This window comes from Zootoca vivipara, chromosome 2, assembly GCF_965207765.1.
Source record: "Zootoca vivipara chromosome 2, rZooViv2.hap1.1, whole genome shotgun sequence".
NCBI classification, from domain to species: domain Eukaryota; kingdom Metazoa; phylum Chordata; class Lepidosauria; order Squamata; family Lacertidae; genus Zootoca; species Zootoca vivipara.
The window spans coordinates 77,854,261-77,959,614 of NC_142584.1; the positions used below are offsets into that span (position 1 = coordinate 77,854,261).

At 44.2% G+C, this 105,354-nt stretch overlaps 1 protein-coding gene and 1 long non-coding RNA gene across 2 annotated transcripts; both read right to left on the bottom strand.

Moving 5' to 3' along the window:
• Nucleotides 1-928: 928 nt before the first annotated feature.
• Nucleotides 929-59,245, bottom strand: SUSD3 (sushi domain containing 3). Its single transcript, XM_035106317.3, has 5 exons — nt 58,840-59,245; nt 27,903-28,091; nt 23,167-23,314; nt 19,505-19,669; nt 929-1,342 (listed from the first exon to the last, which is right to left on the bottom strand). Exons 1-5 carry the CDS (start codon nt 58,925-58,927, stop codon nt 1,126-1,128), a joined length of 807 nt encoding a protein of 268 aa, XP_034962208.2. The 5' UTR covers nt 58,928-59,245; the 3' UTR covers nt 929-1,125.
• Nucleotides 59,246-92,581: 33,336 nt separating this feature from the next.
• LOC148686928 (uncharacterized) lies at nt 92,582-98,449 on the bottom strand. Its single transcript, XR_015948229.1, has 2 exons — nt 97,734-98,449; nt 92,582-93,788 (listed from the first exon to the last, which is right to left on the bottom strand). It is a non-coding gene; the product is annotated as an uncharacterized LOC148686928 (long non-coding RNA).
• Nucleotides 98,450-105,354: the final 6,905 nt, after the last annotated feature.

Here is a 105,354-nt window from a genome sequence, read left to right on the forward strand (position 1 = left end):
GAAGTGATTGCAGCTTTTCGTCTGATGTTTTAGTTTTGATTTTTGCCTTCAAACTGTTCTTTTATTTTAATTGTATGCCAACTGCCTTGGTAAAGGTAAAGGACCCCTGGACGGTTAGGTCCAGTCAAAGGCGATTATGGAGTGTGGTGCTCATCAGGCATGTGTCCACAGACAGCTTTCCAGGTCATGTGGCCAGCATGACTAAACCGCTTCTGGTGCAACAGAACACCGTGACGGAAACCAGAGCGCACGGAAACACCGTTTACTTCCCACCACAGCAGTACTTATTTATCTACTTGCAATGGCATGCTTTCGAACTGCTAGGTTGGCAGGAGCTGGGACAGAGCAATGGGAGCTCACCCCGTTGCAAGGATTCAAACCGCCAACCTTCTGAACGGCAAGCTCAAGAAGCTCTGTGGTTTAGACCACAGCGCCACCCGCGTCCCCAACTGCCTTGGACAGCCATATGTGGGAAAGGCAGGATAGAAATCTTTTCAGTAAATGGATACCTTTAATATGGGCTCGCTGAGGTATGAGAAACTAAAAATAAAAGTTAGAAGCAGAAGGTTTCCTCGGAATCTGAACAATGAAATCACATCTAAATTTGACAATATTTTTTTCTTAATTAAAAATCTTTATTGTAATCCCCTCATATTTATTGTGAAAAAATACATTTTATGCGTTATCTGATATGCTTATAAAAACGGAGGATAAAAGTAAATTAGCGGTCATGTGCATTTGTCCTTGTTGCTGTCAAAAACCTTCACAGGCAGCAAAAGTACAAACTGTTAAGAACAGAGATACAGAAACATAGACCAGATATACGTGTTTCGTTGCTTTCATGATAGGATCACCTTCTTTTTGGGAAAGCAAATTGCAGAAATGGCTTGCTGTTAAATTCTGAGATGTTACCGTTTAATTTAAAAACAAACAAAAAAACAGAATGCATTTTCAAATAACATTTGTCAGATCTGTTAAATCTGTCGATATTTTGACATTTATTGTAACTGATACGTGGGAACAATGCAGTGATTCATTTCTATACAGTGTTTTAAGGCACATTCACAGCAGGTATCTCCATTTGGCTTTGGTCCAGCAAATCCTTTGTTGCGCTTATGAGACTGCCTATCCAGGTAAATGAGTATCCGTTGTCCCCTGCGGGTCCTTTTCATGCCCATAGACCTCGACAACATGTATCGTACTTATGGTATGTATGGCAACGTTATGGCCCGGTCCCAGCTGTCTACCGAGTGCACTGCTGGGTTTGGCTGGCTTGCTGTGTAAATCGTTTTCTCCAAAACAGCTGGTCTCTGTGATGCCTCCAGCCCTTTCTTCATGGAAGCTGGAAAAGAGAAGAAACTTTAAAAAAACAAAAAACAAAAAAACTATAGCCTTGATATAGTATTGTCATTGGATTTATTTTTTTCTCTGCAGTAAAGAACTTGTCAATAAATAGCACAGCAGATGAAAATCTGGAATACCCAATAAATAGAGCATGCCTCCCCCAGGTCTGCCAACCAAGGCCTGTCGTCTTGTACCACAAGACAGGGCTTTCACTGTGGTGGTGCCTGCTCTGGTTGTCCCTCCCTCATACCTGCCAAGTTCCAGCCTGAGAAATAAGGGACTGGACCGGAAGTAGCAGACCGGAAGTAGCGCTGCCGCCATTTTGGAACTGGGCGGAGCATGCTCAGAAGCGACTTTTGATGCTGCTCTGCCCTGTTCCAAAATGGCCGCCGCACCAGAAGTCCGCCAAAATAAACCGGGGAAAAACAAAAAAATCCATTTTTTCGGCTGGGGGCAGCTGGAAAAACGGGGGTTTCCCGGAGAGTACGGGAGACTTGGCAGCTATGCCCTCCCTTGGGAGGTTCGGTTACCTCCCTCACTGTTTAGATTTGCTTATCATATCTCTATCTATACATCATTTTTATTAAGTTTTCTGTTTTTCAATTTAAAATACTCATTTTACATCCTTAAGATGTCAATGACTTCCCTTCTTCTCTTTCCATAGTTCATTTTACATATCATAAATCCCTGAATATTTTACAAAAACTGTACTATTCAGTATTCCATTATTGCATCCATCAAAACTTGTTCACAACGTTGAATTGACCTTAATGCTGCCAGCGTTTTCAGCTGTATACATTTATTTCACATATATTCCATAAACGTTTTCCAATCTTCTTTAAATGTACGGTATGTTCTTGTTCTCTTATTCTATGTTAAGTCTGCAAGTTGTCTGTCAACTTAAGTTGCCATTCTTCTTTAGCTGGGACGTCACTCGTTTTCCATTTTCGGGCTAACAAAATATGGGCTGCAGTAGTAGATAGATACTTTATTGTCATTGTACATAGTACAATGAAATTGAATGCCATCCCATAAAAAACTAAGCAAAAACACAATTATACATTTATTTATAACATTCCTAGATCTTGTATTTCCACCTTGTGGAGTCTTCCTAAATCAGGTCTGGGGGCCCTTTTTCAGTCTGAGGCCTTATTCAGTTCTGGGCATCTGGTTGGGGCGGGGAACCACACCCCTGTATCCTTCAAACAGAATGGGTTCCGACAGTCTGTTTGACTTCTGAAACATTTGGAAACCAAAGAGCGTCCTGCAGCCAATTGGAAATTGCACCGGAAGTTCGGCTTCCGAGGCAAAGTTCTCAAACTAGAACACCTGCTTCCGGGTTCGAGTTCCAAGTTGTTTGTGAACTAAGCTGTTCAAAAACCAAGATACGACTGTACTAGATAAATACAAGTCTTTAATAATAATAATAATAATAATAATAATAATAATAATAATAATGGGTGTGTCGTGTAGGCTACTGGAACCATATTAGAGATCCCTGAAGCTATTTCTCAGAAGAGTCACCCACATTTTTCTTATATTAGCTTAGCACAGCCAAAGAGGAAATCAATATATTTCAACAGGAAGTACTGTAAAGGTGTGCAGATTGCTTTAACAACTGCCATTCAAGGGCAACACGTTGTAAAATACACGGTTCAAAAGCAAGTACTTTGAGAAGCCGCAGAAAAATCAAAGGATAAAGATTTTCCAATCAAACGTTGGAAACCGAAATCCAACAAAATGTTATTGACCTAATTTTTGACTTACAGGAATCAGCTTTGGAGGAGGGGGAAGGCTACAGCAGTTACAGGTAACATTTTCCTTTATCCCGTATGTTGTCAACGGCACGTGCTTCCCCTATTGTGTCATATACAGAATTCAATTTTCTTGAGGTAATAATACAAGTGGTTGCAGGTCAAAAGCCAAAGTGATATAACAAGAAGGGAGGAAAGGAGGCAGGAAGATAAAGATTACTTCAGGGAAAAGGTGTGGTTGCTTGCTGCATTTATATCTGATTGCTAGATACCAGGTGACACATAAAAACTACTTTTATTTTCAATGTCTCTGTCAGGAGTAGAGTTTTTTTAAAAAGGGGGGGGGGAACCCAGACAGAAGCATTTTTATATAAAAAAAGTTACGTTCTCTTTACACTAAAGTTGCTTTCCAACTTCTATAATTGACCCCAAAGTGATAGTGTTCTCTGAAGCTGTATGTCGGAGTGTTCAAGAGTCTTTTGGAGAGTGTCAAAGAAAACAAATGATATCTGGATAAATGATGCCCTTTTCAAATGCCACCAAGGACTAGATATGAAACCCCTAGATATGATAAATTCAAATTGACTCAAATAACAACGATCTGACTCCGTATGATTTGTTCACTGCAGGTGGGAGAGGAGGGCGATAGGAACGTGTTTTCACAAATTTTGACCCCACCACATACACACAGAATCTTGTTTCCCTCAGCCATATCATTGGTTCCTTTTATTGTCAACTCTTTATAGCAATCGCAACTTAATGTACAATTATATTACCGGTATATGCACTTGCATTCTGTTGAAATCAAGGCCATTTCTGCACATCTAACTCGGTGCCCGGTTCTGCTCAGTGTCTAAAGGAAATTGCCTGGACAAATTTTCCACTTGCATCAGCATTAGGGTGATGACTTTTTTACAACTTCATTTCCCTGTATCATAATTTGATGAGCTTTCATTAAAGATTAGATAAAATCTTACTTTCAAAGAGATTTGATAAAAAACCTCATGCACAAAATGATTTTAATTTTTTTATTTATCAGTCACTGATATTATTTACTATTTATTTTTGAAGTCACTTTAAGCAGATATAAAATTGAACCCAAGCTTTAGAGTCACATATATACAACATTATACAGTATAGGGTCATCAAACACACAAGGAAGCTTTTTTTAGCTGCAGTAACAGTATAGATGCCACTAGAGGACGATGTTTTGCTACCTCTCCTGTAGGTTCTTTTCCCAGCATGTCCGGCGGGGTCTGCTGGCTGAGTTTTGAGGTCCTAAAAAGGGGCTTTTACCGTGCGCAGGCGTGACATTTGTATACCCTATGTTGCTAAGAACACTACCCATTGTGGAATGTGGTGTTGTGTCCAAATTTGATACGAAATATATAAAGGTAAAGGTAAAGGGACCCCTGACCATTAGGTCCAGTCGTGACCGACTCTGGGGTTGCGCGCTCATCTCGCATTATTGGCCGAGGGAGCCGGCGTATAGCTTCCAGGTCATGTGGCCAGCATGACAAAGCCGCTTCTGGCAAACCAGAGCAGCACATGGAAACGCCGTTTACCTTCACGCTGTAGCGGTTCCTATTTATCTACTTGCATTTTGACGTGCTTTCGAACTGCTAGGTTGGCAGGAGCTGGGACCAAGCAACAGGAGCTCACCCCGTCACAGGGATTCGAACCGCCGACCTTCTGATCAGCAAGCCCTAGGCTCAGTGGTTTAACCACAGCGCCACGAAATATATAGAGAATTGTTAATACAATTTTATGAAATGGTAAAACGGCATACAAAAAAAATTAAAACAGTTTGTGCGTAACCTTTTTAAATATTTCAATGGAATATACCTCATTTTAGTCATTAATAGGCAAAGGTTCATCCATTTGTGCTACAGGAAATAATTTTTGAGGGGAAAAAATGAAAAAGTCATCACCCTAATCAGCATATAAAATCCTAGTAACAATTTCACCTGTTAGAGGTCTACAGACTCCACTGTCATCATAGGCCATGATTCTGCTGCAGAGCAACTAATTGTGCATTAATGTTGCACATTACTATGGTACACAAGTTGCACATCCCTACTGGAAATAAAAAGGAAATGTCTCCACTGTGCTTGAAGGGGTATAAGGCTCATGGGATTAATGGCACATGTAGAGGGAATATGAACATGTGATAAGATTTGGGGGCAACATGAGCGAGATCATGAAATATATCTGATTCTGTGTTTGAACCTATTTCCTATTGGCTGCAGTGGTTTGAATCTTAAGAGTGTTTTGATTCTGAAGTGGGGATGTTATTGTTCTATTATGTTTATATTTTGTGAATGGTTGTGGTATTGTTTAATGGAAGCGCAGTATGGACATTTTTGAAATAACAATAATAAATGAATAAATGTTAACGTTATTTTCCAAGGACCATAAATATATTCTTTGTAAAGACCAGATAATCTTCGGAGGGAGGAGTCACCACTCACTTAGAAGGCAGACTGGAGGGACTCATATGCCAGCTCTTTAAAGAGAGATCCATGTATGGGATATTGTGAAATACGGTATTGCCACACCTGGTGACTTTGATAAAACATGGCATCCCTTTATCTTCCATCAGGAGGATGGTTTCTGTGTTCATAGACCACCACAAGCTTGGATACTTGTATGAAAAGGAATTTTTAAAAATGCCCATGTACACTACAAGGGTGGAACTGCTATATGTGATGTATTATTTGCACTCTTTGGCCACTTCTATCTGATTGATCATTGTTCATTCTTCTTAACACTTTGATAAGTCTATTTGGTTTTTGAAAATGAATTTCTCCAATTCATTAGTGTTCTGATGAGAATCCACATGAACACCCGTATCAGCAAATGCATGCAGAAGGTTGCATTCATAAGCAGATCTGTCTTGCTGGATCAGCGGGAGGCTGTCTTAATTTTGTTGTTGTGTGCAGCTTTGATCTCAGTTTGCATCCCTCCATTCATTATAAAACAGATAGGAAAAGACAAGTGATCACCAGTTGAGTTCAGAAGAATCAACTTAATTTCCCCTTTGTGTTGTTTCTAATGACAATAATGTGAACAGGACTTGCAATAAGACTCCAGCACTGTAAGACATAACAAGTATGCTCTTCTGTTTCCTGATTGACATTGGAAATTGCTTTGCACGGGAATTTCTTCTGAAAGGTGGTGGGTAGAAATCTTTGCTTGTGTTATAATGCACAACATTTGGGTGGGAATAATGCAGCTGTTGTGGAAACAATAATGGCTTGTATATGACAAAGCATACAGAGTTTGCAACAGGATTTTATAACATAATTTCATGGTTATATGACTAAAATTTACCTTAATCAAAGGGTTTGGGAAGAGTATACCAAAAGCTCTATTTATTTTGAGCTTTTATCCTGTATTTTTATCTTGTGAACCACCCTGAGATATTTGGGTGAAGGGCGGTATATAAATTTAATGAATAATAAAAATAATAATAGTAATATCCAGAGTTCAAATCATCCAGATTTCACTAGGTGATGGCGCAGCCAAAAGAATCTCTCCAGCAACTCACAGGGGCAGATGCTCATCCAGATTATGGAGTCCCAAGCCATTTGGGCCTTTATAGACTAACACAAGCACCTTGAATTAGGTTCAGTACAAGCAGCCGGTGCAGATTTTTCAAGCGCAGTGTTCTATGGTCTCATGCAGCTGTGCTGGTCAGCAATCTCTCAGCTGCATTTTGCACTACCTGCAATTTCTGAACCCTGCTCAAAAGCAGGATCGCAATGCCATAGTCAACCCTGGCACGTGGATTACTGTACTAAGGTATCCCTGTCCCTGAACATCCAGAACTAGTAAACCAGCCAAACTGGGAAACAGATGCTCTATGCCACCACACCCATGAGCCTCCAGCAACAAGGTTCAAGGAAGAACCCCAGACTTCATCCAAATCTCAGACCTGATCTACAACACCTCCAACACCAACTTCAGTTTATTGGCCCTCATCCAATTCATTGACACCCCAAACTCTGACTTAGCACCTGAGCAGCGTCTCCTGACTCTTACGGAAAAGGGAGCTGGAGCTGGATGTTATCAGCATACCAATGACACTTCATCCCCAGTCCCTTGATAATCACTTCAAATGGCTTCATAACTATCATAAATAACACGAGGGGCAAGCTGGATCCCTGCGAGACCCCTCAGCACAATTGCCAGGGGGCTGAGTAAAAGTCCCCCAAAGCTACTCTTTGGAATTGGTCATGGAGCTAGCGGCAGAATGGCCAGAATCTCATGTCTCCGGATTCCCAGCCCACAGAGCCGACCCAAGAAGATAGCATGATATTGAAGTCTGTTGCAAGATGAGGGGAATTAGCAGGGGCACACTCTCTATGTCCTTCTCCCAATACAGACAGATCATCAGTCAGGATGACCAAGCTGTTTCATGCCAAAACCAAGATTGAAAAGCATCCAGCTAATTGGCCTCCTCTAAGTATGCCTGGTGGGACGCAGGTGGCGCTGTGGGTTAAACCACTGAGCCTAGGGCTTGCCGATCAGAAGGTTGGCGGTTTGAATCCCTGCAACGGGGTGAGCTCCCGTTGCGTGGTCCCTGCTCCTGCCAACCTAGCAGTTCGAAAACATATCAAAGTGCAAGTAGATAAATAGGAACCGCTACAGCAGGAAGGTAGAGGGCGTGTCTGTGCGCTGCTCTGGTTTGCCAGAAGCGGCTTTGTCATGCTGGCCAGATGACCTGGAAGCAGTACACCGGCTCCCTCGACCAATAATGTGAGATGAGCGCCGCAACCCCAGAGTCGGTCACGACTGGACCTAATGGTCAGGGGTCCCTTTACCTTTGCCCTTTAAGTATGCCTGGCACTGAACAGCCACCACCCTTTGGAGTTTTGGGCCTTCAAAGGGGATATGAAGGCTGGATAGCTCAGCTGGTGAGAGCATGAGTAACTGGGTGGAAGTTGTCATACACTTCTGGGTCCCTCTGGACCCAGTGCTTCTTAAGGAATTTAACTGGAACTAAGCCCTGTTTTGTGGAAGAAAGGGAGAATATATATATATATATATATATATATATTAGAAGCAATAAAGTTAGTGTCTGCAGCCATGTTCATGCTGGCTGCCCTCTAACAAGAAAATGCTTTTGAACATAAGAAGAAAGAAAGGATGCTGCAATGACCAGCTGCAGTGACTAGTATCTCCCCGAGTGGGCCCTCTTTTGTCCATGATGGCGCAGATGTTGCTCCCATCATCATCTGCCAACTTCCTGAGATCCAGCCCCAGCTGCGCTGCAGCAGACTGTGGATGTACCTAAAAGCAACTGGGCAAGTACTTGTGAGGGCAAAGGACGGAATCAGCAGGTTTATATAAATCCCCTTGGCTTCTAGGAGCACCAAGTAGCATCAAGCCTTAAAGGGCACCAGAGGACAAAAACCTTCTGAACACAGAGGGAAAAAAGAGAATTTTGATATTTGACTATAAAAACACAAAATTTTAAAATGCAGCTAAACTTTCTAAAGTTAACTTTCCAATCTTTTCACTTACAGTACACCATCTTGAAAAATACATTTGACCCTATTTCACAAAGATTGCAACCTTTACAAAAACATTTTTAACTTGCTACCAATTTGACAGCCTACTCCCTCAATTTGCCCCCACATTGCTGCTAAGTACTGAGGTGTTGAAGCCTACTCATAGCACTTTAACTGTCATATATATATAAATATATATATATAGTTTAAGCGCATGTAAATTCTTGGTTAATTTATGAATTTTCTGCCAAAGGATACATCAGTGGCCACCAGCTTAGATGCCTTTAATAGCTGATTAAAACTTAGTGCAATCCTAAGAGCAGAAGATCTGGCCAAAGGCCTGTCTAGGCTAGCATCCTGTTCTCACAGTGGCCAACCAAATGCCCATGACCACAAGCAGGGCCTGGACACAACAGGTCTCTCCCCACTTTCTGGTTCCCAGCAACTGATATTCAAAGGGTGGGCCTACTCAGAAGTAACTCCCTATTCATCAGATATAATCTGTACAGTCCTATATAGTTTGGGCCAGGTTTGACTAAATAGCTGTGTTAGTGGGAGCCAGCGCAGTAAGTCCCACTAGTGTAATGGGACTTTCCACACGTCTCACTTCTGTCCCCGTTTCCTCCTCAATACTGCTTGGGAAGGTCAGGAGATCCGCCCAGAACACCCAGCAGGGAGGAGGAGCGAGGAGATTGTTCCATCAAGCAAGCAGAAACACTTGGGCTGATGGAACCATTGCCTTAGTGTGACATTGAATTCCACACTTTATATTCCTGCCATATAAAAATAAAAAAAAACCAGGGAGATCAGTTCCCTAATCTGACTTTGCACTTCTTTTCCCTAAATTGTAGCTATGCTTAGCTGTGACAGCAAAACATTCTTTAGCTCTTTAAGGGGCTTGTGTCATTGTCTGTGCTAAAACCCCAGGTGGCATCAGGGTTTCACTGATATTTGCCCACAGTTAACAGACAAGAGTGTTTATTTGAGGAGTAGTATAAACAAATTCAAAGTAAACTGAAGTGTGGGATCAATGTAAGAACTACTAATCTCCGAAACCTATTCCCGGTCAGTTAATACCTCTGCTTCCTTCCCACCCACTTCCTCTCTTGCAACAGTCCTCTGACATAAATTCCAAACATCACTCCAACTGTCATTCTATTCTCTCTTCCGTTTCCACCCCCCACTTACCCTTAATCTTCCATTCTCCAAGTGATCTCCACCCTCTGACCCCAAACATGGTCAACTCGCTTATTTTTTGCATAACCTCTCGCAGGCAACAGCCCACTTCACTGTGTACATTTATTCCTTCCTTTCCAAATGCAGCCAAGATATTGCTGTTTTGTTTTTGTTTCGCCCCTGAATGTTCGGTTTGCTTGTTTTTCCTAAACGGGCCAGTTGTTTGCTAATAGATTTTTTTCTTTTTTGTTCATAACACACAGCGCTAAAGCATTCTGAAGCAACGCTTCAGAAAAGCTACAGCATCTCAGTCCTTCAGAGGCAACTTCTAAAAATACCCAGTAAATACTTCTGTAGGAGTGCACCAATTAGCAGCCCTACCAAAAAAAAAAAAAGATTTTTCATGGAAATACACATCAGCTGCTCCTAATGGAGAAAACAGAGCCTCTCACACCTAGAGTCAAATGCACAGCCTTTACAAGTCACCCAGCAATTAGTTCACTGAACCAGGGCTTTTTCCCCATTAGCATTTCAGCTAGATAAAATGGTGGCAAAGTGGAAAATGTTGAGCCTTTGAAAAGTGGGGTGATGTGCAGTGTGTGTGTGTGTAGCATTTAAATCTTCTGAAAACAACCATGCCAGAAAATATATAAATATATCAATACTCAGCATCTACAGCTCTGAAGGCCAAACTAGATTAACATTCCTCAGCATTGGAAGCTACTTTATGCCATCAAACGATTTATCCATCTAGTCCTGAATTATCCACTGTCGAGGGTCTTAAGCAAAAATTGTTTACACCATCATCTGCTTAGCTGGTCCTTTAAAACTGCAAATACTAAGGACTGGACTTTGGGCTTATTGTATGTGATGCATATAGGTTCAGCCACTGAGCTATGGCCCTGCTCCTAAAATCTTTCTCCTAATATCTCCTTATATGCTTTGGTTAAAAGTAGCTATGGTTGGGATGGTTGGGAAAGGCTGGGGCTCTTGTCTTACCCACCTCCTCTCTTCTGCTAATAGAAGCTTTGGGACACAATTTCCATTGGAAAATCCATTGGAGTGGGGGGAGATAAATTCCTCCTGCCAAGCTCCAGCTCTCAAATACAAATCACACCTGTTCCATGGCTGCTTTGACCAAAGGGGAAAAAACCACGACATTGCCAATCTCCCACATCACATTGAGTTTGGCCCTTTAATAATAATAATAATAATTTATTATTTATACCCCGCCCATCTGGCCGGGTGTCCCTCGCCACTCTGGGCGGCTTCCAACACACATCAAAACACATTAAAATATCACAGACTAAAAACTTCCCTAAACAGCATTAAAAAAATGCATCTCTTTTACTTGAACAGACTGGATGTCAAATGCAAAACATTTTCTTTAGGTTCTTGTTTGCATTTGCCCCACATGCTCAACAGCCATTGCCTCAAGAGGTAATGGAAAGAAGAGCAGTTTCTGAGCACTTGGCAAGGAAAAAGCTTTCGGTTTGTCAAGGGCAGATATGGGCCCTCTCTATCTGGCTCTTAAAACTCTTCCTGCCCTGGTCCTCAAGTGTCTTTGCCTGAGTGGGATGCATCCTCGAGCTCTGATCATGCCTCTTGCTTCCCTGGAAGGATGGAGGGGCATGTGAGGCTGTATAAGAACTAGCCTACTTTACAAAGGTAAAAATCACACTTGTTGCTCCACCCACTTTTGCCTTTAGCCCTGCCCACCCCGGAATGTGTCCCTTGAGGTGAAAAAGGTTCCACACTCCTGGTCAAGAGGAACTTGGCTAGAAAAGGGAAGTGCCTGACTTTCAATATAAGAAGTCCAGTTCAGTCTTTTCACAACAGCACCGCCTGTAGGTCCAGAGAGGGATGTCCTGCAGTGAATGAATGTGCAGCCAACTCGTCCATAACATGAGGCTATTTCACACAGGTAGGTAGCTGTGTTGGTCTCCCATAGTCGGAATTTTTTTTAAAAAAAATCCTTCCAGTAGCACCTTAAGGAATTTTTTAATTTTGTTTCAGCTATTTCACACGGCAGCCTTAAATTTCAGTGGCACAACAGTGTGGTGAAAATCAGAACGGAAGGAGGGAGGATAGAGACCTTGAAAAACAATGTGTTACAATGACACTTCATTTGTTGTCTTCCAATTTCATTTGTTATATAATGCATTACAAGGCTTCTTCAGACTGCACTTACTCTGCAAATGCCTCTTTACTGCCTTGCTGTTTAAAATAATTGATGTGTTCAGGATGAAGAAGATTTGATTCTGTCTAATTCATTACAAAACAAATGTCCTTTAAGTGATGCACAAAGCTGTCACCCCATTTGTCAGCTTCAAGGCATGTCACATAATACACTGGACCCATGGCTGTTAAGTCATTCAATGAATATAGATTTCAATTCAAAAACCTACTATATGGCCCAAAAGAGTTAGGCGTTTTTGATTAATGGCCCATAGGCTTGCCCTACCATTAGGGAAAATGAGGTTCCACCTCAAGCAATGAAGTAGGGGCAGCGTTTGCAGCAAAAGGCAATTGTCCAGACTCCTGTAGGCACCTCCGACTATTTCTGTCCACCAGAACCACCACCATCTCCCAGGGAATCACTTTAACAGATTGGAGAACTGGGCCCAAACTAACAAAATGCATTTCAATAGGGACAAATGTAAGGCTCAGCATTTAGGCAGGAAGAACCAGCTGCGCAGATATAAGATGGGGGACACTTGGCTTACCAGTAGTAGGTGAGAAAAGGATCTATGGCTCTTGGTGGACCACAAGCTTAACGTGAGTCAACAGTGTGATGCAGCAGCAAAAGAAAAAGCTAATGCAATTCTAGGTTGCATGAACAGATGCTCCAGGCACCACTGGCACCTGGCCCCCAAAATATTGCACAGATGGAAATATGGCCCATGGACTGAGGTTTCCCCACCGCTGGTTTAATGCGATATACAAACCAGGGCAAAGCATGGACTCAACCCCAGACATGCCTTTCCATAACACATGGATGGAGCCACAGGAGAATGACAGAATGGGTCCAGGAAGTGTGTCCCTGCTCTTCCCCTCAGGTCCCTGAAACTGAGTGAGGGTGAACTCCCAGGTAGGGCTATAGTAAAACAGTCTGTGCTCCACAGAGATTAGCACAGAATAGAGACAGAGACGTAGCTAGGTGATCTTGCGCCCCTGGCAGAACTGTCCAGATTGCGCCCCCTAGGGAATGTGGCACAGAAAAAATTAGGGGAAAACAGGGGCCCCGCATATCATATAAAGACCCTCTATTTAAAACCTTTTCTTATGGGGCAATAATTGATATTTTTATTTATAGACATATTTATGTAAATATTTTTAGCAGCTTTTGCGCCCCCTCCTTGCCTGCACCCCTGGCGGGGGCCTTCCTCACCACCCCCTAGCTATGGCCCTGAATAGAGATTCTGAGATTTTAGTGAAACAGACTCTTGCAGGCCAAGTATTTGCTGCTTTATATATTTTATTTGTGTTTAAATTGAAAACAACTGTCCTGCTTAGTAAACAAAATGGTACAAATTCCAGAAATGTAAATATGGACTGCATATTCATCTAATCTCAGCACTTCATTACATGCAGGTGTCTAAAATTAAAAGCAAGCTCTTAATCCTTTTGACGAAGTGCCCTAGGATATAATCACTGTGTAATTAGCTTTTTAAGTGTATGTAAAACCCCTCAAAACTCAAAAATTGATTAAGTAGTCACTAGACTTTGTACCAAATGTACCATTTCCTGTGTTTTTTTTACAGGTACATCACACTGGTTTAAAGCTAGCGATAAACTATACAGTAATTAATTGAATTTGCTGTGGTCTATCCTGCACTTTTTTTAAAAGCCAAGCTAATGCTTACACTAGAATCTGCTATCAAAAGTAATTTTAAAAAAATACCTCACCACCACCATGTGAAATGAGAAGTTTTCATTTATTTGTTTATTATTTTGTTCATGTTGATTATGCACTGCCCAATGACAAAAGGTTCTCTGGGATTTTAATGGGTCTACTCCGAGTATGATTTAGTTGGCTATCCCCAATATAATACAATAAAAAGACAAGAATATAAAATGCAGCATTAGAACTTCAGGTAAGATCAGGAGCAGAACAGAGAGCAAAGAATAAAAATCAACAAAGCTAAAACAGAGTTGAAAGTGACATTTAAAAAAAGCAGTGCATAGCTGCCAAGTTATCCCTTTTTTTAAGGGAAATTCCCTTAAGGGAAATTCCCTTAGGATTCCTCGCGGGAAAAGGGAAAACTTGGCAGCTATGAAGCAGTGGCACCCCATTTACAAAGACCCTTTCACTTTTAGCCACCTGCCAGCTCAGTGGGCTGAGACATTTCAATAAAGGCCTCAGATGAAGACCTCAGGTCTGAGCAAGGACATATGGGCTTGCAATACATAGCTCATTTGTGTTGTTGTATGTCAAATAGAAATGGGACACTCACATCCACGCCCCAGTCACAGATTTGATCCTAAGGAGGGTGCTAAACGCTGGAGAGTTGCCACTGCAGCCATTCACACTGTTGTGGTTGTTGGCATCCATCTGTCTTAAGAGGCAATGGAGTGTGCCTCTGCGGATGAAGTCAAACCACTGTGTTAGCATCACCTCCCCGTATAGGGCAGGTGCGACGAAAGACCCTTGCTTCCGTCTTATTTATTCTACCTCTCCTGTTATTAACAGAACTAATAGGGATGGTCTGGGGTAAGCCGAGCCTCTCCCGCCCCCTATTGCTCCCCTTAGCCTTTCTGTATTCCCTCATGCACTCGAGGGTTTTGTTCTATTTCCTCATTTTTATACAAAAGAGAGTCCTCTTCCAGCACAACCGTGGCCAGGTACCTATTAAAGTTCAGGGCTGTATCTGAGACTATCCCTTGTGTCCACAGTATAGGGAGTTCGGCCTCTAAGAATCCCTTTCTGTAAAAGCTTGCCCCTTCCCTGAGGTAACTTTATGACACCCTGGGTCTGTCTGCCTGCCTCGCCCTCTTGGTGCACCCCCAAAGATACAAACTAACAGTTCCACTCTTGAAGGAAATGTTGTCCTTTTAATGGGTGTCCTCATGAATGAATTTCATGTACCTTGGCTGGAAAATAACACAGACGATTTTCTGATTGGCACTTTAACACTGGAAATTTTATTTCTCAAGAACGTAATGGTTGCTTTAGCAAGCATGTCAAACCTGCAGCCCTCCAGATGTTTTGGACTACAATTCCCATCTCCCCCAACCACTGGTCCTGCTAGCTAGGGAACATGGGAGTTGTAGGCCAAAACATCTGGAGGGCCGCAGGTTTGACATGCCTGCTTTAAGGTATTCCTGTTGTACAAGCTTAGTTTCAATGGTAATAACCTTGTTATTCATGTACTAGATAACCTAACAACTACCTAACCTAAACCTACTCTCCTAGATCTTCTTTACAACCACCCTCACACTCACACTCCCCAGCACCCTCTCAACTGACCAAATGGCTGTCCCTTCTCTTTAAACATTCAACCATTCGCTATAACAAACAGCGTAAAAACGTCACAGCAGGCATAGGCAAACTCGGCCCTCTAGATGTTTTGGGACTACAACTCCCATCATCCCTGACCATTGGTCCTGTTAGCTAGGGATGATGGGAGTTGTAGTCCCAAAACATCTGGAGGGCCGAGTTTGCCTATGCCTGGTGTAGGGTTTACTCCTTAGCCTTTTTTTAATCTCCCAAAGAAATCACACAAGGCAGCAAAGGTTTAGGACCAGATTTTTCTTGACCACTGGACCCACTATTGGTCTCGTCCACTCAATCTGCTAGAGCCTGTCTTTGCATGCAGGGCAAGTCCCTAACTCACTGAGCGTTTGAGACCCACCGCCTCACCTGGTTTAGCCGGCCAGTCAAAGGCGGTCCCGGGATGTGGCCGCTATCACATGCTGGCAGCTTCTGGGAGCCACAAGTGAAAGCTGAGTGCAGGATAGGAATCAAAAGTGGACAAACTATCCCAGAAGGAGCCCGACCTGTCCCCCACCAGATGTACTACTCCATCCCTAACACCCCATACACCCCACCATTCACACTAACCACATTTTTGAAAAGCAATTCCACCAGGAAAAAATGGGGGCCTAATAGGGAAAACAATGTGCAGTTCCAAGGATGGCTACTAGAAAATAGGAATGGCTGGTGGAACTTAGCAGTAGGGTTCCTGCTTTGCAATCAGCAGGTCCCAGATTTCATCCTTGGCATCTCTAGTTAAAAGGATCAGGCAGCAGCTAATGAGAGAGACCTGTGCCTGAGACGCTGGAAAGTAGCTGCCACTCACAGCAGGCAACAGATGGAGGAAAAAAGTCAGACCTGGTACAAAGCAGCTAAAGTGGTACTGCTGATGCCAAGATGACCCCCAAGGAGATCCCCAACAGCTTAAGAACTGTTAAGAGAGCTCCCTGTGCTGTGTAGACCAGAGTCTGCAGGCTAGGGATTTCCCATAAAATGTTGCAGCGCATGAACACATATGCCTCCCTTGAAGTACTTTCCTGTGCTGCAGCACAAGGCTGTGCTGAGCAAAGCAGTGCCCAGGATTGGCCTATGAGTCAGAATCGGCCATCCGTCAAAGCAGGAGCTGAATTGAATGTAATTTATTTGCATTATCTCCTCCGACCCTCTCAGCCTGAGTGTTATTGCAACATGCACCTGCCATTTTAACTGCTCGCCCTCTTCCAGCTACTAGCAGCAAAAAAAGCAGCAGTAATAAATTCAAAAACAAAGAGTGGAATATCCGACAATAAAAACAATTGCTATTATGGGGTAGCTTATAGAGCTCAGCTCCCTGCTGCTCTAAATAAATCTCCAGAAAAATTGCAGACTGTGCCTACACTCTTTATAAACAAAACCTCCCACAACAAGTAAATAAACAACAAATAAACAAAACCTCCCACAACAAGTAAAACGACTCCATTAAAAACCCTAAAATAGGAGTGGGGGACACACTGCCTTCATGGGCAGCCTTCCAGGGGCTAGAAGCCAGAGGTAATGGGTGGCCAGAGACAAAGAAGTGGGCAGGGCAAGGAAGGGGCCTCTGGTTTTTGGATAGGGGCTGCATTTCAGTCACACAGGTCAGCGGTTCCTACATACAAATCTCTCCATCTGGGCAAGCAGCAGGGACACATTCCTGCCAAGCAAATTCACTTCAGGATGGTGTGGAGCAGAACTGGTGAGGTATTTGGACTAGGAAAAGTGCTAAAGACCAGTTAATAAGGCTTGGCAGGATGGAATTGGCCCAAGATTCCCCACCAATGCCCTCAATGGAAATGAAGCTGTCAAAGGTTCGTGCGGCTACTCTTGAGTAACGACGCTCCACACCTGCTTGTCTTTAAGGTGTTTTTATTGTGCATCCTATTTACAGTGCAAAGAGTCTGGAAAACATGTCTGCTTAGTCCGAGTCAGAACCTCGCAATGGCTTCTTTCTGTTTCGCGCCCAACATAACAGCTTGGGAACCCCAAAGCGCCTCCCTCTCGCCCTACGGGGTGCCGTGCGCCTCAATTCAGGCATCGGGGGGGGGAGGGCCGTCCTTCTGACTGCTCTCCCGTCATTTCCTCCCCAGATGCTTCCTTCTCTACTCGGTGTTGAGGCTCTCTCATGCTGTCCGAGCCTCTTCCCTGCCTCTCTGCTTCCTGATTCCTGTAATCTGATCCGCTACTGGACTTGCTGCTCTGAGAGGAACTCGACCTGATGAGGGGGGGGGCTGTTCTCTATAAGCCCTCCCCCTTACAGAAGGCATTGCCCTACTGTTGTTATCACTCAGGGGCACTAAAGACTGGCCTGCCTCCTTAGCCAAGAATGGAAGAAGAGGCAAATAACATTAGTTTTTTTAAAAAAAAAAAAAGTTGGGGTCATAGAATCCTAGAGTTAGAAGAGACCATGAGGGCAGGAATATTTTGCCCAACACGGGGCTCAAACCCATGACCCTGTCTCATGCTCTACCAACTGAGCTATCCTACATTCCCTCATAAGCAGTCTTCTGGTGGCTGGAAGCCAGAGACAAAAAATGGTGAGAACAACAGATGCTCTCCTTACCTTTGTAGAGTCAGCTACATTCCACTCACAAAAAGGTTTCCATACACCTCTCTGAGAGGCATTGCCAGAGCTCAAGGACACATTCCAGCCACGCAAAAGCATGAAAAAATGTTTATGAAATAGAATGGCCTGAGGAGAGTTCCACAGGCTGGGCAGAGGGTTGCATTCAGCCCAGGAGGGTGAGGTACCGTGTCTCTCCTTTAATTATTCTGAAGAGACAACCAGTTGGCTGGTTAGTGCTCCTGTAGGACAGATAAGCATGGTCTTCTTCTTCTTTGGCGATCACTCGTAGCCGAGTAAGATTGTCTTCCATAAACACGGTTTTAACAAGTGACTGTGGAGGCCAATTCTGGACCTACACGTCCTTCCACAGTGGGGACATTGGTTCCCGGGTGGGAGTTGATCATGGTGTGGATTTGCCAAGTGTGCCTTCCTCTTAGCATGTTTCTCCCTTGCGTTCTGAGTTCGAGTGTCTTCAAAGTCCATGACTGTTCTCCAAGGCTGTTCTCCAACTGGAGGACTCGCAGGCCAGTGTTTCCCAGTTGTTGGTGTTTATACTACATTTTTAAAGATTTGCCTTGAGACAGTCTTTAAACCTCTTTTGTTGACCACAAGCATTACACTTTCCATTTTAAAGTTTGGAATAGAGTAGTTGCTTTGGGAGCGGCCGCCGAGACGACATAACACATTGGCTCCCAGTATGTTTCCGAGCACATTTCAAAGTGTTGGTGCTGACTGTTAAAGCCCTAAATGGCCTTGGTCCAGTATACCAGACAGATATCAACAAAAGTTTGCCCCCCCCCCAAAAAAGAATCTATCCAACTTTGCTCTGCCAGATTTTGTATTCCCTACATCATAGTAAAGCAAAAGTGAAATGCTGCATCAGATTTTGATTTCCTCCCACATTGAATGGACTTTGCATCCCATGAATTGGGTGTGCCCATGTCCCAGGGAAAGCAGAACCTGATGTGTATGCAAGCATCAGACGACAAAAGGTAATAAGGCTGCACTTTCTGTTACTACATCCAAATCAGAGTCACTGACCAGTTCGAATTACATAGCCCCAATGTATACATTATCAGGACTATAGCTTCATACTGGGTTCCGTGTTGCATTTTCCCAAAGAAGACTGCATCACGTGGGTGGTATATATTAAGTCAAACCAGTGAATCATGACATGTAGACAAAGACTAGAGGCACGATGCCAAGAATGATCAAATGTTGTCATTTTGAACTGTGTTTTTTGGGCGGAGAACAGAGGCATTTTAGCACTATCTGAATGGAGCCCATACAGTCAAACAATGTATATGATAAAGGGTTTGTATGAACACCAGAGGTGTCAGTCATTTGCCGCTGTCTAGTACAGGGGTCCACAGACCACAAGAATTGGTTCATACCCTGATTTGGCAGTTCAGCAAACACCCCACCTCTGTCCAAGGTACTTTGTAGACCAGGCATGTCAAACCTGCGGCCCTCCAGATGTTTTGAACTACAATTCTCATCTTCCCCAACCACTGGTCCTGCTAGCTAGGGATCATGGGAATTGTAGGCCAAAACATCTGGAGGGCCGCAGGTTTGACATGCCTGTTGTAGATTGTTCAATGTGTTAGGAGTTTTGGTCTCGCAAAGCTGCATTACCCAGTACCCGGGACTACCTTACCTGCAGAAGCCTCGGTTGTCATACGCCATGTTACTACCATCATCAAATACTGGCTTATTCTTTATCTTTTTGTTATTGTTGTTATTTCTGCCTTTAAAACCAAAGTAAGCCGCTTGCATGTTTTCCAGTTCTTCACTTCTGAGCTGGTACCAGAGTTGCATATCCCTGTAAAAATAGACACAGAGAAAAGGATGGCAATAAACATGGGCAACAGCAGTGTCATTAGCCAGGCAGGTGACTGAGCAAAAAAAGGGTTTCAGTAGCACAGGCAAAGAGCAAAGCAGAGAAAAGTTTCAAAGGAAGGACACCCAAATATGAAGAGCACCCATGAAAAGAGACCACGTGACATCAACAGGCAGAATATGGAGCCAGGGAAAATAAATAGGAAATAGTATTACATCTGTAGGGGATACTTTCCATTTTTCATTTTTACTGCCATTCCTCTTTTTCTGCTGCTGCTTTAGAAAGTATACATCCATCATGTATAGACGTGTGGGACTATGAATGAGTGACGGGGACAGGGAGCTTTTCATGCTCCTTGAGGTCTTGGTAGCTTTTGACACCATCAGTCACACTATCAGGACTTCTGGAGCAGCTGTGCAGTTTGGACATGGGTGGTTTTATTGTGTGTATTTGCAATTGTAGCCAACAACTAATAAATCTGGAAAATAACAATACATATTATTAAATAATACCAGGATGGGTAGAGGTGCCATTTGGGAAGCAGGAAGTGTTTAACATATGGTAAGAGCTTGTTGTTCCATCCCAGCTCCTGCCAATCTAGCAGTTCAAAAGCATACCAGTGCGAGCAGATAAATAGGTGCCGCTGTGGCGGGAAGGCAAACGGCGTTTCTGTGCGCTCTGATTTCCATCACGGTGTTCTGTTATGCCAGAAGCGCTTTAGTCATGCTGGCCACATGACCTGGAAAGCTGTCTGTGGACAAACACTGGCAACCCTCAGCCTGAAAGCGAGACGAGTGCCACAACTCCATAGTCACATTTGACTAGACTTAATCGTCCAGGGGTCCTTTACCTTTTACCTTTTAAGAGATTGAACATGACAATGGCTGGGAGCAGAGCAAGTTGCCACATGCATTAAGAAAGTGCCATTGCAGGCAGACAGATGGGGCAACTTCCACCAGAGTTCCAATGGCCCCATTTAGATTACTTTTAGAAACTTTTACTGCTGTTTTCTGCAATAAACGCAGGAAAATTGCCATCACAAGACAAACTTCTTTTTTTGAAGCAAAACAGTGTTTTGTTTTGTTTTGTTTTTACCTTTGGCATACAGACTAAACCCACCCCCGAAAGAAGATCTTCATGTGTGTGAGGGGGGTACTTGTAGTGGATAAGGATGGGAAGGATCCAGCAGAGTACTAAGGATCCTTAGTACCTAATCCACTAAATGGTTGCATAAACAAGAATTTGGCATTTTGGGAAAGTCCAATACAATTCTCAGGAGATGTAAGAACAAATGACAGATGTCAAAAACCCTGCAATTATATAATATGGAAGCACTAGTATTTCAGCTCAGAAATTAAAGTATAATTGCCATTATCTGCCTTCCTGAACAGCACTTATACAAACAAGCTGTGCTGCTGTCACTGGCTGTAGCCAGCTGAAAAAATAATTTAATTGGTTTCATGGCTTTCCTTCTTTTACATTAAAGCATTGACGACCCACCTGTTGCCCTCTCGCCACAGGCCACAGACCTATATTTGCAGGACATAATACTGATTAACTTCCTCCTCATACATAATAGTTAAATCTTTAACAAAAGGGACACATCTCTCACCCCTCCATGGTTCAGTCAGGTGATAGAATTCAAAGTATGTTCTTTTTCTTGGTAATATTTGTGAGTTCTTTGCTTCTGCCCTATCAACATTATTTCAAAATCAAGGTTTGTTTGTGGCCTTTGTACGACCCTCACAAATAGCATTGGATTGTTAGCATTTTCGGACCACAGCCCAGAAACTTGGAGATTATAAGAAGCTGGGCTACACATTACATTTGCTGGCTGGAGATGCCACTGTCTTCCCCTCCCCATCTACAAAAATTGTATACAGAAATTACACTCCACCCCTCTTGAAGAATCTCACACCCCTCCTCTTTCCCAGGCCATACCCCTAAACTCTGAGCCCCTCCTTGGGTATTCCTGCCTGGCTAGAATGTGTTATTGAGCTCTGATAATGGCTTCTCCTTGCCTGGATGGAGGATAGAGAGGGGTTTGAGAGTAATTTGGCATATATTGCTCCACCCGCTCTTTCTTCTGGTCCTGCCTACCACTTGCATGTGGCCCCCAGAAGGTTGCTTAGAAGGGACTGTGGCCCTCAGGCTGTAAAAGGCTTTCCGTCCCCACTAAAGAAGTTTCTTCTGAAATTATTCGTATTATAAATTAAATTTGTTACTCACTTCGTCTTGCCCAGGGCAACTCATCTTTCCCTTTTGTAAGTTCCTCAAGAAAAATTGTGTGTGTGTTTAGGGTTGTCATATGTCCTCTTTTTCCAGGACACATCCTCTTTTTCATAGGTAGAGTCGTCATACCAATCCATAGTCAAAAGTAGAAGTCGGCAAATGTGTCCCCTTTTTTGTTCTTCAAAATATGGCAACCCTAGTAGAAACTACTGTATAAAGGGAAAGTATACATTTGTTGGTCCTGCCACTTTTGTCTCTGGCCCTGCCCACCACCTGTGTGTGGCCTCCAGAAGGGAATGTATGAGGCCCTCCGTCTGAAAAGGGCCCCCTGGCCTAGTCTACAATTTGTTACTGCAGGACTCAGCTGCTACTACATCAGGGCTCAGAACCATTCTGGGGAAATGAAAATGGTGGTGGTTATTGCAGTAGTTTGCCATGCACGTCTCTTCCCAGTGCCAGGCTGAGTACTGCTGCTCTCCAAATATATATAATATATATTATATTAAAGGGAAGTCAGTGGCCAGCCTCAGCTGCAGTGGGAGCCCAACATTGGCTTCCCTAAGCCCAGTCCTAATGTCAGGCCTGCTCTGTTCCACTGACCCTGCCTACGATTGTTTGGCATGGTGTTTGGCATTGTTTCCAAGGCGGCAGCAGGAGAGGAATGGCTGCTGATATAGTAGGGAGTGATGCACAGATTGGACGAATTGTGGCTTCCTTGAGGTATGCTGCCTCTCCCTAGACATAGCAAACACTGGGGTGTTGCTATGAATCTAGTGATTCATAGCATCACTAGAATCAAGCTGAGAAGCTGTCAAAATCAAACAATGCTTTAAACACTTGTTTCGTTTAGTCGTTTAGTCGTGTCCGACTCTTCGTGAACACTTGTTTTGTTATCAGTTATTTCAGAGCCAAAAATGATGTGCAATGAGCTAGCACATAACTGGCTTTCTTCCCCTCAGCAAAGTACACCCCCAAATTTTCAGACACCGTTGCATGGGAAACCAAGGGAATCTTCCATTTTGCACTTCCATGCTACATCAACAACAACATTGCAGAGGGTTGGACTAGATGCCCTCGGGGCCCATTCCAACTCTACAATTCTATGAACAAGTACTGTACAGCAAAAGTCTCAAAGAAAACCAGCAGTATAAGAACAATAACATGCTGTCTCTCGTATAGTTGAGCCTTCAAGTTACCTCTCTTAAACCTTTTGCCTGAAACGACTTTCCCTGTCAAACATGACATACCTTTGAGCTCTTCTTCTCTCACTTTTCTTAACACACTTGATAAGACAGCAGGTTAAAAAAGCCATCGACATCAGCAGAATAATGGCGCAGCTCACAATGGAGGCAATGACGGCAACTTTAAATCCAAAGGTTTCGTATTTGGATATGGCTGCAATACAGCAAACACAGTAAGAGATTGACATCCGACCTGATATCTACCTCCTTTGTATTCCTGCTAATGAACCCCTCACTTTAGTATGTGCTGACAAGTGGAGTGTTTTGGCTTCGGTTCAAGCTAGGAGCATCTCAAAGCAGACTATTTAAAAGCGTCCTATTTATAAGTGAGCAATGAAATACTCACAAGTAACTTGGCACAGTAATTAATCCTGCAGAGAAGAAGAACGGAAAAAGGAGGGAGGGGGGAGCACTCTGTCTATATGCACAGCTTGTGGCATAGGCCTGGCGCCAGCGACTGACATTGTCAAGCACCCTGCCCAGAACCATGTTTCAAAAAGGGTCCCGTCACCAATTCCTGGAGTCTCCTGGTTGTGCTGCTGTCCTTCTTCCTGCTGCCGAGTGTTCACCTTCCCTCTCCAAGAAAGCAAAGAGCACGTACTTAGTCTTCTTCCTCTAGAAGGCAGTGCTGATTGGGCCCAAGGGGAACAGCCAACCAATCAGCAACAGCGGCAAGAAGAGGAAGTTAAAGTACTCAGCGAGGAGGGCACTGATAGCATATTTTCCAATATAGCCCATCAAATTCAGAACCGACATGGCCAGGGCTGGCCCAAGACATTTTGCTGCCTGAGGCAAAAGGCAAGATGCTTTCCATGAACAGAAGTTGACTGGACTGGCAGATCGGGTTCTCTATTCATGGAGAGCACGTGTTGCGTTAGGGTTAACAGGACATCCCCTGGGGTTGCTGGGCAGATTAGTAAACTGGCCACAGGGTGATTGGACAGTTTGTTGCTGGGGGGGGGGAGTCATGTTGCAAGTTAATGAGTGATAGCGATAGCGGGTATAAATTCTTTGTGGGCAAGTTTTGGTTTCACTTTTGCTAGTGCAACGGATCTCCCGCCTGCCCACCCTCTTTAAGGGTCTTCCTGCGATTGATATTGCTATGCCTGTCATGGGGTCGCCTGCTTTGGGGCAGGGGCCTGGTAGGAATTTTGTCAATTTGGCTGATTGGCTGTTGCCATTTGGTATTTGCCTACTGCGTAGCAAATCGTCACAACTTGTAAGGTTGGCGGTTAGGCATTGGTTAAAATTGGTTGGTGGAGGGGTATGGAAAGGCTGGGCCTACCCCTCAAAATTGCTGCTGCTTATAGGGATATTCCGTTAAAGGAATCCTGGGGCTCGACGGGCTCTCGTCTGTACCCCCGCAAGGGGCTAGGGCAGGCACCCCCAAACTTCGGCCCTCCAGATGTTTTGGACTACAATTCCCATCATCCCTGACCACTGGTCCTGTTAGCTAGGGATCATGGGAGTTGTAGGCCAAAACATCTGGAGGGCCGCAGTTTGGGGATGCCTGGGCTAGGGCCTCGCAAGAGCCTCAGGGAACATTCGGGGAGAGGTGAAGGGCCTGACACACGGCTCCATCCTCTCTCAGGGGGTGTTTACCTACTGACTTCCCTAGACGGCTAGGAATGTCAGATCTGTCCCAGGGCGGGGGACAGATGGATGAACCAATGCCTAAGCAACCACTCACATTTGGTTGTATTTTAAATAAATTTGTGGCCAAAATATTGCCAAAAACCTTAAACTTAAATTGCTGTGTGATGTGTGAATTATTGGGGGGGGTGTCCTGTGACCTCGACACGCAACTGAATCTTACCTTGGCACTGGTGATGGGATAGCACCCCCTATACACCTGAAGCTGCAAGTCTGCGTGGGCAGCTCATGACAGGCATACATCTCTGCCTTCTGATGTAGCAGAATGGACAGGTGGCTCAGGAGAAGCAGGCAGCTGCCACTGCTGCCCCACAGCACCTGCTGTCTAAAGCAGTTGCCTCATTCGGCCTAATAGGAGGGCCGGCCCTGGGTGCTCCTGTGGCACACCAATCCAAACACAGCCTACCGTTTAGGTCTTTGCAGCCTGTTCAGTGCTAGACTATTTCTTTATTCTTTCAGTCCTAGGGAGGGTGGTGGTGGGGACACTAGGATGTTTAGGAAGCCCTTGGTCGGACACCACATAAGTGGGTCACATGCTGTACAGTCTTGAATCCATACAATGCATGCATTTGAATTTTTAAAGGAATGACATTAACAAATCCTAGAGCTATCAAAAAATTGGGGGGGCGGGCGGGTTTGATGCAGACCTTTAAAGAAGTTAATGGTTGTTGTTGTTGTTTAGTCGTTTAGTCGTGTCCGACTCTTCGTGACCCCATGGACCATAGCACGCCAGGCACTCCTGTCTTCCACTGCCTCCCGCAGTTTGGTCAAACTCATGTTCGTAGCTAATGGTTAGGACAGCTCTTTAATTTAATTGAATACTTCGCCTGGCAGCTGATATTTATCGGGTTATGTTTATGGATAACAGTGTCAGGGTTCATCTTCCCAGCAAGCAAAGCTATAACCCTGCCCAGGGTCACATTTTTTCAAGTCTAAGGCGGTGCAAGAGATTTTCCCTCATCAATGCAATATTGGTAGACAGACACACTTGTGATGCTTCAGCACACCGAAGAATAGGGAGCAGGAAGGAGCAAGGGGTAAATAATAAGAAAAGTGAAACTCCTAATATTAGAAAGGAACATATATAACACGGCTAGCTGTGAGGCACAGACAGGTAAGCAGCAGTCATTGTCTGCTGTGCCATCCTTTGCAGAAATGACAACCTGAACAAAGGCACATATCAGTCTTTGACAAACAAAAGGAGGATGGCAGGGTGTGTGCTCAGTCCAAGTGTAGGGATGGGACAGGCAGTTTCACATATTACATTAAGGTAGAATAATTCCTAGGGCTGTTTCTTTCTGTTAGCTTGGATCTAGGTAGGCATCAGGCACATGTGAATAATCTTTGGTTCTGCTATATCACCTGCTGCATCCGCTAAAGTCAGCACACCGAACTAGGCACCCTTGATAGCTTGTACTAGGGTGGCCCGGTGTCCTCCCTCTGAAGGGCTATCAGATGAGAATCTTCTATTTGATGGGCTGTGGTTTGAAGTTCAAGAACCATAAGAAGGGGGATCCAGGGCCATGAACATATTGGCCATCAATAGTGATATCAGACTGAGCAGCCCACAATCTACAGATACACCGGAATGCAAAGAAAAGGAGGAAAAGAACTGAGTATAATGTGCGCATATTGATTTACTTGAATAATTGGATGTCAAGACTTTAACACGGGGCTCAGATATTTAGGTAATATCTTATTAAGACACCTTCCAAATATGGCTTTTATACTCTTTAGAGTAGCTGTTGCTGCCAGCGTCTTGCTGTGATTGGAAACACAATTAACCAGGAATGCACCACTGTGGTTCAGCTTTGCAAGCAAATTTCAGATGAGTGGGCAAGCCACACAGTCCCTTGTCATTTTAAAATTAGATGTGGATGCACTTCAGGTCTATTTAGGATTGATAGCAACTTGCTGAAATCCCATGGCTTGGCTGCAGCCTCTTTTCCCCCAGTTGGACCATTACAACTTATATAATAAATAAGAAAAAGCACAGAGTGAAAAGGGGCTAATATTGTTGCCATTTAAGGCCCATTGTCAACGTGACAGCCTCTTCTTTCTGCTATCTACCGGCAGTAGCCTAATTGCGCTTTACAGAACTATCCATATTTTTAGGAGATGAATCAATTTTTTTTTTCAAAAGCCTAGCATTAAATTAAAGAGAGAGAGGGAGAGCTATCACAGACAAGTTATATAAAAAATCAGCCTTATTGGTCAGACCTGCAGTTTTCTGAGAAAAGGGTACAGAACACGTCTCACAGTTGCAAAAATGAAACATGTACAGTGGTACCTCGGGTTACAAACGCTTCAGGTTACAGACTCCGCTAACCCAGAAATAGTACCTCAGGTGAAGAAGAAGAAGAAGAAGAAGAAGAAGAAGAAGAAGAAGAAGAAGAAGAAGAGGAGGAGGAGGAGGAGGAGGAGGAGGAGGAGGAGGAGGAGGAGGAGGAGGAGGAGGAGGAGGAGGAGGAGTTTTGATTTGATATCCCGCTTTATCACTACCCGAAGGAGTCTCAAAGCAGCTAACAATCTCCTTTCCCCTCCTCTCCCACCACAGACACCCTGTGAGGTGGGTGGGGCTGAGAGACTTCAGAGAAGTGTGACTAGACCAAGGTCACCCAGCAGCTGCATGTGGAGGAGCGGAGACGCGAACCCGGCTTCCCAGATTACGAGTCTACTGCTCTTAACCACTACACCACACTGGCTCTTTGAACTTTGCTTCAGGATGAGAACAGAAATCGTGGCCCGGTGGCGCGGCGGCAGCGGGAGGCCCCATTAGCTAAAGTGGTACCACAGGTTAAGAACAGTTTCAGGTTAAGAACGGACCTTTGGAACGAATTAAGTTCTTAACCAGAGGTCCCACTGTACAAGGGTAAGCATTTATATCCCTCACAAAGCTCTCCAAAAGCCTTTCTTTGATGGTAGCTGGTGATATCAGAATGTGACTCAAGTATTCTTGCATAGGGTAGTAACAATCATTCATTGTCCCCCGACACATCCATCATCACCAGCTTCGCCAGTGTCATGGATCAAGTCTGAAGAGATAAGGTAAAAGAACTGTCCAATTCAGTTGGGGGGGAAATACTTACGTTTACAAGAGGGAATGTCTGCTGTCCACTGTGTGCTGTTTCCTTTCCAAATGCATGTGACAACACCTTGTCCAATCAGCTGGTGTTCTGCAGAACACTGGAATGTTATTACTGTGCCAACGGTGGTGCCATTGCCATGGATTATCTGTGATGTGCCAAGGTGAGGTGGGAATATTCGGCTGCATTGTCCTATTAAAAGGAGAGAGTAAACAGCTGCTATGCTTTTATCCACGTGTTCCTTCAGCAGACGGGGAACATCTTTGGCATTAGCCCATTCCCATATTACCAACAGATTAAAATGGCCATTAATATCTGGTGCAGAACAGTGAAGACACATATGTGTACTATAATCCCAAAATCCCTGCATTCAGATCAACTCAATAGCACACACACGTGTACACACACACACAAACACTGGGCGAGGCTAGCCTCTCAGCCTCAGTTTCCCATTTGCAATAGGGAGATAATGTGCTGCCCTACATTACAGAGCTGGCAATAAAGATTACTCGGATGATGCACAGAACTGCTTTACATGCTTGAAATGTGCTCCATAAATGCTAAGTAGTAGCATTAGAATATCAGAGATGAGGGAGAAGATTTACTCGCTCTCGATCTCAGCTGCGAAAAGCAAACAAGCTAACTGGATTGTAAGTGCATAGCTGTCAGACTCTGACAGTCTCAAAAAGATAAATGGTGGTCCCTCTCTTCTTCAGCAAGAAGCCTGGTCCCATATCTCATGCTGAAACCAAAGCCAGGTACATTAAGCCAAGGATTTCCATATCTAAATTAAAGCTTTATTCTTAGAAGCATGTTCAGAGACAAAGCAATTTATAAACACTTCACATTGCCGTATGTATGTTAAGGCTAAAAAGTATACTGGCATGCTTTCCATTGACTAATTAAATAAACAACCAAACAATACATGCGCTACAAGCATCTAGTCTTAAACATACCACTACAGTATGATTATGGCTGCAATCCTATGCACGGTTTCCTGGGAATAATCTTCATGTCCATACCGGCATATGTTTCTGAGAAAACGTGCATAGGATTATGTTGTCATTCAGTTTAATTGAATGCAGTGCTCAGTATAAATACTAAATTGTATAACCACAGCATTTATTTCAAAGGTTTTAGCAGTATTGCAGCATTTTCTTCTATTCTGGGGTTCACTTGAATAGCAATCTCTTTCATTCTGTACATATTAGGCTCGTTTTTATGGAGACTAGGGTGCTCAAGTCTCCAGTTGCAACAGCAGCATCTTGATCACCAGCAAAATAAAAATGAAAGACTGGTACAGGAAAACCATTAGGAGTGTTAGACCTGACGGTTGCTCAATTACATCCAACTCATTTCCCGGTTCAAAATAAGTCATGATCTTCTCGTTCCCTTTAATTAGAGGACACCTATCAGTAAAATTGATCACGGCAGTGCAGCGCATTCAAAATGAAGATACCATTAGAAGCGTTCTGCTCCCATGAGCAGTTTTACACCAACACTGCCAGCCAGCCCCAAAAGAGCAGCCACTGCAACAATCCACCCCTTACTCTATGTCCTTGGCATCACTAGTAAGTACACTGTTGGCAGCAGTCACGGCCATTACTTCAGCTGGAGAAACCCAGGATGGAATTTATCACTACATCAAATCTCCCACTACAGCTGTTTACTACCGTATACTACTGAAAGAAGAAGAAAAGGCAGTTAAAGAGGGTAGCTACAACAAATGGGATCAACCAGTTTTTGAAAGGAAATCTTATGAATTTTGATGGAACTTGATCCTGTGTTCAATTCAAGCTACATTGTTGTTGTTGTTTAGTCATTTAGTCATGTCTGACTCTTCGCGACCCCATGGACCATAGCACGCCAGGCACTCCTGTCTTCCACTGCCTCCTGCAGTTTGGTCAGACTCATGTTCGTAGCTTCGAGAACACTGTCCAACCATCTCATCCTCTGTCGTCCCCTTCTCCTTGTGCCCTCCATCTTTCCCAACATCAGGGTCTTTTCCAGGGAGTCTTCTCTTCTCATGAGGTGGCCAAAGTATTAGAGCCTCAGCTTCAGGATCTGTCCTTCCAGTGAGCACTCAGGGCTGATTTCCTGAGCTACCGGTACATTATATAATATATATTGGGGGGCGGGATGGGACAGGTGTACACATAATGTGAGGTCCCACAAGAGTTGTAGGGTCGTGTCTGTGCAGGTTTCTGTCTGTGTAGGTTTCTTCAAGATGAAGAAGTCCACAGCCCAAGGAGGAGGAGTCTCCAATCACAGGTGGGGTGGTATCAGTGAGGATAGTGGTGACAAGAGATATGATCTCTGATGAAAGAAGCAAGATCAGCCGTCACATAGCAATCCAAATACTCAAAAGGGGGGGCAAAGTGTGAGTCTAAGACACGCTGGAAACGAAGAGGAATTAAGAATATTCTTCTACGTCAGATGCTCAGAAGCTGTTCAGACTGAAGAACTGAGAAGCCATCATGGATGTCAAGAATCAGACCTGCTGGCTCCAAACCAACAAAAGCTTCATAAAACGGCCACACACATTTCCCTTTGTTAGCCTACATCTGACAGGAGTGGGGTGGGAGCCACTCAGGGTGGCCGGTTCTGAAGAGAGCCTCGCTCTCTGCACTCTCATTTTCTGTAATGTGAATGCACAACCAGGCTGAGTAGGACAAAGTACTATATGGACTAGTCCTAACAAAGAAAGCTTTATTGATTTGAGGAATGGGGAGTAAACAGAGGGGAAAGAGGGAAATCAGATGGGTGGACAAAAAGAAATTAAAAGATTCCAACTGTTTTTCCTAGGGCTGATTGCTGTGCAGAAAATCTTGAATAGTACTGATTTAGATAAATGTAGACACACACTCATCACAACATATTAAAGTGACTTGTCAAATGGCAAATTAATGTCCGGAAAATGATGTCCATGAGGTGGCATGCTTGATTTTTTTATCTGTTGTCATTTACCTGCAGTCGTATTTGTAGAGTAATTAAAAAGTATTGAGCTTGTAGGCTTTTCTTCCTGAGCCGTGTATTTTCAAACATTACCTTCTCCTGATCCCTTCAAAGAGCGCTTAGGACTAGTCAGTCGATGGCCCATTAAGCTACGTGTCCTTTGCCTGACAGGCCCTTCCTGCCCTAATAGTATTATGTCATTGCTACTTGTATGGGTGGACTAGATTAAAAGGGGAGCCAATTGGTCACGAAGCGTGTGTTTTCTTTCAAAGATTTAATACCTGTGTTCAAAAGATCATCTCAACATTTAAACGTTTATCTGAAAGGTGTTCCAGTGACTTAGCTCTCTGATCTAGAGAGACAGCTTAGAATGTTCCTTGATCAGACTCAGTGTTTCTTCCCCGGGACTGAGTTGGAGTCAAACACTCCAGTGAAGGTGCCCATGTGCCCTACTTTACAGAGGGCTATTCTCTCTTTGAGGGACTTCTCTCTGAAGGCTTGTCTAGTCCAGGTCCAACTGAAAGATAAAGAACCCTAAGAAGAGAAAGTAGGGAAGGGCCTTGAAGTCGCCCATCGATATCTCCTTCTTCTTTGCCATGGTGAAATGTATTGTATTTCCACTAATTGTCAATAACCGCTTCTAAATTTGCACAGATAAGTACAGTGCGTTTTTTCTTTAAAAAATGTTTAGGGGTACACTCATTTTGACTCAAGAAAATCTCCATTTTATAGTTCAAATTGGGGGAAATAAATACAGTATTTATTTATGACAGCTCACAGTAACTTCTACATTAGCATGAGGTTGTGTGCACTAACATCTTCCTGATTCCTCTGCTTGTGTCTGAGACTCAAGAAACACCGGAAAAGGAAATGAAGCCGCCATTGGAGGTGGAAACTACGAAACTGACCAATCACCATGCTAGATTCCAACTTCACACATTAAACGCTCACTTCCATCTGAGACTCAGGAAACACCATGACAGGAAATGAGGCTGCCATCAGGGGGTAGCAATGGAACTGGCAATTCACCATGCTAGAGAAGAATCAAATGTTTGTAATTTTGTGTGTGTGTGTGTGTGTGTGTGTTTTCTCCCGTTAGATTCACAAAATGTTTAGGGGTATGCATACCCCTATGTCCGTCGTCCCCCCCCCTCTGAAAAAAAGCACTGGATACATATAAATTAGCAAATTTAATGCAATCCAGTGCCTTGTTTGCCCTCTTCTTTATTGGTACAGTACCTCTTCCTTGTGGCTATCCTGAATCCAACTATCCCTGTTTGTCAGGCATTGTCCCTATTTATTAGTCCCTGGTAAAACACTGTCTCAGCTTTTTCCTTTTCCACTGTCTTTATCTTCTGTCTGCACTTCACAAGGGCTGTCATTTTTCAAGTTTCTGTTTCCTCCCCAGGGTCATCTCTAGAAGTTATATATCCGAGTCGGTGAATGAAGACATTTTGGCTTCAGCTCACATGTAGGCCAATGGGCATGTGTGAATACCAAGGCACCATGCAGTGCACAGCCCGACTTACACAAGCACACACAGACACAGCAGCTGTCTTGAGTACTGATCACATATGGTAGAAAATGTGTTTTCCCAAGTATCCATAGAGGACTGCAAAGAGAATGAAGGCTGAATAGAGAAAGTGGAGGAAAACCAAGAAGGAGAGAAGGTAGCCTGGGCAGCGATCTTTGGGAAGTGGGGTGTCACAGGGATGACCCCATTTTCACCTGTGACATGTTGGACGGTATATACCAAATACCACATCAGCATATCTTTTGCATTGGAAAAAATTATGCTCAAATTTATTTTTCAATGAAATGCTACCAGGCGCAAATTTGAACAGGAGCACATGATGGGAAGAAAGGATTAACTATTCCCATTGCCATTTGCTCTTCCAAATGAACTGGCAGCTGCCATGGCTTGTATTTCAATAAAGGAAATACTAGGAGGCAAATCATTGGGTCCTGTCATAATATCTGAGGGGTGTTTTGACCCCCTGGCTGCTTTAGTTGGGTAATGAGAAAATCATTTGACAAAACGTTTGCTAAGCAGAGTCATTGGACAGAATCAGTTTTCTATAAAGGCTCCCAATTTATGGTTTGCTCATTAGTCTTAAATGATTACATATTCTTGGTCATAGTCTGAAAAACCAACAAACTTTGCTTTGTCTGTTAACACAAGCCTAAGCTTATTCTAGTCTGAAGGTTGAACTGACACTTAGGTAAAGGTAAAGGGACCCCTGACTATTAGGTCCAGTCGTGACCGACTCTGGGGTTGCGGCACTCATCTTGCGCTATTGGCCGAGGGAGCCGACGTACAGCTTCCAGGTCATGTGGCCAGCATGACAAAGCTGCTTCTGGTGAACCAGAGCAGCACACGGAAATGCCGTTTACCTTCCCGCTGTAGCGGTACCTATTTATCTACTTGCACTTCTACGTGCTTTCAAACTGCTAGGTTGGCAGGAGCTGGGACCGAGCAACGGGAGTTCACCCCGTCGTGAGGATTCAAACGGCCAAGCTTCTGATCGGCAAGCCCTAGGCTCAGTGGTTTAACACTTAGTGACACTTAGGGTATGCTTAAACTTGCTTTGTGATTCCCCCTACACATACACATTCATTTGCATCCAAAAAGGCCACTTTAAAATACGGATAGATGAGGCCAGATACAATCAGCCTGCAATAAGGCTTTCTGCCCCCTCTCCTCCACCTACACCTCCCCCCCCCCAAGTCCATTCTGGAGGGTAAGGAGATCCCCCCTCCCATAACAGCATGTTAACAGATACTGTAATTCCATGGGGCAAGCTGAAATGCTTGCACTGATGAAACACAGTCTCCTTAGCGCTACGCTGAATTCCACCCTACAGTTTTATACAACAAACTTTCAAGATACCAGAATAAATCCTTAATATTGCAATCCTATGGATGTATATTCAGAAGTAAGCACCATTGATTTCAAAAGTTTTGAGCTTTCAAGTTCCATATAGCTTGAGACCAGGTTACTTTAACAATCCCCTTCTCTCACTTAAATCTCCCCTGGATCTCCCCACCTTTAGACATAAGGTGACCTTTGGCAGGGCCTTTACAGTTGTGGTACCGCACCTCCGGAATGTTCTCCCTGAGACTTGCCTGGCACAGACTTTGATTATTATTTTTTTGCCTTCAGATAAATACCTTTTTAAAAGTTTGAATCCAACTCACTGTTCTTGTTTTAATCTCCACTGCTAAAGACTTTGTACTGTTTTATATTATAATGTTGTACTTACATTTCAGATTTTATTAGCTGCTCTAAAACATCATTTTTAAAAAACCTGGAAAAAGGTTTATTTTAATCTGAAAAGCGCCATGTACATTTTTCAAATCAATAAGTTAATAAATAGGTTACAAGTTATATATGTGAATTTTATATACACAAGGAAGGAAAAGTTAAGAATGAGCAGAGTTTTAGGGGGAATGCCATATATATTCCAGATACTGATAAATGAACAAATGAAATCTACCAGGACTTAAATGAGCTCAAAACATAATCTCATCCTGCACATTGCCTATATAATTTGCATAGTAGGAGCACTTCGTTAGAAACACTTACCATATGGTTTTGCTGCTGGTAAGCTGTGGATTTAGCTTTGTTGATGAGAAAACAAAAGACGAGAGAGCAATTTCACAATACCTACCTATAAAACATTTGTATGGTACCAACAAAAAAAAGGGACAGAAAAAGACAAATGGAAAATTCCTTTAAAAGATGGACAAAGAGGGACCCAGGTGGTGCTGTGGGTTAAACCACAGAGTCTAGGGCTTGCTGATCAGAAGGTCAGCAGTTTGAATCCCTGCAACAGGGTGAGCTCCCATTGCTTGGTCCCAGCTCCTGCCCACCTAGCAGTTCGAAAGCACACCAAAGTGCAAGTAGATAAATAGGGACCGCTCCGACGGGAAGGTAAACGGCGTTTCCGTGCGCTGCTCTGGTTCGCCAGAAGCAGCTTAGTCATGCTGGCCACATGACCCAGAAGCTGTCTGCGGACAAACGCCGGCTCCCTCGGCCTATAGAGCGAGATGAGTGCCGCAACCCCAGAGTCGGACACGACTGGACCTGATGGTCAGGGGCCCCTTTACCTTTACCTATAAAACATTTGTATGGCACCAACAACAAAAAAGGGACAGAAAAAGACAACTGGAAAATTCCTTTAAAGGATGGACAATTAATGGAAGAACAACACTAATTAAAATCCTAATTAGTTTGTGGAAGTTTAATTATAATAGACACAATAGGTTGCACCCAAACACTGCATGACCAGAAGAAGGCTGCTCACATAGCTGATCTTTCTAGATTTTCCTCTCTCCTTCAGTCCTCCTGTGCCCTCTGAAAAGTATATTCTAGGGGGAGGACCCACAGAACTTATTATTATTATTATTATTGTAAAATTTGTATACAGTCCTTCAGTAGATCTCAGGCCAGATTCAGTCCAGTCTGCTACCCTCTAAGCTTCTCAGTCTCCCTGGAAAAGACCCTGATGTTGGGAAAGATGAAGGGCACAAGGAGAAGGGGACGACAGAGGACGAGATGGTTCTCGAAGCTACGAACATGAGTCTGACAAAACTGCGGGAGGCAGTGGAAGACAGGAGTGCCTGGCGTGCTGTGGTCCATGGGGTCACGAAGAGTCGGACATGACTAAACGACTAAACAACAACAACAAGCTTCTCAGTAAGCAAATATCTGTGTTGTTTTAATTTAATTGTGTGTTCCAACCTGACTTTAGCAACCATCACTCAATTACTAAATTCCAGGCACTTAAAATATTATATCTATGGCACGCTTTTGTGGATCAGAGCCCAAGCAGTGCGAAAGTGTTATCCTTGAGGGCATGTGCACACACGGATGCAGGGTAAAAGAAAAGTAACCACTAGGTGGTGGGGAGCAGAGACTCTTAGTAAAAAAGTAAATCCAAAAGGTAAGGCAAAAGGTGAGAGTATATTCAGCATGCAGAGCCCAAACATAGAAAAGACGAGAACAACCCATTGATGATAATGCTATCCTACTCAGTGTCGCGGGCCCAGTTCTGTGGAATGACCTCCCGGCTGAGATCAGACAGGCCCGCTCCCTGTCGAACTTCAGGTGCTTCATCAAGCCCATTCCATTTCAGCAGGCATTTTAAGGAAGCTTTTTTAATTTTATTATTACTTTTAAATTGGTTTTATCCACCGTATGCTTTATGTAGCCCTTCTTGAACACCACTTGGAAACCCTGGTGCCCCCGTGGCATAAAAACAGCTGAAATAAACAGACAATATATTATGTCACCTTTGAGCCACACAAATTGCACGGTCTTCATTGATAAAGGTGATAGGGGCTAACTTATTTGCTTGTGCAACCTCAAATAATTAGCTGACTCCTAGGATTCGCCACAGAAGGGTACATGCCCAGCTAGCATAGCCCCTTACGGGAGATGTTATTCACCAGGCACTCCTAATTTCACTGGGTTCTACTGCTGTTGGCATAAACACAATTTCACGCAATAGCACAGTTTCATATTGTTCTTCAACCATAGCAAATACATTGTATCTATGCGGATAATCCTCAAATCACATCGAGCATTATGAGGAAATGTTATCCAGCTGAACCAGCAGGTGTTAGGTAGGCTATACATCTGAGCAAATAATTAAAAAGTTATCCTCTCAAGGCAATTTACTACAACAGGGAAATCTGAATTTCACATCCACAACACAGAGGCTGTGTACACAATAACCATTTTGTAGCACAAAAATGTATTTATTTATTTATTCTCAATCCCGACACATTCACAATTGTCCTCAACATGCTGTTTTCAATGTAGATGGATCCTAGAGACTGATTGGGTTATTCATGCCTTTCCTACCCTGCGCATGCCCCAGGGGAATGAAGAAAGAGAGTGGCCACTGCAGACTTGGTTTATGCCCATTCACAACATCATTGGGTAGGAGTGGACACTCACACACACACCTATTGCCAGTATGTACTGCCTACATCTGTTTTCAATGCAATGGACGCATTGTGGGGTAATGCAGAGTCAATCAGAATGAAAACAGTTTCTCAAGAAGTGCTTTTGGGGGCCAAAAAAAATGCAGTAGGTCTCTAGATTACATGAGTGGACTAGGTAGAACAAAGGAGTGCCCAGTTTCCATTGACTCTAGAATAAAATGTAATAGGTGTACACAGCCAAAATCTTTGGGGCCTGTAGGTTACTTAGTCTAAGTTAGGCATAGGTAAACTCGGCCCTCCAGATGTTTTGGGACTACAACTCCCATCATCCCTAGCTAACAGGACCAGTGGTCAGGGATGATGGGAATTGTAGTCTCAAAACATCTGGAGGGCTGAGTTTGCCTATGCCTGGTCTAAGTCTACAACTGATGCAGAAAATCCACAGTTAGAGGAATCCCATCAGATGGCTGGCCCAACTTTTGCATGAAGTCTTCCAGCAAGGCTGAACCCACTACCACTCTAGGAGGTAATTGGTGTCATTTTGGAAAACCTTGCCCCTTCAAAAACAAAAATGGGTCTGGAAAACCTCAAGCCCAGGGGCTGCATGTGGCCCTCCAGGCCTCTCTGTGTGGCCCTCTGAACTACCCTCAGGCTACACCTCTCACCATTCCTGCTTTGCACCCTCCTAGAGTGCTTCTGACTGTCTAGAATGTGTCCTTGAACTCCGTTAACACGTCTTGCTTGACTGGAAGGAAGGGTAGAGAGGGCTGGGTGAGTAAATTAGTATTTGGCTTCTGGCCCTGCCCATGTGGCCCCCAGAAGATTGCCTAGAAGGTCCTGTGGCCTTGCTCTAGAAGTTTCTCCCAATGTTCAGGTGAAATATGTGCTTCTGTATTGTAAGCCCATTTGAGCTAAGAATCTCCAAAAAAAATTTTCACTATTTCAACTGAAAGAGAAACTAGTGCATCTTCCCTGGTCAGAGTATGTGGAATCTTCATAGGGAGATTCTTTCCTGCATCTTTTATGTTACTTTCTAAGGAGTGGGTTTGTTCCTTCCAGTTGCTAAGTTTTCTTATGTATATCGAATACAGGTGTTCAGTAAGATGTTGTTCTCTGTCATGGAGCAGCATGGAAACTCAATCTTCCTGTCCTTCCTTTGCTGAATTCAACCATTTGAAGAAGAAGAAGAAGAAAGCCAAAATAGTCTATTTAAAGATGAAAACCTCCGGATGCATCAAAACATCCATTAACAGCATAGGAAAACTGACTTATAATAAAACACCTCAGATAATTATAGAGATGGTCTAATTAAAGGAAATCCAAAAGGTGTTATAGAGTTACATCTTGACTGTTATTTTCTAGTTAAAAATAGGCTGCAACGGGTATTGTCGGAACAATTATGCTTCTGTGCAATGCCATCTGCAAATCTGAATTACTCACAGAAGTGATGTAAAGTGCCCATTCTTTCATTCATTTCTTTGGCAATTAACATATATCACTAGTTGCTAACTCTTGAGTTTTCTTCCTTTGCCACTGGGGACAATTTAATCACGTTATATACTTTCAATCATTCCACTGTAAAGTAAATAGAGAGTAGAAAGATCAAGTATTTACCGAATCACTTAATTTCTGTGCTTTTAAACAGAGAGTCTAAAGAGGATTGAACTGAAAACAAGCTCTGAGACAGAAGAACACGATTGCCTGTTCACCATCCTAAGAACAAGTCCATAGACTTGAAGCAGACATATTTTCCCCACCCCAAATATCAGCACAGTCTAATGGCCCAATGAGGTTGACTATATACTGTGCGCAATCATCATGTACAGGGGCATTGAGATGATGGTGGAAGACCCCAACCCAACCGCAACCCATTGATTGTGCACAGAGCATCCATGGGTTGTACTGAATGTCACAAGAGTGGACCTTCCTCTTCCTCCTCTTGGGTTCCCCAAGCCTCCAGAGCAGATTAGGAGTTGTGTGTGTGTGGTTCAAAGGGGAGGGAAAGAAGCAGACGTTGTATTCAATGGGCAGTAGATCAAGGGGCTGTAGCAACTAACCTAGGATGGAAGGTTACAATTGTGAGCCTTAAGCTCCTGCAGAATAAGGCACCAGTCAGAGTAGACAATAGTGGGTTGGGTGGACAAAGAAAATAATCTGACTTCATATAAAGCAGTTTCCTATGGTCAAGTGTCAAACAGGAGCCCCACCCCTTGGGATTGTTTTTTTTTCCTGCAAAAGGCAATTAAAGTGTTAATGGGCCAGTGTGGTCCTTGATTGGTTAGTATTGTCTATATTGCCTATAATCTATATTAGAAGTGCTTCCCCTACTTCATTTGCCCTCAAAGACTTCAGGATATAGCCAAATCTGATTGGATTACTAGCATGAAGACATCACCATCCAGTGTCCAGTTTATTTAGAGCTGCATCCAATAATTTTCCAGACATAGCTGGTATCCACCCGTCAAAAATGGAATCTGGGCAGAATTATCTTAAAGTGGCAAAAATGTCCATATTGGAACTGTTGGTATTTTTCGCAACCCCCCCCCCAAAATAGAAGAGTTTGGATTTGATATCCCGCTTTATCACTACTCTAAGGAGTCTCAAATCGGCTAACATTCTCCTTTCCCTTCCTCTCCCACAACAAACACTCTGTGAGGTGAGTGAGGCTGAGAGACTTCAGAGAAGTGTGACATCTGAAGGCAGCCCTATTCAGGGAGGCTTTTAATGTTTAATAGATTACTGTATTTTTATTTTTCTGTTGGAAGCCGCCCAGAGTGGCTGGGGAAACCCAGCCAGATAGGCAGGGTATAAATAAATAAATTATTATTATTATTATTATTATTATTATTATTATTATTATTATTATTATTATTATTATAGCAGCCCAAGGTTACCCAGCAGCTGCATGTGGAAGAGCGGGGAAGCGAACCCGGTTCACCAGATTACGAGTCCACTGCTCTTAACCACTACACCACGTTACTATAAGTTGCTACTAGCAGCCATGAAGAAATGCAGGATTAAAGATTAAACACAGGGAGAGGGCCAGACACCCCAATTTCTGCTCCTGAGGCAAAAAGCAAACCAGGAGAACATTTGGCTCAGCCCTAATCAGTATTCTCTACCTGTACTCATGAATAGCCTCTCATTTGTTAAATGTGTGCAGCCAACCATGCTACTTCTGGAGACAGTGCCAAATGGTACCTATTAACTACAACCCATATTTTCGAATGGGAGCAGCAATGAAGAGAAAAGTTAACTTTCCCATGCCCTTAGTGAAGCCGACATGTTATCTGGGGATAATGTTTAAATAATGTTCAACATTTCCAATAACCATAAAAGAGTTCCATTAAAAGTGTCACAGCACTCAATACAAAAAAGCAAAAAATAAAATATAAAAAATCCAGTCTATGCATTTGTGAGGCATGTATAACTTTCTCATAAAAATTCTAATCTTAACCTCCATCTAAATATCTTGCTGATGTATGAATCAAGCCTCAACAGAGAAACAAGGCTTTTCACAGCGAATCTATCATTAGTTTTGGTTCTATGTGCGCAGAATGCAACAATTGCAGAAATCCTTCACATGACTAAATATGTTTGCATGCATGTGTAACTCATGTATGTGTAATTAATTCGTTATTAATTAATAAGTTTGTTACTTAATTCCACAGGAAGACATTAGCAAACCACAAACCTCGGCAACATCCAGCTACAATTAAACGCTTTGAATTCCCGTTGATTTCAATGAAAGGGTTAAGTACACACTTAAATCTCTCTCATTGAAATATGGTAAATTGAAAGCTTGAGTGTTTGACTTCAATTTTCAAACTGTATCATATTGAACATGCAATAAATAAATATTACACAGACCCACATCTTGCCAGCTCACCAAAAACAAAGTGCACCTACAAATGAAAAAATTAAGAACACACACTTGAATATCTCCCATTGAAAGATATTTCATGTTAGATCCTCTTTCCAACCTGTACAATATTCCATGTACAACAAACATTACAAAGGCAAACAGATCAATCTCCAACTTGCCAGCTCACAAAAACCACAGTATTGGGAAGAAAGATGTCAAGAAACTGAACAAGAATGTCGAGCGTCCTTCACTCATTTCACAGGAAAACATATTTGGTGTGGGTGTGGGTGTGTACAACCCACCCACACCCCAGATGCACTGACTTGGGCCCCAGACTGTGGGTGCCCAGCAGCACACGTGCACAACATGACATCATGATGACATCACATCACATTCGCCTCCGCCGTGGGGCTTCTGTTGGGGCCCACGGTGGTGGTGGGGCAGCAGAGCATGGGTGCCCACAGCCCCACGGAGATGGTGTTCCACCACACCACACCCTCCCACCACTGCATGGACCAGGCTAAGGCCTGCACTTAAGCCACACACACACCCTGGGCACACGTCCGTGGCCATAGTGGGCCCCAACAGAGGCCCCGAGGCGAAGGCTCCAGCCCAGTCGCCACTGTGGAGCCAGAGGTAAGGCAGCAGGTAGCGGTGACGAGTGGAGGCCAGGCACCCACAGTGAAAATTTTGTGGGTGCCCGGGCATCCGGGGCCTCCCGGAGTTCACACACACACACACAAAAACACACACTGCATGCATACCATTCTTTTTTAAGGCACGTCATTTCATCACACACACAAAAAAAATTTCTGGGAACTGCAGTTCATTAAGGGTGCTAGGAATTGTGGCTCTGTGCTGGGGAAACTACAGTTCCCAGGATTCAAAGGGGAGGGTGTGTGCTTTAAATAAATGCACAGCGTACACAGCCCCAGGGATGCTATCAGCTACCTACAGGGAAAACTGCATATCGTAGGAGCCAAAGAAACTGCCTTATTCTGAGTAGCACTATTGGTCTATTAAGCTCAGGGAATCTTGACTCGCAGCAGTGCACCTGATTCCAGAACAGGAATCTTTTTTCAAAACTACCTGGCAGTGCCGAGGACTGAAGCCAGAACCTTTTCTAGGCAAAGCACATGCTCTACCACTGAGCTGCATTTAAAAAATGGCAGGGCAGCTAGTATGCCACCTCTCAGACCAGGCATGAGGATATCTGATTATAGCTGCCAAGTTTTCCCTTTTCTCGCGAGGAAGCCTATTCAGCATAATGGAAAATCCCTTTAAAAAAGGGATAACTTGGCAGCTATGTATCTGATACTCACCTAGGTCACATTTCCAGTATTCAGAACAAAGGGAAACCATAGCAGATTTTCACCATGAAAAAGAAGGACCTTCCCAATAGTAAAGGAAGCCACAACCATGGGGATTTGGATCCAGACTTGTTCATGCTTAAAGGAGGCATGGTGGCATCAGTATGCCTTCAACTAGTCATGGTTTCATTGGGTGTCCTCTTAGCATGACCAAGTCTAGATCTGCCCCATTGTCCAAGGTTGGTTTAGAGGGCAGAGGCAGGCAGCTCAGGATGGCTGAGGGTCTGAGGAAGGCCGGCAGACCCCAAGGGCCCAAGGGCTCAGCAGTGATTGTTTAGTCGTGTCCGACTCTTCGTGACTCCATGGACCATAGCAGTAGCTTTAGGGAATTTCCTGCCTTTTTTGCAGCACACACACACTTTGTATAATCAGCATTAGCAGACAAAACAATCCTTCACCTCCTCTCAGAACTGTCAAAGTAGGGAGGTGCGGACATTTGTATGGAAAAGGCTGCCCATTTCCTGGTCCTTCTTTGAGCAGACATTACCGTCATAAATTATCCAGCATTTCAAACCAGAGCATGGTTTATGTTCAGGTAGCTCACTGAACATGCTCAGCCAGTTTGGTCCAGAGGAGATTATATATTTTTAAACATTACATTTACTAGCTGCTTGGCATGTTATCAAAAACAGCTGTCATAGTCATCAGTTTGTGCTGTCCTGCAAGAGGCATATTTTGTTGTCACGGTGCTGTTCTTAAACTAAATCTCAGCCACAAAAAAGGGTGTGCTGGGGAGAAAAAGAAAATATAAAGACAAGCAACAGACTATTGATACCAAGTGGATGTTCTGTCTCTATGAAACACAAATATCAACAGATGCATGTATTCCACCCTCCATGCCAGTTAGAGCCAGCTGTTAATCAGAGTCTAGAGACTTACAGCAGGGATGAGGTCCCTGTGCCCCTCCAAATACTTGCTGCACTACAGCTTCCATCACCCCTAACCATTGGTCATGCTGGCTGGGGCTGATATGAGCTGGAAGGTCAAAGGTTCACCACCCCCATGATTTAATATTTGGAGGGTCACAGGTTACCCACACCTGATCTAAGATATGCACTACTGGGGCGGGTGACAAGAGGAAGAACAGAAAATATTATCTGAACACACACAATGTGAAGCTTTCTTTCTTTCTGCAAGAGAAATAGTAAATGTTACAAGCCCACTTTCTAAGAAAAGAGTTCCACAGGGCTTCTTTTTATTTCAACTTTTTACAACATGGAAGCTGTTAGATTCGAATGCTCTTCAGCACCCCAAATAACGCCCATGGTGCTTCTACAGAATCTCACAATGGCAACATGACCATGCTGGTGCAAGAGTGACATGACATCCGTCAGACTGGATCGTGCCAGGCAAGGGAAACGTTCTCTGCGGGAGGAAGGTGAAGATGTAAGCCAGTTTTTCGTTTCTGAATTTTCAAGCTGACTCAGCTCAAGGCTAAGCGAGGCTCATTCTTTCCGCACCATTTTGACCTTCATTACAGAACTGCTAGAACAGAAATGTACTTTACTGAACCCAGTGCACATGAATTCCTGCACTAAAACCATAGAAATAGTGGAAGCACAGGAGTGGATCAGTTCATTTTATGACAGAAACCAAAAAGCTTCACCAGAACAGGAAAGGTAGCAAGAGCTGTACTTTTCATCGCAGAGAATTGGTAAACCTATGGTCTGTTTTTCTGAATGATCTGTAGTAGCCATCACTGGGAATCGTGACCAATTAGTCAGCCATTCCATCTTTTAATATGAACAAGAGCATTTGTACATATTTATTCACTATGCCATTTATACCCTACAGTTCCTCAAGTTGTTCATTTCCTTCTATTTATTCTCACAACCTTTTGAGGTGGGTTAGGCTGGGAGGTGGTGATAGTACCACAGCACTAGCACTATTCATACAATGGCTGTTCTTACTACTAATATGTAGGGGGTGAGCTTTTTGAACTATGCATACAGAGCCTTCGTGTTTACAGTTTGTTCATGTAAGAATCATATAGGCAGTCAGTTGTATTGACCAGAGAGGTGGACAACCAGCTGGACTCCCGCCCACACCTCTACATGAAATGCTTCTACATGCAATAATAATTGTGCAAATCATATACACTTAAGCTAGGTAAAGGTAAAGGTAAAGGGACCCCTGACCATTAGGTCCAGTCGTGACCGACTCTGGGGTTGCGCGCTCATCTCGCATTATTGGCCGAGGGAGCCAGCGTATAGTTTCCAGGTCATGTGGCCAGCATGACAAAGCCGCTTCTGGCAAACCAGAGCAGCACATGGAAACGCCGTTTACCTTCCCGCTGTAGCGGTTCCTATTTATCTACTTGCACTTTGACGTGCTTTCGAACTGCTAGGTTGGCAGTACACTTAAGCTTGTACTGTATTGTACTGTACAATTAAGCAGATATCATCTCAACCGTGCCCTATGCCTATAAGAAGGGATCATAATTATACCATCATCCAAAATAATATGGACAATGCGCGTTCAGGTGATCCTACCCTTTGAAAATCGGACACCAACCTTGGCAGATAAATGTTGTGGCAAACGCGCAAACACTGTTGTTTGGCAAGGCAGGAATATGCATAAGATAACCGGGAAGCCTTTGCAGATTTTACAAATGATTAAACTGCCGTGCCCAAGCTTTTACTCCCCTGACCCTGGGGGGCGAGGGGAAGATGACAGGGACCAAGCACAAGTTAAGCTTGTTTATCACTGTAATGAAAAGAACGGCAAAGCAAAATGTTGCAGATTAGTTCTAACAGACTTCCTCGGTTAATGTAGCAAAGCAGAGATGGCCCTCACCTTTTCAATCAATATCAGCACATCTGCCTAGAAAACAAGAGAGGCAAACCCGAATTGCGTCTGATTACTTGCTCAGTACAAATTCAAACCTCATGTTAAACTTAAAAGATAGCTAATCTAATTCTTAAAAGCAAACAAACAAAGAGATGGTGAGAATATGACTTTTGAGCACTAGCAAGCATTGGAGTGCCATCACTCAGCTGACTCTGGTTGGACACATCACAGCTGCTTAACAGGAGATAAAGAGAGAAGGGAGGTGGATTTGGTGCAAACACACTGGCAGGAGTTTGGACTGACTCTGCAGGCGCATTCACACTGCGCCAGACTCACCACCACCTCCCTCTGTACCCCCTAGTAAGCAGCAGCAAAGTGACCAGCCAGAAGTCAGGTGTGTAGTGCTGCCTCACCACCCCATCCACAACTGCTCTCTAGGTGCTTCTCACAGTCGAAATTCAGACTACTATCACAAGGTTTATAATATATTATTATTTCAGCCACACACTTCTTGTTTGGGCCTTGCTCATATGTCCGACTCTGACGGAGGTTCACATGTGTATGTGTTTATCCCTGTGTTAGTGCAGGATGTGATTTCCGTGAGCAAAGTGGTCGCCATCGACCAAGCACCACAACTAGAACTTTCCAAAAACTTCACAGCATCTCAAAAATAATAAAATAAAATGATTCTAATAATATGAAATTATCAGTAAAAACAACTATTTAAAACATTCAAAAATAATCAAAATCAACAATAAGCTAAAACCAGGTTAAAATGCATTAAAATGTTCAATATGTCTGGATAGGCTTGCCTAAACTGAAGGCAGCCCTGTTTAGGGAAGCTTTTAATGGTTAATAGATTATTGTATTTTAATGTCTGTTGGAAGCCGCCCAGAGTGGCTGGGGAAACCCAGCCAGATGGGTGGGATATAAATAATAATATATTATTATTATTATTATTATTATTATTAACAAAAATGTTTTTAGCCGGCATTGAAAAGAGTACAGTGAAAGAGCGTGCTTTATGTCAATAGGCAGGGAGTTCCAAAGTGTGTGTGTTGCCACATTAAAAGGCCAATTTCTTACAAATGTGGAACGAGTATGATGTGACGCTTGGAAGAGTACCTGTTTTAAGGCTTTAAGGGTCTTTCCCCTCCCCATATCCAAGCCGGCTGATACTGCCCTCTTGTGCATGCACAGCGCCACTTTCATTACACAAGGATCCACACCTGGAGCACCCAAGTCATGTTAAGTATATGTCATATTAATTATTTCCACACAGTCAACTATCCTTTATGGCAGGTTCTAGCTGAAACAAGGATATACAGCCCGCCTTGTGTGCTCATATTTTATATTGCAGGTAATATATTACTTATATCCTGGCTTTGATCTCTTCGCTTGGAACCGGGAGGACGGACATTGCTAGAAGCACAGTTCCCTTGACCTTTTCATGGCTGAGCAGCAAGCAGCTTTTTCAAGTGCAGATTTGCAGACCATTGCTTCTGGAAACACTGACATCCGAAAAGGGATTCACAAGGTTGCTCGGGTCTGACTAAGGCAGAAAGGTAGGCAAGCGCCTTGCAAAGTGAAGTCTTCGCTCACCCCCACCTGCCCACCTTCATCTCTAAGCATTTCCCACAAGGTAACATCACTGAAACAAATCATTTACAAGCAGCCAGGCAACACAGAGAGACACCCTGTCCTTTATCCTTCACCTATTAATTCTGAATCGCTGACAAAGCCTTTTGCCCTCTTCCTGTGAAGAGGAGGCCCAGTTTCAATGAGACTCATTCCCATCACCTGTTGAACTTTACTCAAGATGCTCTAAGGATGCAATAAGCATAGAATGGACTTGCCTGGTTTTTTGTTTGGGGGTGGAAGGCATTGTTTGGGGCCATACTGGTAGGAAGGCATCCTTGGCTGTGACCCTGAGTCTGCCCATTGATCTATCCAGCTCAGGACTGTCAACACTGACCAGCAACAGCTCTCCAAGGTTTCAGAGAGGAAGTGTCTCCCAGCCCTAACTGGAGATGCCAGTGATTGAACGTGGGAACTTCTGCAGACAGCACAGATGCTCTGCCACTGAGCTACGGCTAGTTCTGTGGAACAAACCACCACATCAGCCTATGCCCCGAGAGAGAGCCAATTTGGCTGTGTTCAAAAGATATCACAAACCCCTTTGTTCCCTTCACCTGTCTTCGTGCAAACACTGCTGCAGAGCTTCGGAAATCGCTGCCACTAGATGCAATGATGGCTCAGGTGGCTTTAAAATGGGATTAGACTAATTTATGGAAAACAACACTATCAATATAGCTGCTAGTCTTCATGGCCATAAGGGTCAGAGGGAACATACCTCTGAATGCCAGTCATTGGAGGAGCAATAGTATGAGAGGGATATTGCTCTCATGCCCGGTTTGTGGACTTCCCAAGAGCAGGGGCGGCTCGCCCATTGGCCCTAGTGGCGCGGGGCACTGGGGCACTGAGGGGCGCCCCAGCAAGTGGGGGAGCTGCGCGGCGGCCGCCCTTTCCCTCCTCCTGGACTTCGCCTGCCGCGCCGCTCGGGGGAGAGAGGTAAACGAGCGGAGCAGGGGCACTAGGACCCTGTTCCGCCCTGCAGTGCTGGGGTCATCCCTCACCCCGGCGCTGCGTTTCATTGGTAGAGGTGACGCCACATGGCAGCAGCTCTACCAATGAAACGCAGCGTAGAGGCGATGGCGGGCCGGTCCCCGGTGTTTGTTTTTTAAGAGTGGGGGGGGAGCGACCGAGGGATCCCTGCACCAGGGCGCCCGATGAGCTTAAGACGGCCCTGCCCAAGAGGCATCTGGGAAACTGAATGCTGAACTAGAAAGGCCTTTGCCCTGACCCCAGAAGGCCTCTTGTTACATTCCAAAATGCAGAACTCCAGTGTCCATTAGTATGCTGGCTAAAATGGGAATTATTAATAGTTTTCCAGCCCGATTAATTACCCTGCTTCTACTTCAGGCCTCTGGTCTGCCTAACTAATAAAAAAGCAATCAATGGCTATTGTAGAACCTTTAATTAAAGACTGATTGAGACTTACATTCTCTTTATTCTTCTGGTCACTCCAGCGTCTAAGTCTGAGGGGAATAAAGTCAGGACTCAAGCAGCTCCCCAGAAGGGGATATTAGATTGTTTTACTCAGTGTTTTTCTTCTAGAATAAAAGGTGCCGGTACTCACAAGTTGTTACAGTACCTGCCACGCTTTTAACCAGTGCTTTTCTTCTAGGAAAAAAAAAAGGTGTTGGTACTGTGTACCCTTGAGTTCTCCAGAAAAAAGCACTGGAGACTGGCAATTTGAACTTCTTTGCCTGCTGCTATGAGTTCTCTAGTTAAATGACTGGTGATTTCTGGGAGTGATCATAAAACTATGGAGCTGGAATGACCTCAAAGGCCATCTCATCCAATCCCCCATTAATGCAAAAATACAGAAGCAAATTTTTTGTGCTTTTAGTTTTTGGTCAGTCATTGTTTTGCAGTGAAATTGGGTCTCTTGGCAGTAATGGCAACCCTAAGGTAAATGGCTTTTGCTGTAAGCTGAGAAATGACAGAACTATGACAATTATGCCTATAAGTCAGGGGTCGGCAAACTTTTTCAGCAGCGGGCCGGTCCACTGTCCCTCAGACCTTGTGGGGGGCCGGACTATATTTTGAAAAAAAATATGAATGAATTCCTATGCCCCACAAATAACTCAGAGATGCATTTTAATATAAGGACACATTCTACTCATGTAAAAACACCAGGCAGGCCCCACAAATAACCCAGAGATGCATTTTAAATAAAATAACACATTCTACTCATGTAAAAACATGCTGATTCCCGGACCGTCCGCGGGCCGGATTTAGAAGGTGATTGGGCCGCATCCGGCCCCCGGGCCTTAGTTTGGGGACCCCTGCTATAAGTAAAGTGGGGACTCTAGACCTTTCGCTCAACTCAGCGCCAGGAGGGGACATTTAATGCAGCCTAAGACAGTGCAAATGGGCGCACTTTCCCCTCACGAAATTCCTGTCCAATCTGCTTTGTCTATGAACAAGGAATTGTTTTATATGTGTAAAAATTCTGCTATGAATGGTTTTCAGGCAAATGACGTTATTTATCGACAGTAAGCATTTCAGAAAGAGAAGCTCCCATGCAGTCACTTCAGGGATACATATGCATGGTCTACCCTCTCGTACACAAACACCTTTTTATGGCTCTGCAGGTCTTTCCAAATAATAAGTCCACTCCAGGATAATCTGTCTGTTCACCCAGCCCCTGAGCAAAGAGAGGCTGAATTTCTAAGTGTGCTCTTGAGCACCGTTTCAATCCTGACATGACCTCTTCTATCGTTTTATGACAAAAAAGATTGAGCATCTATCTCGACTAGGTGCCATAACTGTATTTGGCAAGGGAAATCAGAGGGCCCAGCCTGCTCCCCATATAGTTTTTTTCAAATTCCTCATGACAATTCATTGCTATTGGTTTTACAATCCAATTCACGTGGACTGAGTTATCACTGTGAAACATGGTGCTTTCCCAGTGTTGTTGGATTGCAGCTCTCATCATCTCTGACCTTTGGGCAAAGCTGGCTGGGACTGATAGGAGTTGTAGTCCAACAAAATTTGGAGGCAACCACACTGACTACCTATGTCAATATGCAGGGGACAGAGTCTTGGACTTGACAAAAGGGTGTTAGTAGCCTGGGGTATTCTGGCAATGGGTCTCCATTGGAGATACTTGTTAGAAGACTGCTTCTTGATGCAAGATCACTTAGGGATGTTCTGAATAGGGAAAGCTGATCAGAAGAGGGAGCAGGCGGGCATAGCTTTCTCCCTGGGTAACTTTGATGCAATATAGCAGGCATCCCCAAACTTCGGCCCTCCAGATGTTTTGGACTACAATTCCCATCTTCCCCGACCACTGGTCCTGTTAGCTAGGGATCATGGGAGTTGTAGGCCAAAACATCTGGAGAGCCGCAGTTTGGGTATGCCTGCAGTATAGGTTCCCATAGGTGTGTATATCTATGAATTGATTTTTGGAGACACACAGAGAGAAAGACAAAGAGATTAAGAATCATAGAATCATATAACTGTAGAGTTGGGACCCCAGGTGTCATCTAGTCCAACCCCCTGCGATTCTACACGCAGTCACCCATCCAATTCGCTACCATACTGGACCCTGCTTAGCTTTGCAAATGTGCTAGCAATTTTACTGCTGCACTATTAGAGGCTGTCTATAAAGAGCATTCTGGAATGCTGAATGCCTTTCATTTTTATTACTTGATTTATTGCCTTCCATTACAAAGGTCTGAAGACGACTTACAGCAATGCAAGAAAGTAAAATATAAACATTACAAACAGTAGGGCCCGAGGGCTGCATTCCCTTCTGGGCAAGCTTCTGAGGGCCACACACCACTGGTGAGCAGGGCCAGACACAGACAAAAACACCTAGTGTGTGAAGAAATGCCAGAAGCCTAGAGAGAGGGTGTATGATCTGGGTAGAGTCCTAAGGGTCAAGCCTGGGGGGCCTCATTTCACACACACCCTGGCCTGATGTTTACCACCCACACTGTGGGTTAAACCACTGAGCCTAGGGCTTGTCGATTAGAAGGTTGGCGGTTCAAATCCCCACGACAGGGTGAGCTCCCGTTGCTTGGTCCCAGCTCCTGCCAACCTAGCAGTTCAAAAGCACCTCAAAGTGCAAGTAGATAAATAGGTACCGCTCCAAGCGGGAAGGTAAATGGCATTTCCGTGTGCTGCTCTGGTTCGCCATAAGCGGCTTAGTCATGCTGGCCACATGACCTGGAAGCTATACGCCGGCTCCCTCGGCCAATAACGTGAGATGAGCGCCACAACCCCATAGTCGGTCACGACTGGACCTAATGGTCAGGGGTCCTTTTACCTTTACCTTTAGAATATAATAAAAAAGCTCTGATGTGAGGTAATGAAGTTGGCTGTTTTTGGAGTTCAACCTGTATACTGGTAAATAACCCAAACACTACAATATGCCATAACCCCATTCTCTAGGACACCAATGCTTGGTAAAAGCAGCACACCTGAACTTCTCATCCCTTGAAGTAGTTGTGTGAGCGTAACATTACGGACTGTCGTCACAGCCCTGCAGTGGGCTACTTAACTACAACCAGCAACAATTCCTTCTAGAAAAGCCTGATGCACTGCACAAACCACCCCCTGATACACAGACACACATGATCTATGACCACCAATGTAAGCTGTTTCAAAGGGCTGACAAGCAGAAGGGCAGCCATTTTCTTAGAGGAATTTTGAGGCAGCTGACAGGAAGAGCTATGGACTGCACTCTCTTGACGCCGCAACATATTTAAGGGGTGCGTGACATTTGTTGGGAAAGGGAAGCGGGCCCACCACTGTACGTTTCTGTTTGAATAGTTTCGTAAGTGAGGGTGGAACAGCAACATAAGAGAGATGCCACTTTTCATACAGATCACTCTGTCACTTCATCTGTCAACCTCCCAGCACCTTTGACAGATAAGCTGTATGGCTTCAGCGAGGCAGCCAACCTGGAACAGGCCGTTCTTCTTAGTGTACGGCTCCCTTGGTGGTCCATTACTGTACCATAAATAGTAAAGTAAAGCCCACAGAATCAGGCTTTATGTGAGCAAAGTAGATTACATTTCTAATAGCCTTGCAACAAAACATACAAGTGAAAAGAAGGCAGTGAAAGGCAAGTGCACTCAGTGGTGTCACATTTTTACGTGATCAGGGACCCGTGGATTTCTCCAGCAATATATACTCTTAACGTTAGAGAATATGCATTTGCAAGATGTACATCTTGCAAAGCTCATTTATAAGTCTTAAGCATGCTGAGGGAATTTTCCGAACTAAATGATGTTGACATGCTCCCCTTCTTTTTCCATAGCCTTTCCTCTAAGTAGAGTCTTGACAGCTTCTCAGTACAATTCTACCAACACAAATGAGCCTTTTCAAAAATATATGGTGCAAACACCAGCTGCTAAATAGCCATTATGAAATGACAAGTAGAACCTGCAACAAAACATTGCCGTGTGGAGTGCTCCTGTCTGTTGTTCCAGTCAAACCAGCCATGCCCCCCTTCACAGCACTCCATTCCACTGCTTCTCCAACATGGTTTCCCATCTCCTCCTGTCAGTCAGCGTTCAGTGGCAGCACCCAGTCTTTACTGGACTGCTTTTGGGGTTCCCCACCTCACTTTGGGGTTTCGCCCCAAAATAGTTTTATAGTTCTGCAAAGTTTGGGGCTTCCCTGACCCTGCTGGCACCCCCGTCTTGTGTGTGGCCGTATTAGCTTCAGAACATCAGAAAAAGATGGAATGTTTACCTCAAAACTGAAACTGCATTTGCATCATTTGCAAAAGGTTCGTTTGGTTTTAGCTGAAAATATTGAGATGGCTTCTGCTAAAAGAAAAGAACTGGCACATCCTGTACCCGTTCATTTTGATGTTCAGTGAATGCTTAGCCTCGCACTCAAAATTCCAGATAGCAATAAAAGCAGAGAAACGGCTTTATTTTATCATCCTCATCATGAACTGCCCAGCAGGCCATTCCTCCCAGTTACAGATTTTGGAAAGCGCAATGAATCCTCCGTTTTAGCTCAAGGGGATAGGAAATAAAGTTTACTGCTGCCGCGAATGGATAACTTCTCAAGAGAGCTGCACCACAGCGTCAGTTTCATTTTCTCCCAAGTATAAAGGAACTCGTTATTGACTTTCAATACATACTATTGTCCTATTCTCCATATCACGGTGTGTCTGCAAGCACATTCCACTAATGACCACTGAAAGTGTCCTTGCCGAGAAATCCTCACTCTGCGTGAGGCCAGCTTATTGCATGGCCTCAGCTGACATCACTTCCCTCTTTTACGGTAAGAATTGTAAAGGAAGCAGAAATGAGTGGTACACCAGCAAGAGGGAAGTGAAGGGTACGATTTTAGCCTTTTTTTCAGAGGATGTGCATTCCGCTCTGCTCAAACTGAACTGAAATCAGCAAGTCAGAATAGGTTTCTCTTTATTGCCTCCTCTACTAAAAGACACTGGGCAGCAATTGTTCTAGACGCTAACAAGTTGAGCAGCAAAGTTAAATCAGGGCCAACTACATGTCACTTGGAAGCATGTCCGTTTTGTTTTCTTTATAAAAAAAAGTAGACAGAAGAGGGAATTTTCATCAACAATGGAAGCTTTTCTAAGGCTAACAGCAACAAGGCAGGGGAAGCTAGTTCCATTGGGACTGTGGCTGGGGTGGGGACTGAAAAGTTAATCCTTACCTACCTGCACCTGATAGCCTCAATGAAAAGCAATGAGGAGGCATGTTCACTGTTACATTTTTAAAAGGAAACCCCTAAACCCCTGACGTGCTTCGAAGTAATGCATTTACTGGGTAGTTTGCCCCTTGGTGATTTATTAGTTCTGAATAATTGTCGCATCCAGCCAAAGATACACATGTCTGAGTCCCTAGACATGCCTATATCTCCCCTATCAAAACCAATGAATCTCCCACCCCCACCCCTCTAATCTCTCCTGGTACATTTAGCATGGGGTCCCTTTACCTTAGACAGTATCACTTTAGGATGCCGTCATGATGAGCATATATTTTTAGAATATCCTGAAGCGTGCCCAAATCAAAAGTAAGTTGCTTCCTCTGAAGATGAGGAAGAGAGAAATCCTCTGTAGGTATACTAAAACCAAAATAGACATCACATGGAAACTCTAATATTAGATTGCCCATTGTTTTTCTTTTTCTTTTTACATTAAAGCAGCTGTGGGGGCTTCACATTTGACTGGAGCAGTGTCAGTGTTGATGATTTTACACACACACACACACACACACACCATTTTCTCTTTCTATATCACACTCAACAACCTGCTTCTAACTCTAGGGGGGGTGTATCTGCAATTTCTTTCCTCCAGTGGGCTAAAAGCAGCTTGGGTATCTCCCCCCCCCCCCCGGAGACGGAAAAGGTTAGATCAGGAAAATAGTGGAAGGAGAAAGCTTCCACTTTGAAGCCAGGACTCTTATGGATTTCTCACATAATGTGTATTTTTGGCCCTGAAGTCAGCTTCATTAAATCTGAATTTAAATTCAGAAGCTAGTTCCTCTTCCAGGTAGCCGGAATGGGCAAACTACAGCACAGGCAGATATATTATCCTGTGTCTTGCTTTACTACGCCTAAGTCACTCCTCTGATCTGATATGGGTTACCCTGTGTGAATCACAGATTTGGGGGCCTCTTCATAGGTTCCAAACACCCCCACCACAAAGCTCAATCCAACATTCATTTCACTGCAGGGAAATGTTTCCCATACAGGAGAAGAGTCGTTCTGGATACATACAGCACAGGATACCTTGAATGCCTTTGAGATCTGCATCCTGATCTCTCTGTGAATCTGGAGGTGGTATTGCAGACAACTCACTGTCTCTAAACTTCTCCCTAAGTCTATAAAATAAGAAGGTGGCCTGTCTCATGAGGCTGGGGTAAATGAGATAGAAACAAAAGGAGCTGCCTTATACAGAGTCGTACCTTTGATCCAGCTCAGTACTGGCTACAAGAGAACAGTAGCAGATCTCCAGAATTATTTCCCAGGGTTGCCTGGAAAGGCTGGGGATTAAACCTGTGACCAAACGCAAAACAATTTGCTCCTCATAAATGTTACAGAGTTTGGTTAGGCCCGTTTGAGGATGAAAGACCCCCACATGGCTTCAGGAGTGAGCCTCTGAAGGATCTTCCTGACCACTACCGTGTTTCTCACATTTTAAGACACCGTCTTATAACTTTTTTCCCTCAAAAAAACACTGGGTGGCTTATTTTCAGGGAATGTCTTGTTTTTATTACGTCAGGAGCAGTGCCCCTCTTGCTCCCTGGCTCCCTGCGGGGCAGGATTCTTGACTGAAAGAAAAGGACGGGCAACAGCCACCACCAAACTCCGTGAGAGGGAGTCTGAGGGAAGGGAAGTGTGTGCGTCCCTGGCCCAGCCCTCTCTCCCCGGCCCTGGGATGTTCGTGAGGGAGGGAGGGAGGGAGCTCCTCCGAAGGGCTGCTCTCTCTCTCTCTCTCCTCCCAGGTGGGGACTCACTTAATAGCAATCTGCTACACTGGAGCTTCTTAAATTTAAACCAGTACAGTATAATGGAATCTATCTGTGTGATGCAGTACGTATAGCAAATAAGGATCTCTACCAGCCAGCCCAAGACTTAAGAGCGAAAGTTCCAACAATGTAGCACTTTGTAGCACTGATAGCAAAGAGGCTACCGGCTGATAAGAGATACTGTAGAAAACAAGGCAGTTGAGCAGCAATTAAAATGGTAAATGGTAGCAATTGTAGCAATTGAGCCAGCAGGAAAGCGGGGTGAGATAATCTGCTGGTCCTAACTGCTTCTCTTACCCACAAAATGTTAACTTTTAGCAGCTCCTAAACAGCGAGAAGCCACCGGCAGCGATCCCGGTACCAGTAAAAAGCCTTAAAGGGGCAGCTCTACAGACAAGCAATAGAAAGAAAAAGAATCCTCACTTTTTAAAAGGTTTTTAAAAGGGGGGAAGGTGGGGGGAAGCGAGAGGTGGGCTCTGTGTGTGTGTGTGTGTGTGTGTGTGTGTGTGTGAGAGAGAGAGAGAGAGAGAGACACGCAGGGGAGAGAGAGAGAGAGAGAGAGAGACGCGCACACAGAGTCTCTCCCTAAAGGGGAAGGCAGCGTCTTCAATCGCCCCTCTTTTCTTCCTCCTGTTTCATCTCCTCCCCACCGCAAATGCCACTTTTCTCCTCTTCACTCACACAGCCTAGCTAAAAAAAAAAAAATCGAACGGGAGGGGAAATCACGAGTCTGCAGCAACCAGCAGCTATGGCTCTTCGGTGCATTTTTACAAGCTTTTAAAAGAAATACGTGTCTTTGGAGCGACAGCAAAATGGGGAGAGATTTTTAGGGGGGGGGAGTTTGCTGGCGGGAGGGGGGAAGGGTCTATCACTATGTCTTATTTTCGGGTTATGGCTTATATCGCACAATTGCTTAGAAATCCTGCTATGTCTTATATTATGCCTACGTCTTAAAAAAGGAGAAACACGGTACTAACTACCGGTAGTTAGCACCATATGCCAACTTTGCATTGACTCAGCCCGCTGGTCAGTGCAGCCCAGGACTGTGTATTCTGATAGGCAGCAATTCCCCAAGGGCTCAAGAAAAGATCTTTCCTACCAGCCACCTCTAAATAGAGGACTAAATAGAGGAAAACAATAGAATGGGGAAAACCAGAGATCTGTTCAAGAAAATTGGAGATATGAAAGGAACATTTCGTACAAAGATTACCATAATCAAGGACAAAAGTGGTAAGGACCTAACAGAAGCAGAAGACATCAAGAAGAGGTGGCAAGAATACACAGAGGAATTATACCAGAAAGATATGGAGGTCTCATACACCCCAGGTAGTGTGGTTGCTGACCTTGAGCCAGACATCTTGGAGAGTGAAGTCAAATGGGCCTTAGAAAGCATTGCTAATAACAAGGCCAGTGGAAGTGATGATATTCCAGCTGAACTATTTAAAATTTTAAAAGATGATGCTGTTAAGGTGCTACACCCAATATGCCAGCAAGTTTGGAAAACTCAGCAATGGCCAGAGGATTGGAGAAGATCAGTCTACATCCCAATTCCAAAGAAGGGCAGTGCCAAAGAATGCTCCAACTACCGCACAATTGCGCTCATTTCACACGCTAGCAAGGTTATGCTTAAAATTCTACAAGGCAGGCTTAGGCAGTATGTGGACCGAGAACTCCCAGAAGTGCAAGCTGGATTTCGAAAGGGCAGAGGAACCAGAGACCAAATAGCAAACATGCGCTGGATTATGGAGAAAGCTAGAGAGTTCCAGAAAAACGTCTACTTCTGCTTCATTGACTATGCAAAAGCCTTTGACTGTGTCGACCACAGCAAACTATGGCAAGTTCTTAAAGAAATGGGAGTGCCTGATCACCTCATCTGTCTCCTGAGAAATCTCTATGTGGGACAAGAAGCTACAGTTAGAACTGGATATGGAACAACTGATTGGTTCAAAATTGGGAAAGGAGTACGACAAGGTTGTATATTGTCTCCCTGCTTATTTAACTTATATGCAGAATTCATCATGCGAAAGGCTGGACTAGATGAATCCCAAGCCGGAATTAAGATTGCCGGAAGAAATATCAACAACCTCAGATATGCAGATGACACAACCTTGATGGCAGAAAGCGAGGAGGAATTAAAGAACCTTTTAATGAGGGTGAAAGAGGAGAGCGCAAAATATGGTCTGAAGCTCAACATCAAAAAAACCAAGATCATGGCCACTGGTCCCATCACCTCCTGGCAAATAGAAGGGGAAGAAATGGAGGCAGTGAGAGATTTTACTTTCTTGGGCTCCTTGATCACTGCAGATGGTGACAGCAGTCACGAAATTAAAAGACGCCTGCTTCTTGGGAGAAAAGCAATGACAAACCTAGACAGCATCTTAAAAAGCAGAGACATCACTTTGCCGACAAAGGTCCGTATAGTTAAAGCTATGGTTTTCCCAGTAGTGATGTATGGAAGTGAGAGCTGGACCATAAAGAAGGCTGATCGTCGAAGAATTGATGCTTTTGAATTATGGCAGGGGTTCCCAACAAAATTTTCTCGAGGACCCCTCATCGAGCCGCTATTGTGACAAGGACCCCCATTAATTCCTAATCCTAAAATTAAAAAGTGAAAGCCAAATTAAGAGTCTTTTTTATATTTTATATTTATAAGTTTTTTACAGGTAGGTAGCCGTGTTGGTCTGAGAAGACAGGGTACCTGCGTAGTAGCGCACAAATGAAGCTGACGCGCGCAAAGCATCTTGGGGAGGTGAGCGTTAGTAGATTGCGCGCGCTGCCTCTTTGCAAAACAGTAGTGTTTGTAAAGCGCCACCTAACGGCATACAGCAGAACTACTGCCTCTATCTAATTCTAGTTTTGCGCTAGACTCTGCTCATGCAGGAAGCGGCCAAACAAAAAATCTGTTATCATACGAAATATATTTAATATATTTTTTTATTCTAATAGCATCTTGCGGACCCCTCTGGCATAGCTCGCGGACCCCTGGGGGTCCCCGGACCACCTGTTGGGAACCACTGAATTATGGTGCTGGAGGAGACTCTTGAGAGTCCCATGGACTGCTAGAAGATCAAACCTATCCATTCTTAAGGAAATCAGCCCTGAGTGCTCACTGGAAGGACAGATCGTGAAGCTGAGGCTCCAATACTTTGGCCACCTCATGAGAAGAGAAGAATCCTTGGAAAAGACCCTGATGTTGGGAAAGATTGAGGGCACTAGGAGAAGGGGACGACAGAGGACAAGATGGTTGGACAGTGTTCTCGAAGCTACGAACATGAGTTTGACCAAACTGCGGGAGGCAGTGCAAGACAGGAGTGCCTGGCGTGCTATGGTCCATGGGGTCACGAAGAGTCGGACACGACTAAACGACTAAACAACAACCAGCCACCTCTGAACTTTTAAGTGGCGCTGATGGCAGAAGATGAACTCGGGAGCCTGTTCCATTCATGGCTTGCGCCTGAGCGGCGGCTCCTCCGCATCACGGAAAAGAAGCAGGGCTCAGCCCCGGAACCTGTTTCGGCGCCAAGGTTGGAGCTTAGCAAGCAACGCTCCAAACCAGAGCGCCTCGAGGCATCTGCAGAGTGCCTATCCTTCAGCATCGTGCAGTCATAAGGACGACAGATCCTCGGAAGAGCAGCCCTTCCAAACGAAAACCGGGGCTTCTCTTTTCAGAGGGTTCATCAGGGAAAGTGTGGGGGCGGGGGTTGTCTCTCTCGAGGTACCTGGCCAAACCCAGATCCCACACCTGGCTGGGCTTTCCTACCCATACAATCCAAGTCCAAGACCTCTTCCCTTGCCTCCGCCCCCCCCCATTTTGCGTCGTTGCGCCCATCTCAAGCGCCAAGCAGCGCAGCGCAGACAACCCCCTCCCCGCCCCCCTTTCAGGCGACCCTCGGCTGCCAAGACGGCTCTTTCCTTACCCGTGTAGTTATTCTGGGCATGGTTGCCGTCCTCGCGGATCACCACCGTCCTTGAAACGTCGAGGATCGAGGCAGTCGCCGTTTGCATCGCTCCCTCTCTGGACCCTTCGCCCGACCCTCGGGGCGCCCAACCTAGAATGTGTTCGTGCGTGTGTTGGGGGGAGGGAAGGAGGAGGTAGTACTGCCCAACGGTGAGTGCAGCAGCTTCAAAGCGGAGATCCTCCAGCCCGCCGGCCTCTGCCTCTTCCTCCGGCAGCCGAGGGATCCAGGCATGCAGGGGATTCCGAGGAAGGGCAGGCGGCGTTGCGCCCCGCTCTTGCCGGCAGAGGATTCCGCGAGGGTGCCGATCCGTTCCCCACGACTTCTCGCCGCCTAACTGCCGCCTCGCACTTCTCCAACGGCGTCTGGCTCGCAGCGAGCGAAGGACGGTGCTGAGCACCTGAAGACCCCGCCCTCCGCCGCCTCCGCCGCCCCCCGCCTCTGGCCCGCTTCCCCCAACCTCCTTAGCCGAGATCAGCAGCGCGGAGCTGCAGATAGAAAGATCGGCGGGGCTCCTTCCACTTCAGCCACATGCTCAGGGGCTGCGCGGGCAGCGGCGACGCCTCTCCCGGCTGGCCAGCCTCCCTCAGAGAGCTGCCAACAGGCCTGGCTGGAGGAGGAGGGTCGCTGCCCCGTCTGGTTCCACCGCTAAGGCTGCCCTGGGGAAACGCTCCGTGGGAAGGTTCCCGGGCTGATCTGGCGCAAAACGCAGACCTGCCCGATTTTCACACGTGGCTGAAGTTTCTTACTCGCGTGTAAGCATATCATGTGTGAAGACATCAGGTGAAGGCTTCCATCAGGCACGTGTCTCTGTGCCTGGGTGTTTACAAAAGCACAGATTTGTACTTTGTGCTTATACTTTGCACTTCCTTTTGGAGACTTGGCTTTCTATTTTAATTTTTTACCCATCTATTAAAAAAGAGTGAAGGGTGCTGAGATCCTTAGAGGGGCACCTACCCGCACTTTAGAAAATGCCTCTGTGCAAATTACACCCCACCCCCACCCCAATTTGTGGAAAGGAAGAAAAAGAAAGAGTCAAGGGCAAAGAAAATGACTGGGGGGGGGGGGGGAGAGTCAAGAACCAAGGGGGATAAAAATGGTGTGCAATAAAGAGGAAGCATCAGGAATCTCACATATTTCTCTCAACCTTACCCAAGAGGCAACTCTTAATGAATTTATCATTATTAATTCTGGGCCTTGGAAATGATAACCTACCAGTAATCCCTGCCTGGTAGCTTTCACCACCAGCTGACTGGCTGGCTGCAGGAAATTAATCTGATCTGGGCTGGGCTAAGTCAGGGCAAGGCCATCTGTTTATATTCCTGTGGCCTGGTGATCTGCAGCAAGCAGGGTGCAATTTTCAAGGTAGAAGCCACCTTTCCTGAGAAGCAGGCCTTATCCGATCAGCAAGAAGGAAGTTGTGGGAAAGAATGCAGGTTTAAGCAAAAGCACCAAATGTAGCCACAGGCACGAATGCAGGCAGGGTGTTGTGTATGGGAATCCCAGATCTGCTGTGGCCCTGTGAATCAAAAGCAAAGTGGAGTTCTTGGGTTATTAAGTGAGGGGCTCAGACGATTTGACAATCTAGCTAGAAGAAGGGGAACCTGATAACTGAAACAGCCACCTGTTTTTTGTTATTGTTGTGATGGTTAGATTGTGCTAGACCGCATGCATGCAGAGACAGCGAGCAGTCACAATCATAAGACCCCCAAATTGTTGCATGGGTGCGTAGCCTATAGTGTAGATGGTACAGTCTCTTTTAAAAAACAAACAAACATGTAACAAGCTTTATTAATAGTCTTACAATACATTACATATATATAGTACATCTCTTAAAGTAAATTGAAATTTAAATCATGTACACACACAAAAGAAAAAAAACATATACTTATCTTTTCTTACATAATTATGAACCTTAAGCTTCAGCTGTATTTGCTACTTTTTATGTGATTATTAACAAAGATTATTAACAAAAAAAAATCATAAAGACTTTGGACTTCCTGTCAATTCCCGTTGTAGGATTTTATTCTAATAGTGAATGGTAGGTACAGACTCCATCATGTTGGTTAGTTTGGCATTGAAATAGAGGGAATGGTGGTCTGTAGAAAATCAGCTACTTATGAATTTTTTTAATATACATTTTTATTAGTTTTTACATATATTTTCTAAACAGAACATCTCATCTCATCTCATCTTATACAACATTTTGGCTATTTTAGCCTGAGACTTCCATCAACCACGTCTAATGATTTTCAAACCTCATCTCTTAATCTTACATTTGTTATCCTAACTATTACTTTTAATAATCCATAATTTAAAATCCAATCTTTCAAGAATTTCTATTCCTGCTGGGTTTGAATTCTCCCTGTCATCTTATCCAGTTCTGGTTTTTTAAAAAATAAATGTATATTTCAACATCTTTTTCATTGCATTATAAATCATTTCCCAGGAGCCTTTCACTTTCTTACATTCCCACCACAGATGATAAAAAGTGCCTTCCTTTTCCTTACATTTCCAACATTTATTACTTATTTTATACATTTTAGCTAATTTCACTGGTGTAATATACCATCTATACGTCATTTTCATTACATTTTCTTTCAAAGCATTACATGCAGTAAATTTTGTTCCTTCTTTCCATAATTTCTACCAGTCTTTTAGCTGTATATTATAACCAAAATCTTTGGCCCAATGTATCATAACTGACTTAACTTCTTCATCTTTCAAATGCCATTCCAACAACAATTTATACATTTTTGACAATGTTTTAAATTTGTTATTTAACATTTCCATTTCGAATTTCAACTTAGTATAACCGAATCCATTTTTCTTTAAATCTTCTTTAAACATTTCATTAATTTGGCGATAGTGCAACCAATCATTTACATATTCTTTTACCTCTTCATAAGGTTTAATTTCCCAATTATTTCCTTCTTCTCTTACTAACTTTTCATATGTGGCCCAAATTTTACTCATATTTATCTTTTTTACACTCATTACTTCCAAAGGTGACAGCCACACAAAGCTTATAGTATACCCAGAACTTCTTAGTTGGTCTCTAAGGTGCTATTGGACAATTTAAAAAAAAAATTTTTGACTGCATCAGACCAACACGGCTACCTACCTGACTAGAGCCAAGTCACTCACAGGACAGAGATGGGGAACCTCATGTTCTGGGGCTGGCTATGGCCCTCCACATCTCTTTCCCAGGCAACATATCCCCCATTTCTCTCCTGGATGGAGAATAGAGAGGGGTGCCTAATGTACAAAAGCACCATTCACATTTACTTCTCTGACCACTGGTGCTTCTGGTACCACCGACCACTGACATGAGACACCCCCAGAAGATGGCCAGAAAGCAATGTGGCCCTCATCCCCCAACACTGCTGCAGGAGATTTGAATGCTCCCATCCAGCTGTAGGAAGTTTATGCATTGCTTTCCCAAGGAAATAAATGTTGTTTGAAGGGGCTTTGTGTTGGCTGAGATATGCCCAAGAATTAGACATGATTAGACATGGCCTGAGGGCTGCAGCCCAAACAGTTGTAAATTGCCACACTACCTGCACACTGACATCTATTTGCCTCATCACCACAATTCATTTGTCAACTTTCTCAGCCTTAGGTCATCAGCCCTGTGTTTAGCACAAATTGATCCCAGAGAGCCTGTCATATTGAGGCAAGGCTGTGACACACAGCAGCAGTCTTGGATGTTTGGGCAGGAGAGACCAAGCCACACATGCTCCACACATAGCTGCCAAGTTTTCCCTTTTCTCGCGAGGAAGCCTATTCAACATAATGGAAAATCCCTTTTAAAAAGGGATAACTTGGCAGCTATGTCCACAGGTCCAAAGCCAAACGGAGACAGAACTAGTTATGAGCTGGAACGATCAATAAGGCTAAGCTGCCTTTTGCTCCTCCATCACAGCTACAGAAAAAGGCCTTTAATCTCTTGTGATTGGGATATATAATCCTGTTGAACATATTTATTTTTTTAAAAAATGAACAGACACTAATAAACTACCAAAAACTGTTCATGGGAGCAGGTGAACAGCGTTCGTTGCTCCTGAAGGAGCTAGTCAGGAGGGGCTGCCAATACATTTTAAGAACAAGACAGTCCATAACACTCATCCCCATTCCCAAATTCATGTGGGAACCGCCCACCATGGTTCTTTGCCAAAGCCAAGTAACTAGGTTTGTGATGGTCCTATAATGTGGCAGGACCAGATAGGACAGAATTTGAGAGTGCTATTTTTGACTTTTTGTTCTTTCCTCACTTCAGCTTGTCTCTCAGAGTGGGTGGGTGGGTGTACTATACATTTAAAGCACATTTGCTAGCCTGGTAAAAGGTAAAGGGACCCCTGACCATTAGGTCCAGTCGTGACCGACTCTGGGGTTGCGGCGCTCATCTCACGCTATTGACTGAGGGAGCCGGCGTACAGCTTCCAGGTCATGTGGCCAGCATGACAAAGCCGCTTCTGGCAGACCAGAGCAGCACATGGAAACGCCATTTACCTTCCTGCTTGGAGCGGTACCTATTTATCTACTTGCACTTTGACATGCTTTCGAACTGCTAGGTTGGCAGGAGCTGGGACCGAGCAATGGGAGCTCACCCTGTCACGGGGATTTGAACCGCTGACCTTCTGATTAGCAAGCCCTAGGCTCAGTGGTTTAACCCACAGCGCCACCCGCGTCCCTTGCTAGCCTGGTAGTCACCTGAAAACTTGCAGCACTGGCTTGTACGCCCCATTGCAGCCAGTGCCACTCAGAAGCCTGACAGTTTCTCCGACAGCTTCTTTACTGAGAGTTCATCCTGATTTGATTGCAAAAACACCCTACATTTAAAGCACACCCACCCCTGTTTAAAGAATCCTGGGAACTGTAGTTTGCCCCTCACAGAACTACCATCCCCATAATTCTTAACAAACTAAATTCCCACACTCTTTGGGAGGAAAATGTGCTTTAAACATTTGCTGCGTATGCAGCCATAGTTTGGTCTGCCTTCTTATTCAAGGTCATGAATTCCTGCTACATGAAATGTTGACTTGCAACAATATCATTCTCCCCAAAAAAATGCTGTGTTGTCATTTTTCCTACCAAAGAATAGTGACATTTTAAATATCGAGCATTGTTGAAGGACCAGTGTCATTTTAGGAGCGGCTGTCAGCTATATAAAAGAGGCTGTCTTTCCTTTCTTATTCTTTCTCCATAGAACAATGTGAGGCTAGCCGGCTGATCAAAGGCGCCTTCTTTCACATGTAAATCCAAAGGGATGGGAGATTGGCAGTACTGCTTCTTACACAGTGATTTCCAAACTGGCTTCTCCAATCTTTATACAGTTATGGATTACAATGAAATGTAAGTCATTGCGTTATACAAATCTTTGGCGCAGCCGCATTTGGAATTCTGTGTGCGATTCTGGTCACCTCACCTGAAAAAAGGATATTGCAGAGTTGGAAAATGTTCATAATAATAATATTATTAATAATAATAATAATATTTTATTTGTACCCCACGCTCCCTGGCCGGAGCCGGGCTCAGAGTGGCTACCATCATATAAATAAGACAATATGCATAAAAACAAGCAATCAATCAAATAAAATGCATCCCAAAATTAATTCAAGTAAATTAAAGTTAAAGTTAAAACTGAACAAATGGCAATCCTCAGGTTAAAATTGAAAGTGGTTAATGCAACCAGAATTATCAAGGAGTTTGGAAGAGGAGTTTGTATTTGATATCCTGCTTTATCACTACCCTAAGGAGTCTCAAAGCAGCTAACAATCTCCTTTCCCTTCCTCCCCCACAACAAACACTCTGTGATGTGAGTGAGGCTGAGAGACTTCAGAGAAGTGTGACTAGCCCAAGGTCACCCAGCAGCTGCATGTGGAGGAGCGGAGACATGAACCCGGCTCCCCCGATTACGAGTCTACTGCTCTTAACCACTACACCACACTGGCTCTGAGATGGAGATGGAGCAAGCAAAGACCCTGTGAAGAAAGGCTGCCACATTTGGACTTGATAGTTTATAGAAAAGAGGTGCCCCTTCATGGATCAATGCCTTGTCGTGGCGAAGGGGCTTGAATAACTCAGAGAAGCTATGAGCTATGCCATGCAGGGCCACCCAAGATGGACAGGTCATAGTGGAGAGTTTTGACTAAACGTGATCCACCTGGAGAAGGAACTGGCAAGCCACTCCAGTATCCCTGCCAAGAAAACTCCATGGACAAAGACAACAGGCATATAAAAGTTATGACGCTGGAAGATGAGCCCCTCAGGTCGGAAGGCGTCCAACATGCTACTGAGGAAGAGCGGAGGACAAGTACAAGTAGATTCAGAGCTGATGAAGCGGCTGGGCCAAAGTCGAAAGGACGCTCAGTTGCGGATATGCCTGGAAGCGAAAGGAAAGTCCGATGCTGTAAAGGAAAATATTGCATAGGAACCTGGAATGTAAGAACCATGAGTGGAGGTAAGCTGGATGTGGTCAAAAATGAGATGACAAGAATAAATATCGACATCCTGGGCATCAGTGAACTAAAATGGAAGGGAATGGGCGAATTCAGTTCGGGTGACTATCATATCTACTACTGTGGGCAAGAATCCTGTAGCAGAAATGGAGTGGCCCTCATAGTCAACAAAAGAGTGGCAAAAGCTGTAATGGGATGCAATCTCAAAAATGACAGAATGATCTCGATACGAATCCAAGGCAGACCTTTTAACATCACAGTAATCCAAGTTTATGCACCAACTACCGGTGCTGAAGAAAGTGAAATTGACCAATTCTATGAAGACCTACAACAACTTCTAGAAATGACACCAAAGAAGGATGTTCTTCTCATTACAGGGGATTGGAATGCTAAAGTAGGGAATCAAGAGATAAAAGGAACAACTGGCAAGTTTGGCCTTGGAGTTCAAAATGAAGCAGGGCAAAGGCTAATAGAGTTCTGTCAAGAGAACAAGCTGGTCATCACAAACACTCTCTTCCAACAACACAAGAGACGACTCTACACATGGATATCACCAAATGGGCAGCATCGAAATCAGATTGATTATATTCTCTGCAGCCAAAGATGGAGAAGCTCTATACAGTCAGCAAAAACAAGACCTGGAGCTGACTGTAACTCAGATCATCAGCTTCTTATAGCAAAATTCCAGCTTAAACTGAAGAAAGTAGGAAAAACCACTGGGCCAGTAAGATACAATCTGAATCAAATCCCTTATGAATACACAGTGGAAGTGAGGAACAGGTTTAAGGATTTAGATTTGGTGGACAGAGTACCTGAAGAACTATGGATGGAGGCTCGTAACATTATACAGGAGGCAGCAACGAAAACCATCCCAAGGAAAAGGAAATGCAAGAAAGCAAAATGGCTATCCAACGAGGCCTTACAAATAGCGGAGGAGAGGAGGCAAGCAAAATGCAAGGGAGATAGGGAAAGATACAGGAAACTGAATGCAGATTTCCAAAAAACAGCAAGGAGAGACAAGAGGGTCTTCTTAAATGAGCAATGCAAAGAAATAGAGGAAAACAATAGAATGGGGAAAACCAGAGATCTGTTCAAGAAAATTGGAGATATGAAAGGAACATTTCGTACAAAGATTACCATAATCAAGGACAAAAGTGGTAAGGACCTAACAGAAGCAGAAGACATCAAGAAGAGGTGGCAAGAATACACAGAGGAATTATACCAGAAAGATATGGAGGTCTCATACACCCCAGGTAGTGTGGTTGCTGACCTTGAGCCAGACATCTTGGAGAGTGAAGTCAAATGGGCCTTAGAAAGCATTGCTAATAACAAGGCCAGTGGAAGTGATGATATTCCAGCTGAACTATTTAAAATTTTAAAAGATGATGCTGTTAAGGTGCTACACCCAATATGCCAGCAAGTTTGGAAAACTCAGCAATGGCCAGAGGATTGGAGAAGATCAGTCTACATCCCAATTCCAAAGAAGGGCAGTGCCAAAGAATGCTCCAACTACCGCACAATTGCACTCATTTCACACGCTAGCAAGGTTATGCTTAAAATTCTACAAGGCAGGCTTAGGCAGTATGTGGACCGAGAACTCCCAGAAGTGCAAGCTGGATTTCGAAAGGGCAGAGGAACCAGAGACCAAATAGCAAACATGCGCTGGATTATGGAGAAAGCTAGAGAGTTCCAGAAAAACGTCTACTTCTGCTTCATTGACTATGCCAAAGCCTTTGACTGTGTCGACCACAGCAAACTATGGCAAGTTCTTAAAGAAATGGGAGTGCCTGATCACCTCATCTGTCTCCTGAGAAATCTCTATGTGGGACAAGAAGCTACAGTTAGAACTGGATATGGAACAACTGATTGGTTCAAAATTGGGAAAGGAGTACGACAAGGTTGTATATTGTCTCCCTGCTTATTTAACTTATATGCAGAATTCATCATGCGAAAGGCTGGACTAGATGAATCCCAAGCCGGAATTAAGATTGCCGGAAGAAATATCAACAACCTCAGATATGCAGATGACACAACCTTGATGGCAGAAAGCGAGGAGGAATTAAAGAACCTTTTAATGAGGGTGAAAGAGGAGAGCGCAAAATATGGTCTGAAGCTCAACATCAAAAAAACCAAGATCATGGCCACTGGTCCCATCACCTCCTGGCAAATAGAAGGGGAAGAAATGGAGGCAGTGAGAGATTTTACTTTCTTGGGCTCCTTGATCACTGCAGATGGTGACAGCAGTCACGAAATTAAAAGACGCCTGCTTCTTGGGAGAAAAGCAATGACAAACCTAGACAGCATCTTAAAAAGCAGAGACATCACTTTGCCGACAAAGGTCCGTATAGTTAAAGCTATGGTTTTTCCAGTAGTGATGTATGGAAGTGAGAGCTGGACCATAAAGAAGGCTGATCGTCGAAGAATTGATGCTTTTGAATTATGGTGCTGGAGGAGACTCTTGAGAGTCCCATGGACTGCTAGAAGATCAAACCTATCCATTCTTAAGGAAATCAGCCCTGAGTGCTCCCTGGAAGGACAGATCGTGAAGCTGAGGCTCCAATACTTTGGCCACCTCATGAGAAGAGAAGAATCCTTGGAAAAGACCCTGATGTTGGGAAAGATTGAGGGCACTAGGAGAAGGGGACGACAGAGGACAAGATGGTTGGACAGTGTTCTCGAAGCTACGAACATGAGTTTGACCAAACTGCGGGAGGCAGTGCAAGACAGGAGTGCCTGGCGTGCTATGGTCCATGGGGTCACGAAGAGTCGGACACGACTAAACGACTAAACAACAACAGAAAAGAGGTGACTTGAAATAAGCTTACAAAATTATGCCTTGCATCTAGAAATGGATAGAGAATAGTTCTTCCTCTCTGAAAATACTAGAACTCATAGACATCCAATGCAGCTGAATGAAGAATGATTCAGGACAGATAGAAACAAGAACCTATTCATGCAGTACATATTAAAACTATGGAACTCACTCCCACAGGAGGGAGGTAGTGATGGCTACCGATATGAATGACTTTAAAAGTAGGTTAGGCAAATTCATGGAGGATAAGTCTATCAATGGCTGCTGGTCTTGGTGGAGGCAATGCTTCTGAAAACCACAGGGGGAGAGGAGAGTGTGCTTGTGTTCACGTCCTGCTTGCAGGCTCCCCACAGGTATTTGGCTGGCCACTGTGAGAACAGGACCAGATGGGCTATTGGCCTAATCCAAAGGGGTTTCCTTGTGTCCTTATGTGACCCTGAACCGACATAAAGTCCACACAAATGTTTAAAATCTGTAAAAAGGCTTTGACAAACATACTCAGCAACCAGCAAATCCCCATTTACGGTAGGCACAGTGCTTGCTGGGTGATTAGGGGGGGAACAAGCAGTCACCATCACATAGCCTGACTCATCTCACTGGGTTACTGTTACGAGGATGCAATGTGGAAGGGGGATAATGATAGCTGCCAGCCTAGACTGCTTGGAGGAAGAGCAGAATGGAAATGTAATAAAAATGGTATATGAACATGCCTTTTTCTGCAAATCAATGATGTTCCAAAACAAGCAATGCAGACTGCTTTATAGTGTTTACTTTATTCATTTTGGCCCCTTGTCAATGATAAATGGGGGAAATTCTGCTATTTAGCTTCCGTCCTTGCTCCCATCCGACCTCCCTAGAGGCATCCCTTTTGCATTCCATTTTTGCCTCTGTCATCACTTCTTAAATGGTAAAATATTCATCCAAGGCTTTTCTCACTTCCTCTAGATTTTCATTTTGGGATTAGCACCTTGACTGGAGTTTCAGAGGCCTATTAAGGGGAGGGAAAAATTGTGTGTGTGTGTGTTTGGTTTTGAATGAGAAAGAGGAAGCAGGAAGTGTGGAGGTGAAAAGAAACGGAATATCAACCTAGGGTCTTGGGGAGCCATTGCTGACCAGAGAATACAATATTGGGCTAGATCATCTACAGGGTATGTACTAAAATTCCCATTCATGTTAGCCAGCATTGCCAATGATGATAGGAACTATAGTCCACTTTTTGAGATCACCATGGTGGCTTGATGGATTTGGGGGAGAAAACTCCTGGGATTGTAAATTGCTCATTTATCAGCACCAGAGTACCTGTCTTGGATGATGAAATCCTAGTTTCAGTCTCTCCAGAAAAATGGGCAGCAAGGCTGGGAAAGACCAGTACCTGAGATTCTAGGAAGCCACTAGTCTTCAAAAAAGTTGATCCTGGGGTCATTTATTAGTTGAATTTATATTCTGCCCTTCCTCTTAAAGGAGCCCAGAGTGGGGAAAATGTCCATTTTTTAAAGTGTTCCAAAACATCTAAAACATTCTAAAAACAGTTAGAATCATAAAATCAGAGAGTTGGAAGGGATCCCGAGGGTCTTCTTGTCCGATCGCTTGCAATAAACACCGAAAAACAATTACAGCTAAAACATTATTTTAGCCAGTGTTGTGAGATTGAGAGGTTTGAACGGGAGGGGGGGTGTTTACCTGAGTTAGAATTACTGCAAAACACCCCTAGTAATTAGTTGGCGAAGGGGGGGCGTGACGCTGAGGTTGATAAAGCCAGTAGAATACAGCTTCATCCAATCAGCCACTCGTTGAAAAAGCAAATGGAAGACTGTGTTTGCTGTGTTCCCTCTGCAAGGAACTGAAACAGCCCATTGGGGTGGGGTGGAACCACTACACTTGCTTACTGGTTGGTCAACCTGTTGCTTACTAGGAGGAGTTAGGTGACAGAGGAGGGCAGCATGATGCAAACACACCAGTGGAGCCCATCTGGCACTCCTGCCGGTGCAACTCCATGCTTCTGTCAGAGTGGGTGTCAGGAGCAGGTCATTCACACGGTGTCAATGAAGTTAACTCTCTTTTTTCAAAGAAATAGAAACAGCTCAGGAGGCCAGGCCTTGTGAGCACAGCAACGTTTCCCAGTAGGTCTTGCCCCAGTGAGGCAGCTGCAAGGATTGAAGGTCACTGCCTTCTCACAGCTACCTAAGTCTCCTCCTTCCCCAGTTCCTTCCCAAGCAACTCTGATGCCTTCTCTGTCTTTGCCTCGCCCTCTTCATACCTCTACTGGTTCTGGGAGACCAGCAGGGAGGGGAGCTGGGTGCTGTAGGAGTGGGAGACCTCCTGCCTTCTTCTGCAGCCTGCCTTATCTCTGCCTCTCCCCCCCCCCCACCTCTCCAGCCTCCACTTCTGCCTCTGATTCTGGACTGCTCTCTGCTGCTGTCTCTTGCTGCTCACAAAACCCTGCTACCTCTTCAGCTTCCGACACCTCCTCCTCCCAGTCTGCTTCCTCTGACCACTCATCGTCATCCCACCACCAATCCCCTGGGGGATTTCCTTGGCCCTCTCCTTCTTTGTGAGCAACAGCAACCCACTCAACAAGCTACTTCTAACAAGGAGCACAGAGGTTTTTCAACATCTGTTATTCCTGTTGGGTCATTTATTTATTTATTTATTTATTTTATTATTTTTAAGTTAAATCGGCTTAACCTGTTCTTAATATTGTGTTTTCATATTAATGTTTTTTTTTTAAAAAAATGTAACCTGCCCTGGGACCTTTGGATAAAGGGTGAGTAATTAATAATAATAATTTATATTCTGTGACTTAATACCATAACAATGAACAGCTAGGAATTTTATACATTTTAGTGCAATTTCTCCCTTTCTGTTGCAAAGAAAGATTCATGCACTTTTACTAGGTTAAAAATTGACCTGCAAAGGTCAATCTTCTTCCCCCATGTTTAATTTCTTCTGCTTTTTTTTTCTAGGATGGAGAGCACATTTCTAAAAAGAGCATGTGACTCTTGTCGCCAAACTAGATTTCTTACCACTTGCATGCAAATTATTCTCTTCTGGTAATACAGAAATGGATTTAATTGGTGTGCTATGTCTAGAAAAGACAAGCGCCCACAACTCTGACCCTTTGCTACGTCAGCCCATGAATAAGCCAGGGTTCTCTAGGGCCCTCTATCAACGTGGATCCATCACTCAAAAGGTTGTGTCAAGGATGCTCAGGGGTCAGAGTCATTGCATAGATACGGCACATGGCGCAGAGACAGCATGAGCAGCTTCTAGGAGGATACAGGAGAATCTGTATGATACAGAGAGAAATCTGCTTTGAGATAATAATAAGAACTGTAATCACCCCAATCCTTATAATGAAAAGTCTTACTGATTTTTAGGAGGGCCGAGCAACAGCCACCGTGTAGTCTTATTTGAAAAGAAGCTTTGACAACAGTTGTGCTAACTCTCTCTCCAGAAACATTTGTCCTTTTTAACCTTCACTTGAAAGAAATGTTTTGTCCTGTGAGGTACGTAGCTCCATTTCATCCAAGCCTAAAAATACCACATTGTTTACTTAACATCGGTTTATTCTGCAAAAAGTAAAACATAAATCAATACCTGAAATTGTTATCTGCAATTTATTTGTACATTATGTTCGCTAGACTTGAGAGGTTGTGCTGAGTTTCAAGTATAAGAGGATGCCGACTCTTTCCCTGGGGATCGAATGCAGGAGGAGTGAGTGGACTTCGGCTGTCTGTTAAAGTGCTAAGTTGTGTCTAAACCTAGGCCAACCTCTACATTTTTAAAGAAATGCAAATACTTTAAAATGACAACAAGCCCCCAGCAAAAGGACATGTCATTTTAGGAGCTGAAACTTAATTTTCGGTGAGGGGTCTTTAAAATATGTTTTTGGGTGTGAGGAATTCAAATCTGCTGTTATGTTTTTTTGTGACTGGACAACATTTAGCTTGGTAAGCCTACGTGTGATGAAGAAGCACATAAACTGCTTTCAGAAAACCAAAGAATTTTAATTTTACCTTCTGAAAATGTCAGGCAATGCCAAATAAATATATAATATAACTGCAAGTTGTCTTTGTCTTTGTCCACGGAGTTTTCTTGGCAGGGATACTGGAGTGGCTTGCCAGTTCCTTCTCCAGGTGGATCACGTTTAGTCAAAACTCTCCACTATGACCTGTCCATCTTGGGTGGCCCTGCATGGCATAGCTCATAGCTTCTCTGAGTTATTCAAGCCCCTTCGCCACGACAACGCATTGATCCATGAAGGGGATTGATGCTTTTGAATTATGGTGCTGGAGGAGACTCTTGAGAGTCCCATGGACTGCAAGAAGATCAAACCTATCCATTCTTAAGGAAATCAGCCCTGAGTGCTCACTGGAAGGACAGATCGTGAAGCTGAGGCTCCAATACTTTGGCCACCTCATGAGAAGAGAAGAATCCCTGGAAAAGACCCTGATGTTGGGAAAGATTGAGGGCACTAGGAGAAGGGGACGACTGAGGACGAGATGGTTGGACAGTGTTCTTGAAGCTACGAACATGAGTTTGACCAAACTGCGGGAGGCAGTGCAAGACAGGAGTGCCTGGCGTGCTCTGGTCCATGGGGTCACGAAGAGTCGGAAACGACTAAACAACAACAACATAACTGCAAGTAGTCTCATATAGTGCTTTAACTATGTGGTGCGAATGTGGCTCAATTCATACCATGAGGGAATGTCTGAAAGGAACAAAGGCCCGATATCTACCAATTTATAAAGAGGCAGATATGAAATAAGTCTCTCTTGCTACAGGAAAGCGAATATCCAGCCAATATTTTTGCTTCTCTTCTTCTTGCCCTACAGCTGTGATGACATTATTTTGCCAATTCTAAAGGAAGCAGGGTTGCAATTAAAATCCCATCCAGAACTGTAGGAGGCTTATACAGCAGACTCTGAATCTGAAACCTGTCCTTTAGTTGATCTCTTAAGGCAGCAGAGCAACTCCTTAGAATATGGAGCAGTCATTAAACTGTACCACTGGCGGGAGCTTCTGAGATCATTTGAGTTTGATTAAGCCACTGAAAAAAAGCTCTAGGCAGAAACAGCCAAAGGGTCTGAATCAAAGCTTATCTGAGGCAAACTCTACAACTCTGACAAATCTCAACGGATTTGGTTGGACTAGCTGTGTGATTAGCGAGGCGTGCAAGTCTAGAGCTTAATCTTGAACCTCTGAAGAAGATTGCCTTTTAAAAAAAATAGATCACAACACAAAAAGGATCAATATATCTCACAGTTAGTGGGGTCAGGAAGCCATGGGTGTTAACAGGAGCTTAACAGTTGGGGGAAGAAACTCTTGCATATCAATAAAAATTAGTACAAGCACAAACTGCTCACTTTAAAGTTCATAGAGAAAATATTATTGGATACTTGATGACCCCTTTACACATGGATTGACCTCATTAATAAGAATTGTATTTCAGATAGCTATCCCATTTGTATTGTGCTCTATAGAAAAATGCTAATCTTCCTCTTCAGTTCAGGATCAAACTCTAGACTTTGCACATCTCACTCATCACACTGCTAGGCTGACTTAATCCAGTGAGATTTCTTATCTTTGAGGGGTTGCTACAGATGAATTAAAAGCTTACCGATATATATACACAAAACTGATGTGTGAACTAACCCCTAGGAAAGCTTTATCCAGGATGGTTGGGTGGGCTGACTTTGGAGTTCTTGGATCCACTTTGGGGTGGTTGTTGTTGCTGCTGCTGCTGTTTACTAGAACCCCAGATCCATCAAGCAGAGCCAGGTGCAAAAGTCATGGAACACGAAGTGGATGTTCCACCCACACAAGAATTTCAGTTCATTTCTCTGCCTCTCCTCCCTGCTTAAATGTGTACTTGCACTTTGACGTGCTTTCAAACTGCGAGGTTGGCAGGAGATGGGACCGAGCAACGGGTGCTCACCCCGTCGTGGGCATTCGAACCGCCGACCTTCTGATCGGCAAGCCCTAGGCTCTGTGGTTTAACCCACAGCGCCACCCGCGCCCCTTCATTGGAATAGACCTGCCCTAACATGCTTTCCAAAAGTCTTGTCCTGGTGGTGGGTGAGGCAGGGAGAGGGTTGTTGTTGTTTTTTTAATATATTAAACCATTCCGAACCGTAATATAACTACCTCTAAACGTTTACTTTGTGAAAAATTTAAACCGTTCTTGTTTACCTCAGAGACGGAAAAGATCTAGTCCTTTGATTCTGACAATGTAAACAATTTTGTGATGAGCAAATCATTCTTACCACAAGGGGTCCAAGTGCTGCATGGAAGCTGAAGCAAGTCCGCAACTCCCGGTGTGCCAAGGCTCACTCAGAGCACTTCCAGCACAATGCAGTTGGAGTCTTTTGTGCAAGTGGCATCCACAGGCAGAAGGCAGCCCTAGACTCTGCATTTCCATTGAGAATAGTCATGTTTGCATTTGGATTCAGTGCCTGAAGAACATCAAGCTTTGAACATTCCCTCAGCAACCTGATTCAAAAACAACACAGAATATCAATCAATATTTGTTTCTTCCTGTGTTTAACAGTATTTGTTCTTCATCTGGGACCTGAAGGGAGCTGAAATTAAATAAAAAGGCACGGCAAGGCTAGATTTCAGTGTCCAAATCTTATGTACTAACTTGGCTTCTCTTTCTCAACTTATATGATAGTTGAGGGTTTCTCAAATCTTAGCATTGGAGGGCTTGTGTGAATTGTTTGTTTGGTCTCCTTTGTTTTATTTTAAAAATGTATGAATTCGGCCTTTGGGGTAAAGAATGAAAAGATTAAAGCACATCTCCGCTGCATCCTAAAGACTCAAAAGTCAGACGATCAAATAAATAAATAAGCACGAACATGAGATTCCCGCTTTTAAAATTAATTGTTTATAAGCCAGTCATTGGATCCTGCAGTTAAGCAATCCACTGAATTAAGCATAAGAACATAACAGCACAAGATGAACATCATATCACATCAGAAGCTATCTTCCCCCATTAACAGAACTGATGCATTTCCTCATAAGTTATCTGGGCAATATAAAACATTTAAAAAGTTATCAGAAGCTAAGGACACCAACTATATCAAAATTAGCCATTTAAGAAGCTTGAATAAACAAACAAAAAGTCTTCTTCTGGCACAACCATGTTAGCTATGTTCTACCTCCACGTTCAGAGGCAGCAATGCTCCTGGAATACCAGTTGCTGGCAACAGTGCTGTTGGGCTCAGGTCCTGCTTGTGGGGTTTCCACACGCATATGGGTGACCACCTTGAGAACAGGATGTTGGACTAAATTGGCTTGGTCCAACAAGCTCTCCTTATGTTCTTATGCACCCAAAATATCACATATGTTGTCAAGTGAACCTCTTGGGGAACATTCTTCCATAACTTAGGGTTGCCACCTATTGAAAAGGTCCTCTGAGAAGGCACTGGGGGCTGCCTGCTTCACTTAATTTGGTGGAGGCACTCCGAGCAGAGCCTCTGAAGAAGGCTACATGATCCTACACCCCATCTAACAAAGATCCTCGCAGCACATTAAAGAAATGGGCGGAATCCAGTTGGTCCTCTTTGGTGCTGTTGCTCCAGTGGAAGCATGCACTAATGGAGGGGGAAGGGAGCCAGTAACCCTTGGGAATCTATTCTGAAGGGCTGGGAAACCCTCAAACGGAGGACACTCTGATTGGCTGTTGTTGTTTTAGCAGTGACCTCTCCTTCTTCCTGCTAGGGAAGAGTTACAGGTGTCAAGGACCCTGGAAAATGTAATTTTATCAGAGCCCCTGATGTCCTTAATGTGGGCATCAGCCCAGGTGCTGTAGGGAAATTATGTGTCCCAGAGTCCCAGAATCTAGCATACTGCTAGACCAACATTTCAGGCATTGGGGATGGTGATAGGGAAGAAGAGGGACTTCTTTCCCTCCCCACCACTGAAGCAACAGCAGTGAGAGCAGGAGATAGTAAAGCCTATTTCCACAATCCATGGCTTCTCTGCGGCTTGGATTGCAACCTGAGCTGTGGGAGAGTTATGGAGGAATGGTCCCTGTAGGAACTCAAGTGCCATTTTGAGTTAACCAAATTCGCATCCCAATGCTGGTAATTCTGAAGGTTCACCAAGATACACCTCCATTCAGTGCAAAAGGAACATGCCTTCCTTTCCACATCTCCGGTTGCCCTCCTTGCTGCAGTTCCAGCACAGCTGGATCATGTTGCCTTCCTTTCTTCCATTACCAGTAAAACCTTCAGCCAACCCTCTCCAATAACACTCAAGGAAATGTTTCAGATAATGCATTGTAAATGCAAACTGGGACCCACCAAAACCTCTGTCTGCTGGAAACTCAATTACCTCTAAAGCTCCGAGAACACAACTTCAAGAGCTTCCTTAAGAAATCCAATATCCTCTGTATTCTAGTATTATCAGCAAGTTAGCAGATTCTACCACTAAACAGATCAAGAGGATTTGTTTCTCACAAAGAATGCCCCACTGGGAGCTGGGGGGAGGGGGGGAACGGGACAGGGGGGGGGAGCAGGATAGATTGAGGAAATCATCATGACCTTGAGGGTGGGCAGCTTCCTTAATCAATTGGCAGCATTCTGCTGAGCATCAGTGTTTTGAAGCTTGCAGCATGAGAAAAATCCTATACCTGTTGGGGAAGAGGAGGTGGGCAGGCAGCAACGAAGTCACACAGAGGAGAAGTTTCTTGGATCAAGAGACCTGACAAATTAACTTTCAAATGTTCCAGAAAATGTAAGAGGAATAAAGAACTTAGAATGGAAGCAGCACTAAGGAAAGTGGGTCACATAATTAGTCAAAACATAGCTTTCTATTCTGCACAGATTATGAGATACTTTTTTTACTTCTGGTTTTTGAACATCCCCAGTCATTATCCTCCTGGCCCATTTTGATCTTAAGAAAAGTGGGGGGGGGGAGTAGGGATCATTGTATAACAAGCTGCCATTTAGAGCAGGGTTGGAAAACCTGTGACTCTTTCAATGTCAGACATCTGCCCCCACTAGGACCAAGGTGAATGGCGATGGGAGTTGTGCTCTAGTGTTCTGGACTGGTTGGATGCAGAGGAATGGTGGGAGGAAACTGCTGGGGAACCCGCAAGGGAGAAAGGCTCAGAACCCAGGGAGTAGTGATGGGACAATGTTGAGTGGGAAGAGAAGAGGGAGAAGACTGGGAGGAGGAAGTGTTGCAAACTGAAGAGGTAACAGGGCTTAGTGAGCTGGGAGAGACTGTGGCAGAGAGCGGTCCAGAATCAGAGGCAGAAGCTGAAGCTGGGGATGAGGGAAGACAAGAGGCATAAATGAATCTGGCTGGTGAAGAATCACAGGTGTCTCCCCTCTCCTGCTGTGATAAGCTCTCCTCCTCTCCCTGTCTCCCAGAACCAGAAGAGACATAGAAAGAATGGAGGAGAGGTTGGCTTAACGCAGGCACAGTCTCTGATTGCTTGGGGAAAAACCCTGGGGAGGAGGGGACTTTCCATTTCAGCAACTGATCCATGGAGCTGCTGTGCTCATTTAGTCCTGGTACTCTGTGCAGATTGTGTTCTTGCTAATAAAGAGTTAACTCCAACTTGAATGGTGCTATTTACTGCCAGCTTGCTTCTGTCATCCAGCAACAGCTGGAAAACTGCTGGTTCCCCATCCCTGATTTAGGGAGTCAGAAACAAGCCCCTGCAGATGTTGTTGGGCAACAACTTCCATTAGCCCCAGCATGGCCAATAGTTATGGATGATGGGAGTTGTAGTTCAACACATTAGCTAACCCTCCCTGGTCTGCCTCCAAGTACAACAGCTCTCAAAGCTTTCATGCCTTGGCCATTTGCACTGCTCTTGATCTTTCAAGAGGAGGATGCTAAGAACTGAATTCGGATATGCTTGCATTCAAGGCAGGGTACTAGTATGGATGCTGAAGCTAAGCCTTTCTAGAAGAGAGTTAATTTGGATGCAAATGAGGACTTTTTCACAGGACTGGCTTCAAACTAGAGGCCAATATACTATATTTTCCACTTCCCTGAGGTTTCTCCTTTTTAAAGACCCAGGAGTTGTGGTTGCTTTTCAGTTGCACATAACAACCATAAATTGCTGAAGAAGAGGCAGCATCTCCTTGAAAGTTCAAATTTGTGTCAGCAAAACCAAGCACAGTGATAATCACCTTCCAAAAGTCCCTTTCAGACAAGTTATTTCGCCCCCCACGAGACCCATCAGTGCAATTTAATACACAAAGAAAGTAATTAGTGAGATGTTTATGCTAACTTCTATTCCCCCTGCAAACCAAGTCCTGACTTCTGAGTGCTCCATAACCACACTGTGTCGTTTGGCAGCACACCAAAGAATGCTGACAGTCATCCCATAATTGTGTTAGCAACTTTTTATTTCTTCGGATCCGTTCATTTTATGATACCTCGATGCCCAGCAAATTCATAAGCTTCTTTGCTAATGACAGCAGCTGAAGTAAGAAATACATTCCCTGCTCTGGTAGCGAATAGACACATCAGCAACTTCTGAAAGCGCAGCCTATACCTTTGCTAGTGGCTGGAATAGGTCAAGTGGATCCCATTTATTTCTAGTTTATTACTCTAAATAAAACACAGTTGCACTTCACTAAAGCTGCTCCATGCAGGCAGTCTTCAGGAACAGTTATTTATTACAACCTAGCGCATGCCTATGCCTGTAGGGAAGAGAGGAGGAAGGGGGAGGGTTGCCATTTAAAAATTTGGCCAGAACTGCAAGCCTGTTCTGAGTGTGTACTCTTTTGGGCAGAGGTGGGGACGCACCGCATGCCAATGGTGGACAGGCGAAGCAATGAATGTTAATTTTACCACAAATGGCCATTTTCTACTCAAACTCACACACCACTCCCTACTCCCCAAACAAGCAAGCAAAAGGCATTATCAGAGTTCCAGCTAGGCAAAAAAACACAATGAGGGGGTGACGGTGTGGCCTGGGTAGGGATATGGCTGGGGTAGAACCCCAAAGGTCATATGGAGAGGTCTGGCAGGCCACATTTGGCCCTTTGGCATGAGCTTTCCCCACCCGTGTTTTGGGGCATTATTTTGAAAAAGGCTATGAAGTGACTAGGGAATGTGGGTGGCGCTGTGGTCTAAACCACTCAGCCTAGGGCTTGCCAATCGGAAGATCAGTGGTTCAAATCCTCATGACGGGGTGAGCTGCCGTTGCTCAGTCCCAGCTCCTGCCAACCTAGCAGTTGGAAAGCATGTCAAAAGTGCAAGTAGATAAATAGGTACCACTCCGGCAGGAAGGTAAACAGTGTTTCCGTGTGCTGTTCTGGTTTCACCAGAAGCTCCCTCAGCCAGTAAAGCAAGATGAGCACCGCAATCTCAGAGTTGTTCGCAACTGGACTTAACTGTCAGGGGTCCTTTACCTTTTTATGAAGCTACTTGATCTCTTGCTCAGAGTCCCTCTCACTCAGAAGGAAAACCAACCATCCTAGCCTAGGTCTGCTAGCAGAACAGAGTGTGAAGAGAACGCACTTTGATCATGACCAAGTGATCAGGATCAAGTGGTTTTCTGTGCCTTAAAGTAGATCAGGGGTATTGCTGCTTTTATATTGTTGTTTTGGTGCCAGTTTGTGGGTACAAGGCACCCATAATTCCTGAATTTAGTAAGTGTCAGAATTTAATGCTTGAAAAGTTAAACCGGAAGCTAGACTCTTAATAGCTGGACCCAGCTTCCTGTGTCAGAGGATTGCCAGAGAAACAGGCCATTAACAGAGAAGAAAGACAAGATGGGCCATCAGCAAAGCAGAGACTCTCTGCCAGCCGTCAGATGGGTGGAGCCACACCTTGACCTCTAAGATTGTAAGTCAGAAAACAATTCCAGAGTTTTTGTTAGGAAGAAGTTTTAGGATTTCAGGTGGCTGTGGCATGATCGAGGGGGAAAGGGGTCTGTCTGTTAAATTCAGCAAGTTGGAGGGGGTGGTTCAGAGCACGTTGTTTTGAATTGGAGGCTGCAGCAGTGGGAGAGACAGGACCCTCTTGGAGTATGAACCCGCCATCGTAGGCTCAGGTTGTATATATGTGAAATAAACCCAGTGCTATTTTTCTAGGAAAAGGTGCCAGAACTCACCATCAACACCTCCCTTGTTCTCTTATAATGGCATTGGCGCCCACCTGAGAAGTGCTGGGCTGGAACTGAGTTCCGGTGAGTTCCAGCTGGAAAAAAAAGCCCTGAACAAACCATATATCATAAAGGCACCATGGTCTCTGCTGTGCCTCTATTCCAAAGGAAACACCTAGACCTCTGGAATCTCACACCGCTTGGATATGGTGGTGGAACTGGTTTTGCTGCCTTAAATCCACCGCTGGAAAATCTCTTCCCTGGTAACTGACAAGGGTAGTAATGGTGCTTTGTGCTGTTAACATAGAATTTTGACTTAGCTGAATTCAGAATTTGCACAAAGCTGCCTTGCAGCACAATCCTAAGGATGTCCACTCAGAAGTTAGTCCCAGGAAAGTGTGATTAGGGCTGCAGCACAAAGCAGCAACTGCAGGTAGCAAACCTAAAAAAACAAAACAAAATGAGGACATCTACAGATGGAGCTGAAATGTGCCTTTCATTTCTGAGTTCCTGAGGTAATCAAAGAAACTTTTATTATGTTAACTTGCCTCTTGGGAGGAAATGTCCTTTCCTGTTGTTTGTTCATAAATGAGCCATCTTTTCTTTTGAGTACAAATGAAATGTAGCCATATCAATTTACCTAACTCGAACAAGTCATGTTATGTAACTTTGTCAGTACAGTACAGAACTTTTCAGCTCCTTTGGAAGTGGCAATGAATGCCAGTGATAGGATCACAGGGAGCTGAAGCTGGCCTGCTCACAGGCAAGAGTGGCAAGGGTGTATGGGAATCCTCAGGCAACATGACCAATGGTCAGGGATGATGGGAGTTAGAGTACAGAAACACTTGGAGGTTCCCCATCCTTGGTCAATGAGAGATCCAAAGAGATAGGAATAAGAGATAGCTTATTTCCCTATACACATTACTTACTAGTCTCTATTAGCTCTTAAAAGACTGTTTTGCCAGGAGTGGCTAGCCACATAGGTCCCCTGCAAGGTTTTTTGTGACTCCCAAAGATTTCTGCCAAAATGTGTCATTAAAAAAAGAACTTTTAAAAACAACTGCTGTGATCCCATGATGCTAAAAAGTTTCTGTTGGGTCAAAATGCACTCCCAAATTTATTTATTTAAAAAGAAAATGCTTTTTAAAATGTTTTTAATTCTTTTTTTTAAAAAAACCAACTTTTTACTTACTATACTTTACTATAGGACTCTTGCTGCAATGCCCAAAGGTTTTTCAGACCTCCCATTGCCAGGTGTCCTTTAAATAAAAAACACAAAAATAGACCACACTCACATTTACACTCCAACCATATCCACTTTGGCATTTGTCCCTCAGGTGGTTGATTGTGGGTCCATGTGGCCGTTCTTATATGATGCCAAGACTACTAAATCTAAAGATGGGTGAAGCTTCTGGTTCTGTTCCTCTAAACCCCAGCACTTTATTCTTCTAACACACATTCCACTCACACTGTGAGCCTCGTTCCTCCCCCATATCCTGTTCCCTATTCCATATCTTCCACACCGAGCACAAAGCATTGCTCCAAGTCAAATGCCAAGTATTATATTCAACAAGGTTTTACTTACAATAAGCCTATCAAAATTAATAGACCTGACTTAGTTATGTTCATCTATTTTAATGGGTCTACACTGGTTAAAAAGGGATTAGGTGGGAGAGACACAGAGTACAGTCAGTCGGGGTCAGGTGAGCTGAGCAAACGAATATCATGTCCTACTGGACTTCACAGTGGCCTGCATGGTTGCTTTCCCCTCCACACACACTTCAGCTCAGAGTCAGTAAAAATCTACTACCTGTCTTGTTATAGCTAGGAGGTAGATGAGCAACAGATCATTAAGACCAAAGTTGACTGATAGCATATCAAATTTTCAAAGCAAACAGAGCTTCTTGTAATTTATTATTGATGGCTTAGCCCCATTATTTCTCCTAAAATACGAGAAAACAGTCATTATCTTTTATCTGCTTTATTAAACATCCAATGTAAATATTAAAGATGTATGTGCTTGATGGTGATGGTTTTCCAAAAGCGTGGATGCTAATGGCCTTTCAATCAACATTTCAAGCAACGGGGGAGGGGGAATAAAAACTGCCATGCTACACTGAAAACAAACCGATGTTTATTTCCAAAACCCAATAGAACCAATTTGGTGCCCTGCAAGATGCTACAGTAAAACAAACAAAAGAATGTGCAAAAATGTCAAAATTGGCAACTTGCGGTGTAATCCCATGCATGTTTACTCAGAAGGAAACTGTGACCAATTTGTGGTGCATGTGGCCCTGTGCACAGCCCTCTTTTGGGGGTGGGGCTATTTGTTCACCTAAATAAACATGCTAACGTCAGAAAAGACATCAGAGCTGAGAATGAATTAGTTAATAATATGATAGGACTAGCACTGGCACATAGCATCCATTGCTGGCCAAAAAGAAATATATGTCTATGAAGACAAACAGCCTCCTTTCTTTTATTTTCTCTTTCCTTATTCTCTTAGCATAATTATGCTGTTAATGAGGGTGAACTGCTACAGCAAATGCGTCAAAAACTTTTTTTTAAAAAGCAATTTGTCATCCCAATCATTCCCATCCATTAAAAGAAAAACAAAACCCCAGCCCAGCCCAGCCCATTTGTTTTACAAATAAAAGACTCACAGTGTGTCCGGTGGAACTCACTCACACAAACTTTGAAAGAAGTAATAAAGAATGAAACAACATACCAGTAGCTGTTCAGGGAAGCTGGCTGCTGAGCTTTGCTACCATGGGTTTGGCCTTCAATGAAACAGCTCTGAGCATGCTCAGAATGGGTATATTGGCTCCTTAGTCTACCAGAAAAGTTGACCCGCTAATGTGACTGGATTGCCACCATGACAACAGGAGGGAGGGGCAAACTGCGCCTGTAGTGCTGCATTCTTGTAATATGCAAAATAGCTTTAAGCCAAGGACTGTAATAAAGATAAAAGAGGACCCATAGATGCAATGATCACTAGTTGAATTAGGGTACTTGCAGCTTGGCAGCTCCTAGCGCCATCCAGTTATTCCTATTCCACTGAAAATCACAAGCAGAATTGCTCTCAACTTCCCATGCTCCAGGAGGCATATAGCATTTTGTATAGCATTTTGTTTGGTCTCTAACTGTTTTTGCACTACAACAATTCCCATCATCCTTGACCCCTGCTAGCTAGGGATGAAGGAAGTTGTAGTCCAACAGCAGCTGGAGACCCTGTTCTAGAGTATTCTAACTGAGATGTATAGGACCATCGCCAGATCTGACCATACCAAGAATGGGATCACTCCTAGCCACAACTCATGTAACAACAAGGCCAGATCTGTAGCTAATTCCAGGGGGCAGGAGTATTTCCAATGTGTGAAGCCCCCTTTTAGAGTGCTGCCCCATACAGAACAGATTGACATCCTGTTCCTAGATCAGTAGGCCTACCAACCACAAGTGCCTCTGTCTTTTGTGGTTTTAATTTCAGTTTGTTTACCCTCATCCAGCCCATTACAGATTTCAAACACCAGTTCAGAACCAGTTCAGAAACCTGCTCCTTGTTTCAATGCAGCTGGCTAAATGCTTTTCTGGACTGAGTTCAATGTGTTATTGCTCAGTTCTACAAGGTAATTATGGTGTCCAAGAGCAGGAAAGCTCCACTTTCCATAAACACTGCATCACTACTTTATAGTGGCGAATCATCATCTTTATTCTCCAAATAATTTGTATTGATTTCAAGTTAGGAACAGGAAGCCGTATGAGAGAGGACTACAGGATTGTCCCCACCACACTGCCCTCTGTCAGAGGCTACCAGCCAACTCCTATTATAGGCCACCACAGACATCAGTGGTATCTGGATTCGCTCCAAATCTAGCAGATATATTACGATGTCCCAGCAGTCATTTCTTCCTCTTCTCTATAAATGATGGTCTCAAGATAACATCACACTGTACAGAATATGAAACATTAAGGGACTTGCTTCCAAATTACAGCAATAAAATGTAATTGGCAGATAAAGTAGGCATGAGAATAATACAAATGTGTTGGAGGGTTGGAGTGAAGATGATGGAATATTGCCAGAGGAAAGCAGGGCTTTATTGGAAAGACCTTCTTCAGACATCTTAGTGAGAGGCTGGTGTTAATTATCTGAATGAAATCCGAATGTCTTTGGCGTGTTGTTCTAGCTGTCCCGCAGCAGATAGAAGCTGTGGGGAAACCTGAGGAACTTGGAGACTAGGAGGCCCAAGGGGAGCTTAATGCTTCCCTCTGATGTGATCCCGACAAAAATCGTCTTTTGACAGCTGCTATTTGCACGACAAGGGGAGCCACGGAGGCTTTACAGGGGGAGGGGAGGGAGAACAGGAAGAACCGCAACAACAGGAGGAAGAAAGTTGAAGTCGAATTGAACAAGGGTAGCCCCATTACTAGGATTCAACATCAAAAAAAAGGGGGGGAAAGGGAAAAGCAGCGGCTCGTATTGTTATTGCCAAAGGATGGAAAGAAAAAGAAGCTCCAAGAATTGTAGATTGGCAAAATAAACTTCAAGAGTTTGCTGAAATGGCACAGTTAACAAACAGTTTGAGAGGAAAGGTTAAAGAAGAATTTCTAAAAAAATGGGACAGGTACAAGAAATATGTTAGAAAATATACTGAGAACAAAATTTCTATGATAGCGTTTGAGTAAAAAGGGGAAAAAATCTGTTTGGATTTGCAGAAATCAGTTTCCTTAAGAAATAGGAGTGTCAAACGATATGTAAAAACAGAGATAGCATGGATTGAATATACACTCTGCGACAAAAAGAGGAGAGTATGCTGATGGAGATAACAGGAAGTCCAAAGATAAAATTTACTTTCTTTTCTTTTTTTCTTTTTTTTTCTCCTTTCCCTTTTTTTCTCTGGGAAAGGAGGATTAGAAATACGATACGAAAAATTGTAACAAACAAACATAAATGTATATGTGTATGTATATGTATGTATATGTATATGTATACAAGCATGAAGAACAATGTTCAGGTTTGGTGATGGGAAAAAATAAATAAATATCATTCAAAAAAAAAAAAGAAGTGCAAAGAGCAGCTTCAGAGAGATTTTTGCTGAAGACTAAGCACCAAGGAAGGAGTTCAAGGCAGCTCTAAGGAGACCGTTCTGTCAGTGCAGCGGCATTTCAGCTTGCCAGACAGAACAATATCTTCCACCACCTCACAAACCAATATTTGTGGGATAACCAGCCTCATATAACCAACATGCTTACATCTAATTAATGCACGAAGGGGCTAATACCATATAGAGTAAGCTGTCCTGCCTGGCTTGGCTATGTCCACTTCCCAGCCCCAATTCTCTTTTTATCATTATGCTCTTCTTCCCATTTCAGCTGCAAAGGATTTGCTTCATTACATTTCCTGTTCTTTGCCATTCCACTCCAAAGCAAGATTATACTCACTGCTCTTCTTAAGATGAAAATAATCAGAGGCATCCGCTTTAGACTGATCTCCTGCCTGCCACCCCTTGATTCTTCTAAATAAAATGGGACTCCCCCACCCCAAATCCTTTTCCTATTTATGGCAGGATCAACTGATTAAAGGTCTCCTAAGGTCTCAAAATACCCACCACCATCACTATTAGAATAAAATATGGTTATATCTTGGGATAACAGATCAATGTTTCCAGTTTCTACTTTGAATGTGTTTATTCATCAGTCGGCTCCATCCCATTTCCACATTAATCTGTGATTATGGATTGTGTCCAACTAGGTTCTCTTCATAACTGATTGTCTGAAATCAATGAACCTAAGTTAGTCATGGCTATAAACCTCAATGAGTCTACTCCTAACAGGCATTGGATAGCACCTGTCACGGCCCATCCCAGATAAGGAAGGCACATGACTTTCTATTTGCAAGAGAAACATTTACAGCAGATTCCACGGTCCTCCAGATACACACGCTTCTGACCTATAGATAACTTTTCACAAGTCTTGGCCTTATGGAGCAGTTGCGGCAACAGTGTAGCTCCTCCCCTCCTTCGGCTTATATATCCTCCTCTGACAGGTTGCGTGCCCACAACCTGAGACTTCTCCTGCACGGAAGTCGTTGCTGCCCTTCCATTTTTCAAGCCCCTCTCTTGGTTCTAGGAGACAGTGGAGCAGGGGAAGGTGTGGAATCTCCTATCTGTCCCTCTCCTGAACCATCTGGCAGGGGGTTGGACTGGATGGCCCTTGTGGTCTCTTCCAACTCTATGATTCTATCTCTTCGTCCTCGGCAGCATCCTATTCACCTTTCTCCACCTCAGACAGCCCTGACTCTCCCTCCTCTTCTGGCCTCTGCCTTGGGGGTGGCTTGACACCCCAAAAATCACTGGTCCCCTCTCTTGGGTCACTCTCCTTATCCCTTGTCTCTGCCACACACTCTTAGGAGCCCTGCCAGTCCCTTTAAAAAGCCACATTAAAATTCAGATTTAAATACTATTTTATCAGTTTACATCTGTCTGTCTCAGGAGACAATGGAGGAGTGTACCTTTGGGGGTGAAATCAACCCATTGGAGAGTTGCAGCACCTGCTGTAGGTGTAGAGACTGATACAGGAGAGACATGTTTTGTTGCAGCTGGGGCAGATGAAGGCTCCCAGTTGTGCTGCTGCAGATGCACCATGGCATTTATTCTCTCTGCGATCCTCCCAGTGGTCATTCTTCTTCTGGTCATTGCTGTGGATATACAACCTGACTGTGTCTCCAGGCACTATGCTCATCTGCAAGGGAGCCCCAAGTGGTAGGGTTGATGTTGCCAGCCTTCGTGTCTTGTTTGCAAATGTTTGTAATGCTGAATTTGTCTGCCAACGGGCCTGATGCCTGAAGCCTGCTCCCCATAGAGCACAGCCTTGGGGATCCGGCCAGTTTCTGTTCTGTGGACATGGCCAAGCCAGCATAGAGGTTGCTTGGAATGTGGGCTTGGGAAAGCACATTTTTGTTTGAGACTCTGGTCCTGCCATGTGATGCCCAAAATCTTCTTGACACAGCACATATGGACACCATTGAGGCATTGTTCCTGTGGTTGTAAGTTGCCCATGGACTCAATTCCATAAAGCAGCATGCTCAACATGCAAGCCTAGCAGACCTTCATCTTGGTATTGGACGTTAGGATCACATTCTCCCATACCCTTTTGGAGAGGTGAACCATTGCCATAGCTGCCAAGTTTTCACTTTTCTCGCGAGGAAGCCTATTCAGCATAAGAGAAAATCCCTGTAAAAAAGGGATAACTTGGCAGCTATGACCATTGCTATAGCTGCCTTTCTGATACGCTTGTCCGGCTTGGTGGAGAAGCTGCTGCTGGTTATGGTGAAACACAGGTAGACAAGCATGCAATCACCAAGGCTGATACGTGGAGTGCTGGAGATATTCTAACCCAGGCTGATGACAAGGCTGAACTCCCTGCCAGGCTTGGGCAATTTATTATTCATTATTCATAAATAATATTTTTATTGTATTATATTGTATTTCATGTATTTGTCTGGGAGATGCAAATTATATCAGCTTGCTTAAATATGTGGACCAAGCAAATTCCTCCTCTAACCCTGTGTTGCTAAAAGCTTTCAGCTCAAAGATGCAGCAGCCACAGTATGGAATAGGATCTGAGTAAGGGATGTGAAGAGCATGTAAAATATTTTTAGAAAGCAATTTATATTTCATAGCAGCTGAGGTTCACAAAGGTCTCCAGGTGCGAAGGGAAAAGATCAGAGACAATTAACTCAACATAAGGCTCAGAACCTTTTCAGGTTCCTTTAAATCTCAGATGAAGCTGAACACTTTCCTCTCTTCCCCTTTTATAGATGGCTGAGTATGTTCAGCAGGGGGTCTGATTTATATTGGACATTAGGGCAGTCTGCTGAGGAGTTTGATAATCTTTCAAAGGCGCTTTACCTTACCAGCTTTGCTGGCATGTGCAAATATTTTGCCTTGTAAGAAGCAGATGCTTTTGGCATGGCCTGAATACCTCCACAATGGTTCAAGTTGATTCCCGAGGACAAATTAGCATAGTGGATACCAATAATAAGATCAAAATACCATCCGATCTGCAGCTGTTTCTCAAAGTGGTCAAAAAGGTCTCTACATGGGAAGAGCATATTAGTAGATGATGCAGAAACGTGACTTTTCCGTACTTATCCTTACTTCTGAGATCTGCTTGGCAGTAACCTTGTTTTCATTTCAACAACAGGTTATTCACTCTAGCATCTAGTAACAGGCAGTGATGTGAGAAGGCATCAACTTCAATTCTGACCTGTATCCATTGTAATCATCGCTGCTTCTATTCTACTGCACTTCAGCTTCCACCAAAAATAACAGCTGTCCACTGGCTCCAATACTTTGGCCACCTCATGAGAAGAGAAGAATCCTTGGGAAAGACCCTGATGTTGGGAAAGATGGAGGGCACAAGGAGAAGGGGACGACAGAGGACGAGATGGTTGGACAGTGTTCTCGAAGCTACCAACATGAGTTTGACCAAAATGCGGGAGGCAGTGGAAGACAGGAGTGCCTGGCGTGCTATGGTCCATGGGGTCACGAAGAGTCGGACACGACTAAACGACTAAACAACAACAACTGTGGCTCAGTTTTATTTATTTATTTATTTATACCCCACATTTTATCCTGACAAGAGTCAAGGTGGCTTACAGGTAAAAATAAGAATCACTAAAAACACGGGGGGACGGGGACGGGACACAATCATTTAAAACAATGATTAAGATATACATATATAACATCTATTAAAACTATACAAAACATTACAATAAAAACAGCATGCCAGCAGCCCTTTCATTAAAAGCAGTCAGTTCCCATAAGCCTGCTGGCACAAGAAAGTATTCACCTGCGAATGGAAGGACAAGGAGGGAGCCAGTCTAGATTCTCTAGGGAGGGAGTTCCAAAGTCTGAGAGCAGCTACCAAGAAGGTCCTCTCCTGCATCCCCACCAAGCATGCCTGTGAGTGTGGCCGGACTGAGACAAAGGGCCTCCCCTGAAGATCTCAAAACCTGGACATGTTCGTATGATGGAATGCAGTCTTTCAGATAGCTTGGACCTAAGCTGTGTAAGGCTTTATAGGTCATAACCAGCACTTTGAATTGTGCCCAGAAACAGACGAGCAATGCAGGAGGAGGAAAAACAGCAGGCAGATCATGGAGCTGAATACAGCTTCAGTGGCTAATGCTTCCTCCTCCTTCTCCTCCTTCTGCCACATAAGGGAAAGATGGGGGAAGGAGCGGAAAAGAGGAGGAGCCACCAGCCATTGAAGCTGCGATGTGGCCCCGCCCCTGGCTCCTCCTGATGTCCTGACGTCATGCACACGTCATCACTCCCCCCCCCAATCTTCTGCACAAGTTGGCACCTTTGCTGCCATCCTAAAACTCAGGGTAACTGCACTGGGCAGTGTTTGTGAGCTTCAAGAGGCAATGTGAGCATGGCAATGTTTTTGCTGTTTAGTCGTTTAGTCGTGTCCGACTCTTCGTGACCCCATGGACCATAGCACGCCAGGCACTCCTGTCTTCCACTGCCTCCCGCAGTTTGGTCAAACTCATGTTTGTAGCTTCAAGAACACTGTCCAGCCATCTCATCCTCTGTCGTCCCCTTCTCCTAGTGCCCTCCATCTTTCCCAACAACAGGGTCTTTTCCAGGGAGTCTTCTCTTCTCATTAGGTGGCCAAAGTATTGGAGCCTCAGCTTCACGATCTGTCCTTCCAGTGAGCACTCAGGGCTGATTTCCTTCAGAATGGATAGGTTTGATCTTCTTGCAGTCCATGGGACTCTCAAGAGTCTCCTCCAGCACCATAATTCAAAAGCATCAATTCTTCGGCGATTAGCCTTCTTTATGGTCCAGCTCTCACTTCCATACATCACTACTGGGAAAACCATAGCATTAACTATATGGACCTTTGTCAGCAAGGTGATGTCTCTGCTTTTTAAGATGCTGTCTAGGTTTGTCATTGCTTTTCTCCCAAGAAGCAGGCGTCTTTTAATCTCGTGACTGCTGTCACCATCTGCAGTGATCAAGGAGCCCAAGAAAATAAAATCTCTCACTGCCTCCATTTCTTCCCCTTCTATTTGCCAGGAGGTGATGGGACCAGTGGCCATGATCGTGGCAATTCCTGATACTAATTCCCCAAACCTCTGGTGTTGGCTGCACTATAAACACCCACACACTGACAAATTTGCATTTTATCCTACTAAGCACACTATCACATGTATACAACACCATTAAAGCAGCAAGAGCCTTTCCAGACACAGGATTGGTAAGAACTTGGCAACCTTTCTCTATTTGATATGAGTATCATAACTCCACTGCTTTATTTTCCATGTAGACTAGGGTTTCTTATGCCTCTAGATACAGAATGTGAGTGTGTTAAGATATTGGTTTAAATGTGGGTGTGGTTTTATGTTTATGCTACACCCTATTAGCCAACTTCTGGCTAATTTATTTGTCATCCATAATAAATGAATGCTTCTCTTGGCTGCCAAAAAAAACCATGTAACAAAGTGCCTGGTTTGGCTTCTGTAAAGGTTCCCACCTCTCATAAGTGTGTTTTGGGGTCACGCACATGCTCCTAAACATACATTTTATTATCATTTTAATTTTAATTTTCTTTACTGATGTTTTAATGGTTTCGCTCCCTCCATGCCCCCATCCCTGGTATCAGTTATCACTTTTATAGCTTCAAATAATTTCTGGGTAGGTGGGGGGGGGATATATTAAATGGGGATAAGATCTAGTCAAATCATTATACTGAAAGGTCGCCCCCAACTTTTTTTTTTAAAGGATTCACTGATTACTTTCCTGTATTTGGAAACCACAGTGACATATCCTTCTAGATTCATAGTTTCTCTATGCCCCTGTCAAATAGTTTAATCAGATTGCTGTGTAGCTGGTGGCGTTGAGACCCAAGCATTCCTGTGCCAAGGTTCCATCAAGGGTGTTGATTCACAAGCCTTCAAATGTGCTGTTTTGATCTATGTTTACAGTTCAGCCCAAGAATCTTAGGAAATATGATTAATCTCCATTGATTTCAGTGGAGCTCTGCCACATCACACCAGCTGTAGATCTGGCTTGGATTATTTCCACTTTATGCATTCTGTCGGAGAGCTTCTCTAATCAGTCAGCTCTTTCTGGGTGTTCCATACAGAGGAGTATCGCAAATAGTCATTCAGATATCACAAATGGGTTATTGCCAACAGGATTTTAAAAAACCACACTTATAGAACTTATAGAATTTTCCATAGAAAGAGTACACCCTTATTCAACTGGGGGAGGGGGATATGAACTGCCATTTTATTTATTTAATATAATATCAGGGAAGTGTACAGTATTAAAACATAAAACACCATTAAAAAATAAAATGATCATTCAGGTGACTGGATAATTAAAAATAAAAATTAAACAGCTGCAAAGGCCTGTTGATATTTTTTTTAATAAAAAAAAACCTTCAAGAGATGCCTGAATTTAAAAGCAATGTTGCCTACCAAATCCCTGCTGGAAGAGGGTTCCACAGCATGAGACGTCCCACAACATTAGATACCTGACTTCTGGTTGAGGAAATTCAGGTCTCTGTGGCACAGGGCACAGGGAATAGTATTCCTCTGGATGGTCCCAGTGTTTGGTCTGGGATATAAGGGATCAGATAAGGTGTCCTGGGCCCGTGTTCTTTAGTGCTTGGTATTCCAACACAAGAGCCTTGAATTTGGTCCAGCAGCACATGGGAAGCCAGTGCAGATGTTTTGGCAGAGTTAGAGGTAGAATTGTAGAGCTGGAGGGAACCACAAGGGTCATCTTGTCCAACACTCTGCAATGCAGGAATCTCAATTAAAGCATCCATGACAGGTGGCCATCCAAGTTCTACTTAAAAAAAACCTCCAAGGAAGAAGAATCACATGCTACCAGCCATCATCTCCCATCTGCAGTATAGCCACTGCATCCTGCACCAGGGCCAAGAGAGTTCATTGCAGTAATGGAGTCTCTAGGTTACCAAGGCATGGATTACAGGGGCCAAGTGATCCCAATACAGACACAGACACAGCTGGTGTAGCAGACAAAGTTGGTAAGAGACACTGCTAGCTGCAGAGAGGTCTATACTATTTGAGTTCTGTGGAATAATTCACCATCACTGTGCAAATTTTGGAAATACTTGCATGTGGAAACTAGGAGGGTTCTCATAATGTGCAGAATTATCCATTGTCATGTATGGAAAGTGGTCCTAAACCTCAAGGCAAGGATGCTTAGGAGTCTTCAAGGAAGCATAATGGGCTTATTTGAGCTTCACACTTTTAACATTATTCAAGGACCCTTACCTGTTGTCTGGGGCAAAGACGGCACAACTCGAGGCAGGTTGAACTCAATGGGAAGGCGACCAAGAGCAGAGCTCGAGGGCTTCCTTTTATTGAAAGCTCAGGATGACAGTTAATCATTACAACGACAGTGTAACTTCTAGCCAATTACAGCAGTGCAGTCCCATACAAGGTGATGTTTCCTGTAACGTCACACCCGGTCACTCCCTAAGACATCCTCCATAGCCCACGTGTTGTTTTGCCATGCCCTCTGTCCATGCTCCAAGCACATGTCACTCTGTAAACACCCCCTCCTAGTTCCCATTGTGTTACCCTCCTTGGCTTGACCCATCTGGTTTGTCCTGATTCATCCAGTTCCATCCAGATCCTCCTAGATCCTTCTAGCTCTGTTGTGACCTGCTGCCCTGCTGACCTGAGCCTCTGACCTGTCCTTCTTCACGTGTTTCCCATTCTGACATTAGCCGGCTTGCCGCACTAATGCCCACACTCTCGCAGATCGGTGTGGCTTGCCAGCACCAGATCTCAGTCATTCCCACACATGCAAGCACAATTTCCTCGTGTAATCCCCACATCTCCCCTTTTTTTGTTTTTTAAATATGAGTCTGAAATATGAAATAGATGAGTGAGTGAGTGAGGGGTCTGTAAACTTTTGACATGTGCAAAACAATCTTGGAACAGAGGCAACTGTCAGCTGTCACCGCTTGTACCGGTTAACCTGTCAACTCCTGAAACTGTTTCCTTTTAAATAATACCTTATAAACCTTATAACAAATATCATATAACTTTGCATAAACTCTTGTATAAATAACACAAATGAAACATTGCAACAATGTCCATGAAAATAGCAAAAGTAGTCAGTCTCTCGGAATGCGAGGGTATAACAGCTTAAGTTTGTTCCTTCAAGAAAGATAAACTGCACCCCTCAACGGAGGAGAAATTTTAAACTTTAAACTTGTGGTCAGTCTTTGTCCTTTACTGCGACTTGGTATGCTCATGTTCACACACTCTTGCGGAGTTGATAGTGAGGCATGAGAATGCAGCCAAAAGCAAGCGAACACGATCACGGTCCCTCTGTGGATCCTGTATCTGAAGCTTTGCTAAGTCCGGCAATGAGTTAGACTAGTCCAGAATGCTGGGCACCGGATTGGGCACTGGGTTCTGCTGTCTCTGGCACTGAAGCTGAATCCCTTTCCACCAAGCCATCTCTCCACAGTCTCACACTTCGAGCCAGATGCCAGATAGGTTTACCTGTAGAAGGCAGAAGGGGGACGGGTCCTTGCCAGAGAGAGAATTAGGTAAAGCCCTGTGTCTAACCAAGGGCTGGAGATTTCACACTGGTATTAATAAATTTAAAAATATGAATAAATATTTAATATAATAATAATTTGTGTTTAGCCATAATAATTTTCCAGGGTAGTTTCCCCTTTCTTTTTTATATTTGTGAAGAGAAACTTTTGAAAAAACAGTAGTTGCAAAATTAATGCATTTAAACCAAAAACAAGAAACTAGGCCAATTTAGGGTTTAAGATTGAGAAATCTGTAGCTAAGAACAGCTCAACCAGTGCTAAAAGAGAAAGAATTAAATCCTGGAGGGAAAAAACATTAGTTACAATATTACTGGAATTCCTGTAGAAAAATAAATTCGAGTCAGAGCTTGGGCAATCTGAAAAGAACAAATCCTGTAAAGAGCAATCAAAAGTAACTAGAGAGCAGAGTTAAGACTCCCATGCTCACACCTTTGAATGAGGAATAGAATATACAAAACCTAGAAAATCAGTCAGTTTTGACACCAGATGTACTGAAAAATATGATACTTGCAGAATACTCTGTTGTGAGAAATAATAACAAAATCTAAACCTATTAATACTTGAATAAGGCAACCTATGCATTTGAAAAGGAATAAAAATAAACTAATGTGTAGCCAAGAAAGTCAACCCTAGGAAGAAGTGCTAAAGGGAAGACAATGCAAACTGAAGTAAGAAATAGCAACACACTAAATCTAAGCCTATTAATGAGTATAGAGTTATTTATTCTGACAAAAAGCTCAAAAGATTACAGAAAAATCTATTATTTAATCCAAAAATCTGACATTTAAGAGAAAGGTAAAACCTAAACACTATCGTAGAAAGAATCCCAATAAATTACACAAAAGAGAAATTGAAACAGAAATCTCCCGCCTTTCTGAAGGCCCAAAATGTTAGGAGGATACATTTAAAGAAAAGTGTGCGAAGAATGCTAAAATGAAGAAAAATCCTAAGAACTATGTTACAAGCTGTTTGGTTAAGCTGCATCCTTACTTCCAGAAAATAAGGAAGAAATGAATGCTATCAAGATGGGATAGCAGTCAACATAGAAAATAAGCATCTAGTGACCCAGCCTTGCTCTATGAAGCTGTGCTTGGGCAGAAATATATCAATTAGCAAGATGAAACCTTTATAAAAATGAAATGCACACAGCAAGACTTGGACTTGTTTCCAGACTTGGAGTAATGTGAGCACCTTACAAATATATGAGGTGAGTGTGTGAATCTCAGTTTCACAAACTAGTAACTAACCAGGAATATATAATGTTGCCTTTCATAAGATACAGTGTTACTAGAAGAAAATAAAGAAAAATGCTGACAAACTGAAGAGAAAAGTCTAGACTCCAAAACTAGAAAATTCCAAATGCTAGTGCAGTTTTTAGGCTAAGTTTTCTCCCAATGAAAACCCTTTTTAAAACCTGTGCCATGAATTGCTGGCATATCTTAGGAAATGGCGGTCTGTAACGTTGCCAATCCCAAAAGCTTAATGGAATGCTGTTTGAACAACAGTGTTGGCAAAATCAAGGAAATTCAGTGACACACAGAATATTTCTGAGAGGATGTTGCTAAAATCCTCCTGACTCCTGACTCCAGACTCCTGAAGCCAACCCAGAGCTTAGCTCCAGCCGGAGCTTGCAAGTTCCCAGCTCTGTGTTTGCTAAAAGCCCTGAATGAGGGAGAAATGCAATTCTGCATTGAGTACCTAACAATGAGCTGGTAAAAGGCTCTGGGAAATAGGTGGCAATGAGAGACACCCTCCCGCTGCAAGTCAGATTCCCAGAACGTGAAGGTAGCGGCCACGATCCCTGGCGGGAGTGGGGTTGCCAGGAGGAGCAGGAGAAGCAGCAGCTGCAGCAGCTGCAGCGCCTGCCCCTGTCCCTGCCTGATGCCACGTCCAGCAGAAGCACCCAAGAGCCGGCGCTCAGCGGCTCTTGCTGGCATTGCGCGCTTGGCACAGCCGGCCTGAATTTGCCCCACTTGGAATTGGCTGGGCGTGGGGTGTGCGCGCTTTGACGGGCAGAGGAGCTGCTGCGATCTGGAGCCGGCAGCACTCCCTCTGGCCGCTCTGAGGAGCGCAGGTCTGAGGAGGAGGGAAAAGAGGAGGAAGAGGAGGAAGCAGTGAAGCGGCAGCAACTCTGCCTCCACCCCCTCTCTGATTAAGGTTCCTTTCATAAATCTTAATCTGACAGCTTCCTCTACCGCCTTGTTGGGGGGAAGTAAAGAAGCGACAGACAGATCCACTTCCGGAAGCCTTGTTGCCTTAGGGGCTGATGTCGGGGGGATTAAAACCTCCCCCTGGAGCTGAGGAATATCGGGTGGAGATGGTCCCTTGATACTTGATCCTGATGATCCTAATGAAATCTCCACCTTTTCTATTGCTTCCCTGCGTCTTTGCCACAGCAACACAGTCACTATGAGTACCCGAAGCGTGGACATTTTGTCCCGATTCTCTCCCAATATTTAGAGAACCCGCCTCTACCGTGTTTCTCACATTTTAAGACACCGTCTTATAACTTTTTTCCCTCAAAAAAACACTGGGTGGCTTATTTTCAGGGAATGTCTTGTTTTTATTACGTCAGGAGCAGTGCCCCTCTTGCTCCCTGGCTCCCTGCGGGGCAGGATTCTTGACTGAAAGAAAAGGACGGGCAACAGCCACCACCAAACTCCGTGAGAGGGAGTCTGAGGGAAGGGAAGTGTGTGCGTCCCTGGCCCAGCCCTCTCTCCCCGGCCCTGGGATGTTCGTGAGGGAGGGAGGGAGGGAGCTCCTCCGAAGGGCTGCTCTCTCTCTCTCTCTCCTCCCAGGTGGGGACTCACTTAATAGCAATCTGCTACACTGGAGCTTCTTAAATTTAAACCAGTACAGTATAATGGAATCTATCTGTGTGATGCAGTACGTATAGCAAATAAGGATCTCTACCAGCCAGCCCAAGACTTAAGAGCGAAAGTTCCAACAATGTAGCACTTTGTAGCACTGATAGCAAAGAGGCTACCGGCTGATAAGAGATACTGTAGAAAACAAGGCAGTTGAGCAGCAATTAAAATGGTAAATGGTAGCAATTGTAGCAATTGAGCCAGCAGGAAAGCGGGGTGAGATAATCTGCTGGTCCTAACTGCTTCTCTTACCCACAAAATGTTAACTTTTAGCAGCTCCTAAACAGCGAGAAGCCACCGGCAGCGATCCCGGTACCAGTAAAAATCCTTAAAGGGGCAGCTCTACAGACAAGCAATAGAAAGAAAAAGAATCCTCACTTTTTAAAAGGTTTTTAAAAGGGGGGAAGGTGGGGGGAAGCGAGAGGTGGGCTCTGTGTGTGTGTGTGTGTGTGTGTGTGTGTGTGTGTGTGTGAGAGAGAGAGAGAGAGAGAGACACGCAGGGGAGAGAGAGAGAGAGAGAGAGAGACGCGCACACAGAGTCTCTCCCTAAAGGGGAAGGCAGCGTCTTCAATCGCCCCTCTTTTCTTCCTCCTGTTTCATCTCCTCCCCACCGCAAATGCCACTTTTCTCCTCTTCACTCACACAGCCTAGCTAAAAAAAAAAAAATCGAACGGGAGGGGAAATCACGAGTCTGCAGCAACCAGCAGCTATGGCTCTTCGGTGCATTTTTACAAGCTTTTAAAAGAAATACGTGTCTTTGGAGCGACAGCAAAATGGGGAGAGATTTTTAGGGGGGGGGAGTTTGCTGGCGGGAGGGGGGAAGGGTCTATCACTATGTCTTATTTTCGGGTTATGGCTTATATCGCACAATTGCTTAGAAATCCTGCTATGTCTTATATTATGCCTACGTCTTAAAAAAGGAGAAACACGGTAGGTACTAGGGCATGAACTTCTGATATCCTCTGATAAATTCCCTAGCGCTCCTATGCTAGAACCTGCCTGACCGAAAGTTTACAAACCTTCTGCAGTTCTTCTGAGTGGCCTCTCCTTTGAACTGCTTCTAATGAACCCATACTCACGGGGAGCGCGCTGCGCTGAGGTACCTAGACTTGTCCAGTCTCTTATGAGCATGGGGTGAATCGCATCACGTCCGGCGTCACCAGATGTTGTCTGGGGCAAAGACGGCACAACTCGAGGCAGGTTGAACTCAATGGGAAGGCGACCAAGAGCAGAGCTCGAGGGCTTCCTTTTATTGAAAGCTCAGGATGACAGTTAATCATTACAACGACAGTGTAACTTCTAGCCAATTACAGCAGTGCAGTCCCATACAAGGTGATGTTTCCTGTAACGTCACACCCGGTCACTCCCTAAGACATCCTCCATAGCCCACGTGTTGTTTTGCCATGCCCTCTGTCCATGCTCCAAGCACATGTCACTCTGTAAACACCCCCTCCTAGTTCCCATTGTGTTACCCTCCTTGGCTTGACCCATCTGGTTTGTCCTGATTCATCCAGTTCCATCCAGATCCTCCTAGATCCTTCTAGCTCTGTTGTGACCTGCTGCCCTGCTGACCTGAGCCTCTGACCTGTCCTTCTTCACGTGTTTCCCATTCTGACATTAGCCGGCTTGCCGCACTAATGCCCACACTCTCGCAGATCGGTGTGGCTTGCCAGCACCAGATCTCAGTCATTCCCACACATGCAAGCACAATTTCCTCGTGTAATCCCCACACTTACCAAAGGGAACAATGCCCTGTCTTTGTGAATTCTGACGGGTCACACAGCTGCTCCAGGACCCTGATCTGAATCATGGAGATCCTAATTCTAAGTGGAGCTGTGGAATTCTGTGTCAAACCCCACCAGGGCCTTCAGATTTTATTTTAAAATAGCATTCACTGCTACGTTTTTGGAAGGGAGAAAAAAAGGAAGGGAGGGGTGGGGGGAGAAGATCTGGAGCATATCTGTGGTCTAAAATTAAAGATATTTCAGCATTAGCCTGACAGCAAATCAAAGTTAACTCCAGCTTTCTTACAAATTAGTGCACCAAGCTATGCTGGTTGCAGAGAATAAGGAGCGCAAATGAGCAGCACTTGAATTCCTTTTCAGCAAGCGCTGCTGTTGTATGCTTCACCATCTGTGTCATTGTGGTCCGCGCTGTAGGCCCTGATAAGTAAACCGGCTCATATTAATAGCTTGAGAATGACCATGAACTGATGCAAACACTGCCTTAATTAATGTCGCTCTTCATGTTTGCAGCTGAGATCAATAATAGCCTTGCCAATGGTCTTGAATAATAGGTTGCTCTTTGAACCCTTAGCAAGAAGGTGCGTACATTTCCCAACACTTTTCCTATTAATGCGAGAACTTGAGCTCTGCTGAGGAGCCAGTGCAAATGCAGATAACCTCCAGCCACTTCCACCCCAGCCTTTAGCTCGGGAATCCTGTTACGGAGCCTTTCCCTGCAAGTGAAATATGGGAAAGCTGTCATCTTGTCACGGCAAGAACCCTGCCGTCTCATAGAATGCTCCTTCTCATTATTAACTATTCTGACATTATGTGTCAAGAAATGTCAGGACTATATTACTATTGTTATTATTAAACTAATGGTTTGCAGAGTGGCGGTCTTAATTTAAGATGTTAAACAACCTGGCACCCAATCTGAATTCCTCGCCATGCTATCTTAATTGATTGTCTGTGAGCAAGAGGGAGAGTTTATGATGACACTTTATTACTATCACATTTCAACTTCAGTTAAAGGTAGCTGGTATCTGATTAAGTGCGTCACTCAATAAAGGTCAGGTTGGGCCACTGCAGGTTTGTTGGCAGACATCAGAATGGACAGGGGACCAAGGATGCAATACATCCAAGGGAGGGGAAGGAATGTATTGTTATTCTTTGAAGGAGAACTACCTGAAAATGATTTGTAGATGGTATTTAACTCAGAGTAGATTTGCTAAAATGTATAAGTGCTAGAGATGTAATGAGGTTGAGAGTATGTTTTATCACGTTTTGGACAGGTGCGTAGCAAGGGAGGGGCGAAGGGGGTGGGCCGCCCCTAGCTCCACTATGGCGGGGGCAGCGTGGGGGCAGTGCCCCCGCCCCCTGGCTCGCCCCTCACCTCCTCCACCCGAGCAGGAAGAAGCAGAGCGTGCTACGGAGTGGGTTGCCCGCCGGCGCCAGCGCCAGCAAACCACTCCATAGCGCGCTCTGCTTCAGAGCGCGCCGGCCAAGCAGAGCAGCAGTGCCAACCCGGACGGACTGCGCATGTGCGGACATGCACAGTCCATCCTGGCGCGCGCGCCGTGCATTGTGACGTCAGGGTGCATGTGCGCTGTGCAGCGAAACCCTGCCCCCGGGGGTGCCGCCCCGGGTAGCCAAGCGGCACCGTTTGCCACTGGTTTTGGACATGGAAAAGGGTAAAAGAGTATTGGGAAAATATAAATAATGAATTGAAAAAAATGTTTTGAAGGACCTTTCAAAAAACAAACAAACAGAGTCTTCTTTGTTGGGGATGATTCAGAGGGAAATTCCCAGGTGTCAAAAAAGGCTATTTATGTACGCTACTACTGCGGCCTGTGTTTTGTTAGCCTAAAAATGGAAAATGAGTGAGGCCCCAAACATAGAAGAATGGCAACTTAAACTGATGGAATACATGCAGCTTGCAGATTTAACATATAGAATAAGAGAACAAGAAGGCTGTACATTTAAAGAAGACTGGAAAATGTTTACTGAATATATGGGTGAAAATTGTTTAAAAATGCTGGTAGCATTAAGAAAAATTCAACAGTGCAAATAAGTTTTGATGGATGTAACAATGGATTACAATGGTTTAGTTCATGTAAAATATGCAGGGATGTATGGTATGCAAAATGAACCATGGAAAGAGAAAGGGACGTACTTGATATAAGGTTGTTTAAATGAATATTTTGAAATGTAAATTAGAAAATTCAATAAAAATTAGAGAGAGAGAGAGAGAGAGAGAGAGAGAGAGAGAGAGAGAGAGAGAGAGAGAGAATGAAGATTCCTTTTTTATCTTGTTCCAGTGTTAACAGCTAGCTTTTCTGAGAGCTTCCCCTGCTGCAAGTGTCATGGCAACCCACGCTTGGCAAAGGAGGCAGATAAAAGGTTTGCCAAACAAACCTTTTCTAGCATCCAAGACAGGTGTGGATCACTTGAGTCCTCCCTCCTGCCAACATGTCATGGAATGCCATATACGTGGGCACAGGAGGCAGACGTGGGCTGGCGTTGAGACCCTGGTGCCCAGTTCTATGTATTGCTGGGCCCCTAGAGGCTTCCTGTACAAAAGATCATTGTTAGGGCCGCACCAAAGTCTTGAAAAATCTGACAGCAACACACCAGGTTTCAGGTTTATAAATAGGCAGGTGTACAATAGGAAACAATGGATGACAGGAGATTCTCTGTAAAAAGTGAATGGTCCAAGGGTGGCAATTCCAGATAAACCTGCTACCGGTAGTGTAGAAGCAACCCAACTCTCTTCCAACTCTATGATTCTATGATTCTAACCCTTTGAACCCACAAATTATAAAACATTGTGTAAAATTCCAGATAGAGATGCACTATTGGCTACCCTGCCCAACCAGGACACTGATTTTTTTCATAACTAGCACAAAGTCCTCCTTGCAGAGTTGGAGACACACTGCTGGAATCCACCATGGGGAGGAATCTGTAGAGAAATTCTGTGCTACAGGAGAGCACATCTTTTGGTTTGCTTTCTAAAACAGTAAGGAACATCTGTGCCCCTGCTACAAATTTTCCCAGCACCTATTACATAATAATAATAATAATAATAATAATAATAATAATAATAATAATAATTTATTTATACCCTGCCCATCTGGCTGGGCTTCCCCAGCCACTCTGGGTGGCTTCCAACTGACTATTAAAAACAGTACAGCATCAGACATTAAAAACTTCCCTAAATAGGGCTGCCTTCAGTTGTCTTCTAAAAGTAAAATAATTGCTTATTGTCTTGACATCTGCTGGGAGGGCGTTCCACAGGGCGGATGCCACTACCGAGAAGGCCCTCTGTCTGGTTCCCTGCAACCTCACCTCTCGCAATGAGGGAACCACCAGAAGGCCCTCGGTGCTGGATCTCAGTGTCCAGGCTGAACAATGGGGGTGGAGACGCTCCTTCAGGTATACAGGACCAAGGCCGTTTAGGGCTTTAAAGGTCAGTACCAACACTTTGAACTGTGCTCGGAAACGTACTGGGAGCTTTTTGATTCATGTTTTCGAATTAAGCATCTGTAAAAGCACTTAAAAGAACAATTTATTTCATTCCTGGCTGCTTTCTTCTGCAGAGGGAGGGATGAAAACTTCCCTGATATACACTTGGCTTTCCTGGCTTTCCCTGAAGTATGTTAGCTAACAACACCTGCTCAGGAGAATATTGCTATAGCTCCAACTCCAGTTCTGCAATAGACACCCATATCTCAAAGACAGACAGATGTAGGAGCAACAAATGAAGACAGCTCTTTCCAGGCAAAAGAAAAACAACTTCTACTATGATTACCTTGTAACAGCCCTATGCAGTATTGTGTATGTACACAGAATGGCAGAGGGTATTGTGGTACCTTAAAAACCACTAGATTCATTGTAGCATAAATTACAAAGAATGAAAGCCAACTGACCAAATGAATACAAAATATAATCTATTTATGGTCCACAAAGCACAGGATAAAAAGTTACAGAATGTAAAATGCAAAAGACTCTTCAGAGAGGAGGGGAGGGGGAATCAGAAAGCAATCATAGATTTTCTAGGGGGGGATGGCAAAGTTTAGAAATTTTGCAACTTGTAATGAAAAAATGACAGCCCTCTCAATAAAACAATCAACAGAGACTCTGAAGATTCATCATTGGAAGACTGTGAAACCAGAGTTTCTCTAAACATTACATTAAAAAAGTACATGTGACACTGATTTCAGCACCAAGGGCAGTAACTGTTATTTTGGATGAAATAACATTCGACAAAAGAGTGGGGGGAATGACTTGATTTCAGTCTTAAAATGTATACAAAGCAAAAACAACAACAACTGGATCGTCTTCACTGAGGCTGGGGTTCATGGCTTCTATTTTATATAATTTGATTTATTAAAAATATTGTTCCTATAATGCATCTTCTCTTCCTTGATTTGTTCAGATCTGCAGCCCTCACAGTAGTATTTATTAAACCATATTTTGTTTAACCTTGTCTCCTCTTTATTTCATGCAATACATTTTCTGTTAACCTAACCAATTGCGTGTCAGATAATACTGCACAGCAGCGTGACAGTTTCTTCCTCTTGAAGACTCTTGAAGAACATATAACAATTCTTGAATAATAAGTAACAACAGATGCTACAGCACAGAACCATGAAAATCTAAAGAATGATACAGGTGTAAGTAAGAAACAAAAAAAAAATATTGACGACTGCAATTGGTCTTGCAGGAAAAAGCAAGGGGTGATATGGCTAAAGAAAGCTTTATCATGTATAATGAGATAAGAATCCAATGTCTTTATTCAGACCAAGTCTCTCCATGGTTTTAAGCTTGGTAATGAGTTGCAATTCAACAACTTCTCTTTCCAGTCTGTTTCTGAATTTTTTCTGTAATAACACAGCTACTTTGAGATCTTGTATAGAATGTCCTGGGAGATTGAAGTGTTCTCCTACTGCACGGGTGTCAAACACAAGGCCCGCGGGCCAAATCCGGCCCGCCAGACCTCGTCATGTGGCCCGCCGAGCGCCCCAGCCAGCGGGACCCAGCCAGTGGGACCTTGCTGCTGAAGCGCCACTCCAACAAAGCGCCGACAAACAGCTGGGGCCGGGGGGGGTAGAAAGGCGGCCGGAGCAGCGCTGCGTGGAGCACCCCGAGCCACAGCAGGAGAAGGAGGAGGCAGCTTGCCGGGTCAGCGCCCGGCAGCGCCGCACGGAGAGTCCCGAGCCTCTGCGACGCAGCAGTGCTCTGTAGCACTTTGAATCCTCCTCCTCCTGCCACGGCTCGGCGCCTGGAAACGGCTGCTGCTGCTGCTGAAGCACAGACAATGCACCCAGCAGCGCCGCGTGGAGGAGGAGGATTCAAAGTGCTACAGAGCCCTGCTGCGTCCCAGAGGCTCGGGACTCTCCGCACGGCGCTGCCGGGCACCAACCCGGCAAGCCGCTGCCTCCTCTTGCCTCACCTCCTCCTCCTCCTGCCGCGGCTCAGCCTCATGAACGTGCAACTCTGAGGCTTTACGCACTTCTCCTAAAACGGACACCCGCTGCCTCACACTGCACGGGAAATGCTTTTTGCCCCTGGGTCCCTTCACACTCTTTTCTGGCGCTGAATCAAGGTGGCGACCCCCCCCCCTTCCCTTTCTTTCTTTCTTTCTTCCTCTCTCTCGTTCTTATTCTTTCTTTCCCTCTCCTTCCTTCCTTCTTTATCTCTGTCTTCTCTCCCTCTTTATTTTTCTTTCCTTGTTTATTACTTCTTTCCTACTCTTCTTTCTCTCACCTCTTTCCTTCCTCTCTCCCTCCTGCCCCCTCTTTTCTTTCTTTCTTTCTTTCTTTCTTTCTTTCTTTCTTTCTTTCTTTCTTTCTTCCTTCCTGCCTTCCTGCCTTCCTGCCTTCCTGCCTTCCTGCCTTCCTGCCTTCCTGCCTTCCTGCCTTCCTGCCTTCCTGCCTTCCTGCCTTCCTTCCCATCTTCCTTCCTCTCCCTCATTCTTATTCTTTCTTTCCCTCTACTTCCTTCCTTCTTTCTCCCTTTCCGTCTTCTCTCCCTCTTTCTTTTTCTTTCCTTCTTTATACCCTTCCTTATTTCCTACTCTTCTTTCTCTCCCCTCTTTCCTTCCTCCCTCTCTCCCTCCCACTCCCTCTTTTCTTTCTTTCTTTCTTTCTTTCTTTCTTCCTTCCTTCCTTCCTTCCTTCCTTCCTTCCTTCCTTCCTCCCTCCCTCCCTCCCTCCCTCCCTCCCCTCCCTCTCCCTCGGCCTCTCCTCAGAAACATAGGATGCTGCTTTATACTTCTGGCCCTTAAACCCTGGAACCAGGAGAGCAGCTCCAGTGAGTCAATCTCAGCCAGTCCCTTTGGTGAAGGGTGGTGGCTCACTGGCAGAACATTTGTCCTGCATGCAGAAGGACCCCAGCATCTCCAGGTACTAGTAGCTCTGCAAAGTTCCTGCATGAAACCCTAGTGAGCCTCCACCACCCAGTGCAGTTACCAAAAATCATTTTTCAATAAATTGTACAATAATTGTACATTTGAATATCTACTTGCCATTATTCTATGTTTCTGCTTTCAGAGCTAGTTATTACTTACATTATTACAAAAAACAGTAATAATTGAATGCAGTGACAATAATTTATGATAATAAAGAGTGGACACATAGTCCTACAGATACAACCGGCCCTTTGAGGGTGACCAAACTGCTGATGCGGCCCCCGATGAATTTGAGTTTGACACCCCTGTCCTACTGGTTTCTCTGTCTTGTGATTCTTGATGTCAATTGCAGTCGCTAACAGTCGTCAACAGGTTTACCACTCCTATCAGCCCATCACCCATTCCCATCACACACCCCACCCTCTGACTATACATAAGGTCTGGTGACTTCTGTTTCAGTGTATCTGAAGAAGTGTGCATGCACACGAAAGCTCATACCTATGACAA

What these genes read in the sequence shown, in the direction of transcription:
- SUSD3 (XM_035106317.3), bottom strand. Translation starts at nt 58,927, where the DNA reads ATGCAAACGGCGACTGCCTCGATCCTCGACGTTTCAAGGACGGTGGTG. An exon ending in GAGAGAAGAAGAGCTCAAAG is followed by an intron (nt 19,670 to 23,166) that starts GTATGTCATGTT and finishes CTATTTTTACAG; the next exon opens with GGATATGCAACTCTGGTACC. An exon ending in GACAACCGAGGCTTCTGCAG is followed by an intron (nt 1,343 to 19,504) that starts GTAAGGTAGTCC and finishes TCTCTTTTCCAG; the next exon opens with CTTCCATGAAGAAAGGGCTG.